Source organism: Pelodiscus sinensis, chromosome 19 (assembly GCF_052426305.1).
Source record: "Pelodiscus sinensis isolate ZL-2025 chromosome 19, ASM5242630v1, whole genome shotgun sequence".
NCBI classification, from domain to species: Eukaryota; Metazoa; Chordata; order Testudines; family Trionychidae; genus Pelodiscus; species Pelodiscus sinensis.
Window position 1 is genome coordinate 26764539 of NC_143070.1, and position 110237 is coordinate 26874775.

Genomic DNA, 110237 nt, shown 5'->3' on the forward strand with positions numbered 1-110237 from the left:
GCTGGGAATTGTCTGGATGCCAGCCCACCCCAGTGTCAGCCTAAGGACTGACTGGTCTGTAAAAGATGCAGACTGGAAATGAGGAAGCAGCTAAAGTGACTCTGGTGGGACTTGAACCCACAACCTTTGAACATCTAGCTGGGCTCACATTAACCAGTGCAGCTTAGAAGTCCAACATGCTTTCCATTGCACCACAGAGCCAGATGGACTGCTGTTGTTGTTGTTGATATCACCACTCTCTGGGACGAATGCAAACAGCCCCATAGCAGCGACGGAGTCAGTACACGGGTGGGTGGAGCAGAGAGCTGGGGGCAGAGCTCAGCTCTAACTCACTAGGGGTGTGCACCTGTGTGTGTGTGAGCCCCCATAGCACCCATTGGCACCTGCTGGGGGCTGGAGGGTCCCCTGGTGCCATAGCTCCTCCTGGGGAGGGGTGGAGGGACCCCTGGTCCAGTATTTCCTGCTGGGGAGAAGCAGAGGTAGCCCATTCCCTATAGCTCCTGCCAGGAGGGACCCTGACCCCTTATCTCCTGATGTGGTTTCAGTTTTTCCCTGGCGGATGCTCCAGACATGAGGGATGCCAGCGCACTGGCCCAGGCCGGGCCGGCAGTGATGGTTTTTACACATGCAGGGAAATGCCCCGGCTTCTCCCCCTCGCAGAGCTGCTGCCTCTCCGGAAGGCGGATGAACTGCGGGTGCGGGACAGCTCCCTGCCAGCAGGGACAGCAGCCAAGGCACCAAATATCTCTGGGTCTGCAGCCAGTGTTGGGAACTGGGCAGGGAACAGGAGGCTTTTGTGTCACACACGTCTCAGGTAGGACGGACCCTCACTGAGCCCAGACTGTGACTGGTCCTAGCCAGGAATGTGTCTGGGGCTAGTTTGTGACACTCTCAGGCCGTGTCTACACTGGGCGTAAGAGCGACGCTGCTGCGGTCGATGTTCCGGGCTCTAGGCCAGACCGGCTGATTGGAACTGAGCTGTGCAGAGTCTTGCAAAGGGAACTGCAACTTCTCTGGATATTTGCTGAGTTTTAGATGAGGGTTTAGCAGAAGGGACATTGTGGGCTCTGGAACAAGGTGGGTGGGGCAGGAAAACCTACTTACAGGCAGGGGAATTAGCTCAAGTGGTAGAGCGCTTGCTTTGCATGTGAGAGGCAGTGGGATCGATACCCACATTCTCCAGCAATAGATGTTTGCTGCTTCCTCTTTTCCACAGGCAGAGCCAGCCAGGGGCTAAGTGCTTCCAGGGGCTCCTTCCCTCTTCCATAAGGCAAGGGGCTGTTTCCACAGCGCAGGGGGTGTCATGTTTGCCTCACAGGGAGCACTTCCCTGGCTAAAATCAGGCAGGCAAAGTCCAGCCTGTAACACCCAGCCCTTCCTGCAACAGCATCCCATGGGCAAGGAGGCCAAAGCCACCTGCCCACTGAGCTGTAGCTTTCTGTGCCCAGGAGGCCAGAAACCGCCTGGACTCCATGGCTGGAGGGAAATGGGGAATGGCTGCACTTTGGGAGTTAAAAGTGTTGTCTGGAAACATAAAGAGCCATTTTAAAGGCACTTTGGAGGAGGGTGCCATGGCTTAGCTGGCTAAAGCACCTGCCTCATAAACAGGAGATCCTGGGTTCAACTCCCAGTGGTGCCTTGCTGTAACCTTTGCTCACATTTTCCTAGGTCCTTCTGGGACACAGAAGAGGCCTCCCCTGGCCACCCATGGAACTTCAGGTTCAGGAAAGGCTGACTGGGGAGGGATGTTGGGAAGAAGGAAACAACAAGCCTGGAGCCAGTGCAGGGGCTGCTGTGACTGGCAATAACAGGGCTCTCACTGCAATTACTGGGACAGGAGAGTCAGCACCACACACACTTGTGAATGCGTGAAGGAGTCAGGGCCTAGAAAGCCTGAGGGTGCAACCTCTGCAGCTCCTGCAGCCATGGAGAGTCAGGGTCTGTGGGCATCAGGAGCTTCTCACATGTTGGGGAGAAACCTCTTGGGACCTGTTGTTCCTTCTTCCCAACACACCTCTCCAATCAGCCTTTTCCTGAGCCAGCAGTTCCATGGGTGGCCAGGGGAGGACTCTTCTGTGTCCCAGAAGGGCTTAAGTAAATGTGAGCAAAAGCTGCAACAAGGCACCAATGGTAACTGAACCCAGGTGCTGTTGTTTATTAGGCAAGTGCTTTAACCAGCTAAGCCACGGTGCCCTACTCAGACCCACCTCTAAACTGTTCTACTGTATGGTCCCACACAACACCATTGTCTCGCAAAGTTCAGCCATTCCCCATTTCCCTCCTGCCTTCCCACCCTGGCGGTGTCTGGCTCCCTGGGCACAGAAGGCTACAGCTCAGTGGGCAGAGGCTCTAACATGCACGTCTCTCCCAGCCACTGGGACTGTGGAGTTGCCTTTGAGGTTCTGCAGGGTTGGGGGAGGGCAAAATGAAGCAAACTTTGATTCTCTGGCTTGTAAACCCCTTGGTCTCAGGGTTTAGGTTGGAATCCCCAGGTGTGAGCCCGGCCTCCTTCAGTTTGGTCCCTTCCTGAGGGCACAAAATTGACATCAGAGAATTCATTTGCCCCGCAGCAATCTCTGTTGGCCAAAGGGTTAGCAACTGAATATTTGCCCAAGCTTAAGTGCAGTAGCAGAAAACACTATTGAGTATGTTTCTGTGGTGTAGTGGTTATCACATTTGCCTAACACACAAAAGGTCCATGGTTCAAAGCCAGGCAGAAACACAGGGTCTGCTCTTATTGCACTTCCCCTGGGTACCCACAAGGCAGTTCTAAGGCTTGCCTCCTGGTGTAGGGAGGGGTGGCCTCTGTGCTGGCTTTCACAAGCATGTGGGAGACAGCTCAGCAGGTTAGGCTGACATAGGAGGATGCAGGGCTGGGGCTGAGACTTCTCAGCTGTGCCTTGCCTGGGACCAGGTCATTGCAGCCACACAGTGCAGGGCCCACCCTGGAAGTGCCAATGCTGTGCACCTTCAGGGCAGTGTGGCTGTGGCCTTTGGTGCAAGTGGACACAAAGCCACATAATGCCCAGCCACCAGCCACCCTGTTCCAGGCACCCTCTTCCCCCCCCCAGCTCACCTAGCACCCCCAGCTTCCTTTGACACCCTCCCTTGTCTCCCTTGTTCCTTGTTCCTGCTTCTCCACCCTGCTCACCCTGCTCCTGCTCCTTCATCCATATCCCTTATGCTCCCTTTCTCCTGGCCACACACGGAACTACTTGGCGCTTCTCAAGCCAGGCCCTGCAAGGAGCCACCAGGAGCCACCAGGCAGGAACCAGCCCTTGGAGCTCAGCTTGCACTCAATCTGGGAGTTTCCCACCACATCTCACCTGAAAAGAGGTGACTTGTTCTCTTTCCATCTGACCTTACGTCTCCGCTCTACGTCTCCGCTCCCTTCAAAGGTCTCTGCTGCCTCGGGACCCGCCTCCTCAGGGCGCTGCCCCTCTGCCACTGGGCTGGGAGCGGGAGACTCCACAGTCTCTGCACTTGGGCTGAGAAGTGTCACGGGGACTCGTCTGTTGATGGGTTAGTCAGCCCGATGGCCAGCTGGATCCATTCCGTAGCGCTGCCCGAGAGGGAGCTTTACAAGTGCCCAGTGTCCATTGGTATTTTCTGGGGCTCTGTGTAGGGGATTGGGCTTGGCCATCTTTTCCACGGGAAATGCCTCTTCTTTGGAACAGCAGCTCCCAGGAGTTCATGGAACTTCTTCCCAGCTTGGGATAGGGACGACTAAGGGGTGATGGGAAAAATATTTGTGCTGTGAAAACAGCAGGGGCCCCAGGAAAACTCAGGCCTGATGTTACCTGCCCCCACACAATTCACACGGCAAACCTGACTCCCCGAGCACAGGGCAAGTTTGGGGGCTCATTGCTAGGCCATGGGGTGAAGCATCAAACCAGCCTCCTCCTGTGGGGCCTGTGAGTGTTGTAGAAACTGGGCCCCTGCGACTTGGCAACAGCAAACAAAAGGTCTGGGGGCCACACAAAGACCCTGCTGAGCTAAGCAGGAAGTGGCTTTGTCTTTGCCTGTGGGCTTGTCTGTCTGCAGCCTGGAAACCTCCTGGCTCCTCAGACCACTGGTCTGGATGGAGCATTACAGAAGTCGGAATAATGGAATTGTTGTGTAGACGCTCCCATTGTTATTTTGGAATAATGGCTGTTATTCCCAAGGAACGCTGCTGTGTAGATGCAGCCTAAGAGAAATGCTGAGCAAGGGCTCCTACAATGTCAGGGGAGATGAGGAAATGAGGTCACCTCTCTAGATATAAAATAGAGGACATGTCAGGAGGGGGATTCGAACCCACGCCTCCATTGGGAGACCAGAAAACCCAACTAAGGTAAAAACACATCCTTGAGTCTGGTGCCTTAGACCACTCTGCCACCCATGCATAAACTGCTAATGGCAGTTTTCTTACATGTGTGAGTTGCTCAGGGAGACTGAAGGGAACCCCTTTCTTTCCCCACCTAACAGCCGCTCTACATACAGCACAGCTGGGTTTATCCACACTCAGCCTCATCTACTGTTGTGAGGTGTTTTGCAGGGAGCTGACAAGAAACAGAAGAGGGAAACTGCTGGCCGGCAGAACTGAGGCTTGGGATTCTCCTGTGCCAGGGAGTCTGTGTCAGTGCCCTTGGGGATCCTGAGCTGGGTGGCTCCTGGGCTTGTTGGCTCCAGACCAGGGGTGTCTCCTCTGCAGGGCGATGCTTGTTCTCAGGCTAACGCTTATCCCTGGGACACACTGGCTGTGTCTAGACACACTTTGTGCAGGGACCATTGGTCTTTGTGCCATAGTACGTGTCTGGGACGTGGGAGTGAGGAACCTGCCTCAAATAGACACGTATCCGCCCCCCGTAGTGAGACCCCGGGGCCCTGGCTTTGACTGGTGCCTGGCACGTGGGGAATTAGATCTAGGGGGAGATTTCTAGAGCTCCACAATAGCTGCTGCTCACATGCAGATGTGCACATCTCTCTGGCATTACTGGGCACCCGGCCTGCTTTCTGTCCCTGCCAACCTCGGCAAAGCGGCATCACTGGCTCAGGGGTTCCTCCCCTCAGTGCGCTGCAGAGAAAGCCCTTGTGTGTTAAAGGGCCTCAGGGAGCCCAGAGCAGAGGGAGCTGGGAATCTAGTCCCATTGATCCCCTCAACACACACACACAGTCCCAGCCTCAAGCCCCCCCACATCCTTAATCCCATGCCCTGACTCCCATATCCTCCCACATCCTCATCCCTGTCCTGAGCTCCACCCCCCAACTGACATGCTCCCCAAATCCCTACCTTGAGCCTCCCACACTCCACTGCTCACTTTAATTTCTTACAGGTACTGTCCTATCACAACCCCTCTCCCAACTTCCTACCTTAAGCCTCCCCCCGCCCAAGGGGTGGTGCCCAATAGAACAGGCCCTGTAAGAAATGTGTCACTTTCACCCCTGGGAGCAGCTCAGCCATGCAAAGGGGCTGCCTGGAGCAGGACATTAGCCCTGGAGGGCAGGGGTGGGTGTGGCAGTGACATCACAAGGACCTTTTGCAGCCCCTCAGCTTATTGGCTAAAGGAGGTTGGGAGGTGATGACCTCACAGAGAGTCCATGACAATGGCCAGGTGGGACAGGCTGCAGGGCAGAGGAAACTTCAGAGACTTTGCTGCAGGGACTCTCAGAGCCCCCCATGGCTTTGCTGCAGGGAGTCTCCTTCTGGAGATCTGCCCTTGAGGCCAGAGAGAGACTGAGGGTCACAAGCATGAGTGTGAGGAGGAGCCTTGTTGGAGCCTTCTCCTTTCCCTCCACTAGCTGAACTAGAAGACAGACGTCCCCGTGGAGAAGGGAAGAGCCTCCAAGAGGAGCTATGTTATTACAGCAGGGGAATTAGTTCAAGTGATAGAGTGTTTGCTTAGTACATGAGAGGTAGTGGGATCCATACCCACATTCTCCACTAATGGGAAAAAAATCCCTGTTTTACAAAGGTAGAGCCAGCCTGGGGCTAAATGTCTCCAGTAGCTCCCTCCTGCTTCCTACTTTGTCTCTCCAGTTGCTTCCTACGTTGTCTCCCCCAAAACCAGCCATGCTGGGGCAGGAAGCTGCTGGGACTCAGCCTCCCATTGCCTGGCAGTGACAGAAGTGGTGGAGACAGGCCCGGGGGGGCAGAGTTGCCCCACTGGGAAAGTGCTGGCTACACAGGGGAGAGGCAGCGGCTGTCTCCAGCTGGCTCCCTGGGGGGGGGGCTTTGGCTGCTTCCTTGCTGGCCTAACAAGAGAGCTCTTTGCCCCGCTTCCATGATCCTCCTCACAAAGCTGATTGGCTGGCTGAGAATGCCACTCAAGGGCACAATCGCTCAGCTGCCTGGGATGCACTGAGAGACAGAGCAGAGGTGTCAGTGGAGCAGGTGACCAAGCCAGCCACTGAGCTCAGCCCATACAGGAGGCAGCTGGGCAGGACCAGGCAGGACCAGGAAAGGGGCAAGGCAGAGAACAGAGACAGGGCAGCAGTAAAGAACATCCACAAACCCAGCCTAACTGCTTGTCCTGCTGCCATGTGAACCACCACTCCATCCACCACCAGCCCCCAGCGCTTTCCCTGCCCAGCCCCACTGGGCTAGTGCTGTGTGTGTGTCAGTGCTTCCTGTAGTGCTGCCCCATGCAGGAGAGGGGAGGGGCACTGGAGGGGCACTTTGAGTCACCAGCTCTGCCCCTTCTGAAAATGGCAAGTGCTGTCTTAGCAGTAAGGGAGAGGTGGGAAAGGGGCCTGAAGTAACCTTGGGTCACAGCTGCTGTAACATGTGGTAAGGAGGTGAGAAAAGTAACTAGACAGTTGTTATGTGAAAGTTCAGGCTGGCTTCCCTGACTGGGAATCGAACCCAGGACACAACAGTGAGAGTGCTGGATCCTAACCACTAGACCACCAGGGACACATAAAACAAGCCTCTTTGCTCACATACACTAGCCTTTCACAGGCCATTTTCTGTCCACTTCAGGATGGGGAGGGTCCATTCTCCCTTGCCCAGAGGGGACAAGAACAGAAACCAAACAGAACATCAAAGCAACCAGACTGGGCTATGCCAGTTGTCCAGCTAGCCCAGGATCCTGTCTCAGGACAGCAGCCAAGTTCATTCTCCCAAGGGAATCCTCAGAACAGACAATTATTACATGATCCCTCCCATCGCCCATTTCCAGCTTCTGGAATACACCTGCTAGGGACACCTGCCCTGTCCATCCTGGTTAAGTGCCATTCATTGTGGCCCCTGGAGCATCCAAAGTTGAGTAGCTCTGCATTAAGGATTCTTATTAATGTCAAGAATGTCAAGCAATGTAAAGCCAGAGTGTGATGGAACTGGAAAGGAAAATATTGCCAATAGAAACAAACTTCTCCAAGGGGGTACTTGGATTTGAACCAAGGACCACTTAATCTGCAGTCAAACACTCCACCACTGAACTACACCCCCATGAAAGTTGGCATCTGCAGCCAGTGTTGGGAACAAGGCAGAGAACAAGAGGCTTTCACGTAACACACATCTCAGGTGGGAGGGACCCTCACGGACCCCAGATTGTGACTGGTCCTAACAAGGGATTTGCCCTGAAAGCAGCAGAGCTGGGGCAGGACAGAGAGTCCTGAGCAATGAAGGGGATGGAGGGAAGCCAGGAGAACAGAGGCCAACCTGAGAGCTGAGAGACCCAGGTGCCACCCTTGGTGTCAGCTGTAGGTGCCATGGTGTAAGGAGCATTGCGGGAATAAAAGTTGAGGCAGCAGGAAAGGGGCGGGCCCCTCAGCACCAGGTGGGAGAAGATCGAAGTGAATCCTGCTACCTCTCGTGGGCAAAGGCAGCACTTTTCCAGTGGAGCTAATTCTGCCCCACCTGCAACCTGTCTCCAGTGCTCCTGCCACTGCCTGGCCCAGGAGTGCTGGTGTTCAGCAGCTCTCTGCCCCAGTGTGGCTGACTTTTGGGGAGAGCAAGTAGAAAGTGTGTGTGGGGGGGTGCCTACTAGAGCCACTTAGCCCCCTGGCTGGCTCTGATGATAAAAAGAAAAATTGGGATTTTCCCCCTTATTGGAGAATGTGGACATCAATCCCAGTATCTCTTGCATGCAAAGAAAGCACTTTGAGCTACCTCCCCTGCTATACTAGCAGGGCCTTCTTTGAGACTCTTCCCTTCTCCACAGAGATGTCTGCCTTCTAGGTCAGTTAATTGTGAGAAAAGAGAAGGCTCCAAAAAGGCCTCAAGGGCAACTCTCAAGGAGACTCCCTGCAGCAAAGCCATGGGGGATCTCTGAGATGGCCCCTGCCCTGCAGCCTGTCCCACCTGGCCACTGTCATGGACTCTCTGTGAGGTCATCACCTCCCAACATGCATTAGCCAATAAGCTGAGGGGCTGCAAAAGGCCCTTGTGATGTCACTGCCACACCCACCCCTGCACTCCAGGGCTAATGTCCTGCCCCAGGCAGCCCCTTTGCATGGCTGAGCTGCTCCCAGGGGTGAAAGTGACACATTTCTTACAGGGCCTGTTCTATTGGGCACCACCCCTTGGGCAGAGGGAGGCTCAAGGCAGGAAGTTGGGGGAGGGGTTGTGATAGGACAGTACCTGTAAGAAATTAAAATGTGGAGTGTGGGAGGCTCAAGGCAGGGATTTTGGGAGTGTGTGAGAGCAGGGGAGAGGATGTGGGATGGTAGAGAAGTCAGGGCACAGGACCTGGGATATGGGGGAGGCTTGGGGCTGGGACTGTGTGTGTCGAGGGGATCCCTCTGCTCTGTGCTCCCTGAGGCCCTTTAACACACATGGACTGACCTGGGGTGCAGGCTGCAGACCAATGAGGGGGGTTTCAGTGAAGCTACATGTAAATGGATCCCTCTAGCAATCCCTGCCAGTCACATGCACAGGGGGAGGGGACTTTAGCCAAGGAAGCTGAAGCAGCCAATCTGAGGGAGGTTTAGAAGCAAAGATGGGCTGCTGCCAGGATGGATGAGGGGAGGGGATATGACAGGGCACGAGCATGACCAGGGGAACAGAGAGGGCCCTGCTGCACTGAGAGACATGGCAAAGCCTGGGATTGAACCACAGACCTTTAAATGTTTCATCTAAGGCTCCCAACACTGAGCTACCAATAAACCCGTCTGGTCGGTTAGTAACTGCTCAGGCTGTTTGGCTGTCCAGGCTGTTTGGCAGCCGTGTCACAAACATGACGCCATCATGCACTGCCCTGCACGGCCCAGGAAGGCAAGACTGGTGTTTCCTGCCACCTGCAGTTTGACTTGCTCCTTCCCCCCATTCCTGCCTTAGCTCCCTGGCTGACCTGACAGCTGAAGTAGTTCAGGGGTCCAACAGCCTGGGCAAGGAGTCGGGTGGCCAGTCCCTGGTGGCAAGAGTCTTGATGCTACTTGTTTCCCTGCCCCCTCTGGTGCCCTCACTCCCCACCCGCAGCCCCTGCTGCCTGCCTGGGTCCCTGTGCTGTGTCAGATGCTCAGTGAGCCCTCCTGTTTCACATGGGCTGAGAGTCACTCACTCTGGACTAGAGAACAGGGCTGTGTCATTCCTTACACGAGTGGGAGGCACCTGGAGCCCTGAGCAAGCAGACTTCCAAAGGGGCACACAACACAGTGAGAGACCGGCAGCTGGTGTCTCAGGGAGGGGTGGTCTCCACAGCAAATATCTCTGTAGCCAGCATAGGGCTTGAACCCATGACCATTATTAGCACCACACTCTAACCAACTGATCTAGCTGACCTATCAGACTCTAACTCACAAATGGCCCTTTCAGAAAGGTGCCTCCGGCAGCTGCAGAGCTGTCTCTGCAGCTGCCAATGGCTCTTCTCTGATAAGACCACTAGCAACTCACTGTGGCTACGTCTAGACTACAGGCTTCTGTCGACAGAAGTTTTGTCGACGGATACTGTCGACAAAGAGCATCTAGACTACATTGAGTTCTGTCAACAAAGCAAGCTGCTTTGTCGACATGGTAGTGTAGACGCAAAGGACAGTTTACATGCAATAACACCTTCTGTCGACAGAAACTCTGTCGACAGAAGGCGTTATGCCTCGTAAAATGAGGTTTACCAGCGTCAACAAAACTGCTGAGTTCTGTCAACGTTATGTAGACAGAACTCAGCGGTAGTGTAGACACAAGTATAGTTTTGTTGACAAAAGTCCACTTTTGTCGACAAAACTCTGTAGTCTAGACACACCCTGTGACGTGGGCTGTCTAGTCCAGATGGTTTGAGGTTTGGTCAACGTGGCTGGTGGCCGGCATGGCGCACTGAGACCCAGGGCAAAGAGGCAGCCGGAATCTCTTGCTGCCAGCACCTTGCCTCCCAGCTTCTTCCCTGTCAGCAGCAGCCGCAGTCCCTTCGGCCACAGGGTCAGCCCAGGAATGGAGGCAGGAATGGGGCCAAGTAGGGAGTCAGGCTGAGGGGTCAGGCAAAGCTCATCTTGCCCTGCAGGGCCACTGATGACAGCTTCTCTCTTGTGCGCTGCTGAGGAGAAAAATGCCCTGAGAGGGCCCATAGAGACCAATTTAAAAGAGAATTTAGATGGAGGCACCTGTTAGTGCCAGGGTGGCAAGAGTCAGAGCCTGGCAGCTGCTGGGACCACACAGGAGGGTATCGGGGAAGCAGCAAGCTCCAGCCAGGTTGTAAGTTCCAGGGCCCAGCCCATCTCACCCACCCGCTGAGCCAGACAGACCACAGCATAGATACAAAATTCTCTCTGGGGAGCCTGCAGATAAGGAAGCCAAAGCACATCCCAACAAGCTCTTATTCACCCAGCCATACAACCTGTGCTGCCCATGCAGGGAAGGAGCTGCCTGAGAATTGTGCTTGGCAGGTCTCCCAGCTACAGCCTGCCTCTGGCACCCCAGCACCTCCACCTCCCTTCCCTCAACCCACTGGCACTCCCTGTGATAGAAAAGGGCAAAGACCAGACAGGTTTCATGACAAGGCTGGTTTCCCTAAATGGGAATCGAACCCAGGGCACAGCGGTGAAAGGGCTGTATTCTATCTGTATCCTAGCCCCTACACCATCAGGAAGACAAGCACCTGCATGGCTTGCTCAGCTACACTAGCTCTTCTCAGGCCCCTTTCTGTCCCTTTCAGGACATGGGTCCATTCTCAGAGAAGACACGTGATGCCAACGTATTTTGCAGCTCCAGGTTCTACCAGAAGGTGCCTCCCAGCACTTTTCCCCAACCGCACTCTCAGGGCCGGAGACGTGGACCTGCCCCTGTGCATCGTTGGGGATGCCGCCTGCCCTTTGCTCCCTGGGCTGATGAAGCCCTACACAGGATAGCCCTAAAGCAAGGATTGTTTCTCACGCAGGCTCAGCAGTGCCAGTATTAGTGTGGAGGAGCCTTCGTGTCCTTTAAAGAGAGATTCCGCTGTCCGCTCCCCTGGCTGGACCTTGGCGAGTCGAACGTCCCCCAAGTGTCTTCCAGAATAGTTGTGAGAACAAGGCAGAGACATTCCTGCCCCCGGCACAGCTGGCCTGGTCACTCCAACCCTGCTGCTTTAGCCCCCTGCCAGTCTCCTTCCTACTCTTCCCTGCCGCCCCATCTTTTAAGTGGCATACCGGGCAATGTTCTCACGATGATCTGACAACCCTTCAATGAAGGGAATGCCCAGCCTCTTGTTCTTAGTCACCCAGCCTGCCTCTTTCTAGTACAAACTCCCTGTCCGAAAGGCAGAGCTGCAAACAGCTCAAACTCTGTTGCATTTAAGGGCAGCCTCTGGAGTCAGATCCTGCAGCTTTAAGCAGAGCTCCAGTATGAAATCCAGGGAGTTCAAACTCTCCCACTGCCTTGCCAGTCACAATGGCCTCTGCAACCACTCCAGGCTTGTGGTTTCCTTCTTTTCAACATTCCTCCCCAATCAGCCTTTTCCTGAACCAGCAGTTCTATGGGTGGCCAGGGGAGGTCTCTTCTGTGTTTCAGAAGGACTTAGGAAAACATGGACAAAGACTACAACAAGGTACCACTGCGAGTTGCACCCCAGATCTCTTGTTCACAAGGCAGGTGCTTTAACCAGCTAAGCCATGGTGCCTTCCCTGGACAGAGCTGTTCTGGTTTATGGTCCAGGACAACACCTTGGACTCAAAAAATAAGAAGTAACATTAGTTCGAACCAAGGGCTTTGGTTTGAACTACCGTGTCCAGGCACGCACTTACTGGTTCAAATCAACTGTGATTTGGACTAGCGAGCCAGGCAAGATCTTGCTAATGAAGCAGGGGATATTTAAATCTCTGCTTCATTAGCAATTTTGGTCACCTACATTTGCATCTCTAGTCCAAACTAGGGAGCAAATGTAGATGTACTCAAACAGGACTCCGAACTGAGATCATTAAATAACAGAATATTTAATTTCCATCATAAAGTGTAACAACGATTTCATTTCATGTAGCAATATGAATCATCATAGCTTGTTTGCTAAATCAAGAAGATGGACAATTTTGTTTTATGCCTCAAAGGAACAATCCCCGTAAGATACGAAATAGCTATGGAATGTGTTGTAACGTTAATGTTTTTTGATTTCATACTAAATATATGAAGTCATGTACCTTGTTAACTATCCCTTGTTTCAGAATTGTTTCTTCTATCAAATTATAAAACTATATTTAGCTAAGCTCTTTGTGAGTAACTGGTGGGTACCACAGTAGCACACATCTGCACAAGCGCAAACGACCTCACTAGTGGTGCACATTATGAAACTCACTCTGCCCATTGGTCGCCACTGGAACACCCTGAGAAAAGTGGCAGGAATGGGGCCAAGTGCGAGTCAGGCAGAGGGGGGCAGGCAAAACTCATCTTGCCTTGCAGGGCCACAGAGAACAGCATCTCTCTTGTATACTGCCACAGAAAAAAAACATGCCTGAGAGAAGCGTCGGCCTTAGACAGCTGCAGACACCTGCCAAAGTAGCTCAGTTGAGAGAGTGTTAGACTGAAGATTTGAATGGTCCTGGTTCAATCCCTGGCTTTGGCAAAAGCCTTTCTCGAGATGGCTTAGTCTATTTTGGCATCTCTGGTAAGCAAACATCTGGGCTATGTCTACACTTTTGGGTTCTTGTGCAAGAAGTTTTGCGCAAGAACACATCCACACTGCCATGTGTGAGCTGTGCTTTTGTGCAAGTGCATCCATGGCGGTGTGGATGCTCCCTTGTGCAAGAACTTTCCAATGGCCATTTTAGCCATAGGGCTTTCTTGCACAAGAAACCCCTGCCGAGCATCCACATTGCCCTCTTGTTCAAGAGCCCCTGTGCAAGAGGGCTTACACCTGTTAAAAAAAGAGCATAGCTCTTGCACAAGAAGTCCTCTCTTACCACGCCGTACTTTAAATCTTCTTGCACAGGAACAGGTGGGCAGCGTGGACGCTCTGCGGATTCTTGCACAAGAACAGCCATTCTTGCACAAGAACCCGCCAGTGTAGACATATCTCTGCAGTCAGAGTTCAAAGGCTGTATCAAGAGGCCAGGAATGACATCATAAAGATGATATTTCAGGGTTAGAAACTGGAGAGGGGATTTTATGCCACCTCAGAGATTGTTGACACAGTAGAACAAGGCTCTTGGCTTCGGCTGCTCCCAGCTGTCATGAAATAAACACACGCTAGCTTTAGGGTTCAAGACAGACAAAACCAAATTAATAACCCAGCTGTGGGGGAGGGGGTTGTCACAGATGTCAGGGAGTCACCCCTTACCAATACAAGCCCCTTCCTCACACTCAAATGCCTGAGATATTTATACCTTCTTACAAAGTCACAGTGGAAATTTACAGAGAAAAGAGAACAGAAGGCACTTTATCCTTAAATGGTAATCTCTGCTTGACCAGATAAATTACAAGCACTGCGATTTTGTTTGTTTGTTTAACAGCATTGTGGTTTCATGCTCAACTTGCTTAGGAAGCTTGCTTCTGACGCAGGACGCACTGTGTACGGTTCAGTCTTTGGCCAGGCTAGCGAGGCCTACCTCCACAGTATGTATTGGACATAAATATTTTACTTAATTTAAAATAAAGTTTGATCAACTAACATGAGAAAGTTAAAAGGTTTAATCTCTTTAATAATTTAAATGCAACTGCCCAGATGCAGCCCTAGCAAAATGGCTTGACTAATTATGTAATTAAGTGAGTTTCCATTAGCAACAGTAATCTACAGAAGGCTTGGAGAGGGCAGGGCTGTGATTGGCGGGGCCAGGCCAGGCCTGAGCACCGCTGAGGGAATCCACTCAGGGGAAATTGCTGACAGCCCTTGACTGGAGACCTTTCCAAAACAGGCCACAAACCAGTTACACTGAGTACTTCAGCTGCCAATCCAGCCTGCAGGAAGCCTCATGAGCAAAATCCCTCAGATACCCCAGCTCTTCCTGTGCCACACTCAGCCCTGGGCTTACACACAGGTGAGGGGTTATACAGCCCAATCTCTCCAACCCAGAACAGATCCACCTGGTTCCAAAGAACCAGGCATGAATCCCTGGTCAATTTATACTTTCCATCTTACCCACAAGATCACAGTGGACCAATCCTTTAGAATCGAAAGGTTTATTAATAAAAGAAAGAAAAGGTTGAGAGTAAGGCTATTAAGGAGAATACATTGTATACATCAATCAGCAAGTTCTTGATGCAGGATCTTAGCAGAGATGTTACAAACTGCTAGCATAAAAGTCTTTGGCATACATTGTATATCAGGATGGGTCAGAAATCCTTCCCGTGTCTCTGTACTTAGCAAGGCACATGGAGCCCCCTCATGGCATTTGATATTCATTTCTGGTGTCTCCCAAGCTGGAGCTAGTTACATGGTCAAGTGACCTGTTTCATATGCCAGCAGCCATTGTGCCCTGGCTGCTTTGCAGCTTTCCACATGCATTCCTCAGCTGTGTATTGGCCACCCTGAGAACCATTGTCCTTGGAGCCATACAAATTAGCATAGTAACTCATTGCACATTCCTTCCTCATGACAGGCAGTCCATACGCAGCATCAGCAGAGCCCATAGTCTTAACTTCCCATACAAACTCCAAACAAGTACATGAATACCACACATAGAATCAGCACAACATCAGCTATCATTTGACACCTCGCATGACCCAATCTGTACAAAATTTGGGGCAAACAGTTTCCCGTGAGTACAGCAATGATCTTAAGGTGAGTATGTTCACCTTAAAATCCAATAACATGACAGGGGCCTCAAGAAAGGTTTGGGGTCTTGAAGAAGGATCTAGGATGCAGAAGCAGGCAGGTGTCTGGCCTGGGGGGAAGGTGCAGTGTCTGGTCAGGAGACAGGGTGCAAAAAAAAAAAGACTGTGTCAATGCAAGCCGGGGGTGCTGGCTGCCAGGAAAAAGTGAATTGAGGAGATTGGGAGGGAGTGTCTGGGAAGGACAACAAATATTACCTGGCTTTGGGACCCCTTGCAGCAACATCTCCAGCCACACTGTCCTCGTCACCCCAGAGGGAGGCTCTACTGCTGCAGCAGCAGCCACACAGACTAGGACCAGACACCGGACACCAGAGGCACCACTACTGCTCCCATTCAGTCCAGGACTGGAGGTGTTGCTGCTGCAGCCACGCAGCCCAGGAACAGCCCCAGAGGCACCCCTGATATGGCTATGTGGCCCTGGAGGCCAGCAGTGCAGTGGCAGCAGTGCCTCTAGTGCCGGGCTCAGGTTGTGTGGCAAAGACTCAGCCTAGCGCTGCCTCCTCTCTAGTGGCTACAAAGCATGAAGAGGGGGTGGGGCTAAGCTCCTTCCCCTCAGTACATCTTCATTTGGAGGTGGGGCCTGGCACTGCCTTGTGGACAGGATCAAAGTCTTAGGAAGGCTGGATTCTACCAACAGAGAAAATTTTGCTCACCCCCACTATAGGGTCTCTCACCTGTGTGGGTTCAACTATATGCAACAAGGCTTGAACTCTCGCTATAGCATTTCCCAAAGTCAGAGCAGTTAAAGGATTCTCTCCTGTGAGAGTTCTCACGGATAACAAGGTGTGACCTATGACTGCAGCATTTCCTACAGTGAGAGCAGGTGAATAGCTTCTTCTGTATGGGTTTTCCTATGTCTAACTAGGTGTGACCGCCGACTGAAGCTTTTCCCACAGTCAGAGCAGCTGAAGGGTTTCTCTCCTGTGTGGGCTCTCCTATGGATAACAAGGTTTGACCTCTGACTGAAGCTTTTCCCACAGTCAGAGCAGCTGAAGGGTTTCTCTCCTGTGTGGGCTCTCCTGTGCATAACAAGGGCTGAGTTCCGACTGAAGTTTTTCCCACAATCACAGCATCTGAAGGGTTTCTCTCCTGTGTGAACTCTCCTATGGATAACAAGCTGTGACCGGTCACTGAAGCTTTTCCCACAGTCAGAGCAACAGAAGGGTTTCTCTCCCGTGTGGGCTCTCCTATGGATAACAAGGTGTGACCTCCGACTGAAGCTTTTCCCACAGTCAGAGCAGCTGAAGGGTTTCTCTCCTGTGTGGGCTCTCCTGTGGATAACAAGGGTTGAGGTCTGACTGAAGCTTTTCCCACAGTCAGAGCAGCTGAAGGGTTTCTCTCCCGTGTGGGCTCTCCTATGGATAACAAGCTGTGAGAGGTCATTGAATCTTTTCCCACAGTCAGAGCAGCTGAAGGGTTTCTCTCCTGTGTGGGCTCTCCTATGTCTAGAAAGGCCTGACCTGTGACTGAAGCTTTTCCCACAGTCAGAGCAGCTGAAGGGTTTCTCTCCCGTGTGGGCTCTCCTATGGATAACAAGGTGTGACCTCCGACTGAAGCTTTTCCCACAGTCGGAGCAGCTGAAGGGTTTCTCTCCTGTGTGGGCTCTCCTGTGGATAACAAGGGTTGAGGTCTGACTGAAGCTTTTCCCACAATCAGAGCAGCTGAAGGGTTTCTCTCCCGTGTGGGCTCTCCTATGGATAACAAGCTGTGACCTCCGACTGAAGCTTTTCCCACAGTCAGAGCAGCTGAAGGGTTTCTCTCCTGTGTAGGCTCTCCTGTGGATAACAAGGGTTGAGGTCTGACTGAAGCTTTTCCCACAGTCAGAGCAGCTGAAGGGTTTCTCTCCTGTTTGGGCTCTTTCATGTTTACTAGGAGTTGCACTGTCACTGCAAGCACAAGGTGAATGTTGATGGGGGATTTTCTTTTGAACAGTTTCTGTGTTTGTTTTCAACCTTCTGATCCTCTGACTGGATTTATCCTGTCCTGCTCCTGGATGGTTTCCCTGCTGCCTTTGTAGACTACGCTGACTCTCACAAGTCTCTCCTTGCTCAGGACTCTGAGAAACATGCCCTTCAGATCTTTCCACTAATAACCCACATGGAGCCATTTGCTCAGGTCCTTCCTCTTGAAGACTCCTCTCACTGTTCTCATTCAGCATCCCATCACCTGCTGGGAGGGAGAGAGAAACCACACAGGAGTCATTCTCTGTGCTGAGCTGAAAGAAAAATTCTGAATGGTGAACAGAAAATGGGGGACAAACCCAAAGAATGGCTGGAAAGATTCAATAATCATGAGCTGAGTTCACCCTGCTCCCCCATAACTCTTTCCCCACCCAGCTCTCTCAGACTGGAGTTGAGACAGGCTGAAGGGCCAGTCAGACTTGATGAAAACACACAATCAACATCATGAGAACACAGAAATTGGTTTGAGTCAGTTTAGCTGATATCTCACCTGTGTGGTTGCCACTGATGATTTCCCCTTCCTCACAGCCTTGGAGATCCGGGATCTGCAGCTCTTCCCTTCGCTCCACCCAGGAGAGCACATGAGCTTTGAAGACTGGAAATCCTATTTCGGGAGCAATTAACCAAGTGCTGATCTTGTTCATTAAGGTCTGTGCCATTCCTGCTTCCAAAGCCAGGATCTGAGTCTCCTACCCAGACAGGCTCCTTCCCCACCTTCCAGAGACTTGTCTCTGGCTGGTACAAGATCCCAGGCAAGACTAATTCCATCCTCCCCCTACCCTATCACCATATTGGGAATAACCCAGCAGACTCCCATGGGGAACTGGGCGCTCTGCTGCACTCTCCAGGATACAACTCAGTCTCCTTTAGGGCCTATTGCATACTTGGGCAGGAGAGGAACACACTGCTCATAAGGGGAGAGCTCTAGGGCTTTCAGGAATGACAGACACCTCTAGCCAGGACTCAGATTTGAGCTGCCACATGAGGTCACTAGGGCTGCGAGGGAAAGGATCCAGCAGAGCTCTAGAGCCATGTGGGCTCTGCCCACAGAGCTCTTAGCTTGGGGCTGGACGTGTCCTGCTCTTGGGCTCAGATGCTCTACTTGAGCCAGAAGGAGGCTGGGGAATTGTCTGATCAGGAGAATGAATCCTTGGTTGGCCACTTCAGGCCCTGCCTATGCTCCATATTCCTGATCCTGACTGACTGTGCCTGGGTGCCCACAACAGCTGTCAGCCCTGCAGACAGCCAGGGCAGTGCCGGCCTGTTCTTGTGGCCAGCCAAGGTAGAGACAGGCTGGGCTGCTTCTCTGCTGCTCCTAGATTCTCCTGCTGTTCAGCTCCTTCTGTAGCCTTGGTTTGACTCTGCCAGCAGCACCAACCCTCCTTTTGTGGCCAGTCGGGCCTGTCATTTGGTGCCCCTCTGGCTTGCAGAGAATCTACCAGAGGCAGGGAAGGACTCTGAGTTGATGCCTTCCTTCCAGGGGCTCAGCACAAGGGGTCCTGCAGACACAGAGGCTGTGTCTAGATTGGCCAGTTTTTCCAGAAAATCAGCCATTTTTCCAGAAAAACTAGCCAGCTGTCTACACTGGCCGCTTGAATTTCTGCAAAAGCACTGACTTCCTACTGTAAATCAGTGCTTTTTGCGGAAATACTATGCTGCTCCCGTTCGGGCAAAAGTCCCTTTTGCACAAAAGGGTCAATGTAGACAGCTGAGTTTTGTTTTGCGCAAAAAAGCCCCGATCGCGAAAATGGCAATCGGGGCTTTTTTGCGCAAAAGTGCATCTAGATTGGCCATGGACGCTTTTCCGCACAAAGTGATTTTGCCGAAAAGCGTCCGTGCCAATCTAGACACTTTTCCGAAAATGCTTTTAACGGAAAACTTTTCCGTTAAAAGCATTTCCGGAAAATCATGCCAGTCTAGACGTAGCCTAAGGGTGTGTGTAAACTACATGGCTCCGTCGATGGAGCCATGTAGATGAGGCGGATCGGCCAAGGGAATTGAAGCCGCGATTTAAACAATTGCGGCTGTTACGACACATCGGGGTTTCCCCGACTGCTGCCCCCCCTTAGTGGCACAAACAGACTCCACCAGCCAGTAGAATAGAGGGAGTTTATTGCATCTCCAGGATACAGTACAGCATAGATGTAATCGGGTTACAGGGCAGGCCTAGGATGCCTCAGCCCCCCTAGAGATGGGGGAGATTGGGCCGGGCCCCTAAATTCCAGCCCCTTCCCTAGGCTGCCTCCATCATCCCCAACAGAAACTACTTGACCCTCCTCCAGCCCTGCCCTGCCGCCAGGGCTGACTTCGCCCTCCTTCCTTTGTTCCACTCCCTGGGAGGTAACTGGTCAGACAGGTTCGGAGCCCCTTGCATAATAACTCACCCCCTACCCAGTAGTTTAGACGCACCCTAAGAGCAGCTGCAGCCAGCCCCAAAACTCTGGTACCTGCCGTTCCTGCCTGGGCCCTTCCACTGACACCTCCGGCCAAGGCACAACATGGGCATGATGGTGAGAACCACAATGAGACCTTGGCTGTGGGAAGAGCAGCACCACTATTATGTCGCTGGACCTCCTCTCACACAGGAGCCAGGATTACTGGGGCAGATACTGCTGATACTGAGGGTTCGCGCAATGAGGGACCCTGAACCAAACGCAACCCAGCTGCTCCAGAGCCCACCCAGGTTCTGTTACACAAGGGGACAGGAATCCTTACCCAGCCAGCTCACAGCCTCGTAATTCTCCTGCATCATATCCCTGTAGAGGGCTCTTTGGCCCGGGTCCAGCAGAGCCCATTCCTCCTCAGAGAAGTACACAGCCACCTCCTCGAAGCTCACCGGCTCCGCCACGGCCATTTCCTGTCCCTGGCTCTGCAGGCCAGGGGCTGAACTGGAGTCAGACATGGGTGTTCTGCAGCCTGGCAGGGGGAGAAGGGGAATTGGAGACATTTCAGAAGGGGCTTTAATCCTTTCCACACCTCCATTCCACCCAGACTCTGTCCCTGGTGACACATGTGCTAGATTCTGCCATTGTGGGCAAAAGCTTTAGTCTAGATATTCCATGAACAGGAGTTAGATCCCAAATCCACATTCATTTCTCTCTGTACCTGACTTGAATTACATTACTGCATCTGCAACAATTGGATTTAGTTCTCAGCACCCAGCGTTTCTGATAAGCCACATATTCATCTGCCTGAACATGGACATAGGCTAAATGCAGGCTGCTGTATTTAAAACCCTTAGTCTTCATTCATGGATTTGCAGCACAAACTTTGCTCTCTCATCTGACAAAGATGATATAAAGCCTTTTCACAACAGAGTCAGTGAAATTACCACCACCATTCAGATACTTATTAAACACGTGCGCTGAGTGTTTGCAGGATGAGATCTTAAGATTCATGGGATCAGAAGATATCCTTAATCATGAAGTCGGACCCCCCGAGTGGCATAAGCCATTACACTCAGTCCATTTCCCCAGGCACAAAGCTCCATTTCCCCAAAGTGTATTTTCTAGAAAGTCCCCGTGATTTGAAGACATCAAGAGATGGAGAATCCACCAGTTCTTTGCTCATTTGTTTCAGCAGCAAATCATCTTCCCTATCAAACATTCGTGCCTCTTTTCTAGCCTGAAATAGTCTGGCTTCAGCTGTCCCTTATTGTTTCTCACTGAGCCTTATCCACTCGAGAGCGTGGGTAATACATTTTGATGGGGGGCCAAATGCAAAGTGGCTGAGAGCTGCACTCTTCCATGACATTAATGCAGGAAATGCAGGGTCTGGGACGGATGCTGGGATGAAGAGGAAGTTTGGGGCAAGGGTTTGGGATGGAAGACAGAGGGGTCTAAGAGGGAGTTTGGGTGAAGGAGGCAGGCTGTGATCTAGGACACTGGATTAGCCAACTATTCATTATCTAAATTAAAGTTAGATATTTAAAGTAAGTGGTTGAGTGGACAAATAAGAGGCTGTGGGTTTCTGACCACAGAGAGCTCTTGCATTTATAGCTGCAGCAGGAGGACAGAGTTTGGGTATGCAGAGTGTGGGGCAGGAGTGGGGAGCAGAGATTAGGAGGGGAAGAGAGATGGTTGGGGTGTCAGAGGCAAGCTCTGGACAGGAGCCTTATCTGAGTGACTCCTGGGCAGAGACCAAGCACCTCAGGCAGGCAGGGAGCCTGCTTGACCCTCTCACAGACTGCAGGGCCATGTGGGTGTGTAAATACTTGACCCAGAGGGGAAGGGGCGCAGTGCTTTGTTTCTGGCCAGAAACCAGCGAATAAGATTGCTCTGGGGGTGGAAGCAATGTCTGAACCCTTTCCTCCTCCCCTCTAGGCTCACAGTTTTTTTCTGAGTGGCTTGCAGATGGAGAGTGGCATCTGTGGGCTAGATCAAATGGCTTGGTCGGGTAGATCAGACCCATGGACTCTTATTTTGCCCATGCCTCCACTAGACGTAACAGCCCTTGGGAATCCAGCAGTTTCTTGCCTTGAACTACCTGATATAGTGGAAGCCTGGCAGCTCTCAGCCTTTCACCCTATTTATTGTTTGAAACCAACCCCATGTTGAAACTGAGCAGTGAAATCTGAGCCTGAAGGTGCCATCCTATGTGTGCTTTAGCTTCACCCCTTTAGCATCACAAACCCATAGACCAGTGTTTTTCCAACTATCCACAGGCCCCCATACAGTGCCCCTGGGGCTCCTCACTGATCAGTGTATGTGATTTAGGTCTGAGTCCACTATGGTTGCCGTTGTTGGTAACTTTAATGAAAACCCCATGAAGATGTTTCCACTGGAATTTTTTCATCATTTAAAGATTCTCCACCTGCAAACTCACCTTGTCTGAAAGCTCCCAGGGATTTTCCTCTTGCTCTCGCCAGTGCAGAGGGCAGAGTGTCTGGTGGGGGAAGGTATAAGAGAGGTGAGATTCCAGGCTCTCCTGTTTATAACCATGTCCCAATGCTGAACTCTGCATTTCAATTGTATCAGAGACAGAGACAATCACATTGAATTGTTTCAGGAATTTAATATGAAAGTCTAAACTTTCATTTCCTTTCTCACTCGGGCACCTCCCAGCTATGGAGCCAACATCCCTGCAGCCTGACACCCGTCCCAGGAGAGAGAAGCTGTAAATGAGATTTACTCTTCTCTCCTCACCCCCTTCCACTTGGTTTCTCATTCACTTACTGCTTCTTATCATAACCTGGAGCCATGGTGGCGGAACACGTGGCCATCATAGGAACTTTGGCCATTTTGATCTCTGAATGGGAGGTTCAGAGTTTGCAGATCCCTGGATTTATCTGCAATCAGTTGGGTCTGTTCGCTCAGTGTCTCTAAGGATAGCAGAGTGATGGGGCCATCATTCTCCACGTGGGAATTGAGGCAGGGGAAGGTTGGCTTCAGAGGCCAGATTCAATGGTCTCAGATACTTGAACCACTTTCCTTTCATCCATCCCTTCTAGTTACCTTTGAACTCCCTCAGAGTCTCCGACAGAGCAATCGTTTTCTGGGAGAAACCTCTGACTTGTTCTTCCAGTTCAGGGGAAATTTCCTCTGGCAGCTGGAACTGCCCCATCTCACACCTGGACAGAAACAATTCCATGTGATTGTATTTCATTTACTGCTGATAAGTTCTGGCTAGTAAGTCTCAGCTCTAACAGGCCTGGAGTTAGAATTCCTCCAATTCTCCCAGCCTAAGAGCAGGGACAACATATCCCATGGCCATGAAACCTTCCCCTGAAAGGCCCCACTGCAGTTCTTCATTTCTGGCCTGGGGAGACTGGCTGGGGGACAAAAGGGGAATTGAGTCTTCATGGCCAACTCACTCCTTGGCCTCCAGACACTGAAAGACAAGAGGTTCCCAGGTGAAGGGGTGAAGGAATCTGTCCACTAGGTACTAGAATGAGACACCAGCTACTCCCTCCCCAGCTCCTTCCACACAGGTCTCCAAACAGCCCTCATTTGGGACAGACTCTTGGTCCTTGCTGCCCTGGGCTGACTGTGCCCAGTGCCCAGCAGCAACAGGCCCACGTTCCACCTCACAGTCCTGAGGTAGCCAGTCCCCAGGGAGGTGACAGCTCCAGGAAACACTTGAGGTCAGACTGATCCCTGAATAGGGAATCCCAGAGTCTGCTGTGCAATGGTGAGACTCTCAGAATTCAATGAGTCAGAGATATTCGTATCTAACATCTGCCTCTTAGAGCCCTGTGGAGATGTGGTGCTAACATCAGCTCCAAGCTCTTTCCCTGAGCTGTGCAGCGTGAGGGGAGTGAGAGCCACGTACCTACTCAGGGTTCTTCTGACGTCCTAGAAAAAAAAAAGACACAGAAAAGACTCTCAGCCCCATTGGACACACACAGAGGACCTCAGGGAAGGGATTTTGCAAACATGGGAAGAGAGTCCCTGCCCTGGAGTTACACCCAGATCTGACAGCTGGACCTCAGCACTTGTGATTTAGGAGCCTCCCGTCCCTGTGTGGGGAGCTGGGATGTTTCTTCCTCAGTCTCACCTGCACGAATTCACTCGCTGGCTTCTGACATGTCCCCTCCAGCTCACTGATCCCCTCACTGAGACGGGAAATCTGCACGGAGAGTTTCCTGACAGTGTCAGTCTGGAGCCTCCCAATCTTCTCATCCAGCTTCTCCAGCTGGGCCAGCAGGAGTCGCTCTTGTTCCTCTAGGAACTGCCACAGCTGCTGAAACTCAGCCACAATCATCTGCCTCTCGGCTTGCGTCCATTTCTGTATGAAAGCAGGGAAAGGGCTGGTCAAGGGCATGAATGGAGCCCAGGGCCCTTTCATGGAGAGCTGAGTGCGCAGCAGGGAGAATTTCTTGGAAAACCCTAAAATGTGTGACATTTGACTGTACTTTGTGGTTAGTAGGCAGAGGTAGCTCTCCCAGCATCTCCTTTGGGCCCTGTGTCCCTCTGAAAGGGATGTTCCCATGTCTGCCATGGGCAGTAACTTTTATTATTCATGGGCTCTGGAAATTCAGACCCTGAGCAGCATGAGGCAGGACTCAGCACCAGCCTGACAGAGATAACCAGGAAGGAAAAAGAAGGAAACATGTTAATACACCAAGTGATCAGACAGCCCTTCAGGGGGACATTCAGCTCACTTGGGGAGGATGTCTGGGAAAACCACAAAGACTGGACATTAACTCATGCACTGACATAGAAGCTCAGGGCCTGTCTACACATGGATCTCAGCCAGCAATTCATGATCCAGGAGAAACACAAAGAAGCCCAACGTCACCAGGGCCAAACAGGAGTCTGCCTGCTAACAGCCCTCCCACGGCCAGTCCCTGCTAGTTCAAAGCACATGCACCTACCAGATACTCTTGGCGTTTCCCTTCTGCTGTTGCTTTCCTTCCCAGCACCTTTTCTCTCTCTTCCCTCAGAGTCTTCAAATGGGCCTCCAATTTTTCCTGAAGAAACAGATATAAGAACAAGGGCAAACCCCATCAGATGTCGGGAGCCCATTTGTCTGCCTTTAAGAGAGTCCCAGTTTTGTGGAGCTCTGCCCCTGTCCAGCAGGGACTCAGCCCTGGACTTGGTTGTGTCCATAGAAAAAGACACAAGAAGAGACTGAGGATGCAGCAGGACACCTACGAGGGTAAGGGAAGGATCAGTGGTGGCACCTTTATAAAGAATGATGCAGGTGGGGAATAGGGAGGTAAAAATGCTTAACAATACTAATCATGTAACTGATTATAATTTTATCAGTAAAAGGAGTTTTTTAACCTGCTGACAGGAAAGGCTGGTAGCAGAAATGGGCTCTCCTGGGCCGGGGATCTCTCGCGAGGTCTGCCGGGGGTGGCCACAAAGACTGCTGGCTAATGGGAACTCCCAGCAGCTGCAGACTGACGTTAGCTGCCACAGGGAAGCAGGCACTGCTGGGGAAGTGGGGAGTTTAACCAGTAACTAGCACGGATAAGCATTAGCTCTTCAGTTAACCAGTTTGAACTCTTGCTACAATCCAGTTGACTCCTAGTTGTGTCTGGCATGGACCTGCACTTCCTGAAGTCCTGCTACGGGTGGAGTGAAGGTGCTCGGGGCCCCATACAGCATCCAGCTCAGCAACCTCATCTAGTGCAGGCAGCTGCATTGGAGTTTAACCCCTCATGGAGCACCTCAGAAGTTCGGCATCCCTATTAGAAACCTTCACTCCCTGCTTGACCTAGGGCTTTATCAAGGCATCTTTTCCTCCTCAACGGCCACACTTCATCACTGTTCAGTGATGCTGAGGGGCAGGGAGCAGTGTAAGTCTAACAGGGCACAGGGCTAAACTCTATCCCTGACGTGCCTGGCGACTATGAGCGACTAGGTGCTGCCCCACCTTCACTTCCCACAGTTTGTCTAACTGGACTGTGACCTGCTCAGAGAAGGGACTTTCCCTTGCTGGATGTTGTGCAGGTCTCAGCTGCCATTGCAGGTCTATAAGGCAAATGACAGATTGTTCCACCGATCAATAACAGCTTGTAACCTCTTCTCCAGTCCCAAGGCAACTCACTGATAGAGTGGCCTGTACCTCCTGGGATCTAAACCTTTCTGATTGTTAACACCTTCCCTTGTGCAAACACCCAGTGAGGGCTGGGTTTCAGGATTCACAGCCCCAGAGAAACCTTTCCCACATGGGGTATCTTGACGTAAGTTGCCACAAAGCCAGAGCATTTACTTTTTACAGCATGTCTTGTAGGCTTTACTGAGCTGTGTCACAACTGTGCCCAGTAACTGTTAGTGAAATAATGCTGTAATTAAAACACACTGGACAGTAACTCTGTACCTTGTACTCCTGAGCACCTTCCTGTATGAGCACCACCATGTGAGCCTGAGATCTGTCAGACACCACACAGATGGGAGTTTGATTCTCTTCACAGAACCACTTCAGAGTCTCCTGGTGCTCCCCGCACACCCCGTCCCATCTTGCTCTCTCTGCTGCCTGGAAACTCAGTGGCTTGGCTAGTTCCATCACGTTTGCCAGCTTCCAGTTGGGCCAGAGAGGTCCCTGCTGCTCAGTGTCTCTGTCCAGAGGGCTATGGGGGGCCTGGCAGAAATTGTGCCCACACTCCAGAGTGACAGGGGCTGTGAAATCCTCCAGACAGATGGGACGTGGCGTTTCCTCCCGGAAAGTTTGCACATGGTTCTCTGCAGCCATGGCTGCCGCTGGGCTGGGGAGCAGAGGCCGTGTCACTTCCCTGAGCTCAGCAATAGCCAGGCAGGTCCAGGGGCATGAGGGCACCAGCACTGAGAATAAAAAAAAAAAATCAAAATTAAAAAACGAAAAAGCCCCCAAATCTTCGCTCACCGCTGCCCCCGCCAGATCCTCCCCTGGGCCCCTCAGCCACCTGCCCCAGCCAGACCCCCCGCCCGTCTCTGCGCCCCTCAGACCAGGGCCCCTCCTCACCCCGTGTTAATATCCCCCCCCCCCCCGCACACTCTGCAGCCCCCGGCCCGCCCAGACACCCTGCGCGGCGGGAAAATCAGGAAGCCCGACGGAGGGACGGCGGGGGGGGGCGCCCCGATACCTCACGCCGCCTCCTCCCCCAGCCCCCTCACGCCGGGCCGCCCCCTCCGCTCTGGGCCAACCCCGCAGCGAGTAACGGCGCCAACGGCCCCTCGCAACGGCTCCCACCTCAGGGCGCGCGCCGCGTGACGTTACTGCGGCCGGGGCGGGCGGGGCCTGAGCGGGGCGGGGAGTGACGGGCGGGGACGCACTAAACTCCCGGCTGCGGGGTGTAGAATGGGGCGGGCGCGCTCAGACCGCGCATGCGCTCCGGGCTAGTGACTCCGAGCAGAATCCAGCGCCCGGGGTTTAGCTCAGACCGCGAGGTGCCCGGCCACGCCCCCAGCGCCGCGGGGCCCCACGTGGCTTCCGCCTGTGGGAGCCAGTCCGGGGCGAGATTCTCCAGGCCCCGGGACAGCCGCTCCGCGCGTGTCTGTGCCGAGAGCAGCTCCCCTGGGGCGGGCACCGGCTCTGCGGGGGGAGCCTCCCGCGGGACAGCGGAGCGGCCCCGACCCAGCTGCTGCGCTGGGGGCCCGTAAGGGGGGAGGGTCCGGAGCCCCGCGGTGGGGCCAAGGGCGCTGCAGATTGTGAGCCCGCGCTGCGGGTCCCCCCCACGGACCGCCCCGGGCAGAGAGGATGGAGCGGTGCTTGGGGGGGGTGAGAAGTGGGAGTAAAGGAAAGTGCCGTCTCTGCAAAGGGAACTTTTATCCCCCCCGCGCAACTTCCTCCGCTCCAGCCCCGCCCCCCACAAACCCTCCCCCCCCCCCGCACCGTGATGCCCTGCAGCGCCGCCCTTCCCCCCCCGCCCACGGACCGACCAGGGCAGAGAAGATCGCGCGGTGCTGGGGAGTGGGGGGGGGAGAATCGGGCGCAAACGAACGTGCCGCTTCTGCAAAGGGAACTTGTATTCCCCAATTCCCCCCCAATCCAGCCCCCCTCTCCCGAGCCCCATAACCCCCCGCCCCGCAGTCTGATCCCCTGTAGCGGCCCCCGCCGCAGTGCAACCCCTGCCCCTCCCCCCGCCTCCTCCATCCCGGCGCCCACAGCACGCCCCGTGGCAGCCACTGGCCGCAGCAGGAGCCCAACGGACCCCGCCCCCCACTGTGACGTTGCTTGCTCCGCCCCTTGCTCTCGCTCCGATTGACAGGGGTTCCCCGGGCTGTCACGCCCCAGTGACGCAGAATCGCCCGCCTCCGTGGCCGCATCATCAGTGACATGAATTGCCCCGCCCCTTGCTCTCTAGTCCGGGTGAGGGGGATTCCCTGGCCCCGCTGGCCCGCCAGGAGTGACAGGGCTGCCCAGAGACGCCGAGGGCGGGGCCAGTGACTCGGAAGGGGGCGGGGCCGGGGATCCACCAACCAATGAGAGCGCGGTAGCCCAGTGACGCGCCTGCCCTTCCTCCGGCGAGAGACACGGACCCGCCTCTCGGGCCAGAGGGGCGGGAGCGCGCGGACTCGGCCGGGCTCAGGCCCCGGAACGTGTCACCTGAACGTTCCACCCAGGCCCAGGAGGAGCCGGGCTGCTTGAGACCTTCCTGTCCTCGAGGGGCCTCGGCTTGGCCTGTGGAGAGTCACAGCCACAGTTTGTGGGTTAATAATAAAGTTTTTCCTGTTTGAATCTTAGTGTCTGTCACTGAATAGTTATTGTCTGAGCCCAGTACTGCCTGCCCCCCCCCCTAGCATTTCCCACTGCTGTGAAAATTGAACATGGGAAAACCGCAACTGAGAGCATGTAACTAGATACACATAAATACTCAACTGTTACTTTATCTGTCAACATCGCACATCAAACACAATGAATTCTGCACAAGATTCACTCTCACTCCTTATAGGCACAGTTCTGGGAGCTGAGCAGCCCAGCCTGGTGGATTCTGGGGAACATGTGACGCCCCAGAGACTTGCCACACCAGCCCAGGGGCAGGTGCCAGAGCCTGAGTGTGGGACATTGATCACCAAAGCCTCCAGGGCTGGGATGGCTCCTGCTGGCTTTTCCCATTACAGGAAACAGCCTGAGTCAGCTCCAGGGAGGGGAACAGCCGGTTGTTGCTGGAGGCAGTAGAGCCTGAGCTCAGAAAATCGAAACTGATCCTCTTCCCCAGCCCAGAGGGAGCCATGGCTGCAGCGAGCACAGTGGAAAGTCTCAGAATGAAAGTGACTTGTCCTGTCTGCCTGGAGCAAAATGCAGGACAATGTAGCACTTTAAAGACTAACAAGATGGTTTATTAGATGATGAGCTTTCGTGGGCCAGACCCACTTCCTCAGATCAAAAAGATTATTTACCAGTTTCCCTGGCCTACTGTTATTTAGAGCTGTGATGGCCGAGTGGTTAAGGTGTTGGACTAGAAACCCAATAGGGTTTTCCTGCGCAGGTTCAAATCCTGCTCACAGCGAGGCCTGTGTCTTGGCCACAAGCCTTTCTAGAGCAACATGGTACCCAAACCCTGAGAAGAATGTGGCCTGTCCTGTCAGAAAGGACACCTGCAGAAGGCAACAGAGGCTACAAAAGCAGGAGAGAACATGGATTGCAGGGTCCTACCTAACAATAGGAAAACCAGTCTGGCTTTGAGCAGAGCCACCTCCCCAAGGACACAGCCAGGGGACCAAGTGGCTCCAGTGGCCCCTTGCTCTCCCCAAAAGCCCAAAAGCCAGCCAGCCTGGGTTGGGTAGAAAGATGCTGGGCCCAGTGGCCTTCCTTCACTTGGCAGAGGCAGAAGTGATGGAGACAGGCCCAGGGGTGTGTGGGCTACAAAAGCTTCTTGTTCCCTTCTCAACTCCTAACAGTGCAAACATCAGGGAGAGTAGCTCAGTAGCTCAGTGATAGACTACAAATTATATGAGCGTTACTTCAAATCCAACTGATCATTCAATGGAAACATTTAAGTCTCCAATTTCATTCCATTACATTCTAGGTTTCTATTTTTTGGATTCTTTAAATGAATACGAACCCTTACTGCTGTCCTGTGCCAACGCACATAAACCAGGCAAACCCGTCCCTCATCTGGAGCCAGCTCAAACCCGCTGTGTGTCTGGTTTGTGTTTCCATCCGTTCAACAAGGGTGTGATTTGGAAGCCCAATGGCAGGTCCCTTGTCTCCATGGGCTGTGCTGTGCAGAAGAACAAGAACCACACCCAGCTGGGGAGGAACGGCCTAGTGTGTATTGCAATTGGTGGAGGAGTTGCCCAAATCTACCGGAGATGGGCAGGAGCCTGTTACAAACAGACACTAAACACCGTTATCAGACTGCCCTGTGCACATTCCTACCTTCCTTTGTGCACACAACATACATGAAGCTCTAATTACTGGCCACCTGCCTTTCACACAGATCATTGATCCTTGTGACTTTCAGGTACATTCATATGGCAGCTGTTTAAACATAATGGCTACGTCTACACTGGCCCCTTTTACGAAAGGGGCATGCTAATTTTCAACTTCAGAATAGGGAAATCCGAGGGGGATTTAAATATCCCCCGTGGGATTTAAATAAAGATGTCTACCGCTTTTTTCCGGCTTCGGAAAGTAGGAATAAGAGATCCTCCGGAATAGGGCTTTATTCCAGAGGATCGGGCCAGTCTAGATGCTTTTTTCCGGATTTTCCCCAAGCCGGAAAAAAGAGGCGGACATCTTTATTTAAATCCCGCTGGGGATATTTAAATCCCCCGCGGATTTCCCTATTCTAAAGTTGAAAATTAGCATGCCCCTTTCGGGCCAATGGCTGTGTCTACACTGGCCACTTATTCCGGAAAACCAGCCGCTTTTCCTGAATAACTTGTCTACACTGGCCCCTTGAATTTCCAGAAAAGCACTGACGATCTACTGTAAGAAATCGGCCGCTTTTCCGGAAATACTATGCTGCTCCCATTCGGGCAAACTATTCCGGAAAAGGGCCAATGTAGACAGCACAGTAGTGTTTTCCGCAAAAAAGCCCCGCGCTGCCCCCCCCTCCCCATCCGCATCCAGATGTGACTCTCGGCCCGCAGGTAGAACGGAAGGCCTATTCCTTCAGAGGCGTAAAGCGTTGAACGGACTTGACAGCACGGGAAAGAGAAACGCAAAACGAGTAGCCGTGGGATCGGCTTAAGCGGCAGGACTGCATTTTGCAGACCGTAGGCCGACCTTCCTGGTCCGGTTGGGCACGTCTGTGCCACAGCTGCGGCTCGAAATAAGCTACGCCATTTGAGCCGCGCCAATGGCGCTGCTTCTTTCAAGCAACTTTCGAAAGAGCTTATTTCGTCTGCACCGTGGAACGTGTTCGTCAGTGTTCTGGGGAAAGGGTGAGGCGGCAAACGTTGTGGACGGTGTAGACAACTGGCAAGTTTTTCCGGAAAAGCTGTGTCTACACTGTGTTTTCCAGGCTGTGTCTACACTGGCCATTTATTCCGGAAAAGCAGCCGCTTTTCCGGAATAACTTGCCAGCTGTCTACACTGGCCACTTGCTTTTCCAGAAAAGCAATGACGATCTAATGTAAAATCGTCAGTGTTTTTCCGGAAAAACTATGCTGCTCCCATTCGGGCAAAAGTCTTTTTCCGGAAAAACTGTTCTGGAAAAGGGCCAGTGTAGACAGCCCAGTAGTCTTTCCCGCAAAAGAGCCCCGATCGCGAAAATGACATCGGGGCTTTTTTGCGGAAAAGCGCGTCTACATTGGCCACGGACGCTTTTTCGGAAAAAGTGCTTTTCCAGAAAAGCATTCTGCCAATGTAGACGCGTTTTTTCCGGAAATACTTATAACGGAAAATGGTTTCGTTTTAAGCATTTCCGGAAAAAGGTGCCAATGTAGACGTAGCCCCAGAAATCTGTTTCCCGGCAGCCGCGGAGTTGGGGCCTACGCCGGAGGATGTTGCGAAGGCCGAGATACTGAGGCAGTGTGATGAAATGCATCCCCTCCCACCCGTACTCAAGGAGCTGACTGGGGTGACATCTGAGACATGGAGGATTATTTCAGAAAACTCGCGGCAGGTGGGAGAGATTCCCGAAGAGGGGGAAGGGGCAACCTATCAAAAGGGTATATCTGCTGTCTTCGGGAAAGCTGTGGGTACCGTCTCACGTGACTTGTGCACGAACGCGCTCGCTAGCCAAACGCAAGCTAGCCGGAGCTACCGTCAGGGGGCTGCTAAAGGGTCAGAGATACCGTTCTCAGGGAATAGTTATCGCCGTAGTGCCCAGCTTCGCTGGAAGGGCGTAACGAGCAGGAGTCCGGCAGGGATTCCTTGTGGGCCCGGTTCCCTTCCTCGGCCATTCGGATGGGCGGCGTAGAGAGTACGCTTATCAAGACTGCGGAGGACCCCGAGCTGGGAGGGGTTGCAGGTGCTGTGGAGGACGGGATCCTCGCAATTCGAAATGATCTGGACAAAGCGGAGAAATGGTTTGGAGAGACTACGATGAAGTTCAATAAGGCCAAATGCAAAGTACTCCACTTACGAACGATCAATCCGTTGCTTGTGCCCACGTGCAGGGTGGCAGAGAGAGAGAGAGAGAGAGAGAGAGAATGGGAAATGGCTGTCTAGGAAGGAATACTGTGGACAAGAATCTGCGCAGCAGGGGAGAGGGCCAGGGAGAGGCTGGCTGTCACAGCGGACCACGAGGTAAACGGGAGTCGAGAGCGGTAAACAGGTTACCAGAGCAGCGAACATGGTTCTGTGGCGCGTTAGCGGAAGCAGCAGCATCGTGCGCAAGACAGGAAAAGCAATTCTTCCGCTCTACACGGTGAGGATTAGGCCTAGCTGGAGCATTGTACCCTGTGGGCGGGAAGGGAGGCAGACTCATACAAATCGGAGACAGGGAATGCAGAAAAATGCAAGAGAAACTGACTGTGCGGGGTGTAGAAGGTTGGAAGGGAGTCTGCTAGAGGGGAGCTACTAAGAGTTTTCAGGGCCATAAAAGGCTGCTAGGCAGAGAAGGGAGAACTTCTGGTTCTTCTGAAGCTCGGGGGGGGGGGGGGGGGGAAGGGGGCCAGGACGAGAAGCAAGGGGCTGGGGCTGCAGCGAGGGCCTGCCGGCCGTTAGGGGAAACTTCCTGTAAGGCAAGCAGGGTGGCTGAAGAGGGGCATCAATGGCCTAGGAAAACGATGGGCTCCCCAGGGGATAGCAGAAGTAGCAGAAAAAAAAGCCCCCACCCCCCCAAGGACCAACCAGGCCAAAGCACGGAACAGGGACCAAGCAGAGAAAAATGCAGAAAACTAGCAACACTCACCACAGAGGAAAAAAAGAGCGAGAACAAAAGCAGCAACACCCATTCTCTGTTTGTCTTGGTCATCTGTCAGTCTATTTTTCACAGTGACTGCCAAGGGAAAGCGCGAATGCAGTCCCCCACTACCACAAATTATGCAGTTGAGTTTCCCACATTTGGGGAAACCACAGGGGTCAGCACACCCGCAGTGCAATGGATGAGCCTCACCCTGGGAAAACCACCTTCATGATCATGGTATCTTCCCTGCCAGGTAAGTACAACCACCGCCTGCTCCCTACCGCCCAAACCCTTTCACATCATGGTGGACGCCGTCTCACGCACCCACACCGCCGCGCCCCAAACGCTACCCTACTGCCCGCCCCCGTCCCCAAGCCCCACACCGAGCCCTGCTTGCCCAAGGCGGGCCCCGCTCGCCAGCCCGCGCCCGCTCCCACAAGCCTCCGCTCACGCCCACATCTGCATACGTGCTCACGCCGCTCCACCTCTCTGCCCGGGACACGCCCCTGCCTGCCTGTCTGCCCGGGCCGGCGCTCTCTCCCCTCTCCGGCCTGAGCCCCGCTTCGGCAGTAAGGAGCCCAGCGGCACTGCTGCACCCCGACTCCCAACCCTGCTGGTGTTCTCCCCGGCTGTGGCCCGCACACCCAGCAGGGGCTGGCTCGGGCAGGAGCCGCCACTCGGGAGACTCCAGGTCCGTGCGGCTTCCACTCTCGCCCCAACACCCCCGGCCCAGCCGGGCCCATCGCCCTCCGTAGCTGGGCGCATCTGGGCTGTGTCTACACTGGCCACTTATTCCGGAAAATCAGCCGCTTTTCCGGAATAACTTGCCAGCTGTCTACACTGGCCCCTTGAATTTCCGGAAAAGCACTGACGACCTACTGGAAGAAATCAGCCGCTTTTCCGGAAATACTATGCTGGTCCTGTTCGGGCAAAAGTCCTTTTTCCGGAAAACTGTTCTGGAAAAGGGCCAGTGTAGACAGCACAGTAGTGTTTTCTGCAAAAAAGCCCCATTGCGAAAATGGCGATTGGGGCTTTTTTGCGGAAAAGCGCGTCTAGATTGGCACGGACGCTTTTCCGGAAAAAGTGCTTTTGGGGAAAAGTGTCCGTGCCAATCTAGATGCTCTGTTCCAAAAATGCTTTTAATGGAAAACTTTTCCATTAAAAGCATTTACGGAAAATCACGCTAGTATAGACGTAGCCCGTCTTGTTAGCCCTACATAGTTCTATTTTTTGTTTTAGCTAGACTAGACTAACACGACTACTACTATTAAAAAAGATAGTACACCATAAGATACCACAAAATTTTCAAATAGACACAGGCATTTACCAGCCTCACTACAAAAGCTAATAGTTTAGTTCTGTTTTTTCACACCATTGGGTAGTTTCACTGGAGTGAAGCCTCAAAAAATTGAGTACAAACTCATAAATGTTCCTCTCCATGGAAATCTTTAGTAAAAGACAAAAGATTTATACAATCTGAAGAGAAACCAGAGCATACTGCAGTTGCTGCAGAGGTGCTGTCAGAAAAACTGCGTCTGTTTCTCAACTCACGATAGCTATACCGGACCGTCTGCAAATCCCCAACCCTTCTGCAGCCTGTTGCTCTGCCACGCTGATAGCCCGAGTTTTGCGTGGGAGCCAGGGGCTTTAGGAGCAAACTCTGCCCCATGGATGCGGGTGGCGAATCACTGTGCGCAATGCATCGTGGGTATGTAAATGAGCACCCCTGGGTACACCCGAGCATGCGGAGGAGCCCAGATCTCCAAGCTGCGGCTGCAGCCCCTAGCTCGCTGCCACGGGCCGGGCTGGGCAGCTGCTGCTGGTCCCACTGCTGTTCCGGGCGCAGGCCTCGTGCTGGTTCCCCGCGGGCCCTTGGGCCAGTAGCTTGGGGGTGCCGGGCTCCGCACTTCCCTCGGGAGGGGCAGGTGGGCTTGGGGCTCTGATCGCTGCTGCATGTAAGGGCCGGGGCACGAGCCGCTGAACTGCCCCGGGGGAGGGTGGGTCAGCCACGGAGCCTACAGAGGATCCAGTCTGACCCGCGGCAGCAAAGTCGGCAGCTTGTCCTCAGCCTCCAACGCTGCAGCCTGCACCTGTGGCCCTTCTCTGTAGCCCGCCCGCTGTGATCGAGCCAGACTCCCGGACACCCGAGTATAATTCTTCCCCGCCTGGGCCGGCTGGTGCTGCCCCCGGTTTGCTCACGCTGTTTAAACACCTCAGTCTCCGCCCCTAGGAGCTTCCGCTCCCTAAAGGAGCCGGGTTGGTTCCAACCTTCTCAGGAACGTTCACAGCGCGGAACAGAACAGGAACAGCCGAACTGGTGACGAAACCCTGGCACGGGGTCTAGCGCGGGGTTTGTAACCCCCTCGTCTGGGAGCGTCACTGGAACAATTCTCTGACACGCTGTGCTTCTATTGCATTATCTACACGACGAGTTTTCTCAGCAAAAGAAGGTGCTAATTAGGGTCTCATTTGCATGAGTCATGATCTTATTTGCATATTTTCTGGCGAACTGATTTTGCACTGAGGGGCTTGTGCCTCGGCCTCCTCTACCCTTGGTGCCGGCTCTCCCGGCTGCCCCTGAGTGCTGTTGGACAAAGGAGGCAGCAAGGCAGGAGAGGGGGGAGAAGCAAGTCCCGCTGAGGCCGAAAGCTCGGGCTCAAGCCTCCAGCCCCAGCACAAAACCTTCACCCGGCCCATGTGGCTCCCTCCTGCCCCCGCACACGCTCACAGGGGGAAACGTGCCCCATGTTCCATCCCCGCGCCAGGCCTGGGCGACGGGCTCAGCCCTCGAGCACCCCACAGGGCCTGTGACGGATGGACTGAGAGCAGGGCCCCACTGACACCCCCCGTCCTGCCCCACTGGCCTGCTCAGGGCTGGCACAGGACAGGCAGGAACGGCAGCCGGGGAGAAAGCAGTTTGGACTGACGGGCGAGTCTCACTTGTTGACCAGACTCCCAGGCCCTGGGCTCTGGGGCCAGCCCCCCTGTGGGTCAGAGCCCCCCAGCCACAATGCTACTCCAGGGGGCCTGGTTCCAGGGCACCTAATCCCAGGGCTGGGGGCCTTTGCCCTGGAGTCTCAGAGCTCCCCAGTGTCGGCTGCCGCTGGCCTGAATGGTGCTGGATGCTCCTGCTCCTCTCCCAGCAGGCTGGCCCTGCGCAGGCTCTGTGCTCGCTGGAGCCTCCTCCTGCCAGGTCCCCGGCCTGCTCCCTGCAAAGCCTCAGCCTGGCTCCTTTCCTGCCCTCTGCTTGCGGGGCCCCTGGAAATGGCTCCGAGCAGATCCCCTGAGCCCCAGCATTGGGTGCAGCACTGCTGGGCCCCCGGAGCCCGGGCTGCAGCCAGGAGGGGGAATCTCCCGCAGGGCCGGTGGGATGTAGAAAGCTGCTCCCTGAGAACCTTTCCCATGGCAGCGCCCCCAGCCTGGACAGCCCCTGCCCAGCCCAGCCCCCAGCCCGGCCCAGCCCCCGCCCCAGGGTGGGCAGCATTTGGGGGGGCAGGTAAGAGAGACCCCCCTCCCCTTCCCAGAGAGCAGACCCCCAGAGCTGCAGTGGGAGGATCTGGCCCAGGGCTGCTCTCAGCAGAGGGAGCTGTGATCCCAGCCTGGGGCCAGGGAAGCTGCTACCAGCTCGTGCGGGGCGGGGGGAGCCACCCCAGAGAGGGTGGGGAGGGGGATCAAGAGGGGTGGGGCAGATAGGAGAGGTGAAGGGGAACAGGGATGTGTGAGGTGGGGGCAGGATGGGGAGGCAGGAGGTGCTGAACGGAGGTTGGGGGGGATCATGCCAGACATGGGGTGGCTGGGAGCAGGGGTGCAATGGAGGGAAACTTGGGGGGGGGGGTCACAGGAAGGGAAAGGGGGCAGGGGAGGTTGGGAGGAGACTGGGGGAGCAAGAGCAGCCTGGCTGGGGAAGGGGAGACACAGGGCAGGGCTTGTACAGAAGGAAGGGGGGAGATACAACGGGAGCTCCCCCACACCCATGGGGCAGGAGGGGGGGCAGAGGTGCCTGGTGGTGGCACTTGAGGGCACTGACTGCTCTGCCCCCGACAAAATTTCTGAAGTTTATAACCAGGGTGTCCCAAATGCCCCCTGCCTCTGTGGGTGCCTCTCCCTGCGCCCCTCCCTCTGCAGGCACCAGTCCCCCTGGGGGAGGAGCTGCCCCCTCCAGCAGCCTGAGGGGAATTGTTTCTGTGAATTTTTTTAAGTGTAGGTATCTGCAAACACTGATCTGTAGGGACTGGCAACAGTTTATTTCCATATTTGCAGATTTGTTATTTGCATAATGGATATGCAGTTATGTAAATGTAATGTTACCGGTCGTTCAAAAATTTGTGAATGGGTTTGGCCATCCATGGTATAAAAAAAAGATTTGGAAACACTGGCCTGATCCATGGGGGCTGGCCAAATGCAAGGCAGGGAAAACACTAGGGCTACGTCTACACTCACAGATTCTTGCGTGAGAAAAATGCAAATGACGCTAAGCGTCGAATATCGCCGAGCCTCATTTGCATACCTAATGAGCGACCTTTTTTGCAGAAGAGACTCTTGCTCCAGAAGGAGCTGTCTACACTGCCCCTTCTTGCGCAACAAAAACCCTCTCGTGCAATGCCGCTACGACGATTATTTTCAGGAATAGTAGCATTGCAAACGAGGGGATTTCTTGCACAAGAATGGGCAGTGTAGACAGCTCTCTGGTGCAAGAACCTCTTCTACAAAAACGGCAGCTCATTAGGTATGCAAATGAGGCTCCATTATATTCTAAACTTAGACTCATTTGCATATTTCTAGTGCAAGAAGCTGGGAGTGTAGACATAGCCTAGGTGAAGGTGGGGGGGTATTTTCCCCACCAGGCCTTTGTCCCTCGGAATCCCTGGGGACTTTGGATTTTCTCTTGTTTAGTTTCCCTTTTCCCTGATTCCCTCCTCATGGCGGGGGAGGGGCGGCTCTCTCACCCTTTCAGTGGGAAGCCCTGGCACAGAGATGGGATGGGAAGATGCTCTGAGAGCGAGTCCCTGGGCTATTTGGGAGAGAGAACTTGCACACGTCTGCCCTTTTCGCTATCACCAGGATGGCCGAGTGGTTAAGGCATTGGACTTAAGATTCAATAGATGTTTGTCTGCGTGGGTTCAAACCCCCCTCCTGGTAGCTTCCTGTTTTGGACAGACATCCATCTGGATGGTGATTTGCCCTGCTATGGACTGGACTTCATCTCTGAAGGTCCCTTTGGCTATGTCTGGTGGCATGTGTGAGATGTGCTTTTGTGCAAGAGGATCTATACTCTCCTGTGCAAGAAAGCTCTGATGGCCATTTTAGCTATAGGGCTTTCTTGCACAAGAAACCCTTGTCCTGCATCCACACTGCCCTCCTGCACAAGAGGACTTACACCTGTTAGAAAAGAGCGTAGCTCATGTGCAAGAAGCCCTTTCTTACCACGCTTTACTGTAAAACTTCTTGCACAAGAGCGAGTGGGCAGTGTGGATGCTCTGCGGAAGAACGGCCCTTCTTGCACAATAACCCGCTGGTGTAGACACAGCCAATCAGTGTGGACACAGCCTTCCAGTTCTAGTCCCAGTTCTGATTGGCTGAGCTGGGTGGAAGTCACAGGGAGGAGACTCAGGACTTCCTTGTTCTCCTTAAGTCCCAGCAAATGAGCCAGAACCAATCAACTGCTCGGGGAATTGTTCTGTTTCTCGCCAGTGGTTGTCTCTGAGCAGCTCCTGAGTCTCTCTGTGTCCCGGTGCTTCTAACCCACTGGCTGAGCCATCCCTAGGCTGGGCTGTGGGGCTGTATCTCACTGGAGGTCACGTTATTCTGATCAGTCAGGGTGTGAAACTCCAAACTGAGGGGGACTTTCAGCATCTAGGTCCTGTGCCCAGCGCTGCCCCAGACTGGCTGTGTGAGGTCAGACAAGGCCCTTTGCCTTTCTCAGCCTTTGTCCCTCCCTCTGTCAGTTGGGGGGAACAATCCCCTCCTGCCTGCCCCATGGCGGAGGAGTGCGTGAGGGTGTTGCTAGCAGCAGTGAGTACTAGGAGGTGTCCTGTCACCTGGGCTCCGTGTAGGGTGGCCAGATGGTTTCTACAAAAATACCAGAGACACTTGACATGACACCACAATCAACATTATTGTTATTTAGAAAATACCGGTCATTTCTATTTCTATTTTCTCAGTTTGTTTCCTGATTAGGAAGCTCAAATACTAGACTATCTGGTTCAAAACCGGAGACCTGGTAACCCAGCTCCATGTCAGCAGGGACACGCAGTCGAAAACCTCCCCCCATATGCTGGCCCAGCCTTGTGCCTGCTGGTGGGGCTGCCTCCCCCCACATCAGTGGGGCCTCCTGCCCCTGTGCTGCTGCAGCAACTGCCAGTCTGCCCACACAGAGGCCTGGCAGCCATGTCGTCTGTGGGCAAGAGCAGGGAGAACGGCGCCTTCCTAGCCCAGCCCGGCCCCCCCATCCCATCGCTGAGGGAACTTTCCCCCAATGCCAGCCCCATGCTCAAGGGCTTTGGAAAAGGGCCAGGCCAAAGTAGCTCCCCCCTTGCTCCTACTGAGCCTCTGCCAGAGCTGCCCCTACTCAGGCTCTGCCCTGTCACCAGACAGACCCTGCTCTGCTCCAGCGCCCTTGCTCTGTCTGAGTCACTCCTGGAGCTGGTGGGACTAGACAGCTGCTGTCCTATAGGATGTGGCACTTCTTGGGGAACCATCTCTCAGGCCCCATAGGGAAAAAGGAAGCTAGGGCTTCCCAATCAACCCTCAGAAGGTCACAGTTCTATACCCCAGGTGGGACTTGAACCCACAACCCCTGGCTCCGGAGGCCAGTGCCTTGTCCATTAGGCCACTGGGGCATTTAAATAAAAATGTCCGCCGCTTTTTTCCGGCTTTTAGAAAAGAGCGTCTACACTGGCCCCGATCCTCCCGAAAAAGCGCCCTTTTCTGGAGGATCTTATTCCTGCTTTGTGGGCTGGGCACATGGTCCCATCACCTGGACATATGGAGCCTCCCTCTGCAGCTTGGGCTGGAGGAGCCTTGGGCCAGCCACTGCAGCAGCAGGAATTTGGGATCAGGTCACCCCACTGGGGACAATGGAGGGAAGAGAAGAGTTTTCCCTGCCATTAGGGGAAAGCTGGACAGGCCCTTTTAGCCACTGGGTCTGTGCAGACTGGATCCTCCTCCTACCAGTTCTCTGGCCTCAGTCCTGCAAAGCTCTCAGCCTTTTGCCTGTTTCTGCTTCCCTGTCCATAGCAGGCAGCTGAAGACTGTGTCTGGGGGGGGGGGGGGGGGGGGCAGAAAGAGAGGGAGAGTAGTAACTGCAGCAAACAACTGTGAGGCTAATATGGGGCTTGAACCCATGACCTTGGCATTATTAGCACCACACTCTAACCAACTGAGCTAGCTGGCCTTGGGAAACTGAGCTCACAAAGGGCCCTTCCAGAAAGGCACCTCTTCTGTGACAGGGCTACTAGCAACTCACTGTGATGTGGGCTCACTAGTCCAGATGCTTTGAGGTTTGGTCAAGGTGGCTGGTGACCGGCATGGTGCACTGAGACCCAGGGCAAAGAAGCAGCAGGAATCTCTTGCTGCCAGCACCTTGCCTCCCAGCTTCTTCCCTGTCGGCAGCAGCCGCAGCCCCTTTCGGCCACTGGGAAGAGAGGCAGGAATGGGGCCAAGTAACGAGTCAGGCTGAGGGGGCAGGCAAAGCTCATCTTGTCTTGCAGGGCCACTGGCAACAGCTTCTCTCTTGTGCGCTGCTGCTGAGGAGAAAAACACCCTGAGACGGACCAGAAAGAACAATTTAAAAGATTGTTTGGGGGGGGCACCTGCTAGTGTCAGGGGGGCAAGAGTCAGAGGCTGACAGCTCCTGGGGACCACACAAGAGACCACAAGGGTTAGCAGCAAGCTCCAGGCAGGTTAAGTTTTAGGGCCCAGCCCATCTCAGCCAGGCAGACCGTAGCATCAGACTGAGCTCCAGGGGGCATCAGACACCCAGCAGGAGGCACAGAACTCTTTCTCTGGGGAGCCTGCAGATAAGGAGCCCAAAGCTCATAAAGTTGGAGGGTTTTGCAACAACCAGCCCAACCCCAGCAAGTCCCACAGTAATTTGAACTCGGATCACATGATTCAGAGCTCTGAGTGCTGCCTCTTACACCATGGCTACATCTAGACTGGCATGTTTTTCCGGAAATGCTTTTAACAGAAAAGTTTTCCATTAAAAGCATTTTCAGAAAAGAGCATCTAGATTGGCAGGACACTTTTCCGCAAAATCACTTTTTGTGGAAAAGCATCCGTGGCCAATCTAGATGCGCTTTTCTGCAAAAAAGCCCCGATCGCCATTTTCTCAACGCTCATGTGACGGGGGGGCGGGGGGGAGGGCGTAACTTCAGCTGATAATGCCCCTGGGTGCCAACCTGGGGAAGCCAGATAAATTAGGCCAGGCAGCTGCTTGTGCCTTGGCCTCCCCTTCCCTGGGAGGCTGGTGCATTGGGCCGGCTCTGCCTGCTGCCTCCCTTGTGTGACTTGCCCAGTGTAACAGGCCAAATGTCGGAAAAGCCTCTCCCCCCCCCGCCCAAAAAAAAGCAGAAGGAAAAAGCTGCACAAATTGGGTTTTGAAATGTGCGTAGCTTTTCCCAGAAGAGCAGTGTAGGGCAGACATAGCCTGAGTGTTGCTCAGCACTGGTAGGAGACAGGGAGGGATAAAATGATCTAACGGCACCTGAAGCCTTTCAGAACAACTCCCAGCCCCAACCGCAAGAACCAGCCCTTCCCTCCATCCTCACTGGGGTCTTCTGGGAACTGTCTGGACTCGAGCCCACCCCAGTTTCACCCTAAGGATTGCCTGTTCTGTAAAAGCTGCACCCTCGAAATGAGAAAGCAGATAAAGTGACACTCGTGGGACTTGAACCCACAAACTTTGAATGTCTAGCTGGGCTCACATGAATCACTGCAGCTTAAAATAGTGATAGAAAAGTAGCCATGTTAGTCTAGGGTAGCTGAAACAAAATACAGAAAAAAACCAGTTTCTTGCCATTTTAACTCAGAAAGGACATTATCTCAATGACTTAATTACCTGCATCCTGCTTCAAAAGCCTTTTAAAACTGCACTTTCAAGGGAATCCTCTGAACTGTTATTCATGCTAAAATTCGACACTTTACGGCGGGGTCCTAACAAAGACTCTAGTTATCTTACCCATTACAAAGATAGCTTCCCCAATTATCACCTCTAATATCATTAGCTCACAGACATTTACCTTCCCCCCCCCATCCCCGTTCTGTTCTGAAATTTGATTTGTCCTTTTCATATGTGTTTGGTTTTTTTAAGTGTATCCTTCGCTATATATGGTTGTGACAATTTTCTTCCACTATTTGATCTGAGGAAGTGGGTCTGGCGCACGAAAGCTCATCATCTAATAAACCATCTTGTAAAGTGCTACACAGTCCTGTATTTTGTTGCAGCTTAAAAGTCCAACATGCTTTCCATTGCACCACAGAGCCTGATATCTCCACTGTCTGCTTTGCAGCACGGCAATTGCTGGTGGCAAAGAAAGGGGAGCCAGGTCTGTCTCTTTTAGGAGAGCAAGTAGGAAGAGGGAGGGGGCCACTGAGCCCCTGACAGTGAAAATAAGGGATAAGAGCTGAGCTGCAGTTGGAGAATGTGGGCATCGATCCCACTGCCTCTCACATGCTAAGCAAGCGCTCTACCACTTGAGCTAATTCCCCTGCTGCATTTACAGAGGCCTTCTTGGAGGCTCTTCCCTTCTCCATAGCGACGTCTGTCAGCTAGGTCAGTTAGTCGTGGGAAAGAAGAAGGCTCCGAAAAGGCCTCAAGGGCAATTCTCAAGGAGACTCCCTGCAGCAAAGCCATGGGGGGAGGGGGGGAGCTCTGAGATGGCCCCTGCCCTGCAGCCTGTCCCAGCTGGCCACTGTCATGGACTCTCTGTGAGGTCATCACCTCCTAACCTCCTTTAGCCAATAAGCTGAGGGGCTGCAAAAGGCCCTTGTGATGTCACTGCCACACCCACCCCTGCCCGCCAGGGCTAATGTCCTGCCCCAGGCAGCCCCTTTGCCTGGCTGAGCTGCTCCCAGGGGTGAAAGTGACACATTTCTTACAGGGAGTCCTGGGGGATGAAGCAGCTGGAGAGAAGCCAGGAGAGCAGAGGCCAGCCTGAGAGCTGAGAGTCAGAGGTGCCCACTGCACTTTCCCACCACAGGTCCTATGGTGTAAGGGGCCGTACTCAGGACTCTGCATCCTGCAATCTGAGTTCAAATCTCAGTGGGACCTGCTGGGGCTCAGCTGCTTGTTACAAGGTTTAGGTGCTTCAGCTTCTATGCACTGAGGTTCAGTAGAGAGAGTTTTGTTCCTCTTGCTGGGTGTCTGAGGCCACTGAAGCTCCATCTCCAGACTGAGCAGGCTGGTGGGAAGGGCCTGATGCCATCACAGCTGCAGGGCAGGTCACCCACCTGACCCCTGAGCTCAGCCCGTGCTGGAGGCAGCCAGACAGTGTGAGCGGGTCAGAGGGGGGAATTTGGTGGAAGGATCGTGAGTCCTGGCTCCCAGCCACGCACCTTGGCACAAAGACCAATGGCCCCTGCACAAAGTGCATTGTGGGAATAAGAGTTGGGGCAGCAGGAAAGGGGCCAGCCCCTCAGTACCAGGGCACGGGCAGGAGAAGATGGGAGTGAATCCTGCTACCTCTGGGGTCTAGCAGCTTTTCACCCCAGCTTTGTGGGAGGTCAAGTAGGAAGGGGCCACTGCAGGTGCACAACCCCCTGGCCTGCTGTGTCTGTGGAAAGTGGGGAAGAGGACACACACCTCTCACTGGGGAACAGGGCGCATGGATCCCACTCGTTCCTGCAGAAAATGAAACAGGCTGAGCATTTTGCAGAGAACAGGCCAGAGCCCTTCTCCCGTCCCTGGAGAGATGGAAATGGGGCCATTCCTTGTGGGGAAAGAAGTGGGTGTGTCGGGAGTGGGGTTCGAGTTCAAACCTCTGCACAGACCAGAACCCCACATGAGGGTCAAGAAAGAGCCTTGAGTCAGGCAGTGGAGAACACTTGGCTCCTGTTATGCTGGGATGGGATATTAGGAAACTTTTGGCACAGAGCTTGGTTAGCTCAGTGGGTAAAACATGAGACTCTTAATTTCAGGGTCATGGGTTCAAGCCCCATGCTGGGTGATAACTTTCTTTAACTCACATTCTCAGCCTGCAAGCAATTGGCTCTCAGTTTTCACCAGGGTTTTAGAAAGAAAAGTCTAGTCCTGGGGTCCAGCTGTAGTAGAACCAGAGAGAGAACCAACTGCAATTTCCATCTTCTGAGGAGAAGGGAAGAGGATTTTCTTCTCCTCAGTTCTAGCCACATCAGCCCAGGGAGGAGAAAAAATAACCCTCCGCCCGCTGATTGTCCTCTGTCAGCTTCTGTTGCTTCACCTATTTTTTCTGGCTTGGGGAAAATCCGGAAAACGTCTAGACTGGCCCGATCCTCCGGAATAAAGCCCTTTTCCGGAGGATCTCTTATTCCTAGAGATCCTCCGGAAAAGGGCTTTATTCCGGAGGATCGGGCCAGTCTAGACGCTTTTTTCCGGCTTTTCTCCAAGCCGGAAAAAAAGCGGCGGACATATTTATTTAAATCCGCGGGGGATATTTAAATCCCCCGCGGATTTCCCTGTGCTGACTTACCTGATTTGCATCCCTTTTCTGGAATTTGGGGCCAGTCTAGACGTAGCCCTGGGGGCAGGGTTCTCCCTCAGGGATGCTTTACTCCACAGCAGCGCACAAGACACATGCTGTTGCTGGTGGCCCTGCAAGGCAAGATGAGCTTTGCCTGCCCCTCATACCCTAACTCACTACTTGGCCCCATTTTCTGCCTCCCTTCCTGGGCTGACCCAGTGGCTGACAGGGGCTGTGGCTGCTGATGGTGGGAAGATGGGTGGTGGGACCCTGACGCCAAAAGGGCCCAGCCGCCTCTTTCCTGCTTGGGCCTGGCTCTCAGCACAGGGCAGGCGGGGGGCACCCTAAGATATGAAGCAGCAGAAGGGAAGCAAGGAACAGCGTGTCAGCTGCCAGCCAAGCCAGGTGAGTAACAAAGGCTGCGTGTGCCCTGACTTCTCTACCCTTCCACATCCTCACCCCTGCCCTGAGCCCCTCCCCCCCACTCTCACACACTCCCCAAATCCCTGCCCTGAGCCGCCCACACTCCACATTTTAATTTCTTACAGGTACTGTCCTATCACAACCCCTCCCCTGACTTCCTGCCTTGATCCTCCTCCCCCCCAAAGGGTGGTGCCCAATAGAACAGCCCCTGTAAGAAATGTGTCACTTTCACCCCTGGGAGCAGCTCAGCCAGGCAAAGGGGCTGCCTGGGACAGGACATTAGCCCTGGAGGGCAGGGGTGGGTGTGGCAGTGACATCACAAGGGCCTTTTGCAGCACCACATCTTATTGGCTAAAGGAGATTGGGAGGTGATGACCTCACAGAGAGTCCATGACAATGACCAGGTGGGACAGGCTGCAGGGCAAGGGTCATCAAAGAGACCACACCCTGCCGCTGCCCTCCCCGCCCAAGGCTTTGCTGCAGGGAGTCTCCTTCCTGAGAGTTGCCCTTGTGGCCTTTTCGGAGCCTTCTCCTTTCCCACGACTAACTGACCTAGAAGACAGACGTCCCCGGGGAGAAGGGAAGAGCCTCCAAGAAGGCCAAACTGAACACAGCAGGGGAATTAGCTCAAGTGGTAGAGCGCTCGCTTTGCATGCGAGAGGCAGTGGGATCGATGCCCACATTCTCCAGTGTTCAGGGAGATTATCATCATCATCTTTTTACTGGCAGAGCCAGCCAGGGGCTAAGTGGCTTCCCTAGCCCCACTCCCCCACTTCCTAGTTGCTCTCCCCAAAAGCCAGCCACACTGAGGCAGAGAGCTGCTGGACACCAGCCCTCCTGGGCCAGGCAGTGCCAGGAACACTGGAGGCAGGGGGCAGGTGGGGCAGAATTAGCTCCATTGGAAAAGTGCTGCCTTTGTGCCCGAGAGGGAGCTTTCCCAATGTCCACTGGTATTTCCTGGGGCTCTGTGTAGGGGATTGGGCTTGGCCATCTTCTCCGCAGGAAATGCCTCTTCTTTGGTAAGCAGCTCCCAGGAGTTCATGGAACTTCTTCTTCTCAGCTTGGGAAAGGGACAAGCAAGGGGCAACGGGACAGGGGTTTATGTGATGATGACAAGGGTGCAGAAATTATTTTTTCTCCTACTAAAGAACCAGGGTGAGAGAATGAAACTGATAAGTAACCAAGTTAAAAATAAACCAAAAGGAAGCATTTTTGCACCCAGTGGAACTCCTTGCCAGAGGATGTTGCAAAACTGAAATCTGCAAGAAGGCCCAAAACAAAATTGGATAATTTAATGCAGGAAAAGTCAATCAATGGCATTTAACCGGGATGGACAGGGCAGGTGTCCCTAGCTGGTGCATTCCAGAAGCTGGGAATGGGAGATGGGAAGGATCACTTAATAACTGTCTGCTGTCCTGAGACAGGATTCTGGGCTAGTTGGACAACTGGCATGGCCCAGTCTGACTGCTTTGATGTTCTGTTTGGCTGTTCTTGTCCCTCTGGACAAGGGAGAATGGTCCCCTGTGACGGACCGGGACGTATCTGGGCACAGCTGAGGGCGTCTGCTCAGGGCGAATTGCTCAAATCTGGGGCTCCTTACAGCCCCCAGAGTGGTGACCTCTCCAAATAGGCCACAAACCAGTCTCAGAGTGCTTCAGCTGCCTGCCTGAAGCCTCACGAGCAAAACCCCTCCGACACCTCAGCAATATCCATGCCCCAGATGGCCCCGGGCCGATACACAGGTGGGGGGTCCTAGCACCCAATCCCACCTACCCCGAACAAGTCCTGTCTGGTTCCAAGAAACCAGCCACAGATCCCTGGTCAATTTACCCTCTGGACAACTGCCTAACCTTTTATTTCACTATCACACGTTACAGCAGCTGTGACCCAAGAGGTTACTTCAGGCTCCTTCCCACCTCTCCCTCACTGCTAAGACAGCACCTGCCATTTTCAGAAGGGGCAGAGATGGGTGACTCAAACTGCCCCTCCCCTCTGCTGTGTGGGCAGCCCTGCAGGAAGCTCTGTGGCACACACAGCACTAGCCCAGCACAGTCAGGTCTGCACAAGATCCATTGGTTTGCTTTGATTGTTGAAGGAGACAACACAGAACTGGCTCCAGCCCCCACTCAGTAACCTGGGGAAATGACCCACCAGGCCTGGGCCCCTCGGAGAGGCAACGATTCCCCACTGGCCAGGGCAGAGCCTCCCTCTCACGCAGTCATGGAGCCTTCTTCCCCTGGACCTGCCTCCCCTGTCACTCAGCTCTCACTGCTCGGTGCTGCCAGGGAGGGGCCTCACTGCTCATCAGTGTTTCTGTTCCAGGAGCAGGGTGAGTTTCATCTTGTGCACCAATATTGAGTCTGTGGGTGCCTGTTCGGGGGTGAGCCCCAGCGGCCTCTGCCAGTTACTAACAAATATCTTAGCTACAAGTTATGGGAGAAAGACACTAACCCAAGGGATAATTAATACTTGGCTACACCTAGTATCTGTCTCCCCCAGGGCCACTAAGGAACAGATGAGGGACAACGCATGAAGCAGACCTAAGATACTGGCTAAGTTGAGTGTGAGAAGCACAGGGAAAAAGACCCAAAAGCTGGTGAGAGAACAACATAAAGACATCAGGATCAGGGTAGCACATGTAAAACCAGGAATTCAAGAAAAGCCAGGACAGGATTATAAAGTGAAATCCCTGCTCCTTTCTACTTGAAAACTAATTTTAAACATTTTGACAGTAGCCAACCACTCAGCCTGTGCTCTCTTCTTCCAGCTTCCCAACAGAAAAGAAGGAACAATCATCAACAACAGACAGCAATTACATTAAAACAACACTATCTGCTTGCTTCATGCTCAGAAGAGAACACTGTCACTCATCCTCATGGCTAGCGAGACCAACCACTTTCAGCTGTATTTCTCTAGTTACCAACTATAGAAATGATCCCTGAAAGCACAGTCTTAACAGCAGCCTGCTCGCTACACACCCACACTCATGTGCATTCACTTTCTCCTCATGAGGAATGTTTTCACACAACATCTGTGTGAAACAGAAATAATCTCAGCAAAATGCTTGTCCCATTCAAACACACTCCACTAGGTTTAGAAATCTGTATATTAGAATATGCTCCATGTCCCTGTTTACAGAAACACGCCTCCTGATTAGCATGTGGAGCACCTGGCGGCCAATCAAAATCTCTTGCTGTTTCTTCCTGAAACTGCAGTTCCTGGGGCTCCTCTAAGTCAGTGGTAACAAACTGCCAGTCTGCAGACCAGCAAGGGGCCAAGAACCCCTGCCTGCCGGGCAGAGGTGGAAAATAACTAAGTAGAAATACTTGATCACACTGCTCAAGACCTTTTTTGGGTGTTTGTACTTTACTCAAGTCATTTATTTTTGTCACACTTTGATTTTTATTCAAGTTATTTTATTTTTTTTAGACAATATTGTACTTTTTACTCCACTCCCATTTCCAGAGGCGCTGGGTTACTCACGACTCGCATCGTTCTGATTTGCTAAAGGCCAGCTGCATGTGCAAGCACCAGGCATCCAAGAAATAGCCAATCCACAAGCACAATGCCCCTGCCAAGGAAGAAGCCTTTTAATAGCTGCTCCAACACCTTGTCATTCAAACCCAGTATCCCTGCAGGCCCTGCCAGCCTGAGACCTGAGCGAGCAGGGCGGCTGCCCAGGGCTCCATGCTGGCGGGGGAGAGGTGAGGGGTGATATGAGCAGTCTCATGTGACCTTACCTAGGCCAGCAAGCTACATAGGAGGGAAAACCAGCAGCGGGGGTGAGGGGGGACAGAGGCACTTACTTGTACCGAGTGAATCCTCTGCTCTTGTGGGAGCAGCAGCAGGCTGGGTGGGTGCCGGGGGCAGGGGCTCCCCATTCCCCCTGGGACAGAGGCCCCTGTGGAAGCCCTATAGGGGAAGGTGGGGCAGGCTGTGCTGGAAGAGGCTGGGGGTGGGTTACTGAGTGGGGTGGGGACTGAAGAAAAGGACCCAGAAGCCTGATGCTGAAACTCCCCCTCAGTCTGGAGTTTCACACCCTGACGGATCAGAATAAAGTGCCTCAAAGGAGCTACAGCCCCACAGCCCAGCCTAGGGATGGCTCAGCCAGTGGGTTAGAAGCACCGGGACACAGAGAGACTCAGGAGCTGCTCAGAGACAACCACTGGCGAGAAGCAGAACAATTCCCCCAGCAGTCGATTGGTTCTGGCTCATTTGCTGGGACTTAAGGAGAACAACAAAGTCCTGAATCAAGTATCAGAGGGGTAGCCATGTTAGTCTGAATCTGCAAAAGCGACAGAGAGTCCTGTGGCACCTTATAGACTACCTAAAGTGTAGGAGCATAAGCTTTCGTGGGCAAAGACCCACTTCGTCAGATGCATCTGACGAAGTGGGTTTTTGCCCACGAAAGCTTATGCTCCTACACTTCAGTTAGTCTATAAGGTGCCACAGGACTCCTCGTCGCTTTAACAAAGTCCTGAGTCTCCCCCCTGTGACTGGCCCCTGCTCAGCCAATCAGAACTGGGACTAGAACTGGAAGGCTGTGTCTACACTGGTGGGTTATTGCGCAAGAAGGGCCACACTGCCCACTCGCTCTTGTGCAAGAAGTTTTATAGTAAAGTGTGGTAAGAAAGGGCTTCTTGCACAAGAGAGCATCCACACTGCCATGGATGCTCTTGCACAGAACACAAACACACCAGCATGGATGTGTTCTTGCACAAGAACCCAGCAGTGCAGATATAGCCCAAGGGACCTTCAGAGACAAAGTCCAGTCCCCTGCCTTACAGCAGGATTAAACACCATCCTGATCAATGTCTCGCCAAAGAAGGGAAGTTACCAGGAGTGGGGTTTGAACCCACGCAGACAAACATCTATTGGATCTTAAGTCCAACGCCTTAACCACTCGGCCATCCTGGTGGTGTAGAGGAAAGCAGACATGAGAAACTTTTCTCCCCAAACAGCCCAGGGACTCCCTCTCAGAGCATGTGCCCATCCCATCCCTGTACCAGGGCTTCCCACCGTGAGGGCGAGAGCTGCCCCCTCCTCACAGCAAAGAGGGAAGCAGGGAAAAGGGAAGAAAAATGAGACAAAACCCAACGTCCCCAGGGATTCCGAGGAACAAAGGCCTGGTGGGGAAAATATGCCCCCTCCCTTCACCCAATGTTTTCCCTGCCTTGCATTCGGCAAGCCCCCAGGGATCAGGCCAGTGTTTCCAGCCTTTGTGTTTATACCATGGACAGACAAACCATTCACAAACTTTTGCCAGACCAGTAACATTTTATTTACATATCACTGCGCATGCACAGACTGCACTGAGCGCCGCACCAGGCTAAAGTCTACTCACCATGGGCGGGTAGATTGCCCTAATTGCCGAGCCCTGCATATCTGCATACGCATTATGCAAATAAGTGTAAATATCTGCAAACGCTGATCTGCTCACTCCCCCAACCTCGCACGTGCTGGGAGCTGGGAGCAGTTTCCCTGGACCCAGGCTGGAATCAAAGCCACCTCTGCTGGGAGCAGCCCTGGGCCAGATCCGCCCCCTATAGCCCTGGGGGGCTGCTCTCTGGGGAAGGGGAGGGGGTATCTTTTACCTGCCCCCACAAGGGGCAGGGACTGGGCTGGGGCACTGCCCTGGGAGAGGTTCCTACATCGCACTGGCCCTGCGGGAGATTCCCCCTCCTGGCAGGTGGCACTGGGGGAGCTCTGAGGCTCCAGGGCAAAGGCCTCCAGCCCCCCAGTCCCTGGGATTAGGAGGCCCTGGAACCAGGCCCCCTGGAGTAGCATTGTGGCCAGGGGGCTCTGACACACAATGGGGCTGGCCCCAGAGCCGAGGGCCTAAGCTTACCCAGGCTCATACCAAGGGGCTTTCTGTGGTGCCAGGCAGGGGAGGGAGGCCAGGCCCAGGCCGGTGGGAGAAGGGGCAGCGCCTGCCAGGGCAGCAAGGGGAGCTGCAGGGAGCGAGACGCGGCGTTTCTGCCTGGATCACTCAAGGGTCCTTCTGCGGGTGAAGCGCCTGTGACACCCCTGTGCTGCTGGGTTCTCCTGCCCCTCCCATTCGGGGGGCTCTTGCCCTGGCACTCATGAGAGGGCCAACATAGGCAAAGCAGCCTGCCCCAGGCACCTTCCATAGCTCAGCTGGCAGAGCAGAGGCCTATAGCGGGTGCTCGGCAAGTGCCCTTAGGTTGCTGATTCAACTCCAGCTGAAAGGGGAGATTCTTCTCCCTCCCCCTGGCTGCAGGCCCGGCCTTAGGACCAGGCGGCTGCCTTGGGTCTGTCCCTTTGGGGCCTGGTGCTACAATTGACAAAAAGGTTTTGGGTACCAGCTGCCAATCAAATGTCTTGGGCTGCGCAGGCCTTGAGTCATGGCAAGAGCTGGAGGGGAATGGGGAACGGCTGCATGTTGGAATGGGAAGGGGGGGGTCTGGCACCATAAAGTAGAACAGTTTTAGGGTTGCTTCCAAGGAGGGCACCATGGCTTAATTGGCTAAAGCACCTGCCTCGTAAGCAGGAGAGCCTGGGTTCAACTCCCAGTGGTGCCTTGTTGCCAGGTCAATGGGTCTTTTCTTCCCACCATTCTTCAACATGTATCTGGAGTTGGTTTTACCTTCAGTTGACCTTGGTGGTGCCCTCACAGTGGGAGTAGGATAGTAGCAAAGAGCAGGAGGTGCCCTAAGGGTTTGATTTAGTGAGGCTCATAGAGACTACAGCTACACTAGAAGTTTTCTCTGTAAAAAATATGTTAATGAGGGACTCAATTGCATCAGTCACAATCTCATTTGCATATTTTCTGCCAATGGGATTGCTGTGCAAAAACAATCAGTGTGAACATTTTTTTTTGCACAAATTTCCCTTTTTCCACAAGATTCTTATGCCCCCTAAAAAGAGGTATCCTGATCTTGCAGAAAAAGGGGGTTTTGCACAAACAGAAAACTTCCATGCTGCTTGTTATTGCACGACAACCCCAGTACAAAACCAGTTTGTCAGAAAATATGCAAATGAGATCATGACTCATGTAAATGAGACCCTCATTAGCAGGGCTCAGCAAATAATGTAATCTACTCGCCCGTGGATGTAAGTAATTACATCCTGGAAGAGCTGGAGCAGAGCAATCTGCACATGTGCAGAATGATCTGCGTGTGCGCAGAGCGCAGAACCATGCGAAACCACGTGGCTGGCGAGCAGAGCTCCCCGCTGCTTGGCAAGCCCTGTTCATTAGCACATCTTTTGCTGAGAAAACTCACAGTGTAGACACAACCGGAGACTCTGGTGCTGATCATGCAATAGAAGCACATTATGTTCAAACAGCTGCCATGTGAATGTACCTGAAAGTCACAAGGATCAATGATCTGTGTGAAAGGCAGGTGGCCAGTAATTAGAGCCCCATGTATGTTGTGTGCACAATGGAAGGTAGGAATGTGCACTGGGTAGTCTGATAATTGTGTTTAGTGAAAAGTAATAGGTGTAATCGCAGTGCGCAGGAGGGTTTTTCTTGTGCAAGAAGGGGCAGTGTAGATGCTCCTTCTGGTGCAAGAGTCTCTTCTGAAAAAAATGGTGGCTCATTAGCTATGCAAATGAGGCTCAGTAATATTCCAAACTTAGCTTCATTTGCATATTACTCATGGAAGAAGCTGTGAGTGTAGACATAGCCCAGGTGTCCCTTCTGATGGAACAGGCACGTTCTTCTCCCGGGTCTCAGAGTTTGGGTACCTTGTTGGCCTAGGAAGGGGTGCAACCAAAATACAGGCCTCTCTGTGAGCAGGATTTGAACCTGCGCAGGGGAACCCTATTGGATTTCTAGTCCAACACCTTAACCACTCGGCCATCACAGCTCTGAGACTTAATAGCTCAGGGAAACTGGTAAATAATTCCAGTGTCCAGGCCTGACGTCACCTGACAGAATTCACACAGCAAACCATTTCAACAATCATGCAGAGGAGTCCTGGCTGCTCTGGTCTGAGACTGCCTTGGAGGTGAGTTCTGCTTCCAGGGCTTCTCTCCTCCTTCTTGGTCTTCTCCCTTCCTTTCCCTTTTCCTCCTTCTTCCTCTTCTCTTTTCCCCTTTTCCTTCTTCTCCCTGGTCTCCTTCTTGGACCCCAGTTTATAGAGTGAAAATTGAGTCCTGCTTAACCAATTATTTTAGTTTAATGTTACTAACCAAAGATAACATACTATTATGATTTACCTAACCAATCATACTGCACTGCCTTTGTTGATTTCCCCCCAGCAACATTAATGATACAGCAGAGAGAAACAGTTACAATGCAGACAGCGACCACACAGACAAACAATAGGAAAGTGAGGACAATAATCATAGAATGCCAATTGCACAAACACTGATAAGCAGTTTTTTGCCAGACAAAATGCTGTTAACTAAGTTTTCTCTTCCCATCCTGAGATCTGTTTCTTACTTGGTGACAGTGGGTGTCCTTAGGATCCAAGCCCCTTCTCACAGCCTAGTGTGACCCTATTGAAATGCTATTTGGATGGAATGTGAGCCCAGGCTTTACAGTTAATTGCTGCCTCTCTGCAGAATGGTAAAGGTTAGATTTGCTGAATAGCTGGAGGCCTTCCAATGGATACATATTGTTACAAAGAACCTTTCCAAGCATGAGATACCAGAACCCACAAGCACAGTCAACACAACTGCAAAGGGACTCAAACCCTGTAGTCATCCAACCCAAAGTCAGATGCTTTATCTTTTAGGCCACACAGTCTTGGCCTGCGTACAAATAGACTTTTTGAAGTGTGTAAGAAGGGAGCAGTGTACCTAGGCCCCCCTCCCTTTGTTCTTCCAAAGCCGGTTGGGTGGGGTGGGGCTGGTTATGGGGAGGCAGAGCCCTGTGCCTGTCTCAGGGCATCCCAGGGAGGCTCCTTGCAGCCCAGGAGGAGAAGGGGGCTCTGGGTGGAAGGAAACAAGCAAAGCTGGTCCCAGTGGCCATGAGCTGAGGCTCCAGTTCAGTGTAATTGAGTCACTGCTGGCTCATGTAGATCCCATGTTGTAAGGGGCAGCACTCAGACTCTGAATCCTGTGAGCTGAGTTCAAATCTCAGTGGGACTTGCTGGGGCTGGGTTGGTTGCTGCAAAACCCTCCCACTTTATGGGCTTTGGGCTCCTTGTCTACAAGCTCCCCAGAGAGAGAGTTTTGTGTCTGATGCCCCCTGGAGCTCAGTCTGATGCTATGATCTGCCTGGCTGAGATGGGCTGGGCCCTAAAACTTAACCTGCCTGGAGCTTGCTGCTTACCCTTGTGGTCTCTTGTGTGGTCCCCAGGAGCTGCCAGGCTCTGACTCTTGCCCGCCTGGCGCTAGCAGGTGACCCCCCCAAACAATCTTTTAAATGGGTCTTTCTGGTCCCTCTCAGGGTGTTTTTCTCCTCAGCAGCAGCGCACAAGAGAGAAGCTGTTGCCAGTGGCCCTGCAAGACAAGATGAGCTTTGCCTGCCCCCCTCAGCCTGACCCGCTACTTGGCCCCATTCCTGCCTCTCTTCCCAGTGGCCAAAAGGGGCTGCGGCTGCTGCCGACAGGGAAGAAGCTAGGAGGCAAGGTGCTGGCAGCAGGAGATTTCTGCTGCTTCTTTGCCCTGGGTCTGCCGGCCGCCAGCCACCTTGACCAAACCTCAAACCAGCTGGACTAGCCAGCCCACGTCACAGTGAGTCGCTAGTGACCCTGTCAGAGAAGAGCCATTGGAAGCTTCAGAGACATCCCTGCAGCTGCCGGAGGTGCCTTTCTGAAAGGGCCATTTGTAAGCTCAGCTCCTGAAGGCCGGCTAGCTCAGTTGGTTAGAGTGTGGTGCTAATAACACCAAGGTCATGGGTTCAAGCCCCGTGTTGGCCACACAGTTGTTTGCTGTGGTGACTACTTTAGCTGCCAGCTATGGACAGACAAGCAGAAACAGGCAAAAGGCTGAGAGCTTTGCAGGACTCAGGCCAGAGAACTGGTAGGAGGAGGCTCCAGCCTGCACAGACCCAGTGGCTAAAAGGGCCTTGGCCTGGCCTGCTTTCTCCAAGAGTAGGCAAAACTCTTCTCTTCCCTCCATTGTCCCCAGTGGGGTGACCTGATGCCCAAATTCCTGCTGCTGCAGTGACTTCCCCGAGGCTCTGTATGTCCAGGAAACTGGGACCATGTGCCCAGCCCACAGCGCTGCTGCCAACCACCTGGTCACCTGCTTCAGTGGCCCAGCAGCCCCTCCCCCGAACCCCGAACCTGCTCCTGCTCAAGGCCCCCCTGAACCCACCCAGGCTCCTGCTCCTGTGACTTCTGGACTAGCCAGCCCACATCTCAGTGAGTCGCCCGTGGCCCCATCAGAGACGAGCTCGTGGCTGCCTGTGGGGTCTTTCCCAAAGGGCCCCTCGTGGGCTGCTGGCTCAGCTGTTTAGAGCTTGATGCTGATAACGCCCAGGTGGTGGGTTCAAGCCCCATGCTGGCCACAGGGGTGTCTGGTTTGGTGACTTGCCTTTGTGTAGCTGCCTGCTATGGACAGGGAAGGAGAAAGAAGCCCTGGGAGGTGAAGCAGCGGGAGGGAAGCAAGGAGCAGAGTGTCAGCTGCCAACTGAGAGTCACAGGTGCCCTCTGCCTCCTGGGACCGCCCCTCCCTGAGCCACCAGCCCCCTGACTCTCACTGTGGGCCCCTTGGGGAGTCCACTCACTCTCCCATTGCCTGGCGGTGACAGAAGCGGTAGAGACAGGCCCCAGGGAGCAGAGTTGCCCACTGGGAAAGTGCCGGCTACACAGGGGAGAGGCAGTGGCTCCCTCCACATGGTCTCCAGCTGGCTCCCTGGGGGTGGGGCCTTGATGCTTCCTTGCTGGCCTAACAAGAGAGCTCTTTGCCCTGCCTCCATGAACTCCTCACAAAGCTGATTGGCTGACTGAGAATGCCACTCAAGGGCACAATCACTCAACTCCCTGGCATGCACTGAGTGATGGAGCTGACTGACGGGAGGTGTCGGTGGAGCAGGTCAGAAGCCCAGCCCCGTCTCCTGTCACTGGAGAGATGGCCCTGTGCAGGGATATGAGAGTATCCCAGGGATGTTCCTCACAGCCCAGAAGAAGAAGGGGCTCTGGGTGGAAAGAAACCAAGTAAAGCAGGTCCCAGTGGGCATGAACTGGGCACCAGTTTGGCCCAGTTGATTGAGGGGTGGTTGGTGTCATGGGCAGCGCTCAGGACTCGGAAACCTGCAAACTGAGGCCCCATTCCTGCCTCCCTTCCCGGGCTGACCCAGTGGCCGAAAGGGGGTGCGGCTGCTGCTGGCAGGGAAGAAACTGGGAGGCAAGGTGCTGGCAGCAAGAGATTCCGGCTTCTCTTTGCCCTGGGTCTGCCGGCCGCCAGCCACCTTGACCAACCCTCAAACCAGCTGGACTAGCCAGCCCACATCACAGTGAGTCGCTAGTGGCCCTGTCAGAGAAGAGCCATTGGCAGCTGCAGAGATGTCTCTGCAGCTGCCTGAGACGCCTTTCTTGAAAGGGCCACTGGTGAACTGTGGAACTGCACTTTTGTAGGCCGGCTAGCTCAGTTGGTTAGAGTGTGGTGCTAATAACGCCCAGGTGATGGGTTCAAGCCCCATGCTGGCCAGAGTGGTGTTTGGTTTGGTGACTTCCCTTCCTTTAACTGCCTGCTATGGACAGGGAAGCAAAACGAAGCAAATATGTGAACTTTGCAGGAAGCAGGGCAGAGATCTGGCAGAGGGAGGCTCCAGCCTGTACAGCCCCAGTGGCTAAAAGGGCCTTGGCCTGGCTTCCTGTCCCCAAAAGCAGGGGAACTGATGCCCAAATTCCTGCTGCTGCAGTGGCTACCTCAAGGCACCAGCTGGGGGGCAGGCTCTGGAGCCCAAGCCACACAGGGAGACTCAATATGACCGGGAGGCCTGGAGCGTGTGAGCCCTGCACAGAGGCTGCTGCTGGGGGTCTTCTTCAGTGGCCCAGCAGCTCATGTTCCCCTGAACCAGCTTCTCCCCCTGGAGCCACCCCCCAGCGCTGCTGAGGCCCCTGACATGAGGCAGTGGGACCACCAGAGGAAGGTGCCAGCCTTAGCCCTTCCTCCCAGCCTGCTCCCCCTCCCAGGGTCTTTCCCCAGCTCCTCCCCGGTTCTACATTCCCCACATAAAAACCAGAGAGTTTGTTCTTTCAACAGGGAAAAGTCCTGATTGTATTACCAGCGGGGGGGAGAGGGGGGACACAGAGGGCAAAAAATGAGGAGTAAAGTTAGTTGGAACCAAGGGGCTGGGTTTAAACTACTGCAGAAAAAAGGACTCTGCCCCTGGAGCTGCCCTGTCCTCTCCAGAGCCCTTAGGCTGGCACTGGGGAGGCCTGAGCCCAGGCAGTGCCCAGCCAAGGGGGAGGGAAGGGCTGGGGGATGTTCTGAAAGGCTGCTGGCACCGTTAGACCCTTTTTTTAGCAGTGAGGGAGAGGTGGGAAAGGAGCCTGAGTTAACCTCTTGGGTCACAGCTGCTGTAACATGTGGCAAGAAAGTTGACTATGGAGTTGTTTGGTAAAAGTTGCCAGGGGCTTCCCTGACTGGGAATTGAACCCAGGACACAGCAGTGAAAGTGCTGGAGCCTAATCACTAGACAACCAGAGACACATAAAACATGTCTCCTTGCTCACCTACACTAGCCTTTCACAGGCCATTTAATGTCCACTTCAGGATGCGGGGAGGGTCCATTCTCCCTTGCCCAGAGGGGACAAGAACAGCCAAATAGAACAGCAAAGCAGCCAGACTGGGCCATGCCAGTTTGCCAGACCAAATAACTAGCCCCCCCGCTCTGGAGTCTCTGCCTCTCATGGGCCTTCTCATCCTCAGGCTCCGCTTTGTCTCCAGAAAGACCCTGCTCTGCTCCAGCCACCTCCCTCCGGCTGTCACTTCTAGAGCAAAATGCATCCCTTCATTCTGACTTTGCACACCTGGGGTTTTAATACTCAGAGCTGCACCTGACACCAGCATTGGCTAGTGAGGGGTCTGAACAGCTTCTGCAGAGAGGGAGAGAGAGAGAGAGCCACTGTGGAGCATCCTTGCCAACTGTCTCAGAAAGCAGAGGAATGTAAATTCTTTGTCAGGTGGGACAGTGCCAGAGACAGAAATTCACCTTCTAAATGTCCCTTCTTCAACTTTTAGCTCCTGATTAAGCCCCTTTGAAGAAGCCAGATACACAGGAAGGGCTGATCACACCCCTCTGAAAATCAGCTTTCCATGGATGTCTGTAGCTGGCTCCAAGTCATGGGACTTGACATCTCGTCTCCCTCCCGAAACCAAGTGTCTCCCACCGTTGCAGCCTCCTGAGGCTCTATGGCCGTGTCTGTACAGCAGGGACGGCAACACTCACAGCCCCACAGGAGGGCCCCCCTGGCCTAGCAATGTGGCCCCCTGAGCAGCCTCTGATGTTCCCTGCGTGAGCCCCAGAACCAGCCCTGAGTGACAGGGGCAGGGAGAGCAGCTCACACATGCCAAGGGGCTGGCCAGGGGCAGGACATGAGCCTGCAAGGCAGCAGTGACATCACAAGGAACTTTTGCAGCACCTCAGCTCATTGGCTGGGAGGCAGTGACCTCATAGAGGGACCATGGCAACAGCCAGGTGGGACATCTCAGAGACCCCCATGGCCTGGCTGCCTGGAATCTCCTTTGTGAGGTTTCCCCTTGAGGGCAAAAGGGATTGAGGGTCTGAGCTGGGAGTGTCTCTGTGGAGATTTCCCCTGTGGGGCAGGCAGGGTTGCAGGAGAGGCTGGCACTGAACCTCTGAGAGAGGCAAGAGAACAGGCTGCAAAAACCCAATGAGGATGGGATTTGAACCCATGCGTGCAGAGCACAATGGATTAGCAGTCCATCGCTTTAACCACTCGGCCACCTCATCTGAGCTGTTACAATTTGTTTCAAATCACCTGAAGTCAGCACTTCAGGGAACCTTTCTGCCACTTGCTGACTGGCCAAGGACACCCAGGGCGGGAAGGTTTTGGCTTTTCACAATGTTCCCTGGGCTGTTGTACAAAGCTCAGTGCTGGTAACAAACCCAAACACCCCTGGCTACATCTACCCTGTTTTGTGCAAAAGGTCTTGCCCAACAGTGTGTCCACACTGCCATGTGCTGTTGCACAAGAGAAGTGCTTTTCTGTAAAAGCAGCCATGGCAGTGTGGACGCTCTCCTGCGCAGGAAAGTCTGACAGGCATTTTAGATATTTGGCTTTCTTGAGCAAGAAACCCCTGTTGCCCGTCCACACTGCCTCCTTGTGGACGAGTTCTTGCACAAGAGGGCTTATTACTCGGGGGGGGAGAGCAATAACTTCTGTGCAAGAAGCCCTGTTGTCTGATGCTGCACTATAAATTTACTTGCGCAAAAATGTGCCTTCAGTGTAGACGCTCTGCAAGATTTTACACAAGAGCAGTTGCTCTTGCACAAAAAGCCGCCAGTGTAGACGTAGCCCTGCAGTGTAAATACAGCCTGAGAGACACGAGGAAATGAAGTGGCCAGAGCCTCCCCCCAGCAGGCTGGCCCTCAACAGGACGGGCACGTCTACACAGCACCCTCACCTCGAAGTGAGCTGTGCAGTGTGAGTGGGCTGCCCGGCACCCCAGGGGAAGGTCTGTGGGGAGTTTCCAAGGCAACAACAGCTACAAAGTTTCATAATCTACACTCATGTGACTGTGATTTATTCCTCCGCTGGCAAGTGTCTCTGAAGGGATGAGAAATGCAGGGCCCAGGTGCAGGGAGCCGGGTCACATTCTCCTGCCTGAGTCTCAGTCCTGGCTGAAGCCTGGCTACAGAGAGAAGAGGCCAGTGCAAACAGCCCCATGGCAGTGAGGGAGTCAGTAGGTAGGTGGGTGGGTGGAGCAGGGAGCTGGGGGCAGAGTTCAGCTCTAACTCACTAGGGGTGCGTCCCATAGTTCAAAATAATCAATGCGCCTACAGGCAGTCCCCGGGTTACGTACAAGATAGGGACTGTAGGTTTGTTCTTAAGTTGAATCTGTATGTAAGTCAGAACTGGCATCCAGATTCAGCTGCTGCTGAAACTGATCAGTTTCAACAGGGGCTGAATCTGGACGCCAGTTCTGACTTATAAACAGATTCAACGTAAGAACCCCAGGCATCCCCAAGTCAGCTGCTGCTGAAACTGATCAGCGGCTGATTCCAGGAAGCCCGGGGCAGGGGCTTCCTGTAGTCAGCCACTGGTCATTTTCAGCAGCTGCTGACTTGGGGACACCTGGGGCAGAGCAGCTGGGGTGCTGCTGGGTTGGTCCAGTGGCGCCCAGAGCGGCGCTACGGGACCAACCGGCAGCGCCCCAGCTGCTGTACCACAGGCGTCCGGAGCAAAGCCGCGGAGCACGGGGGCAGCGAGACAGCCCAGACGCGCCGTGGCTATCCTGCTGCCCTTGGGCTCCGTGGCTTTGCTCTGCTTTGCTCCCCGTCCTCCTGGTCTGCAGACCAGGGGGATGGGGAGCAAAGCGGCGGAGCACGCGGGCAGCGGGACAGCCCAGACGCGCCGTGGCTATCCTGCTGCCCTCGGGCTCCGCGGCTTTGCTCTGCTCTGCTCCCCGTCCCCCTGGTCTGCAGACCAGGGGGAGGGAGAGCAGAGCAGAGCAAAGCCATGGAGCCCGAGGGCAGCAGGATAGCCACGGCGCGTCTGGGCTGTCAGCTGGCCGCGTGCTCCGCTGCTTTGCTCTGCTCTGCTCTGCTCCCCCCCCCCCTGGTCTGCAGACCAGGGGGAGGGGGAGCAGAGCAGAGCATGCGGCCAGCTGACAGCCCAGATGCGTCTGGGCTGTCAGCTGGCCGCGTGTTCCGCCGCTTTGCTTCCTCTCCCTGGTCTGCTGGAGACCAGGGAGAGGAAGGGCCCCGTTCGTAACTGCGGATCCGACATAAGTCGGATCCGCGTAACTCGGGGACTGCCTGTATTTTGAAATAGCTTATTTTGTAATTTGGGGCTGGCTACACAGCACTTCGAAATAAATCCCCATGCAGGGACGTCGGAATAGCGAGCCTGTTATAGCTTGAAATAAGGGGCTTGCTCTTAAGACGCGTCAGTGTGATATGAGCACCACGTCCTAAACCTCCGAGCTAGCCGACCCACAGGTGTGAGTCTCACAAGTAGCACTCGCAGGGATGTTGTGGGCTCTGGAACAAGGTGGGTGAGGCAGCAAAGCCTTTTGCAGGCAGGGGAATTAGCTCAAGTGGTAGAGCACTCGCTTAGCATGCGAGAGGCAGTGGGATTGATGCCCACATTCTCCAATTACAGCACTATCCTTTAATTTCAGTGGCCCCCTCCCTCTTCTTACCTTCTCTCCCAAAAGAGACAGACCCCCCCAGTGGCAAAGCAGAGAGTGGAGATATCCAACTCACCAGCCCATCAGGCTCTGGGGTGCAATGGAAAGTATGTTGGACTTCTAAGCTGTAGTGGTTAATGTGAGTCCAGCAAGACATTCAAAGGCTGTGGGTTCAAGTCCCACCAGAGTCACTTTAGCTGCTTCCTAATTTCCAGGGTGCAGCTTTTACAGACCAGTCAATCCTTAGGCTGACACTGGGGTGGGCTGGCATCCAGGCAATTCCCAGCAGACCCCAGTAAGGGTGGAGGGAAGGGCTGGTCCTTGGGGTTAGGGCTGGGAGTTGTTCTGAAAGGACCATTTTGTCCCTCCCTGTCTCCTACTAGTGCTGAGCAACACTCAGGCTGTGACACGGCTGCCAAACATCCTGGACAGTTAATAATGAGCCAGACGGGTTTGTTGGCAGCTCAGTGTGCGGAGCCTTAGATGAAACATTTAAAGGTCCCTGGTTCAATCCCAGGCTTTGCCATGTCTCTCGGTGCAGCAGGGCCCTCTCTGCTCCCCTTATCATGCTCGTGCCCTGTGACATCCCCTCATCCATCCTGGCAGCAGCCCATCTTTGCTTCTAAACCTCCCTCAGATTGGCTGCTTCTGCTTCTTTGGCTAAAGTCCCTCCCCCTGTGCGTGTGGCTGGCAGGGATTGCTCGAGGGATCCATTTACATGTAGCTTCACTGAAACGCCCCTCATTGGCCTGCGCCCAGGTCAGTCCATGTGTGTTAAAGGGCCTCAGGGAGCACAGAGCAGAGGGATCCCCTCGACACACACACACAGTCCCAGCCCCAAGACTCCCCCATATCCCAGATCCTGTGCCCTGACTTCTCTACCCTCCCACATCCTCACCCCTGCCCTGAGCCCCTCCCCACTCTCACACACTCCCCAAATCCCTGCTTGAGCCTCCCACACTCCTCCTTTTAATTTCTTACAGGTACTGTCCTATCACAACCCCTCCCCCCACTTCCTGCCTTGAGCCTCGCCCTCCCTCCTGCCCAGCCCAAGGGGTGGTGCCCAATAGAACAGGCCCTGTGAGAAATGTGTCACTTTCAGCCCTGGGAGCAGCTCAGCCATGCAAAGGGGCTGCCTGGGGCAGGACATTAGCCCTGGAGGGCAGGGGTGGGTGTGGCAGTGACATCACAAGGGCCTTTTGCAGCCCCTCAGCTTATTGGCTAAGGGAGGTTGGGAGGTGATGACTTCACAGAGAGTCCATGACAGTGGCCAGGTGGGACAGGCTGCAGGGCAGGGGCCATCTCAGAGCCCCCCCCCCATGGCTTTGCTGCAGGGAGTCTCCTTGAGATCTGCCCTTGAGGCCTTTTTGGAGCCTTCTCCTTTCCCACGACTAAGTGACCTAGAAGGCCGACGTCTCTGTGGAGAAGGGAAGAGCCTCCAAGAAGACCATTGTACATGTAGCAGGGGAATTAGCTCAAGTGGTAGAGCGCTCACTTTCCATGTGAGAGGTAGTGGGATCGATATCCACATTCTCCAATGAGGGGAAAAAGTTCCAATTTTTCTTTTTACCAGCAGAGCCAGCCAGGGGGGGCTAAGTGGCTCCAGTAGCCCCCCCGGCCCGGCCCCCACTTCCTACTTGCTTTCCCTAAAACCAGCCACGTTGGGGCAGAGAGCTGCTGGACACCAGCCCTCCTGGCCAGACAGTGGCAGGAGCACTGGAGGCAGGTTGCAAGCGGGGCAGAATTAGCTGCATTGGAAAAGTGCTGCCTTTGCGCATGAGAGGTAGCAGGATTCACTCCCATCTTTTCATACCTACTCGCTGGTGCTGAGGGGCCAGCCCCTTTCCTGCCACCCCAACTCTTATTCCCACAAGGCGCTTTGTGCAGGGGCTGCTGGTCTTTCTGCCAAGGTGCGTGGCTGGGAGCCAGGACTCAGGACCCTCCCTAAAATATACAAATCCCTGCCCCCCACGACCCTCTGTTCCACTCACACTGTCTAGCTGCTGCCCACATGGAACTCAGGGGCCAGATGGGTGACTTGCCTTGCAGCTGTGACAGCATCAGACCCCTGCCACGCGCCTGCTCAGTGTGGAGACCAAGCCCAAGGGTGGCACCTGGGATGTGAGTTACACAAAAGCCTCTTGTCTCTTGCTCCTCGTCCAGTTCCCAACATTGGCTGCAGATGCCAATTTTTGTGGGGGTGTAGCTCAGTGGTAGAGTGTTTGACTGCAGATCAAGTGGTCCTTGGTTCAAATCCAAGTTCCCCCTTGGAAAATTTCCTTCTAGTGGAAATATTTTTCTTTCCAGGTCCAACACACTCTGGCTTTACATTGCTTGAGGTTCTTGACATTAATAAGAACCCTTAATGCAGAGTTACTCAACTTTGGAAGCCCTGGTGGCCACAATGAATGGCATTTAACCAGGATGGACAGGGAAGGTATCCCTAGCTGGTGTATTCCAGAAGCTGGGAATGGGTGACGGAAGGAATCACTTAACAAGAGTCTGTCCTGAGGATTCCCTCGGGACAATGAAATTGGCTGCTGTTGTGAGACAGGATCCTGAGCTAGTTGGGCAACTGGCATGGCCCAGTCTGGCTGCTTTGATGTTCTGTTTGGTTTCTGTTCTTGTCCCCTCTGGGCAAGGGAGAATGGACCCTCATCACCCTCATCCTGCGAAAGGCTAGTGTGGGTGAGCAAAGAGGCATGTGTCAGGTGTCTCTGGTGGTCTAGTGGCTAGGATACAAAACTCTTGCTGGTCTAGTCCCCACTCAGGGAAACCAGCCTGATGTTTCACATGGCCACTGTCTAGTCATTTTTCTCACCTCATTGTCTCATGTTACAGCAGCTGTGACCCAAGAGGTTACTTCAGGCTCCTTCCCACCTCTCCCTCACTGCTAAGGCAACATTTGCCATTTTCACATGGGGCAGAGCTGGGTGACTCAAACTGCCCCTTCTCTCTCCTGCATGGGCAGCACTACAGGAAGAGGAGCTGACACTCTGCTCCATGCTTCCTTTTTCACCTTTCAGGACTTTTTTCTCCTTCCTTGTTCATACCAGGTAGGTACACAAAGGCAAGGCACCAAACCAAACAGCCTTGGTGCCAGCATGGGGCTTGAACCCATAACCTCGGCATTACTAGTATCAAGCATTAAACACCCAAGCCAGCCTCCCCACAAAAGATCCATTGGAAAAGACAGTACAGACAGCTACAGGGATGTCTCTGCAGCTGCCAAGGGCTTTTCTCTGCTGGGGCCACTAGTGACTCACTGTGATGTGGGTCCAGCTAGTCCAGCTGGTCTGAGGCTTGGTCAAGCTCATCTTGCCTTACAGGGCCACTGGCAACAGCTGCTCTCTTGTGTGCTGCTGTGGGGAAAAGCTTCCCTGACAGCTGCTGAACTAGCTTGGTGGGGACAGTGTTAAACTGAAGGTTTAAAGGTGTCTGGTTCAATTCCTGGCTCTGGCAGGAGACCTTTGTTTCTGTGGCTGAGCTGTTGGTTGGGTCTTCTGTAGAGAACCTGTCTGTCCCCCCTAAAAGGGCCTTACCTGCTCTGCCTCATCCAGGGGAGGGGAAAAGAACTCTCCTTATAAGTAGAGTCAAACCAGCCACCTAGGGGCAGCTGCTCCAGTCCTCTGCTCTATAAGCTGAGCTATGGAGGGGCCTTTTGGGGCTGCTTCTCTGTCCAGGTGTCTCTGTCCACAAGGGCAGGAACAGAATCCTGGACTCACCTTCTGCCCAGACTCACCCTCTTGGGAACAGCTGGTTGCAGAAGGTGAGGACAGAGGGTCTGTGCCCATCTGCCAGTAGCTCCTGGGGTGGGGGGCAGGGCTTTGTGTGTTGGTATCACACGTGACATCACAATGCCCTGATGCACATGGCTTGACACCCCCTCCTGGAGCAGCAGCAGGCTGGGAGGGCGGCGCGCTGGGATGGAACAGGCTGTCAAGCCTCTTTGGCTCCTGCCATCTGCTGCTACATGGCACCAAATTTTGGAAAACCCTGTTCTCTGGACATCTCCCTTCTGCCTCGTAGAAAGAGTGTCCTCTTCAGTCTGGACGTGGCACTGAAAGAAGTAGAAGGAGATTGACAGGGGATGGGGAGAGTGTCTCAGGGGTTTGTTGCTTTGGTTAGAGGTGTGGCCAAAACACAGGCTTCATTATGAGCAGAATTTGAACCTGCGCAGGGAAACCCTATTGGATTTTTAGTCCAACATCTTAACCACTCAGCCATCACAGCTGTGAGCTCAGCAGTGCCTGGGCAACAGCAAACAAAAGGTCTGAGGGCCACATAGTCGTTCCCTTCGGTGGGGCCCTGTTAGTCTGTAGCTGTGACAGGTGAAAAACCAGCAAATGGTCCTAGAACGAGAGAATCCTGCCTTGTGTCCGTGTTTGCTGTCCCAGAGCGCGGACCCATGGCTAAGCTGGCCCAGGCACCTGCCAGGTCCGGGGGAGGTGAGGGAGGCAGCCCCCAGTGGTGCCTGGCCAATGTGTCTGCTCCTCCCACCATCCCTTCTTATGTAGCTGGAGTCGGCTTCCTGCAGTTGAGCTTGGCCATGTCCCCGCAGCAGGAAACCAAAGGCAGCAAGAGCAGATTTCTGGTCGCTAGTCAGGTTCTCTCTGGTCTTAGTTGGACTCACTAAACCGAACTCCAGAAGGTTGACGGCAGCCCGTCCTCCCCAGCTGGGTGTGGTTCTTTTTCTTCTGCACAGCCCAGCCCATAGAGACCAAGGACGTGCCAATGGGCATCTACATCACACCCTTGTTGAATTGCTGGAAACGCAAACCAGACACACAGCGGGTTAGAGCTGGTTCCAGCTGAGGAACAGGTTTGCCTGGTTTATGTGTATTGGTGTGAGAAAACATTAACGGTTTGTATTCATTTAAAGAGTCCACATACAACAGAAATCCAGGATGTAATAGATCTGGAGAGGTAAATGTTTATTAAAGGAAGACTTCCTAAGGTGGAACTTGGATTTGAACCAAGGACCACTTGATCTGCAGTCAAACACTCTGCCACTGAGCTACACCCCCACACAAAACAGATACCTGCAGCCCGTGTTGGGCACTGGGCAGGGAATACGAAGCTTTTGTGTAACACACATCTCAGGTGGGATGGACCCTCACTGAGCCCAGACTGTGATGGACGCTAACTAGGAATTTGTCCTGAAAGCAGCAGAGCTGGGACAGGACACAGGTTCTGTCTACACAGAAAAGTTATTTTGGAATAATGGCCATTTAGAATAACAATGCCAAAGTCTGTGCAGCAATTCCGTTAATGTGAAATGATCTGAAGTAATAGATGGCTTATTCCAACTTCTGTAAACCTCACTCTACGAGGAATAACGCCTGTTCCCAATTAGCTATTTCAGAATAGATAATTCTCTTCTGCTATTTCAAAATGGCCCCTCCCTAGGCCCATTCTAAGTTATTTCTCCCAGGGCTCTACATCGAGATAACTCGTCTACATTAGCGGAGCCTGACTCGGACTCATTCTGAAGTTTCCCTGCAGTGTAGACATGCTATTTTGAAATCACTGTTCAAGAATAGCTTATTCCAAAATAAATGTGCCATGGAGATGTAGCCAGAGAGTCCTGAGAGATGAAACTGCTGGGCTATGTCTACACTCACGGCTTCTTGCACGAGTAATATGCAAATGAGGCTAAGCATGGAATGTCGTTGATGCTCATTTGCATACCTAATGAGCCACCATATTTTCAGAAGAGCCTCTTGCGCAAGGAGGAGCGTCTACACTGCCCCTTCTTGAACAAGAAAAACCCTCTTATGCAATGCCGTTCTTCCTGAAAAGTAATAGATGTAACTCCTTCTTGCACAAAAGCCTCTTCTGAAAAAAATGGTGGCTCATTAGGTATGCAAATGAGGCTTGGAGATATTCCACACTTAGCCTCCTTTGCATATTACTCGCACAAGAAGCCGCGAGTGTAGACATAGCCTTGGTGGGAAGCCAGGAGAGCAGAGGCCAGCCTGAGACCTGAATATCCCAGGTCCCCAGCAAAGCTGTTTATGTAGGTCCCATGGCGTAAGAGGCAGCGTTCAGGACTTTGAATCCTGCAATATGAGTTCAAGTCTCAGTGGGACCTACTGGGCTGGTTGCTGTGAGCACCTCGTGCTCTGTGGGTTTTACATTCCTTGTCCTGAGGTTCCCCAGAGGCAGTTTTACTCCTGTGCTGGGTGTCTGAGGCCCAATGGAGCTTGGTCCATAGACTGATGAGAGTTGTGATCAGGAGCCTGATGCTCTCCCAGCTGTTGGTCAGGTCATCTGCTCAGCTGGTGCTGGAGGAAGCCAGACAGTGTGAGCGGGTCACAGGGGAGATTGGGGGAAGTGTCCTGAGTCCTGGCTGCCAGGCACACACCTTGGCAGAAAGACCAAGGGCCCCTGCACAAAGTGCATTGTGGGAATAAGAGTTGGGGCAGCAGGAAAGGGGCCGGCCCCTCAGTACCAGGGCATGGGCAGGAGAAGATGGGAGTGAATCCTGCTACCTCTGGGGTCTAGCAGCTTTTCACCCCAGCTTTGTGGGAGGCCAAGTAGGAAGGGGCCTCTGGAGGCTCATAGCCCCCTGGCCTGCTGTGTCTGTGGAAAGGGGGGAAGAGGACACATACCTCTCACTGGGGAACAGGGCGCATGGATCCCACTCATTCCTGCAGAAAATGAAACAGGCTGAGCATTTTGCAGAGAACAGGCCAGAGCCCTTCTCCTGGCGTTCGAGTTCAAGCCACTCCACAGACCAGAACCCCACATTAGGGGCAAGAAAGAGCCTTGAGTCAGGCAGTGGAGAACACCTGGCTCCTGTTACCCTGAGATGGGATATTAGGAAACTTTTTGCACCCAGCCTGGCTAGCTCAGTTGGTAGAGCATGAGACTCTTAATCTCAGGGTCATGGGTTCAAGCCCCATGCTGGGTGATGCCCTTCCTTAACTCACTTTCTCAGCCTGTGTGCAGTTGGTTCTCAGTTTTCATCAGGGTTTTAAAAAGAAAAAGTCTAGTCTTGGGGTCCAGCTTTAGTAGAACCAGAGAGAGAACCAACTGCAATTTCCATCTTCTGAGGAGAAGGGAAGAGGATTTTCTTCTCCTCAGTTCTAGCCACATCAGCCCAGGGGGGAGAAAAAATAACCCTCTGCCTGCTGATTGTCCCCTGTCAGCTTCTGGCACAAGAGCCTCTTCCACAACAATGGTGGCTCATTAGAAATGCAAATGAGGCTCACCCTCTCCGTTGGCCACTTGCCGCGGCTCCTACCGGCCGCCCGCCAGCCACTCCCTCCAGCCACCCCATCCGTGCTGCTGTGGGTGCCAGTGTCTCACCACACTGTGAAATCAGACCAGAGACGGACGCTGTCAGTAAACACTCATTGTCCCCCGTTAGCTTCTGTAGCTTCACCTCCTGCCACAGCAGCTCCAGCTTTGAGCTACAAATCTCAAGGGGCTGGTGAGGAAATTAGGCGCTTCCCTGAGAACAAGAGGTGGAGTGTTCACAAGGAGCATCCCCCTCCCCTCCAGACCAGAGTGTTAGAAAGAGCTAGAAACAGAACAGTCAGCCAAGTTCCATTCCTTAAAATGTGTTTCTGTGGTGTAGTGGTTATCATGTTTGCCTAACACGCAGAAGGTCCCTGGTTCACAGCCAGGTAGAAACACAGGGTCTTCTCTTATTGCGGTGCCCAGGTAACTGCAGCTGCTGCTGACCAGCCTGTTGATGAGTCCAACGCTCATGTGACAGAGGGGGGGGGTAAAGTCAGCTGATAATGCCCCTGGGTGCCAACCTGGGGAAGCCAGATAAATTAGGCCAGGCAGCTGCTTGTGCCTTGGCCTCCCCGCCCTGGGAGGCTGGTGCATTGGGCTGCCTCCCTTGTGTGACTTGCCCAGTGTAACAGGCCAAATGTCGGAAAAGCCTCTTCCAAAAAAAAAAAAAAAAAAAAAAGCTGCACAAACTGGGTTTTGAAATTTGCGTAGCTTTTCCCAGAAGAGCAGTGTAGGGCAGACATAGCCTGAGTGTTGCTCAGCACTGGTAGGAGACAGGGAGGGATAAAACGATCTAATGGCACCTGAAGCCTTTCAGAACAACGCCCAGCCCCAGCCGCAAGAACCAGCCCTTCCCTCCACCTTTACTGGGGTCTGCTGGGAACTGTCTGGACTCAAGCCCACCCCAGTTTCACCCTAAGGATTGCCTGTTCTGTAAAAGCTGCGCCCTGGAAATGAGAAAGCAGCTAAAGTGAGACTCATGGGACTTGAACCCACAAACTTTGAATGTCTAGCTGGGCTCACATGAATCACTGCAGCTTAAAATAGTGATAGAAAAGTAGCCATGTTAGTCTAGGGTAGCTGAAACAAAATACAGAAAAAAAACAGTTTCTTCCCATTTCAACCAGAAAGGACATTCTCTCAATGAGTTAATTACCTGCATCCTGCTTCAAAAGCCTTTTAAAACTGCACTTTAAAGGGAATCCTCTGAACTGTTATTCATGCTAAAATTCGACACTTTACGGCGGGGTCCTAACAAAGACTCTAATTATCTTACCCATTATAAAGATAGCTTCCCCAATTATCACCTCTACTATCATTAGCTCACAGACATTTACCTTCCCCCCCGCATCCCCGTTCTGTTCTGAAATTTGATTTGTCCTTTTCATATGTGTTCGGTTTTTTTAATTGTATCCGTTGATATATATGGTTGTGACAATTTTCTTCCACTATTTGATCTGAGGAAGTGGGTCTGGCCCACGAAAGCTCATCATCTAATAAACCATCTTGTTAGTCTTTAAAGTGCTACATAGTCCTGCATTTTGTTGCACCTTAAAAGTCCAACATGATTTCCATTGCACCACAGAGCCTGATATCGCCACTCTCTGCTTTGCAGCATGGCAATTGCTGGTGGCAAAGAAAGGGGAGCCAGGTCTGTCTCTTTTGGGAGAGCAGGTAGGAAGAAGGAGGGGGCCACTGAGCCCCTGACAGTGAAATTAAGGGATAAGAGCTGAGCCACAGTTGGAGAATGTGGGCATTGATCCCACTGTCTCTCACATGCTAAGCAAGCACTCTACCACTTGAGCTAATTCCCCTGCTGCATTTACAGAGGCCTTCTTGGAGGCTCTTCCCTTCTCCACAGCGACGTCTGTCATCTAGGTCAGTGAGTCGTGGGAAAGGAGAAGGCTCCGAAAAGGCCTCAAGGGCAACTCTCAAGGAGACTCCCTGCAGCAAAGCCATGGGGGGGCTCTGAGATGGCCCCTGCCCTGCAGCCTGTCCCACCTGGCCACTGTCATGGACTCTCTGTGAGGTCACCACCTCCCAACCTCCTTTAGCCAATAAGCTGAGGGGCTGCAAAAGGCCCTTGTGATGTCACTGCCACACCCACCCCTGCCCTCCAGGGCTAATGTCCTGCCCCAGGCAGCCCCTTTGCCTGGCTGAGCTGCTCCCAGGGGTGAAAGTGACACATTTCTTACAGGGAGTCCTGGGAAATGAAGCAGCTGGAGGGAGCCAGGAGAGCAGAGGCCAGTCTGAGAGCTGAGAGTCAGAGGTGCCCACTGCACGGTCACACCACAGGTCCCATGGTGTAAGGGCAGCACTCAGGACTCTGAATCCTGCAATCTGAGTTCAAATCTCAGTGGGACCTACTAAGACTCAGGAGGTTGTTACAAGGTTCAGGTGTTTTGGTTTCTATCACCTGAGGTTCAATAAAGAGAGTTTTGTTCCTCTTGCTGGGTGTCTGAGGCCACTGGAGCTCCATCTCCAGACTGAGCAGGCAGGCAGGAAGGGCCTGATGCCATCACAGCTGTAGGGCAGGTCACCCACCTGACCCCTGAGCTAAGCCCGTGCTGGAGGCAGCCAGACAGTGTGAGCGGGTCAGAGGGTGGATTGGGGGAAGGGCCCTGAGTCCTGGCTCCCAGCCACGCACCTTGGCAGAAAGACCAACGGCCCCTGCACAAAGTGCATTGTGGGAATAAGAGTTGGGGCAGCAGGAAAGGGGCCGGCCCCTCAGTACCAGGGCACGGGCAGGAGATGACGGGAGTGAATCCTGCTACCTCTGCCATGGCTTGGCCCAGGAGGGCTGGGGTCTTGCAGCTTTTCACCCCAGCTTTGTGGGAGGCCAAGTAGGAAGGGGCCTCTGGAGGTTCATAGCCCCCTGGCCTGCTGTGTCTGTGGAAAGGGGAAAGAGGACACATACCTTTCACTGGGGAACAGGGCGCATGGATCCCACTCGTTCCTGCAGAAAATAAAACAGGCTGAGCATTTTGCAGAGAACAGGCCAGAGCCCTTCTCCTGTCCCTGGAGAGATGGAAATGGGGCCGTTCCTTGTGGGGAAAGAAGTGGGTGTGTCGGGAGTGGGGATCGAGTTCAAACCTCTCCACAGACCAGAACCCCACATTAGGGGCAAGAAAGAGCCTTGAGTCAGGCAGTGGAGAACACTTGGCTCCTGTTATGCTGTGATGGGATAGTAGGAAATGTTTCACACAGAGCCTGGCTAGCTTAGTTGGTAGAGCATGAGACTCTTAATCTCAGGGTCATGGGTTCAAGCCCCATGCTGGGTGATGCCCTTCCTTAACTCACTTTCTCAGCCTGTGAGCAATTGGCTCTCAGTTTTCATCAGGGTTTTAGAAAGAAAAAGTCTAGTCTTGGGGTCCAGCTTTAGTAGAACCAGAGAGAGAACCAACTGCAATTTTCATCTTCTGAGGAGAAGGGAAGAGGATTTTCTTCTCCTCAGTTCTAGCCACATCAGCCCAGGGGGGAGAAAAAATAACCCTCCGCCCGCTGATTGTCCCCCGTCAGCTTCTGGCGCAAGAGCCTCTTCCACAACAATGGTGGCTCATTAGATATGCAAATGAGGCTCACCCTCTCCGTTGGCCACTTGCCGCTGCTCCTACCGACCGCTCGCCAGCCACTCCCTCCAGCCACCCCATCTATGCTGCTGTGGGTGCCAGTGTCTCACTACACTGTGAAATCAGACCAGAGACGGACACTGTCAGTAAACACTCATATCGGAAACGCTCCTCTGGATGCTGGGCCCACCAGAGCCGTGTGCCGCTGCCATCTGCCTGCTCCGTGGACATCTTCCCATTGCAGAGCGCGCGCCGAGTCAGACTGTGACTAGACAGCCCCTCTCTGGGCTCCCAGGGAAACGTCTACACTGCAGGCTTCTTGCTCAAGAATGGCCGTTCTTGTGCATAAACTTGAGGAACATCTACACTGTGCGTGCGTTCTTGTGCAAGTAAATTTACAGCAAAATGAAGGAAAAGGGCTTGTTGGGCAAGAGTTATTCCTCTCCCCATGAGGAATAAACCCTCTTGTGCAAGAGCTCTTGCACAAGAAGGTAGTATGAATGGGCAACCGGGTTTTTTTGTGCAAGAAATCCCTATGGCTAAAATGGCCATCAGAGCTTTCCAGCACAAGAGAGTGTGCACACTGCCACGGACATTCTTGCACAAAAGCACATGGCAGTGTGGACGTGCTCTTGCACAAGACATTTTGCACAGGAACTCTTGCACAAAACAGTTCTTGTGTAAGAAGCCTGCAGCGTAGATATAGTCAAGGGTTGTTTGGGTTTGTTACGAGCACTGAGCTTTGTACAACAGCCCAGGGAACATTGTGAAAAGCCAAAACCTTCCTACCCTGGGTGTCCCTGGCCAGCCAGCGAGTGGCACAAAGGTTCCTGGCAGTGATGGCTTTGGGTAATTGGTAACAAAACCCAACAGCTCAGATGAGGTGGCCGAGTGGTTAAGGCGATGGACTGCTAATCCATTGTGCTCTGCATGCGTGGGTTCAAATCCCATCCTCATTGGGTGTTTGCAGCCCTTCCTCTTGCTTCTCCCAGGTCTCTCTTCAGTTCAGTGCCAGCCCCTCCCACTGCAGCCTGAGGAAAGGGGAAATCTCCAGAGACACTCCCAGCTGGGACCCTCAATCCCTTCTGCCCTCAAGGGGAAAACTCACAAAGGAGATTCCAGGCAGCCAGGCCATGGGGGTCTCTGAGATGCCCCAGCCCTGCAGCCTGTCCCACCTGGCTGTTGCTGTGGACACTCTGTGAGGTCACTGCCTCCCAGCCAATGAGCTGAGGTGCTGCAAAAGTTCCTTGTGATGTCACTGCTGCCTTGCAGGCTCATGTCCTGCCCCTGGCCAGCCCCTTGGCATGTGTGAGCTGCTCCCCCTCTGCCCCTGTCACTCAGGGCTGGTTCTGGGGCTCACACAGGGAACATCAGAGGCTGCTCAGGGTGCCACGTGCCCCCAAGGGCACCTTTTAAATGTCAGGGCAAGCCAGGATCTATCCCCTCCCTTCCCCAAAACCCCACCCCTTTGCTGAGCCCCTGCCCGCCCCAAACCTTTCCATGGACTCTTGGTTATTAATGGACACTCACCACTAATGACATAATCACACCCAGGCCATTTTGCTAGGGCTGCAGCTGGGGAGAAAATTTTAACTTAAATCATTAAATGATTAAGCGTTTGAACTGTCTCATGTTAGTTGATCAAACTTCATTTTAAATAAAGGAAAAACATTACGGCCAGCACAAAAGGTTTCGATGCCTCACCCCTAGAGCAGAGGATTCACCCGGTACAAGTAAGTGCCTCTGTCCCCCCTGATCCCGGCTGCTGGGTTCCCTCCTGTTTAGCTGCCTGGCCCCAGGTAAGGTCACATGAGACTGCTCATATCACCCCCTCAGCACGGAGCCCTGGGCAGCCGCCCTGCTCACTCAGGTCTCAGGCTGGCAGGGCCTGCAGGGATACTGGGTTTGAATGACAAGGTGTTGGAGCAGCTATTAAAAGGCTTCTTCCTTGGCAGGGGCATTGTGCTTGTGGATTGGCTGTTTTTTGGATGCTTGGTGCTTGCACATGCAGCTGGGCTTTAGCAAATCAGAACGATGCAAGTCGTGAGTAACCCAGCACCTCTGGAAATGGGAGTGGAGTAAAAAGTACAATATTGTCTAAAAAAAATAAAATAATTTGAATAAAAATCAAAGTGTGACAAAAATAAATTACTTGAATAAAGTACAAATACCCAAAAAAGGTCTTGAGTAGTGTGATCAAGTATTTCTACTTTATTACTTTCCACCTCTGCCCGGCAGGCAGGGGTTCTTGGCCCCTTGCTGGTCTGAGGACTGGCCGTTTGTTACCACTGACTTAGAGGAGCCCCAGGAACTGCAGTTTCAGGAAGAAACAGCAGGGCTGTGTCTACTCCGGTACCCTTTTCCGGAAAAGGGATGCAGATTAGCCAAGTCAGAATTGCAAATGCAGCGGGGATTTAAATTTTCCTGATTTTAAGAGGTATAAGGTATCTTCTGGAAAAGGCTTTATTTTCTGAAAGATCCCGTCTAGACTGGCGCTTTTTTCCGGCAAAGCCCCGAGCTGGAAAAAAGCAGCAGCCATGTTCATGCAAATGCAGCAGGGAAAATTTAAATCCCCGCTGCATTTGCTATTCTGACTTGGCTCATCTGCATCCCTTTTCCGGACAAGGGTGCCAGTATAGACGTAGCCCAGGAGATTTTGATTGGCTGCCAGGTGCTCCACATGCTAATCAGGAGGCATGTTTCTGTAAACAGGGACATGGAGCATATTCTAATATGCAGATTTCTATACCTGGTGGAGCGTGTTTGACTGGGACAAGCACTTTGCTGAGATTATTTCTGTTCTTTAGTTTTCTAAGTGTTGTGTGAAAACATTCCTCATGAGGAGAAAGTGAATGCACATGAGTGTGGGTGTGTAAGGAAGCGGGTGCTAATAAGACTGTACTTTCAGGGATCATTTCTATAGTTGATAATTAGAGAAATGCAGCTGAAAGTGGTTGGTCTTGCTATCCATGAGGATGAGTAACAGTGTTCTTTTCTGAGCATGAAGCAAGCAGACAGTGTTGCTTTAATGTACTTGCTCTTTGCTGTTGATGATTGTTCTTTCTTTTCTGTTGGGAAGTAAGAGGAAAAGAGCACAGGCTGAGTGGTTGGCTGTTGTCAAAAAGCTCAAAATTAGTTTGCAGTAGAGAGGAAAGGGGATTTCATTTTATTGTTTTGTTTTGGTTTTTGTTTAATTCCTGGATTTATTTGTAGGCTACATCTATACTGGTATGACATTGTGCAGATACTTTTAACGCAAGAATTTTTACATTAAAGCATTTGTACAGGAGAGCACCTACACTGGCATGTGCTTTTGCGCAAAAGCATTCGTGCCAGTGTAGATGCTCTCTTGTTTAAGAAAGGTTCGATGGCCATTTTAGCCATTGGGCTTTGTTGCACAAGAAATTAAGGTTGTTGTCTACACTGGCCCTCTTGCACAAGAATACTTGACAAGAGGGCTTATCTGTGAGTGGGCGCGTCAGAGTATTTGTGCAAGAACCACTGATATTGTACGTTACAAACTCAGTGTTCTTGCGCAAATACTCGTGGCCAGTGTAGACAGGCGACAAGATTTTGCATAAAATCTTGCCAATGTAGACATAGCCGAACAGCTCTGGTCCTGATCCTGATGTTTTCATGCTTTTATCTCACCTGCTGCTGGGTCTTTTTCCATTTGCTTCTCACACTGGGTTTAGCCAGCCCCTTGGATCTGCCTTATGCCTTGTCTCCCATCTGTTCCCTAGTGGCCCTGTGGGAGGCAGAGACTAGCTGCAGCCCAGTGTTAATTATCCCTTGGGTTAGTGTCTTTCTCCCATAACGTGTAGCTAAGATATTTGTTAGTAACTGGCAGGCACCGCAGGGGCTCACACCTGAACAGAGACACACGACCTCAATATTGGGGCACAAGACAAAACTCACCTGCTCCTGGAACAGGAACACTGACTAGCGGTGAGGCCCCTCCCTGGCAGCACCGAGCAGTGAGAGCTGAGTGAAGGGGGAGGCAGGACCAGGGGGAGAAGGCTCCATGACTGTGTGAGAGGGAGGCTCTGCCCTGGCCAGTGGGGAATCGTTGCCTGTCCGAGGGGCCCAGGCCTGGTGGGTCATTTCCCCAGGTTACTGAGTGGAGGCTGGAGGCTGGAGCCAGTTCCGTGTTGTCTCCTTCAACAACCAAACTGAACCAATGGATCTTGTGCCCACCTGCCTGTGCGCTGGGCTAGTGCTGTGTGTGCCACAGAGCTTCCTGCAGTGCTGCCCACATGGGAGAGGGGAGGGGCAGTTTGAGTGACCCAGCTCTGCCTCTTCTGACAACAGGCAAGTGTTGTCTTAGCAGTGAGGGAGAGGGAGAGGGGAAGGAGCCTGAAGTAACCACTTGGGTCACAGCTGCTGTCACATAGGTGAGAAAAGAGACTAGGCAGCTGTCACATGAAACTGCAGGCTGGTTTCCCTGACTGGGAATTGAACCCAGGCCACAGCAGTGAGAGTGCTGGATCCTAACCACTAGACCATCAGGGACACATGAAACATGCCTTTTTGCTCACCTACACTAGCCTTTCACAGGCCATTTTCTGTCCACTTCAGGATGGGGTGGCAGGTCCATTCTCCCTTGCCCAGAGGCGACAAGAAGAGAAACCAAACAGAACATCAAAGCAGACAGACTGAGTCATGTGAGTTGTCCAACTAGCCCAGGATCCTGTCTCACGACAGCAGCCAATTTCATTGTCCCGGGGGAATCCTCAGGACAGACAGTTATTAAGTGATCCCTCCTGTTGCCCATTTCCAGTTTCTAGAATACACCAGCTAGGGACACCTGCCCTGTCCATCCCGGTTAAATGCCATTGATTGACCTTTCCTCCATTAAATTATCCAGTTCTGTTTTGGACCTTCTTGTAGATTTCACCTCCACAACATCCTCTGGCAAGGAGTTCCACTGGGCGCAAAAATGTTTCCTTTTGGTTTATTTTTAACTTGGTTTCTGGGCTCCCTGAAGCCCTTTCACACACAAGGGCTTTCTCTGCAGTGCACTGGGGGGAGAAACCCCTGAGCCAGTGACACAGACTGACCTAGGCGCAGGCCAACAAGGGGGGTTTCAGTGAAGCTACATGTGAATGGATCCATCTAGTAACCCCTGCCAGCCACACGCACAAGGGAGGGGACTTTAGCCAAGAAATCAAGGACTCTGAGGAGGGGTTGGAAGTGAAGGGGTTAATCAGATGACAGGAGTTTCCAATGCTGGGCTGTGGCTAAGATAGACGAGGGGATGTCACAGGGCACTAACACAGCAAGGAGACCCGAGAGGGCCCTGCTGCACCGAGAGACATGGCAAAGCCTGGGATTGAAAAATATTTTATCTTAGGCTCCCCACACTGAGCTCCCCATAAACCCCTCTAGCTGGTTATTAACTGTCCGAGATGTCTGGCAGCCGTGTCACAAACATGATGCCGTTGTGCCCGGCCCAGGAAGGCGAGACTGGTCTTTCCTGCCACCTGCAGTTTGACTGGCTCCTTCCCCCCATTCCTGCCTTAGCTCCCGGGCTGACCTGGCAGCTGAAGTGGTCGGGGGCCCAGCAGCCTGGGCAGGGAATGGACTCCCCAAGGGGCCCACGGTGAGAGACAGGGGGCTGGCGGCTCAGGGAGGGGCGGTCCCAGGAGGCAGAGGCAAGTCACTAAACCAGACACCCCTGTGGCCAGCATGGGGCTTGCACCCACGACCTGGGCGTTATCAGCATCAAGCTCTAAACAGCTGAGCCAGCAGCCCACGAGGGGCCCTTTGGAAAAGACCCCACAGGCAGCTGCAGGGACGTCTCTGCCGCTGCCACGAGCTCGTCTCTGATGGGGCCACGGGCGACTCACTGAGATGTGGGCTGGCTAGTGCAGAGTCAGAGGAACAGGAGCCTGGGTGGGTTCAGGGGGGCCTTGAGCAGGAGCAGGTTTTGGGGGAGGGGCTGCTGGGCCACTGAAGCAGGTGACCAGTGGTTGGCAGCAGTTCTGTGGGCTGGGCACATGGTCCCATCACCTGGACATATGGCGCCTCCCTCTGTGGCTTGGGCTGGAGGAGCCATGGGCCAGTCACTGCAGCAGCAGGAATTTGGGATCAGGTCACCCCACTGGGGACAATGGTGGGAAGAGAAGAGTTTTCCCTGCCATTAGGGGAAAGCTGGCCAGACCTTTTAGCCACTGGGTCTGTGCAGACTGGATCCTCCTCCTACCAGTTCTCTGGCCTGAGTCCTGCAAAGCTCTCAGCCTTTTGCCTGTTTCTGCTTCCCTGTCCATAGCAGGCAGCTAAAGTGTGTGTCTGGGGGGGGGGGGGGGGGGGGGGCAGGGGGGTGAGTAGTCACTGCAGTGCACAATCAGGTGGCCAACATGGGGCTTGAACCCACGACCTTGGCGTTATTAGCACCACACTCTAACCAACTGAGCTAGCCGGCCTTCAGGAGCTGAGTTCACAAATGGCCCTTTCAGAAAGGCGCCTCTTCTCTGACAGGGCCACTTGCAACTCACTGTGATGTGGGCTCACTAGTCCAGATGCTTTGAGGTTTGGTCAAGGTGGCTGGCGGCCGCCATGGTACACTGAGACCCAGGGCAAAGAAGCAGCCGGAATCTCCTGCTGCCAGCACCTTGCCTCCCAGCTTCTTCCCTGTCGGCAGCAGCCGCAGCCCCTTTCAGCCACTGGGAAGAGAGGCAGGAATGGGGCCAAGTAACGAGTCAGGCTGAGGGGGGCAGGCAAAGCTCATCTTGTCTTGCAGGGCCACTGGCAACAGCTTCTCTCTTGTGCGCTGCTGCTGAGGAGAAAATCACCCTGAGAGGGACCGGAAAGACCAATTTAAAAGATTGTTTGGGGGGGGGGCACCTGCTAGCGCCAGGGGGGCAAGAGTCAGAGCCTGGCAGCTCCTGGGGACCACAAAAGAGACCACAAGGGTAAGCAGCAAGCTCCAGGCAGGTTAAGTTTTAGGGCCCAGCCCATCTCAGCCAGGCAGACCAGCATCAGACTGAGCTCCAGGGGGCATCAGACACCCAGCAGGAGGCACAGAACTCTCTCTTTCTCTGGGGAGCCTGCAGATAAGGAGCCCAAAGCTCATAAAGTTGGAGGGTTTTGCAGCAACCAGCCCAACCCCAGCAAATCCCACAGAGATTTGAACTCAGATCACATGATTCAGAGTTCTGAGTGCTGCCTCTTACACCATGGCTACATCTAGACTGGCATGTTTTTCCGGAAATGCTTTTAACGGAAAAGTTTTCCATTAAAAGCATTTTCAGAAAAGAGCGTCTAGATTGGCAGGACACTTTTCCGCAAAAGCACTTTTGCGGAAAAGCGTCCGTGGCCAATCTAGATGCGCTTTTCCGCAAAAAAGCCCCGATCGCCATTTTCGCGTTCGGGGCTTTTTACAGAAAAGAAATCTCTGCTGTGTACACTGGCCCTTTTGCGCAAAAGTCTTTTGGAAAAAGCCTGGACTCAGAAGCTGGGAATGGGTGATGGGAGGGATCACTTAATAACTGTCTGTCCTGAGGATTCCCTCAGGACAATGAAATTGGCTGCTGTCGTGAGACAGGATCCTGGGCTAGCTAGAGAACTGGCATGACCCAGTCTGGCTGCCCAGAAACCAAGTTAAAAATAAACCCAAAGGAAGCATTTTTGCACCCAGTGGAACTCCTTGCCAGAGGATGTTGTGAAGGTGAAATCTACAAGAAGGTCCAAAACAGAACTGGATAATTTAATGCAGGAAAGGTCACTCAATGGCATTTATCCAGGATGGACAGGGCAGGTGTCCCTAGCTGGTGTATTCCAGAAGCTGGAAATGGGCAACAGGAGGGATCACTTAATAACTGTCCTGAGGAATCCCTCCGGTCAATGAAATTGGCTGCTGTCATGAGACAGGATCCTGGGCTAGTTGGACAACTCACATGACTCAGTCTGTCTGCTTTGATGTTCTGTTTGGTTTCTGTTCTTGTCCCCTCTGGGCAAGGGAGAATGGACCTGCCACCCCATCCTGAAGTGGACAGAAAATGGCCTGGGAAAGGCTAGTGTAGGTGAGCAAAAAGGCAAATTTCATGTGTCCTTGATGGTCTAGTGGTTAGGATCCAGCACTCTCACTGCTGTGGCCTGGGTTCGGTTCCCAGTCAGAGAGACCAGCCTGCAGTTTCATGTGACAACTGCATTGTTGCTTTTCTCACCTCAGTGTCACATGTGGCAGCAGCAGAGACCCAAGAGGTGACTTCAGGCTCCTTCCCACCTCTCTGGCACTGCTAAGACAACACTTGCCATTTTGAGAAGGGGCAGAGCTGGGTCACTCAAACTGCCCTTTCCCTCTCCCATGTGGGCAGCCCTGCAGGAAGCTCTGTGGCACACACAGCACTAGCCCAGCGCAGTGTCAGGTCGGCACAAGATCCATTGGTTCAGTTTGGTTGTTGAAGGAGACAACACAGAACTGGCTCCAGCCCCCACTCAGTAACCTGGGGAGCCATAGAGCTAGAAGAGATCTTAGAAGGTCATCAGGTCCAGTCCCCTGATCCAGGCAGGACCAATCCCAACTAAATCAACCCAGCTAGGGCCTTGTCAAAGGGAGACTTAAACTCCTCTAGGGGTGGAGACTCCACTACTTCCCTAGGGAACCCATCCCAGTGCTTCCCCACCCTCCTAGGGAAATAGTTTTTCCTAATATCCAACCTGGACCTCTTCCACCACAAGTTGAGCCCATTGCTCCTTGTTCTGCATCCGTCACTACTGAGAACAGCCTCTCTCCATCCTCTTTGCTGCTCTCAAATCCCACCAGGCCTGGGCCCCTCGGACAGGCAACGATTCCCCACTGGCCAGGGCAGAGCCTCCCTCTGACTCAGTCATGGAGCCTTCTCCCCCTGGGCCTGCCTCCCCTTCACTCAGCTCTCACTGCTCGGTGCTGCCAGGGAGGGGCCTCACTGCGAGAGCCGCCTGGGCAGGTTCCTGCCACAGAGACACGTCCCAGAGCAGGATGGATGCTCAGACCGACACTGAGTGTTGCTCAGCGCTGGGGTGAGACAGGGAAGGACAAAAGGGTCTAACGGCGCCAGCAGCCTTTCAGAGCAGCCCCTGACCCCACCCCCAAGTACCAGCCCCTCCCTCCACCCTTGCTGGGCTCCGCTGGGTGCTGCCTGGAGGGAGAGTTCCAGACAAGGACACCTGTGAGAATCTCCCCTGGGTGCCCCCACAAGGGCCTTCTGTATTTCCCCTCTGTGCCTCCCACCCCCACACACACACCCTTCCCCTGCCCGCCCTTCCCACTTTCTGCTCCCGCCTCCCCTGCTGAAGGCACGTGAGAAAACATGTGAGAAGTGGTTTGTTTATTTGTGGACCTGCCCCGACCGCAGCCCTAGAGACTCTGGAACAAAGAAGACACATGAGAAGAACCCAACTTTCTTCATTTTGCTGTGACATGGATGGATCTAGCTCAGGTTTCACTCAGGGGGTCCGTCTGATTGTGAAATACCTGTGACAGCCCCTGTGCTCCTCTGCCCCTCATCAGCAATGACATCTACTTGGGGGAGCACGTGCCCCGAGACTTATAGAAGGGACAACCTAGACAAGCCAGCATCTGTCAGACACCCTTCGATAGCTCAGCTGGCAGAGCGGCGGACTGTAGTGTGTGTTTGACAAGTGATCCTTAGGTCGCTGGTTCAACTCCTGCTCGAAGGAGTGATTGTTTTCCCTCCGGCCTGGCCTTAGCAGAAGGTAACCAAGGTGGTTGCCTTGGGTCCGTGTCTTCAGAGCCCTTCGCTGCAATTGACAGAAAGATTGTGGGTATGAGCTGCCAATCACATTTCTTGGGCTGAGCAGGTTATATCCACAAACACGAAAGTTCTTTCAAAACAATGGCCGTTATTCCACAATAACAATGCAAGAGTCTACACAGCAATTCCGTTAGTTTGAAATAATTCTGCAGTAACAGACGGCTTATTCCGACTTCTGCAAACCTCATTCTACGAAGAATAACACATAATCCAAATTAGCTATTTCAAAATAAGGTGTCTGTAGCTGCGCCACTGCTGCTAGTTTGAACTAGCCCCTCCCCAGGGCCATTCTAAGTTATTCCTCCTGGGGCTCTAAATCGAGGTAGCTCGTCAACACTGGGGAGCCTGCCTCGGACTATTCTGAGGTTTCCCTGCAGTGTAGACATGCTAGTTTGAAATAAACTATTTTGGAATGACTATTTGAGACCAGCTTATTCCAAAATAAATGTGCCGTGTAGTCATAGCCAGAGGGATGAAGCAGCAGGAGGAAAGCCCGGAGTCCAGAGGCCAGTCTGAAAGCTCAGTTTTCCATATGGCTGCACACAGTCACCTGTCTAGGTCCCATGGTGTAAGGGGTAGGACTTTGAATTTTGCAATCTGAGTTCAAATCTTAGTAGGACCTCCTGGGTTGGGGCTTATTGTTGTGAGGTTTTTCACACTGCCTGGCTATGCTGCAGGCTTCTTGCACAAGAATGGCAGTTCTTGTGCAAAAACTAGCACAGTGTCTACCCTGCATGTGCATTCTTGTGCAAGAAAAACAGTAAACCATTGGAAAAGAGGGCTTCTTGTGCAAGAGTTATTCCTCTCCCCATAACGAATAAGCCCTCTTGCACAAGAAGGCAGTGTGCACAGGCAAGAGGGATTTCTTGCACCAGAAACCCCTAAGGCTAAAATAGCCATTAGAGCTTTCTTGCACAAGAGAGCATCTATGCTGCTGTAGATGCTCCTTAGGAGGAGATAAACCACCTCATAGAGCTGGAAGGGACTTTGAGAGGTCAGATAGTCCAGCCCCCTACCCTCATAGCAAGCACAAGAACCCTCCCTGACAGATTTGCCCCAGATCTCTAAATGGCCCCCTCAAGGATTGAATTCAGAATCCTGGGTTTAGCAAGTTAATACTCAAACCACTCAGCTCTCCCTCCCTGTTGTGCCAAAGCACATGGATGTGTGGATGTGCTCTTGCACAAGAACGCTCGCACAAAACAGTTCTTGGGCAAGAAGCCTGCAGTGCAGATGGAGCCTAAAGTTTTTAATATTTTTTGTTTTAAAAATATTTCAAAAAGTTGTTCAATGTGCCCCAAGCCTGGAATTGTCTGCAGCTGCCTCCCTCGCTACAGTCGCTGGCTCCATGTGCACTGGCCTTCTGTCTGGGTGCTGGCAGAGGAGTGAGAGGTGGCAGGTACTGATGGGTAACAGGTGCCAAGGTGCATACAGAGAAGCCAGCGTCTGCATCTGACCTCGCTGTGCACAGCTCAGCTTTTAACAAACACTCTCCTCCTGTCTGCGCCTAACACCAGTGTCAGTGTCTGCTGCGGAGGGGTCCTGTCTGGGGGAAAATGGCAATTTCAGGGAACCCTCACAGCTAACATGGTAAAGAGAAAGAGACTCCACTAGGAATAATCACAAGTGTCACCCCAGATAGGACTTGAACCCACAATCCCTGGCTTCGGAAGCCAATGCCTTGTCCATTAGGCCACTGGGGCACATGAGTGATGATACAGAAACCGAAATTCCCTTTCTTTCTGGCTGGCCAGGGATACCCAGGGCGGAAAAGTTTTGGCTTTTCACAATGTTCCCTGGGCTGTTGTAGAAAGCTCAGTGCTGGTAACAAACCCAAACACTCCCTGGCTACATCTGCCCTACAGGCTTCTTGCGCAAGAACTGCTAGGTGCAACAGCGCGTCCACACTGCCATGTGCTTTTGCGCAAGAACGTCCATGGCAGTGTGAACGCTCTCTTGTGCAAGAAACCCCTGTTGCCCATCCATACTGCCTTCTTGTGCAAGAGCTCTTGCACAAAAGAGCTTATTCCTCATGGGGAGAGGAATAACTCTTGCGCAAGAAGCCCTCCTTTCCTACATTTTGCCATAAATTTACTTGTGCAAGAATGCGCGTGCATTATAGATGCTCCTCAAGTTTTGTGTAAGAAGCCTGCAGTGTAGATGTAGCCCCTGGGTGCCCAGAGACAGGCTGGCTAGTCACAGTCTGGCTCGGAGCACTTTCTGCAATGGGAAGATGTCCATGGAGCAGGCGTATGACAGCGGCACACGGCTCTGGTGGGCTGGGGAGGGAGGCCCAGCATCTGGAGGGGCGTTTCCAAGAGAAGCTTTTACTGACAGTGTCTGTCTCTGGTCTGATTTCACAGTGTGGTGAGACACTGGCACCCACAGCAGCATGGATGGGGTGGCTGGTGGGAGTGGCTGGCGGGCGGCTGGTAGGAGCAGTAGCAAGTGGCCAACAGAGTGGGTGAGATGCCTCCTATCCCCACCCCCCCAAGAGTGGGAGGTGAGCTCTGAAAACCACCTGTGAGCTCTTATCTGCCCTGAGCAAGGGCAGCCACTGTGAGTGGGGTACGGAGAAAGTTTGGGCATGTGAATGGGACACTTACATGGCTGGACTTACATTGCTGGCAAAGGACACTGCTCAATCCTCTTGAGCGGGGACTTACTTGTGGGTTGGTTCTGAACCCTGCTTGTGCCCAGGCCTGACATAACCTGCCCCACAGAATTCACACAGCAAACCGGGCTCTCAAAGCACAGGGGGAGTTTGGGGGCTCATTGCTGGGCCGTGGAGTGAAGCATCAAACCAGCCCCCTCCTGTGGGGCCTGTGAGTGCTGCTGAATCTGGGCCTCTGCACCTAGGCATTGGCAAACAAAAGGTCTGGGGGCCACACAGAGACCCCGCTGGGCTGAGCAGAAAGTGGCTGGGATTTCACTTCGTTTGTGCCTGTGGGCTTGTCTGTCTGCAGCCTGGAAACCTCCTGGCTCCTCAGACCACTGGTCTGGATGGAGCGTTACAGAAGTCGGAATAATAGAATTGCTGTGTAGACGCTCCCATTGTTATTGCAGTGTAATGGCCGTTATTCCCAAGGAACGCTGCTGTGTAGATGCAGTCTCAGAGAAATGCTGAGCAAGTGCTCCTGCAACATCTGGGGAGACAGGGAAATGAGGTCACTTCTCTAGCTATCAAGAAGAAGACATGTCAGGAGTGGGATTTGAACCCACATCTCCATTCAGAGACCAGAACACACCACTGAGGGAAAAAACAGAACCTTGCATCTGGCACCTTAGACCACTTGGCCATCCTGGCTCCCACGCAAACACCTTCAACTGCAGTTTTCTTACATGTGTGCATTGCTCAGGGAGGCCAAATGAGCCCATCAATTTCCACACCTAACAGCCGCTCTACAGCACAGCTGGGTTTATCCCCACTCACCCTCACTGACCGTTGTGAGGTAATTTGCAGGGAGCTCACAAGAAGTGGAAGAAGCTACAATAAGGCACCACTGAGAGTTGGACTCAGGATCTCTTGTTTATAAGGCAAGTGCTTTAGCCAGCTAAGCCTGGCATCTCCTTCACACACTGGGGTAAAATTGTTCTACTTTAAGGTTCCAGACAACACCTTTGACTCCCAACATGCAGCCATTTCCCTCCAGCCTTCCCGCCCTGGCAGTGTCTGGCCCCCTGGGCACAGAAAGCTACAGCTCAGTGGGCAGGGGGCTTTGGCTTCCTTGCCCATGGGATGCTGTTGCAGGAAGGGCTACTCAGCAGGGGTGGGGTTCACCTGTTGAGGAAGGGAAGAGTATTTGGGTGCAGACTGGCTAACCTAGGGTGTGTCTAGACTACCGAGTTTTGTCGACAAAAGTGGGCTTTTGTCGACAAAACTATATCAGCGTCTACACTACCGCTGAGTTCTGTCGACATAACGTCGACAGAACTCAGCAGTTTTGTCGACGCTGGTATACCTCATTTTACGAGACATAACACCTTCTGTCGACAGAGTTTTGTCAACAGAAGGTGTTATTGCCTGTAGGGTTGCGTCCAGACTACGGGGTTCTGTCGACAAAGCAGCTTGCTTTGTCGGCAGAACTCAATGTGTCTGGATGCTCTATGTCGACAAAACTTCCATCGACAAAACCCGGTAGTCTAGACGTACCCCTAGTGAGGAGGCTTTAAACTAGGTTTGAAGGGGGCAGGTGACCAAAGCCCAGAGGTAAGTGAACAACATGGACACCTGGGAGATGGGGCACAAATGTAACAGCAGAGATAAAGGAGGGACGTGGGACCACTGGGAAGCAAAATCTAATCTGTGTCTTAGATGCTGGTATAGACACACAGGACTATGGGTAATAAGCAGGAAGAAGTTGGTATCACAGGGACTCGGTGGGATAATACACGACTGGAATATTGGCACAGAAGGGTATAGCTTGCTCGGGAAGGATTGGCAAGAAAAAGGGAGGAGAAGTTTCCTTAGTCTGAAACATGCCAACACTTGGCCTGAGGTGGAGAGGGTCACAGGAGACAGACTTGTCAGGAGTCTCTGGGTTAAAGGGGTAAAACCCCAGGGTGATGTCACACTAGGCGTCTATTACAGACACCTCCCCAGGCAGAAGAGGTGCCTGAGGCTTTTTAAACAATTAACAAAATCATCCAAAGCGCAGCTGGTTTCACACACACTCAGCCTCACCCACAGCTGGGAGGCAGTTTGCAGTGAGCTGAAAAGAAACTGGCTGGCAGAAACAAGGCTCAGGATATTTCTGGATCCAGATGTGCAAACAGCTGGCAGCCAAGCTTGTTGCCCTTGTTAGGGGTGTGACCAAAACACAGGCCTCACTGTGAGCACGATTTGAGCCTGAACAGGGAAACCCTTTTGGATTTTTAGTCCAATTCCTTAACCGCTTGGCCATCACTACTGTGGGAGAAGCGTCTCCTGTACTTGTATGTGAACAAAAAATGTGTTACTTGCTCTTTGGCCAACTCAGATTGCTACAGGGCAAAGGAATTCTCTCTTAATTCTGTGCCCTCAGGAAGGGACCAACCCAAAGGAGGCCGGGCCCCCATCTGGGGTCTCCAACCCAAAGCCTGAGACCCAGGGGTTTACAATCCAGACGATCAAGCTACGTCTACACTGGCACCCTTTTCCGGAAATGCTTAAAATGGAACAGTTTTCCATTATAAGGATTTCTGGAAAAAGCACGTTTACATTGGCAGGATGCTTTTCCGGAAAAAAGCCCTGATTGTCATTTTTGCGATCGGGGTTTTTTTTGCAGAAAAGACTACTGTGGTGTCTACACTGGCCCTTTTCCAGAACAGTTTTTCCGGAAAAGGACTTTTGCCAGAACGGGAGCAGCATAGTTTTTCTGGAAAAACACTGACAATTTTACAGTAGATCATCATTGCTTTTCCAGAAAAGCAACCGGCCAGTGTAGACAGCTGGCAAGTTATTCCGGAAAAGCAGCTGGAGACACAGCCCTTCAGTGTTTGCTGCACTTCTCCCTCCCCCCAGCAATGCTAAATCTCAAGGCCAACTCTCCAGTCCCAGCGGCTGGGGGAGATGTGCATGTCAGAGCCTCTGCCCACCGAGCTGTAGCCTTCTGTGCCCAGGGAGCCAGACACCGCCAGGGCGGGAGGGAAATGGGGAATGGCTGCACTTTGGGAGTCAAAGGTGTTGTCTGGGACCATAGAATAGAACAGTTTTAGGTGGTGGCCTGCAGAGGGCACCATGGCTTACCTGGCTAAAACACCTGTCTAGTAAACAGGAGATCCTGGGTTCAACTCCCAGTGGTGCCTTGCTGTGGACTTTGATCATATTTTCCTTATCTTCCTATCCCCTTCTGGGACACAGAAGAGGCCTCCCCTGGCCACGCATGGAACTGCTGGTTCAGGAAAAGGCTGATTGGGAGAAGGAAACCAGAAGCCTAGAGCGCGTCCAGAGGCTACTGGCACTGGCCAGGCAGGGCTCTCACTCCACTGTATGTCCCTGGGTACCACACACTGGCCAGTGAGTCCTGCTCCATCATTGTCCCAGTGCTCTGGCTGTGAGAGACGTGCCTGTAACTCCCTGCTGGGAGCATGGGCCCTGCTCTGCCTGGTGGGGGAGGGAACAAACACTGGGCCGGTTGACAGGGGCTCTGACACTCCAGCAGTGGGGCACTTGAGCCCTTCAGCTGGATTCAGACCAGGCCGGTCGGAGCCTCTCACACTCGCCAAGGGGGATTCTGCACTTGCTGCCATGGGAGCCAGGGTCACATTGCAGAGCTCCCCCAGGGACGTCCCACGGTGCCACCAGCCCAGCACCTGCTGCTCTCCCTGCCCTCAGCAATGTGGCTGCATTTTATCCTTCCCCTTCAGTGACAACTGCCCATTCCCTGCCAGCCCCAGATCCTGTGGGACCTGCTCCCTTCCCCACGAGCAGTGAGCGCCAGTGCTGCTCCCTGCCGAGGCTGCGGCTGTGGGAACAAGCCCCTGGCTATGGGAGGGAGACAAGATGTCCAGGTGTTGAGTTTCACCCATGGCTAGTGTGGGATGACCCACACTTTGGGGACAGCTGGAGGTGCCTTCTGAGAGCTGATTTTCAGAGGGGCGTGATCAGCTCTTCCTGTGTTTCTGGCTCCTTCCAAGGGCTTGAACCTGGCACCTAAAATTGAGGAATGTGCATTTGGAAGAGGGAATTTCTGTCTTTTTGTCATTTTTTGTGTGTCTCAGTTACCTGTTACCCATTGGTACCCACCACCTCTCACCCCCCTGCCAGCACCCAGACAGAAGGCCAGTGCACATGGAGCCAGCGACCATAGCAAGGGAGGCGGCTGCAGCACAATTCCAGGCATGGGGCACATTGAACAATTGTTTGAAATATTTTTAAAACAAAAAATATGAAAAACTTTAGGCTTCATCTACACAGGTTTCTTGCCCAAGAATTGTTTTGGGCAAGAGTTCTTGTGCAAGAGCACATCCACACTGCTGTGTGCTTTGGTACAAGAGAGCAGGGTAGCTCAGTTGTTTGAATGTTAGTTTGCTAAGCCCAGGGTTATGAGTTCAATCCTTGAGATAACCATTTAGGGATCTGGGGCAAATCTGTCAAGGATGGTTCTTGGAGCTTCTATGAGCACAGGGACAGGACTATCTGACCTCTCAAGGCTCCTTCCAGCTCTATGAGGTGATATATCTCCTTATAAAGAGCATGCATGGACACTCTCTTGTGCAAGAAAGCTCTAATGGCTATTTTAGCCATAGGGATTTCTGGCGCAAAAAATCCCTCTTGCCTGTGCACACTGCCTTCTTGTTCAAGAGAGCTTATTCGTTATGGGGAGAGGAATAATTCTTGCACAAGAAGCCCTCTTTTCCAATGGTTTACTGTACATTTTCTTGTGCAAGAATGCACATGCAGGGTAAACACTCCGCTAGTTTTTGCACAAGAACGTCCAGTCTTGTGCAAAAAGCCCACAGCAGAGACCATAGGTGTGCAGTGTGAAAAACCTCACAACAGCAAGCCCACCCCAGGAGGTCCCATGGAGATTTGAACGTAGCTTGCAGGATTCAAAGTCCGGAGTGCTGCCCCTTACACCATGGGACCAATATGGCTCAGTGGGTGTGGGGACCTGGGATATTCAGTTTTCCAGCTGGCCTCTGCACTCCTGGCTTCCCTCCTGCTGCTTCATCCCTCTGGCTATGACTACACGGCACATTGATTTTGGAATAAGCTGGTCTCGAATAGTGATTCCAAAATAGCTTATTTCGAACTAGCACGTCTACACTGCAGGGAAACCTCAGAATAGTCTGTGGCAGGCTCCTCAGTGTACACGAGCTACCTCGATTTAGAGCCCTGGGAAGAATAACTCAGAATGGCCCCGTGGAGGGGCTAGTTCAAACTAGCAGCAGTGGCGCATCTACACAGGCCTTATTTTGAAATAGCTAATTTGGAACAGGTGTTATTCTTGTAGAATGAGGTTTGCAGAAGTCGGAATAAGCCGTCTGATACTTCAGAATTATTTCAAACTAACGGAATTGCTGTGTAGACTCTTGCATTGTTGTTGTGGAATAACGGCCATTGTTCCCAAAGAACTTTTGTGTGTGGACAGAAACTGCGCAGCCCAAGAAATGTGATTGGCAGCTCCTCCCCACAATCCTTTTGTCAATTGAAGTGCAGGGTTCTGAAGACATGGACCCAAGGTAAACACCTTGGTTGCTTTCTGCTAAGGCCATGCCGGAGGGAAAAGAAAGACTCCTTTGAGTCAGAGTTGAACCAGCAACCTAAGGATCACTTGCCAAACACACACTACAGTACTCCGCTCTGCCAGTTGAGCTATCAAAGGGTGCCTGAGCAGCCTTAATTTGTCCAGGTTGTCCCTTCTGCAAGTCTCACGGCAACTTCTCCCCCAAGTAGATGGCATTGCTGATGAGGGGCAGAGAAGCACAGGGGCTGTCACAGGTACTTCACATGCAGACAGACCCCCTGAGTGAAACCTGAGCTAGATCCATCCATGTCACAGCAAAAAGAAGAAAGCTGGGTTCTTCTCACGTGTCTTCTTTGTTTTAGAGTCTCAAGGGTGTGGCACCGAACCCTTTTGTGCTGGCCGTAATGTTTTCCTTTATTTAAAATGAAGTTTGATCAACTAACATGAGACAGTTCAAACGCTTAATCTTTTAACGATTTAAATTAAACTTTTCTCCCCAGCTGCAGCCCTAGCAAAATGGCTGGGGTGTGATTATGTCATTAGTGGCGAGTGTCCATTAGTAACCAAGAGTCCATGGAAAGGTTTGGGGAGGGCAGGGGCTCAGCAAAGGGGTGGGGTCTTGCAGAAGGGACGGGATAGATCCTGGCTTGCCCTGACATTTTAAAGGTTTCTTTGGGGGCATGTGGCACCTTGAGCAGCCTCAGATGTTCCCTGTGTGAGCCCCAGAACCAGCTCTGAGTGACAGAGGAAGAGGGGGAGCAGCTCACACATGCCAAGGGGCTGGCCAGGGGCAGGACATAAGCCTGCAAGGCAGCAGTGACATCACAAGGAACTTTTGCAGCACCTCAGCTCATTGGCTGGGAGGCAGTGACCTCACAGAGGGTCCATGGCAACAGCCAGGTGGGACAGGCTACAGGGCTGGGGCATCTCAGAGACCCCCATGGCCTGGCTGCCTGGAATCTCCTGTGTGAGGTTTCCCCTTGAGGGCAGAAGGGATTGAGGGTCCCAGCTGGGAGTGTCTCTGTGGAGATTTCCCCTTTCCCCAGGCTGCAGTGGGAGGGGCTGGCACTGAACTGAAGAGAGATCTTGGAGAAGCAAGAGGAAGGGCTGTAAACACCCGATGAGGATGGGATTTGAACCCATGCCTGCAGAGCACAATGGATTAGCAGTCCATCGCCTTAACCACTCGGCCACCTCATCTGAGCTGTTAGAATTTGTTACTAATTACTCAAAGCCAGCATTGCCAGGAACCTTTGTGCCACTCGCAGGCTGGCCAGGGACACCCAGGGCTGGAAGGTTTTGGCTTTTCACAATGTTCCCTGGGCTGTTGTACAAAGCTCAGTGCTGGTAAGAAACCCAAACACCCCCTGGCTACATCTACCCTGCAGGCTTCTTACACAAGAACTGTTTTGTGCAAGAGTTCTTGCGCAAAATGTCTTGTGCAAGAGCACATCCACACTGCCATGTGCTTCTGGGCAAGAATGTCCGTGGCAGTGTGCACACTCTCTTGTGCTGGAAAGCTCTGATGGCCATTTTAGCCATAGGGATTTCTTGCACAAAAAAACCCTGTTGCCCATTCATACTACCTTCTTGTGCAAGAGCTCTTGCACAAGAGGGTTTATTCCTCATGGGGAGAGGAATAACTCTAGCCCAAGAAGCCCTCTTGAGTCGTAAATTTAGTTGCTCAAGAATGCGCGTGCAGTGTAGATGCTCCTCAAGTTTTTCCTCAACAACGGCCATTTTTGAGCAAGAAGCCTGCAGTGTAGATGTAGTCCCTGGGTGCCCAGAGACGGGCTGTCTAGTCACAGTCTGGCTCGGCACGCGCTTTGTGCAGGGGCCATTGGTCTTTCTGCCAAGGTGCGTGTCTGGGAGCCAGGACTCAGGACCCTTCCCCCAATCCACCCTCTGACCCGCTCACACTGTCTGGCTGCCTCCAGCACGGGCTGAGCTCAGGGGTGTGACCTGCCCTGCAGCTGTGATGGCATCAGGCCCTTCCCGCCGGCCTGCTCCGTCTGGAGATGGAGCTCCAGTGGCCTCAGACACCCAGCAAGAGGAACAGAACTCTCTTTGTTGAACCTCAGGGCATGGAAGCTGAAGCACCTGAACCTTGTAACAACCAGCTGAGTCTTAGTGGGTCCCACTGAGATTTGAAGTCAGATTGCAGGATTCAGAGCTCTGAGTGCTGCCCCTTACACCATAGGACCTGTGGTGTGAAAGTGCAGTGGGCACCTCTGACTCTCAGCTCTCAGGCTGGCCTCTGCTCTCCTGGCCTCTCTCCAGCTGCTTCATCTCCCAGGACTCCCTATAAGAAATGTGTCACTTTCACCCCTGGGAGCAGCTCAGCCATGCAAAGGGGCTGCCTGGGGCAGGACATTAGCCCTGGAGGGCAGGGGTGGGTGTGGCAGTGACATCACAAGGGCCTTTTGCAGCCCCTCAGCTTATTGGCTAATGGATTTTGGCAGGTGATGACCTCACAGAGAGTCCATGACAGTGGCCAGGTGGGACAGGCTGCAGGGCAGGGGCCATCTCAGAGCCCCCCCATGGCTTTGCTGCAGGGAGTCTCCTTGAGAGTTGCCCTTGAGGCTTTTTTGGGGCCTTCTCCTTTCCCACAACTAACTGACCTAGATGACAGACGTCCCTGTGGAGAAGGGAAGAGCCTCCAAGAAGGCCTCTGTAAATGCAGCAGGGGAATTAGCTCAAGTGGTAATGTGCTTGCTTAGCATGCGAGAGGCAGTGACCCCCCCCCCCTTTTCTTACCTGCTCTCCCAAGAGAGACAGACCTTGCTCCCCTTTCTTTGCCACCAGCAATTGCCATGCTGCAAAGCAGAGAGTGGAGATATCAGGCTCTGTGGTGCAATGGAAAGCAAGTTGGACTTTTAAGCTGCAACAAAATACAGGACTATGTAGCACTTTAAAGACTAACAAGATGGTTTATTAGATGATGAGCTTTCGTGGGCCAGACCCACTTCCTCAGATCAAATAGTGGAAGAAAATTGTCACAACCATATATATCAACGGATATAATTAAAAAAACCGAACACATATGAAAAGGACAAATCAAATTTCAGAACAGAACGGGGATGCGGGGGGGAAGGTAAATGTCTATGAGCTAATGATATTAGAGGTGATAATTGGGGAAGCTATCTTTGTAATGGGTAAGATAACTAGAGTCTTTGTTAGGACCCCGCCGTAAAGTGTCGAATTTTAGCATGAATAACAGTTCAGAGGATTCCCTTTAAAGTGCAGTTTTAAAAGGCTTTTGAAGCAGGATGCAGGTAATTAAGTCATTGAGATAATGTCCTTTCTGAGTTAAAATGGCAAGAAACTGGTTTTTTTCTGTATTTTGTTTCAGCTACCCTAGACTAACATGGCTACTTTTCTATCACTATTTTAAGCTGCAGTGATTCATGTGAGCCCAGCTAGACATTCAAAGTTTGTGGGTTCAAGTCCCACGAGTGTCACTTTAGCTGCTTTCTCATTTCCAGGGCGCAGCTTTTACAGAACAGGCAATCCTTAGGGTGAAACTGGGGTGGGCTTGAGTCCAGACAGTTCCCAGCAGACCCCAGTGAGGATGGAGGGAAGGGCTGGTTCTTGCGGTTGGGGCTGGGAGTTGTTCTGAAAGGCTTCAGGTGCCATTAGATCATTTTGTCCCTCCCTGTCTCCTACCAGTGCTGAGCAACACTCAGGCTATGTCTGCCCTACACTGCTCTTCTGGGAAAAGCTACGCAAATTTCAAAACCCAATTTGTGCAGCTTTTCCTTTTGCTATTTTTTGGGGGGGGCAGGGAAGAGGCTTTTCTGACATTTGGCCTGTTACACTGGGCAAGTCACACAAGGGAGGCAGCAGGCAGAGCCGGCCCAATGCACCAGCCTCCCAGGGCAGGGGAGGCCAAGGCACAAGCAGCTGCCTGGCCTAATTTATCTGGCTTCCCCAGGTTGGCACCCAGGGGCATTATCAGCTGACGTTATCTTCCCCCCCCCCTGTCACATGAGCATCGGGCTCATCAACAGGCTGGTGAGCAGCAGCTGCAGTTACCTGGGCACCGCAATAAGAGCAGACCCTGTGTTTCTGCCTGGCTTTGAACCAGGAACCTCTTGCGTGTTGGGCAAACGGGATAACAACTACACCACAGAAACACATTTCAAGGGATGGAACTTGTCTGACTGTTCTGTTCCTGGCTCTTTCTAACTCCCTGCTCTGCAGGGGAGGGGAATGCTCCTTGTGAACACTCCACCTCTTGTTCTCAGGGACGCGCCTAATTTCCTCACCAGCCCCTTGAGATTTGTAGCTCAAAGCTGGAGCTGCTGTGGAAGGAGGTGAAACTACAGAAGCTGACAGGGGACAATCAGCGGGCGGAGGGTTATTTTTTCTCCTCCCTGGGCTGATGTGGCTAGAACGGAGGAGAAGAAAATCCTCTTCCCTTCTCCTCAGAAGATGGAAATTGCAGTTGGTTCTCTCTTTGGTTCTACTAAAGCTGGACCCCCAGGACTAGTCTTTTTCTTTCTAAAACCGTGGTGAAAACTAAGAGCCAACTTCTCACAGGCTGAGAATGTGAGCTAAGGAAAGGCACTGCGCAGCATGGGGCTCAAACCCATGACCCTGAGATTAAGAGTCTCATGTTCTACCAAGTGAGCTAGCCAGGCTGTGTGGGAAAAGTTTCCTAATATCCCATCTCAGGGTAACAGGAGCCAAGTGTTCTCCACTGCCTGACTCAAGGCTCTTTCTTGCCACTAATGTGGAGTTCTGGTCTGTGGAGAGGTTTGAACTCGAACCCCACTCCCAACACACCCACTTCTTTCCTCACAAGGAACGGCCCCATTTCCATCTCTCCAGGGACAGGAGAAGGGCTCTGGCCTGTTCTCTGCAAAATGCTCAGCCTGTTTCATTTTCTGCAGGAACGAGTGGGATCCATGTGCCCTGTTCCCCAGTGACAAGTGTGTGTCCTCTTCCCCCCCTTTCCACAGACACAGCAGGCCAGGGGGCTATGAGCCTCCAGAGGCCCCTTCCTACTTGGCCTCCCACAAAGCTGGGGTGAAAAGCTGCTGGACCCCAGCCCTCCTGGGCCAAGCCATGGCAGAGGTAGCAGGATTCACTCCCATCTTCTCCTGCCTGCACCCTGGTGCTGAGGGGCCGGCCCCTTTCCTGCTTCCCCAACTCTTATTCCCACAATGCACTTTGTGCAGGGGCCATTGGTCTTCGTGCCAAGGTGCGTGGCTGGGAGCCAGGACTCAGGACCCTTCCCCAAATCCCCCCTCTGACCCGCTCACACTGTCTGGCTGCCTCCAGCAAGGGCTGAGCTCAGGGGTCAGGTGGGTGACCTGCCCTGCAGCTGTGATGGCATCAGGCCCTTCCCACCCACCTGCTCAGTCTGGAGATGGAGCTCCAGGGGCCTCAGACACCCAGCAAGAGGAACAAAACTCTCTTTGTTGCATGGTAGGGCATGGAAGCCAAAGCACCTGAACCTTGTAACAACCAGCTGAGGCTCAGCAGGTCCCACTGAGATTTGAACTCAGATTGCAGGATTCAGAGTCCTGAGTGCTGCCCCTTACACAATGGGACCTGTGGTGTGAAAGTGCAGTGGGCACCTCTGACTCTCAGCTCTCAGGCTGGCCTCTGCTCTCCTGGCTCCCTCCAGCTGCTTCATCTCCCAGGACTCCCTGTCCTGCCCCAGCTCTGCTGCTTTCAGGGCAAATTCCTTGTTAGGACCAGTCACACTCTGGGGGTCAGTGAGGGCCCCTCCCACCTGAGATGTGAGTCACACAAAAGCCTCGTTTCCTGCTCCATTCCCAACGCTGGATGCAAACATATGGTTGCTCTGGGGGTGTAACAAGTGCCCCCGTAAAAAGTTCATCAATTTAAATGAAACTTTTACATCCCCAGGTGCGTCACACTTTGGATTTCTATTGAACAGGGATTCTTCAAATGACCACAAACCCCTCACGTGCTCTAGTGCCAATGCACATAAACCAGGCAAACCCGCCCCTCAGCTGGAACCAATTCAACCCGACTCTGTGTGTGTGTCTGGTTTCTGTTTCCATCCATTCAACAAGGTGTGATCTTATCTGGATGCCCATTAGCTCGTCCTTACTCTCCTTTGGCCATGTCCTGCAGAAGAACAAGGACCATGTCCAGCTGGGGATGAATGGCCACAATCCATCTTACAGCGTTTGATTTAGCAAGTCCAACTAAGACTCACTAAATCAAACCCAGAGGCCACCCCCACCAGCTTCCAGCACTTCTGCTCTTTGTCCCCTTTGGCTTCCCACTGTGGGGACATGGCCAACTCCAGCTACATAGGGAGGGATGTCAGGAATAGCAGACACGTTGGCCAGGCACCACTGGGGGCTGCCTCCCTCACCTCCCCCACACTCAGCAGCTGCTTGGCCAGCTTAGCCATGGGGCCGCTCTCTGGGACTTCTCTCCCAGCTCCTCCACCTGTTGCCATTGCCCATCCCAAGGTAGGGGGGACGAGAGTCACTCTCCCCGGTTGCAGGAGCTGCAGAGGTTGCACTTGCAGGGTCTCTGGGCACTGACACCCCCAGGGAATCACAAGGGCACTTGGCGCCGGCTCGCCTGTCCCAGCAATTGCAGTCAGAGCCCTGCCTTGCCAGTACCAGGCACAGCAGTCTCTGCACCTGCTCCAGGCTTGTGGTTTCCTTCTTTCCAATGTTCCTCCCCAATCAGCCTTTTCCTGAACCAGCAGTTCCATGGGTGGCCAGGGGAGGCCTCTTCTGTGTCCCAGAAGGAAATAGAAAAATGTGATCAAAATCTACAAGATGGCACCACTGGGAGTTGATCCCAAGATTTCTTATTTGTAGTACAAGTGTTGTAGCCAGCTAAGCCAGGAGGACCTAGGAAAATGTGAATTACTACTGCACATGAAGCCCTCACCACTGCCGGAGCCACTCCCTGTGCTCAGCGGCCGGCTGCTAGCATGTGCAGGCTGGGATACTGTGTGCAGGCAGCCTGCACATGCAGGATATGATGTAGTGCGCTGTGAGCGGAATGGCCCCATTCCCACCTCCCTTCCCGTGCTGATCCAGTGGTTGAAAGGGGCTGTGGCTGCTGCTGACAGGGTAGGAGCTGGGCAGCAAGATGCTGGCAGCAAGAGATTCTGGCTGCTTGTTTCCCCTGAGTCTCAGTGCGCCATGTCGATCGCCAGCCACCTTGACTAAACCTCAAACCAGCTGGACTAGCCAGCCCATGTCACAGTGAGTTGCTAGTGGACCTATCAGAGAAGAGCCCTCAGCAGCTGCAGAAATGTCGCTGCAACTGTCTGAGGCGCCTTTCTTGAAAGGGCCACTTGTCACATGCATTTTCTTAGGGCTGGCTAGCTCTGTTGGTTGGATCATGGTACTAATAACTCCAAGGTTGTGGGTTCAAGCCGTATGCTGGCCACAGGGTTGCTGGGTTTGGTAACTTCTCTTCCTTGTGTCACACAGTCAGCTGTCCCTGTGGATAAGGGTTGTTCAATTTATTGACTTGCTCTGATTCTGCCTCTTGCTATGGACAGGGAAGCAAAAACAAGGGGAAAGGCTGAGAGCTTGGCAGGACTCAGGCCAGAAAGCCGAGCTTATGCTCACAACTATTCTGGAGGCCACCGCAGGCCACCACCACTTGGGGGATGTTGGACTTGCCAAGGTCCAGCCAAAGGAGGGACTGGGGTGTCAGAGGCAGGGTCTGGCTGGGAGACTCACCTGGCTGAGCCCTGGCCAACAGCCCAGCACATTTCATAGAATCATAGAATAATAAGACAGGAAGGGATCTCGAGAAGTCATCGAGTCCAGCCCCCCGCCCTCAAGGCAGGACCAAGCTCCACCTACACCATCCCTGACAGATGTCTATCTAACCTGTTCTTAAATATCTCCAGAGAGGGAGATTCCACCACCTCCCTTGGCAATTTATTCCAATATTTGACCACCCTGACAGTTAGGAATTGTTTCCTAATGTCCAATCTAAACCTCCCCTGCTGCACTTTAAGCCCATTACTCCTTGTCCTGTCCTCAGTAACCAAGAGGAACAAATTTTCTCCTTCCTCCTTGTGACACCCTTTTAGATATTTGAAAACCGCTATCATGTCCCCCCTTAATCTTCTTTTTTCCAAACTAAACAAGCCCAGTTCATGAAGCCTGGCTTCATAGGTCACGTTCTTTAAACCTTTAATCATTCTTGTCGCTCTTCTCTGTACCCTTTCCAATTTCTCCACATCTTTCTTGAAATGTGGCGCCCAGAACTGGACACAGTACTCCAGCTAAGGCCTAACTAGTGCAGAGTAGAGCGGCAGAATGACTTCACGAGTTTTGCTTACAACACACCTGTTGATACAACCTAGAATCATATTTGCTTTTTTTGCAACAGCATCACACTGTTGACTCATATTCAACTTGTGATCCACTATTTCCCACGCAGCTCCTTCCCTGCACAGGCTGCAGGTGTCAGGTGCCTGGAGGAATAAGAGCCTGAGTGGAGGGGGGAGGGCTTCATGCAGGCAGCTCCCATTGGCATTGGAAACAGTCCAGAAAAGCACGACAAAAATGATGAAAGTTTGGATCAGCTGCCATATGAGGAGAGATTGGGACTTTTCACCTTAGAAAAGTGGAGACAAAGTGGAGATAAGATAGAGGTCTATACATCATGGCTGTTGTTGAGACTGTAAATAAGGAAAGGGATTGTTCTTGTTCCCATAATAGAAGAACTAAGGATGTGCCATGATATTAGCAGGTTGAAAACAAACAAAAGGAAGAATTTCTTCCCACAAGCGCAGTCAACCTGTGGAACTCCTTGCCAGAGGATGTTGTGAAGACCAGGACTATAAGGGCATGTCTATACTTGGAAACTATTTTGAAATTGCTTAAATCGACTTAATAACTTCCAGTCTAAGAAAATAGAAACAGCATGTCCTCAATTATGGGGAAGCCTCACAATTAATCCGAGGCAGGCTCTCTTAATGTTCCTTCCTGGGGGCATGGAATTAAAAACAGAGAAGCAAGGCTGGGAGCAGCTGAAGCCAAGAGCCCTGTTCTACTGTGTCAACAATCTCTGAGGTGGCATGAAATCCCCTCTCCAGGTTCTAACCCTGAAATACCATCAGCTTTATGACATTGTTCCTGGCCTCTTGGCTCAGCCTTTGAACTCTGACTGCAGATGTCTGCTTACCAGAGATGGAGAGATGCCAAAACAGACTAAGCCATGTTGGCAAAGGCTTTTGCCAAAGCCCAGGATTGAACCAGGGACCTTTAGATCTTCAGTCTAACGCTCTCCCAACTGAGCTACTTCGGCAACTGCTGCAAGGATTCTGATGCTGCCTCTTCTCTCAGGCATGTTTTTCTCCACAGCAGTGCACAAGAGCGATGCTGCTGCCAGTGGCCCTGAAAGGCAAGATGAGCTTTGCCTGCCCCCCCCCCAGACTGACTTGCACTTGGCCCCACTCCTACCTCTCTTCCCGGGGTCTCCTAGTGGCTGAAAGGGACTGTAGCTGCCTATGGGGGGGGGGAGAGAAGATGGGCAGGGGGCCGTGTTCCCTGTGAGATTTTCCATCCATGGGTGGAGTGAGTTTCATAATGTGCACCACTAGTGAGGTCGTTTGCGCTTGTGTGGATGTGTGCTACTGTGGTACCCGCCAGTTACTCACAAACAGCTTAGCTAAATATAGTTTCATAATTTTATAGAAGAAAAAATACTGAAACAAGGGATAATTAACAAGGTACATGACTTCATGTATTTAGTATGAAATCAACTACAAAGAACATTAACACTGCAACACATTCCGTAGCCATTCGGTATCTTACACGGATCTGTTCCTTTGAGGCATAAAACAAAATTGTTCATTTTCTTGATTTAGCATACAAGCAATGATGATTCATATCGCTACATGAAATGAAATCGTTGTTACACTTTATGATGGAACTTAAATATTCTGTTATTTAATGGGCTCAGTTCGGAGTGCTGTTTGTGTACGTCTACATTTGCTTCCTACTTCGGACTAGGGATGCAAATGTAGGCGACTGAAATTGCTAATGAAGCAGGGATTTTAATGTCCCATGCTTCATTAGCAAGATCTCGCCTGGCGCACTAGATCGAATCACACCTGATTCGAACCATGAAGTGCACACCAGGAAACGGTAGTTCGAACCAAAGCCCGTGGTTCAAACTAATGTTACGCCTCATTTTTTGTGTAAAAGGTGTTGTCCTGGACCATAAACCGAGTGACCGTGTCCGGGGAGGGCACCATGGCTCAGCTGGCTCAAGCACCTGCCTTGTGAACAGGAGATCCTGGGTGCAACTCGCAGTGGTGCCTTGTTGTAGCCTTTGCTCACATTTTCCTAGGTCCATCTGGGTCAAAGAAGAGGGCTCCCCTGGCCACCCATGGAGCTGCTGGTTCAGGAAAAAGCTGATTGGGGAGGAGTCAACCACAAGCCTGGAGTGGCTGCAGAGGCCACTGTGACTGGCAAGGCTGTGGGAGAGTTTGAACTCCCTGGATTTCATACTGGAGCTCTGCTTAAAGCTGCAGGATCTGACTCCAGAGGCTGCTCTTAAATGCAACAGAGTTTGAGCTGCTTGCAGCTCTGCCTTTGGGACAGGGAGTTTGTACTAGAAAGAGGCAGGCTCAGTGACTAAGAACAAGAGGCTGGGCATTCCCATCATTGAAGGGTTGTTAGATCATCGTGAGAACGTTGCCCGGTACGCCACTTAAAAGATGGGGTGGCAGGGAAGAGTAGGAATGAGACTGGCAGGGGGCTGAAGCAGCAGGGTTGGAGTGACCAGGCCAGCTGTGCCGGGGGCAGGAATGTCTCCGCCTTGTTCTCACAACTATTCTGGAGGACACTTGGGGGACGTTCGACTCACCAAGGTCCAGCCAAGGAAGCAGACAGCAGAACTGCCCTTTGAGGGGCCCGAAGGCGTCTGCACACCAATGCAGGCCCTGCTGAGCCTGCCTGGGAAACGTTCCTGGCTATAGGGCTGCCCTGTGTAGGGCTTCACAGGGAGGCAGGAAATGGGCAAAGTAGCCAGACAAGCTGAGGGAGGCAGGAAAATTCTGATCTTTGCATCTCCCCATGTGAGGGTTTGTCTACACGTCATTCCTCTTTCAAGACAGAAATGCAAATTCAGCTGAGAGAAAGTGCAAATGAAGCGGAGATTTGCATAATCATGTCTGACCAAAATTTCGAAATAACCAATTTTGAAATAACAGGCGCTGTCTAGACACAGTTCTTTGGAAAGAAAACCCTTCATTCTAAATCACCCTTACTCTTAGGCTACGTCTATACTGGCCCCTTTTCCGGAAGGGGCATGTAAATTTCATGAGTCGTCGTAAGGAAATCCGCGGGGGATTTAAATATCCCCCGCGGCATTTAAATAAAAATGTCCGCCGCTTTTTTCCGGCTTTTAAAAAAGCTGGAAAAGAGCGTCTAGACTGGCCCCGATCCTCCGGAAAAAGTGCCCTCAAAGTAGGAATAAGACCCTCCGGAAAAGGGCACTTTTTCCGGAGGATCGGGGCCAGTCTAGACACTCTTTTCCGGCTTTTTTAAAAGCCGGAAAAAAGCGGCGGACATTTTTATTTAAATGCCGCGGGGGATATTTAAATCCCCCGCGGATTTCCCTACGACGACTCATGAAATTTACATGCCCCTTCCAGAAAAGGGGCCAGTGTAGACGTAGCCCTTATGAAATGAGGTTTAAGGGTTAGTTCTGATGTAGGGTTTTCTCCCAAAATAAGCAAATCTCAACAGCGTTTTGTATTTCAAAATAAAGTATTTCGAAATAGCATTGGTCTGTGAATATGCAAATGAAGTGCAGGATATTTAAATCCCAGCTTCATTTACAATGTTGAGTGTCTACATTTGCATCCCTCTCAGATTCTCTGGGCACTGACACCCCCAGGGAATCACAAGGGCGTGTGGTGCTGGCTCTCCTGTTCCAGCAATTGCAGTCAGAGCCCTGCCTTGCCAGTGCCAGTCACAGCAGCCTCTGCATCCGCTCCAGGCTTGTGGTTTCCTTCTTCCCAACACTCCTCCCCAATCAGCCTTTTCCTGAATCAGCAGTTCCATGGGTGGCCAAGAGAAGCCTCTTCTGTGTCCCAGAAGGATGCAGGAAAACTTGAGCAAAGGCTACAGCAAGGCACCACTGGGATTTGAACCCAGGATCTACTGCTTACAAGGCAGGTGCTTTAACCAGCTAAGCCATGGTGCCCGTTTTGCCTATGACCCCACTATAGAGTTTTTCCAAGATAACTTTTCTATCTAGGAAAAACTCTGCCCCGTCCATGGAACAGGTCAACTTTTTGAGATCAGTTTCCAAAAAAGTGAGCGTGTTCTTTCGGAAGCCCTGTATTCCTCATTGTATTAGGAATAAGGACTCTTCTGAAAGAGGAGGTTTTCCCCACATTCGGGCCCGTGTAGATGGGCCAAATGTCAGAAAAGCCTCTTCTGAAAAAAAAAAGTGTCTCTATAACTGTTCTAACTTATGGTCCCAGACAACACCTTTGAATTCCAAAGTGCAGCCGTTCCCCATTTCCCTCCAGCCTTGGAGGGGTCTCAAGGCCTGTGCAGCCCAAGAAATGTGATTAACAGCTCATACCCACAATCTTTTTGTCAATTGCAGTGCAGCCTAAGGGTCACTTACCAAGCACGCAGGACAGTCCACCACTCTCCCAGCTGAGCTATCGAAGGGGGCCTGAGTGCTGCTGGTTTGTCCATGTTGGCCCGTCTACAAGTGTCAGGCCCTGTGCTCCCCCAAGCGAGTGGCATCGCAGAAGAACCCAGGAGCACAGGGGAGCTTCCCATGCAGAAGGACCCCTGAGCTAGATCCATTCATGTCACAGCAAAAGAAAACTAGCTGGGTTCTTCTCATGGGTCTTTTTTTGTTTCAATGTCTCCAGGGGTGCAGAAGGGGCAGATCCAAAAGAACCAAACCGGTCGAGTGCATCTGGGTCCTGCCTCTCACTTGTGCTGCTCCCTCTCCCAGACTGTTCCTACGCCCAAGGCAATAGCTCCACACCCAATGGATGGGTTAGCAGAGGCCAGGGGGAAATAGGCAGAGTCTGGCAGCTGCTGGGACCGGACCTGAGGGCATCAGGGGAAGCAGCGAGAAACACAAACTCAGCCCCCTGCATCTCTAGCCAGGCTGGTGGGTTTCATGGCTCCAGCTCATCTGAGCCAGCCAGATGAGAGACCGAGCCCCAGTGGACATTAGACACCCAGCAGAAGGCACAAAATCTCTTCTCACCAGCCTGAGAACAAGAAACCTAAAGCAGGAGGGTTTTGCAACAACCAGCCTAGGAAAATCCCACTGACAGTTGAACTCAGGTTGCAAAGTTCAGAGCCCTGAGCGCTGCCCCTTGCAGCATGGGACAAACAGCTGATGTTTTTGGTGGGCACCTGGGACTCTCAGCTCTCAGGCTGCCTCTGCTCTCCCGGCTCCCTCCTGCTGCCCCATCCCCACTGCATAGACTCAGGAAAAATCCCTGGGCTGCAATACTTAGTTACACAAATAATTCACCAGCTCAGACGTGATTTCTAAACCCCCAAACAAGGAAATTAATAAAACCTGATGGACTAGGGAGACTTTTACCTACCTACACATTTCAAGAAGTCCAGTTCTATGTAAGGCAAGATTGTGTGGCCTAATAGATACGGCATCTGACTTGGGATCGGAAGATTGAAAGTTTGATTCCCTTCACAGTTGTGTTTACCTTCCTTGGTCTGTGCTTGTGGATCCTGCTGTCTTTGATCTGGAAAGATCCTATGTAACAATGTAGTTTTTCTATAACCCTATGGAAAGGCCTATAGCTATTCAGTAGGTCTAAACTAAAGCCTTCTTCTGCAGCCAGACTGAAGAGCAGCTGCAAAGCCTGGAGTCACATGATCACATTCCATCTAAATGACATTGAAATAGTGTCACACTAGGCTGAGAGAAGGAATCTTATCCTAGTGGCACCCACTGTCATCAGGCAAGAAGCAGATCTGTAGGTGGGTAGAGAAAACTTAATCAGTAGCCTTTTGTCTGGCATAAGACTGCTTACCAATAGCTGTGGTTGTGCAATTGGCATTCTATGATTCTTGTCCTCACTTACCTGTTGTTTGTCTGTAATAGTCTGGTTTGGATCTGTTTCTGTTTGCTGTACAATTGATTTTGCTAGGTGTAAATCAACTAAGGCAGTGGGATTTGATTGGTTAGGTAATTCTGTTACAGTATGTTCTGATTGGTGAGTGAAATTACACTAAAATAATTGGTTAAGGAAGAACTAAGCAGTATTGAGTTTCTCTATGTAAACTGGGGTCCAACAAGGAGACCAGCAAGAAGAAGGAAAAGGGGAGAAAAGAAGAGGAAGGAAAAGGGAAAGGAAGACCAAGAAGGAGGAGAGAAGACCTTGAAGCAGGACTCACCTCCAAGGCAGCCTAAGACCAGAACAGCCAGGACTCCTCTGCACAGCTGTTGAAATGGTTTGCTGTGTGAATTCTATGGCAGGAGACGTCAGGCCTGCGCACTGGGATTATTTACCAGTTTCCCTGGCTTGTCATTGCCTGCAGCTGTTATGGCCAAGTGGTTAAGGCATTGGCTGTGAAATCCAATAGGGTTTCCCTATGCAGGTTCAAATCCTGCTCACAGTGAGGTCTGTGTTTTGGCCACACCCCTTCCTAGGGCAACAAGGGCCTCTGGTAACTAATCCCAGTGCCCAGGCCTGATGTTGCCTGCCCCATAGAATTCAAACAGGAAACCTGGCTCCTAGTGCACAGGGGGAATTTGGAGGTTTGTTGCTGAGCTGTGGGGTGAAGCATCAAACTAGGCACTTCCTGTGAGCATTGATGAATCTGGGCCCCTGTGTCTGGACAATGGCAAACATAAGGTGTGGGGGCGACACAGAGACACTGAGTAGGAAGTGGCTCTGGGACTTTTCTGTCTTTGCCTGTGGGCTTGGCTTTCTGCAGCCAGGAAACCTCCTGGCTCCTCAGACCACTGGTCTGGATGGAGCGTTACCGAAGTCAGAATAATGGAATTGCTGTGTAGACGCTCCCATTGTTATTCCCAAATAACACTGCTGTGTAGATGCAGCCTAAGAGAAATGCTGAGCAAGGGCTCCTACAATGTCAGGGGAGATGGGGAAATGAGGTCACCTCTCTAGATATAAAACAGGTGATGTGTCAGGAGACCAGAACACCCAACTAAGGGAAAACACATCCTTGAGTCTGGCACCTTAGACCACTCGGCCATCCTGACACCCATGCAAATACCGCCAATGGCAGTTTTCTTACATGTGTGAGTTTCTCAGGGAGGCCAAGGGGGCCCCTCTCTTTCTCTTTCCCCATCTAACAGCCGCTCTACAGCAAAGCTGGGTTTATCTCCACTCACCCTCATCTACCTTTGCGAGATGCTTTGCAGGGAGCTGACAAGAAACAGAAGAGGGGAAACCGCTGGCCGGCAGAACGGAGGCCTGGGATTGTCCTGTGCCAGGGAGTCTGTGTCAGTGCCCTTGGGGATCCTGAGTTGTGTGGCTCCTGGGTTTGTTGGCTCCAGACCAAGGGTGTCTCTTCTGCAGGGTGATGCTTGTTCCCGGGGCTAACGCTTATCCCTGTGACACACTTTGTGCAGGGACCATTGGTCTTTGTGCCACAGTACGTGTCTGGGACGTGGGAGTGAGGAACCTGCCTCAAATAGACACGTATCCGCCCCCAGCAGTGCTCTGCTTGAGACCCCGGAGCCCTGGCTTTGACTGGTGCCTGGCATGTGGGGAATTAGATCTAGGGGGAGATTTCTAGAGCCCCACAACAGCTGCTGCTCGCATGCAGATGTGCACATCTGTCTGGGGTTACTGGGCACCTGGCCTGCTTTCTGTCCCTGCCAACCTGGGCAAAGCGGCATCACTGGCTCAGGGGTTCCTCCCTTCAGCGTGCTGCAGAGAAAACCCTTGTGTGTTAAAGGGCCTTAGGGAGCCCGGAGCAGAGGGAGCTGGGAATCTAGTCCCATTGATCCATTCAACACTCACACACAGTCCCAGCCCCAAGCACCCCCACATCCCTAATCCTGTGCCCTGACTCCCATATCCTCCCACATCCTCACCCCTGCCCTGAGCCCCCACTCTCACACACTCCCCAAAACCCTGCCTTGAGCCTCCCACACTCCACATTTTAATTTCTTACAGGTACTGTCCTATCACAACCCCTCCCCCAACTTCCTGCCTTGAGCCTCCCCCTCCCTCCTGCCCAGCCCAAGGGGTGGTGCCCAATAGAACAGTCCCTGTAAGAAATGTGTCACTTTCACCCCTGGGAGCAGCTCAGCCATGCAAAGGGGCTGCCTGGGGCAGGACATTAGCCCTGGAGGGCAGGGGTGGGTGTGGCAGTGACATCACAAGGGCCTTTCGCAGCCCCTCAGCTTATTGGCTAAAGGAGGTTGGGAGGTGGTGACCTCACAGAGAGTCCATGACAATGGCCAGGTGGGACAGGCTGCAGGGCAGGGGCCAGATCAGAGCCCCCCCCCATGGCTTTGCTGTGACCTGGGTTCAATTCCCAGTCAGGGAAACCAGCCTGAAGTTTCACATGGTTGCTTCCTAGTCACTTTTCTCACTTCATTACCACATGTTACAGCAGCTGTGACCCAATAGGTTACTTCAGCCTCCTTTTCCCCCTCTCCCAAGACAACACTTGCCATTTTCAGAAGGGGCAGAGCTAGGTGATTCTAACTGCCCCTCCCCTCTCCTGCATGGGCAGCACTACAGGAAGCTCTGTAGCGCACTCAGCACTAGCCCAGTGGGGCTGGGTGGGGAAAGCACTGGGGGCTGGCGGTGGATGGAGTTGTGGTTCACATGGCAGTCGGCCAAGCAGTTAGGCTGGCCACTGTCATGGACTCTCTGTGAGGTCATCACCTCCCAGCCTCCTTTAGCCAATAAGCTGAGGGGCTGCAAAAGGCCCTTGTGATGTCACTGCCACACCCACCCCTGCCCTCCAGGGCTAATGTCCTGCCCCAGGCAGCCCCTTTGCATGGCTGAGCTGCTCCCAGGGGTGAAAGTGACACATTTCTTACAGGGCCTATTCTATTGGGCACCACCGCTTGGGCGGGGGGAAGCAGGGAGTTACAGGCATATCGCTTGCTCCCAAAGCACTGGGATGACCATGGAGCAGGACTCAGTGGCCAGTTTGTGTTTCAGAGTGGGAGTCAGAGCCCTGCCTTGCTCGTGCCAGTCACAGCAACCTCTGCACCAGTTCCAGCCTTGTAGTTTCCTTCTTCCCAATGTTTCTCTCTAATCAGCCTTTTCCTGAACCAGCAGTTCCATGGGTGGCCAGGGGAGGCCTCTTCTGTGTCCCAGAAGGACCTAGGAAAATGTGAGCAAAGGTTACAATAAGGCACCACTGGGACTCCTGTTTATGAGGCAGGTGCTTTAGCCAGCTAAGCCATGGTGCCCTCTTCCACAGTTTCTTTAAAATGGCTCTTTATGTTTCCAGACAACACTTTTGACTCCCAAAGTGCAGCCATTCCCCATTTCCCTCCAGCCATCGAGCACAGGTGGTGTCTGGCCCCCCGGGCACAGAGAGCTACAGCTCCATGGGCAGGGGGATGGGATGCTGTTGCAGGAAGGGCTGCTCAGCAGGGACGGGGTTCACCTGTGGAGGAAGGGAAGAGTATTTGGGTGCTGACTGGCTAGCCTAGTGAGGAGGCTTTAAACTAGGTTTGATGGGGGCAGGTGCCCAAAGCCCACAGGTAAGTGAACAACATGGACACCTGGGAGATGGGCCAGAAATGGGAGAGAGCAGGGGCTGTAACAGCAGAGATAAAGGAGGGATGCAGGACCACTGGGAAGCAAAATCCAATCTGTGTCTTAGATGCTGGTACAGACACACAGGACTATGGGTAATAAGGAGGAAGAAGTTGGTATCACAGGGACTTGGTGGGATAATACACTTTATTGGTATATTGGCACAGAAGGGTAGAGCTTGCTCAGGAAGGACTGGCAGGAAAAAGGGAGGAGGAGTTTCCTTAGATATGAAACATGTGAACACTTGACACAGGAGTGGACTTGTCGGGAGTCTCTGGGTGAGGTTAAAGGGGTAAAACCCCAGGGGGATGTCACACTAGGCATCTATTCCAGACACCTCTCCAGACAGAAGAGGTGCCTGAGGCTTTTTAAACAATTAACAAAATCATCCAAAGTGCAGCTGGTTTCACACACACTCAGCCTCACCCACAGCTGGGAGGCAGTTTGCAGGGAGCTGAAAAGAAACAGAAGAGGGGAAACTGGAGCCTGGCAGAACCAAGTCTTGGGATTCTTCTGTGTCCAGATGTGCTAAGCAGCTGGCAGCCAAGCTCCCAAGTGCTGGTCTGTTCCTGCCCTCCACAGGCAGGTGAATCCCCTCCAATGGGTGTTACAGGCTGGACTTTGCCTGCCTGATTTTAGCCAGGGACCTGCTCCCTGTGAGGCAAACCTGACACCTCCTGCCCTGCGGAAACCAGCCCCTTGCCTTATGGAAGAGGGAAGGAGCCCCTGGAAGCACTTAGCCCCTGGCTGGCTCTGCCTGTGGAAAAGAGGAAGCAGCAAACATCTATTACTGGAGAACGTGGGTATCAATCCCACTGCCTCTCGCATGCGAAGCGAGCGCTCTACCACTTGAGCTAATTCCCCTGCCTGTGAGGCACTTTTCCTGCCCCACCCACCTTGTTCCAGAGCCCACAACGTCCCTTCTGATAAACCCTCATATAAAACTCTGCAAATATCCAGAGAAGTTGTGGTTCCCTTTACAAGACTCTGCACAGCTCAGTTCCAATCAGCCGGTCTTCCCTAGAGCCCGGAACATCGACCGCGGCAGCGTCGCTCTTACGCCCAGTGTAGACACGGCCTGAGAGTGTCACAAACCAGCCCCGGGCACATTCCTGGCTAGGACCAGTCACAGTCTGGGCTCAGTGAGGGTCCGTCCTGCCTGAGACGTGTGACACAAAAGCCTCCTGTTCCCTGCCCAGTTCCCAACGCTGGCTGCAGACCCAGCGATATTTGGTGCCTTGGCTGCTGTCCCTGCTGGCAGGGAGCTGTCCCGCACCTGCAGTTCATCCGCCTCCCGGAGAGGCAGCAGCTCTGTGAGGGGGAGAAGCCGGGGCATTTCCCTGCTGTGTATAAAACCATCACTGCCGGCCCGGCCTGGGCCAGTGCGCTGGCATCCCTCATGTCTGGAGCATCCGCCAGGGAAAAACTGAAACCACATCAGGAGATAAGGGGTCAGGGTCCCCCCTGGCAGGAGCTATAGGGAATGGGCTCCCTCTACTTCTCCACAGCAGGAAATACTGGACCCGGGTCCCTCCACCTCTCCCCAGGAGGAGCTATGGCACCAGGGGACCCTCCACCCCCCAGCAGGAGCCAATGGGGGCTCACACACAAACAGGGGCACACGCCCTCAATATCGGTGCCCAGGGCAAAACTCGCTCTGCTCCTGGAACAGGAACAGTGACTAGCAGTGAGGCCCCTCCCTGGCAGCACCATGTCAGACGGTTTCTTCTCGGCCTGGTACCTCCTGAATGCTGGGAGCAGCTGCCTGGGTCGAGGGGCTGCAGTTCCCTGGAGAGAGGGGCTGGCTACATCTACCCTGCAGACTTCTTGCATAAGAACTGTTTTGTGCAAAAGGTCTTGCACAACAGTGTGTCCACACTCCCATGTGCTTTTGCACAAGAGAAGTGCTTTTCTGTAAGAGCGCCCATGGCAGTGTGGAGGTTCTCCTGTGCAGGAAAGCTCTGATGGGCATTTTAGCCATAGGGCTTTCTTGAGCAAGAAACCCCTGTTGCCTGTCCACACTGCCTCTTTGTGGATGAGTTATTGGGCAAGGGGCCTTATTTCTCGTGGGGAGAGGAATAACTCTTGTGCAAGAAGCCCTGTTTTCTGATGCTGTACTATACATTTACATGTGCAAGAACGTGCCTGCAGTGTAGACGCTCTGCAAGTTTTTGCGCAAGAACATCTGCTCCTGCACAAAAAGCCTGCAGTGTAGATGTAGCCCTGGAATGTAGACACAGTCTGAGACAGACAAGGAAAAGAAGTGACCAGAACCTCCCCCCGGCAGGCTGGCCCTCAGTAGGCTGGGTACGTCTACACAGCACCCTCACCTCGAAGTTAGCTGTGCAGTGTGAGCGGCTGCCCAGAACCCCCAGGGGAAGGTCTGTGGGGAGTTTTCAAGGCAACAACAACTACAAAGTTTCATAATCTACACTCATGTGACTGATTTATTCCTCCACTAGCAAGTGTCTCTGAAGGGATGAGAAATGCAGGGCCCAGGTGCAGGGAGCCGGGTCACATTCTCCTGCCTGAGTCTCAGTCCTGGCTGAAGCCTGGCTACAGAGAGAAGAGGCCAATGCAAACAGCCCCATGGCAGTGAGGGAGTCAGTACGTGTGTGGGTGGAGCAGGGAGCTGGGGGCA

The 110237-nt window shown here is 52.9% G+C and overlaps 1 protein-coding gene and 31 non-coding genes across 32 annotated transcripts; 13 read left to right on the forward strand and 19 right to left on the reverse strand.

Moving 5' to 3' along the window:
* Positions 1-96: 96 nt before the first annotated feature.
* Positions 97-201, reverse strand: TRNAR-UCU (transfer RNA arginine (anticodon UCU)). Its single transcript has 2 exons — positions 165-201; positions 97-132 (listed from the first exon to the last, which is right to left on the reverse strand). It is a non-coding gene; the product is annotated as a tRNA-Arg (tRNA).
* A 6622-nt stretch (positions 202-6823) lies between these two features.
* TRNAE-CUC (transfer RNA glutamic acid (anticodon CUC)) lies at positions 6824-6895 on the reverse strand. Its single transcript has one exon. It is a non-coding gene; the product is annotated as a tRNA-Glu (tRNA).
* A 462-nt stretch (positions 6896-7357) lies between these two features.
* Positions 7358-7429, reverse strand: TRNAC-GCA (transfer RNA cysteine (anticodon GCA)). The gene has a single exon. It is a non-coding gene; the product is annotated as a tRNA-Cys (tRNA).
* An 8118-nt stretch (positions 7430-15547) lies between these two features.
* Positions 15548-26523, reverse strand: LOC149522520 (uncharacterized). The gene is given in 10 exon segments (XM_089770908.1): positions 15548-15989; positions 15991-17320; positions 17603-17716; positions 19828-20028; positions 21937-21996; positions 22566-22681; positions 23383-23405; positions 23608-23838; positions 24428-24523; positions 25882-26523. Coding segments are annotated over 10 exon segments (2697 nt in total). The 5' UTR covers positions 26254-26523; the 3' UTR covers positions 15548-15835.
* A 2385-nt stretch (positions 26524-28908) lies between these two features.
* Positions 28909-28990, forward strand: TRNAS-AGA (transfer RNA serine (anticodon AGA)). The gene has a single exon. It is a non-coding gene; the product is annotated as a tRNA-Ser (tRNA).
* Positions 28991-32879: 3889 nt separating this feature from the next.
* On the reverse strand, positions 32880-33043 carry LOC149522522 (U1 spliceosomal RNA). Its single transcript, XR_016347494.1, has one exon. It is a non-coding gene; the product is annotated as a U1 spliceosomal RNA (small nuclear RNA).
* Positions 33044-34162: 1119 nt separating this feature from the next.
* On the reverse strand, positions 34163-34278 carry LOC142821687 (U5 spliceosomal RNA). Its single transcript, XR_012898376.2, has one exon. It is a non-coding gene; the product is annotated as a U5 spliceosomal RNA (small nuclear RNA).
* Positions 34279-37838: 3560 nt separating this feature from the next.
* Positions 37839-37921, forward strand: TRNAL-UAA (transfer RNA leucine (anticodon UAA)). The gene has a single exon. It is a non-coding gene; the product is annotated as a tRNA-Leu (tRNA).
* A 1627-nt stretch (positions 37922-39548) lies between these two features.
* On the reverse strand, positions 39549-39621 carry TRNAR-CCG (transfer RNA arginine (anticodon CCG)). Its single transcript has one exon. It is a non-coding gene; the product is annotated as a tRNA-Arg (tRNA).
* Positions 39622-45478: 5857 nt separating this feature from the next.
* On the forward strand, positions 45479-45551 carry TRNAA-UGC (transfer RNA alanine (anticodon UGC)). Its single transcript has one exon. It is a non-coding gene; the product is annotated as a tRNA-Ala (tRNA).
* Positions 45552-47600: 2049 nt separating this feature from the next.
* LOC142821655 (small nucleolar RNA U3) lies at positions 47601-47816 on the reverse strand. The gene has a single exon (XR_012898343.2). It is a non-coding gene; the product is annotated as a small nucleolar RNA U3 (small nucleolar RNA).
* Positions 47817-49696: 1880 nt separating this feature from the next.
* On the reverse strand, positions 49697-49779 carry TRNAL-UAA (transfer RNA leucine (anticodon UAA)). Its single transcript has one exon. It is a non-coding gene; the product is annotated as a tRNA-Leu (tRNA).
* Positions 49780-51330: 1551 nt separating this feature from the next.
* Positions 51331-51404, forward strand: TRNAT-CGU (transfer RNA threonine (anticodon CGU)). Its single transcript has one exon. It is a non-coding gene; the product is annotated as a tRNA-Thr (tRNA).
* A 1208-nt stretch (positions 51405-52612) lies between these two features.
* Positions 52613-52694, reverse strand: TRNAS-AGA (transfer RNA serine (anticodon AGA)). Its single transcript has one exon. It is a non-coding gene; the product is annotated as a tRNA-Ser (tRNA).
* A 1927-nt stretch (positions 52695-54621) lies between these two features.
* On the forward strand, positions 54622-54695 carry TRNAI-AAU (transfer RNA isoleucine (anticodon AAU)). The gene has a single exon. It is a non-coding gene; the product is annotated as a tRNA-Ile (tRNA).
* A 3925-nt stretch (positions 54696-58620) lies between these two features.
* TRNAS-GCU (transfer RNA serine (anticodon GCU)) lies at positions 58621-58702 on the reverse strand. Its single transcript has one exon. It is a non-coding gene; the product is annotated as a tRNA-Ser (tRNA).
* A 4598-nt stretch (positions 58703-63300) lies between these two features.
* On the forward strand, positions 63301-63372 carry TRNAC-GCA (transfer RNA cysteine (anticodon GCA)). Its single transcript has one exon. It is a non-coding gene; the product is annotated as a tRNA-Cys (tRNA).
* Positions 63373-65255: 1883 nt separating this feature from the next.
* On the reverse strand, positions 65256-65337 carry TRNAF-AAA (transfer RNA phenylalanine (anticodon AAA)). Its single transcript has one exon. It is a non-coding gene; the product is annotated as a tRNA-Phe (tRNA).
* Positions 65338-66059: 722 nt separating this feature from the next.
* TRNAC-GCA (transfer RNA cysteine (anticodon GCA)) lies at positions 66060-66131 on the reverse strand. The gene has a single exon. It is a non-coding gene; the product is annotated as a tRNA-Cys (tRNA).
* A 1816-nt stretch (positions 66132-67947) lies between these two features.
* On the forward strand, positions 67948-68020 carry TRNAK-CUU (transfer RNA lysine (anticodon CUU)). Its single transcript has one exon. It is a non-coding gene; the product is annotated as a tRNA-Lys (tRNA).
* Positions 68021-70646: 2626 nt separating this feature from the next.
* TRNAQ-CUG (transfer RNA glutamine (anticodon CUG)) lies at positions 70647-70717 on the forward strand. Its single transcript has one exon. It is a non-coding gene; the product is annotated as a tRNA-Gln (tRNA).
* Positions 70718-71560: 843 nt separating this feature from the next.
* On the forward strand, positions 71561-71633 carry TRNAK-CUU (transfer RNA lysine (anticodon CUU)). Its single transcript has one exon. It is a non-coding gene; the product is annotated as a tRNA-Lys (tRNA).
* Positions 71634-72798: 1165 nt separating this feature from the next.
* Positions 72799-72880, forward strand: TRNAS-GCU (transfer RNA serine (anticodon GCU)). The gene has a single exon. It is a non-coding gene; the product is annotated as a tRNA-Ser (tRNA).
* A 1933-nt stretch (positions 72881-74813) lies between these two features.
* Positions 74814-75029, forward strand: LOC149522533 (small nucleolar RNA U3). Its single transcript, XR_016347481.1, has one exon. It is a non-coding gene; the product is annotated as a small nucleolar RNA U3 (small nucleolar RNA).
* A 1332-nt stretch (positions 75030-76361) lies between these two features.
* On the reverse strand, positions 76362-76433 carry TRNAE-CUC (transfer RNA glutamic acid (anticodon CUC)). Its single transcript has one exon. It is a non-coding gene; the product is annotated as a tRNA-Glu (tRNA).
* A 1839-nt stretch (positions 76434-78272) lies between these two features.
* Positions 78273-78346, reverse strand: TRNAI-AAU (transfer RNA isoleucine (anticodon AAU)). Its single transcript has one exon. It is a non-coding gene; the product is annotated as a tRNA-Ile (tRNA).
* A 1625-nt stretch (positions 78347-79971) lies between these two features.
* Positions 79972-80043, forward strand: TRNAE-CUC (transfer RNA glutamic acid (anticodon CUC)). The gene has a single exon. It is a non-coding gene; the product is annotated as a tRNA-Glu (tRNA).
* A 3266-nt stretch (positions 80044-83309) lies between these two features.
* TRNAR-CCG (transfer RNA arginine (anticodon CCG)) lies at positions 83310-83382 on the reverse strand. Its single transcript has one exon. It is a non-coding gene; the product is annotated as a tRNA-Arg (tRNA).
* A 4010-nt stretch (positions 83383-87392) lies between these two features.
* Positions 87393-87466, forward strand: TRNAT-AGU (transfer RNA threonine (anticodon AGU)). The gene has a single exon. It is a non-coding gene; the product is annotated as a tRNA-Thr (tRNA).
* A 3502-nt stretch (positions 87467-90968) lies between these two features.
* TRNAS-GCU (transfer RNA serine (anticodon GCU)) lies at positions 90969-91050 on the reverse strand. Its single transcript has one exon. It is a non-coding gene; the product is annotated as a tRNA-Ser (tRNA).
* Positions 91051-99056: 8006 nt separating this feature from the next.
* On the reverse strand, positions 99057-99129 carry TRNAF-GAA (transfer RNA phenylalanine (anticodon GAA)). Its single transcript has one exon. It is a non-coding gene; the product is annotated as a tRNA-Phe (tRNA).
* Positions 99130-101965: 2836 nt separating this feature from the next.
* Positions 101966-102039, reverse strand: TRNAT-UGU (transfer RNA threonine (anticodon UGU)). The gene has a single exon. It is a non-coding gene; the product is annotated as a tRNA-Thr (tRNA).
* Between the last annotated feature and the right edge of the window lie 8198 nt (positions 102040-110237).